This window comes from Schistocerca nitens, chromosome 3 (assembly GCF_023898315.1).
Source record: "Schistocerca nitens isolate TAMUIC-IGC-003100 chromosome 3, iqSchNite1.1, whole genome shotgun sequence".
Lineage (NCBI taxonomy): Eukaryota > Metazoa > Arthropoda > Insecta > Orthoptera > Acrididae > Schistocerca > Schistocerca nitens.
In genome coordinates, this window is record NC_064616.1 from 259,869,781 (window position 1) to 259,972,537 (window position 102,757).

The following is a 102,757-nucleotide window of genomic DNA, read 5'->3' on the forward strand; positions in this document are numbered from 1 at the left end:
TCAATCAATGCCTATCCGAGTAACTACCTGCGTAAGGGGCAGAGGCGGGTATTTCCCCTTGTCAACTTTTAAAATCAGTGCATGCATCCTCACCAGAAGAAGATAAACGTCATTCTGATAAGTTGGCATATACGAGGGTAATCCCAAAAGACCTGTTTATTTCTACAATGGTTTACATCGATTTACAGATTGAATATTTAGCTATTTTTTGACATAATCACCATTTCTGTCGATGCATTTCTGTAGACACTGTGGCAGTTTTTGTATGCTCATGTCATACCAGCTCGCCGCCATGCTGTTCAGGAAGTTATGAACTTCTTCTTTCACCTCGTCATCGGATCTGAATCACTGGGACCACAATTAACGCTGACAGGTACTGTGAGCCTCTGAAAAAACTCAAAACGGGCAATTCAGACCCGGAGAAGGGGAATGTGGAGCAGTGGCGTACACAATCTCCATGACAACGCTCGCCCACACATAGCTCGGCAAACCGCTACTTTCCTGCAACAGTTTCAGTCCTGACTTGGCGCCCAGTTCCCTGGGTTAAAAGAACATTTGGCCCGAAAGTGATTCAGCTCCGACGACGAGGAGAAAGAAGAGCGAGCTGGTATGACAAGGGCCTACGAAAACTGCCACAGCGTCTACAAAAATGCATTGACAGAAATGGTGATTATGTCGAAAAATAGCTGAATGTTCAAGCTGTAAACTGATGTAAACCATTGTAGAAATAAACAAGTCTATGTACTTATAAAAAAATAGGAAACCTTACTTTTGGGATTACCCTCGTACTACAAGTTCCTTGTAAATTTGGATCGGTACTATAATCAGTAAAATAACATCACATACACTCTCAAAGCGTGAGGTTTCATTTCATTTCTTTCTCTCCTTCTGTGTTTTTCATCTTTTTGGCAATCAGTGTGGTGGCGGTGTGATAGTCTACAAACTACCAGCAAATACTCAAAATCTAGTCAACTTCCTCATTGTACTTATTAGGCTAACTTCATATCTCTGATTAATCGAGACAACAGTTTTAAGTTTAAACACTGTTTCTTGACAACTATCTCAGTTTACTCAATTCAACGGGAAAAGAAAATCGCTCCGTAACATGCTCCACCAGGAGGGAAACAATAAACCACGCAATTCCCTTCTGAACAATTCACCAGACAATATTACTCAATACAGCGACAGTTTTGGAGAGTAAGCTAATAATGGTAGAACCATAAAAATTTTCAGTGGAAAAAACTAATCGCAGGGCCTTGTTCACAGAAAATACCTTCCCTGATACTTGTCGACCCCATATGGTATCAGTGAGAATTTATGTAGCCTGAAAAAAAATGGCTACCGTAAACCTAAAATTTTTCTGAATGTGTAATAACTCATTAGAAAGCTATTACTCAATACAGTGACAGTTTTGGAGAGTAAGCTAATAATAGCACTCCGTCTTCAGGCCACAAGTGGCCCATCGGGACCATCCGACCGCCGCGTCATCCTCGGTGGAGGATGCGGATAGGAGGGGCGTGGGGTCAGCAGACCACTCACCCGGTCGTTATGATGGTTTTCTTTGACCGGAGCCGCTACTATTCGGTCGAGCAGCTCCTCAATTGGCATCACGAGGCTGAGTGCACCCCGAAAAAATGGCAACAACGCATGACGGCCGGATGGTCACCCATCCAAGTGCCGGCCACGCCCGACAGTGCTTAACTTCGGTGATCTGACGGGAACCGGTGCACCCACTGCGGCAAGGCCGTTGCCATAAGCTAATAATGGCAGAACCATAAAAATTTTCAGTGGAATAAACTAATCGCAGGGCCTTGTTCACAGAAAATACCTTCCCTGATACTTATCGACCCCATATGGTATCAGTTCGAATTTATGTAGCCTGAAAAAAATGGCTACCGTACATCTAAAATTTTTCTGAATGTGTAATAACTCATTAGGAAGCTATGTAAGGGAAACCACAAACTTTCTGCCCCAGTAACAACTTTGTCTACGAATGTTCGTGTGAATATGACGCATTATATACAATCATACTCTTCTAATTTCTTGAGAGAAACTATTTTGTGTGAAGAATTACAGCCACATTCAGCGCTCAGAATCGATTAAAAGCTCACCTCCTTTTGCCATGAGCTACACTGCTGCTGTTTCGCACGAAGTAATGGCCGCTATCGACAGGGGATCTCAAATTGATTCCGTATTTCTAGATTTCCGGAAAGCTTTTGACACCGTTCCTCACAAGCGACTTCTAATCAGGCTGCGGGCATATGGGGTATCGTCTCAGTTGTGAGACTGGATCCGTGATTTCCTGTCAGGAAGGTCGCAGTTCGTAGTAATAGACGGCAAATCATCGAGTAAAACTGAAGTGATATCAGGTGTTCCCCAGGGAAGCGTCCTGGGACCTCTGCTGGTCCTGATCTATATAAATGACCTGGGTGACAATCTGAGCAGTTCTCTTAGGTTGTTCGCAGATGGTGCTGTAGTTTACCGTCTAGTAAGGTCATCCGAAGACCAGTATCAGTTGCAAAGCGATTTAGAAAAGATTGCTGTATGGTGTGGCAGGTGGCAGTTGACACTAAATAACGAAAAGTAAGAGGTGATCCACATGAGTTCCAAAAGAAATCCGTTGCAATTCGATTACTCGATAAATAGTACAATTCTCAAGGCTGTCAATTCAACTAAGTACATGGGTGTTAAAATTACGATCAACTTCAGTTGGAAAGACCACATAGATAACATTGTGGGGAAGGCGAGCCAAAGGTTGCGTTTCATTGGCAGGACACTTAGAAGATGCAACAAGTCCACTAAAGAGACAGCTTACACTACACTCCTTCGTCCTCTGTTAGAATATTGCTGCGCGGTGTGGGATCCTTACCAGGTGGGATTGACGGAGGACATCGAAAGGGTGCAAAGAAGGGCAGCTCGTTTTGTATTATCACGTCATAGGGGAGAGAGTGTGGCAGATATGATACGCGAGTTGGGATGGAAGTCATTAAAGCAAAGACGTTTTTCGTTGCGGTGAGATCTATTTACGAAATTTCAGTAACCAACTTTCTCTTCCGAATGCGAAAATATTTTGTTGAGCCCAACCTACATAGGTAGGAATGGTCGTCATAATAAAATAAGAGAAATCAGAGCTCGAACAGAAAGGTTTAGGTGTTCGTTTTTCCCGCGCGCTGTTCGGGAGTGGAATGGTAGAGAGATAGTATGATTGTGGTTCGATGAATCCTCTGCCAAGCACTTAAATGTGAATTGCAGAGTAATCATGTAGATGTAGATGTAGATGTAGAACTGGCAGATTGCGAACAGAAGCGGTAAACTCACTGCCGTCTGAGAACAGAACCTGACATTGGTCCACGGTTCTTGGGTGTTTACTGTATGCGAAATCTCGACGCTTGAGGATGCTTTCGAGAAGTGCCTTGTAACGTGGTGTGTCGGAGAAAGCCTCGGGTTGGCGGGTGCGTGGGTCGGTGGTGGGGGTCCCACAACGGTAAGGACAAAGCGGCGAGTTGTGCAGCACTTCCGCAGGAAGCGCTACCGCTGTCTTAGCTCCACTTCGCTTAAATTCTTAATGGTGTCGTAATGAATACGGAATGGCTTGTCGTCGGGCGGCTTTGTGCGGAATGCCCACCAGCGAGGAAAACGCGGGCGTTTAACTTGCCATTACCCCCTGACACGCAGCTGCCGTTAAAGCCGTGCTCATCTTGCAAGGAGGCCGGCTTGAAATGCAGCTACCTGCCACTCAAGCGTAGGGACGTAGGGGGATTCTCAGAGTGCTGGCCACTCTCCACCGTGACTTGTGGCAGCCAAAATGTTGCTGAAATTCTGGAATTTTCTTAACAGAAAATACTGTTGCTTTTATCTTTCCTCGTACAGAACACAGACTGCCTTCTGAAGATCGTACAGAAACGACGCCACACAGTATTACGTTTGTATTCGATAGTGTAACGTATAGGGCAGTGGGGTTAGAGGGAGACAGGAAAGGTAAGGATGAAGAAATCAATTGTGTTGATCTACTTCATTGCTAACTGGCAGATTAAAAGACAGAGTCCTGTGACAATTAAGCAGGGGCCTAGATAACTTTACTTCTGGGGGGTCTGGAGGGGGCCAGTTCTCGCCAAGTACAAGTTGTCCATTCAGATCAGTATCGGTATCACAAAAATCAGCAGCACAGTTCAACGTTTAGAACTAGAACCTAGGTAGCATCTATTGAAATTTCGGTGCCACGTTGAGAGGTATGCAACAACGTTTAGGAAACATTTCTGTCAATCACGTAAAATCTTAACCGAAAAATCAACATCAAGAGATGCCCCTCCCCCCTCCTTTCCTTGCACAGTTAACCATACAATACAGTACACAGCTTATAGTGACCTCAAAACACGGCCATTACAAGAAAATACAGGACAGAATTATGCAGCAATCTATCAAATTAAACTCATATTAGCCAGTTGACAATACCTCGATTAAAATATCCTAAAAGTCGCAGATCTATCTCGCCATTTACATTTACCTTCTTAAAACAATTACATAACGCGCATTACTACTTCAAACCAAGTAAGAGCCTTAAAAAAACATCGTTCTCAAACAGCTATCAGCAGAGGTTTTAAGAAACACTATATAGTCAAAATAGGGCTACCTAAAATACTCAATACTCAAAACGTTTGGAATAAAGATGGCTACTAATTATCGCAGACTAACTTGGAAGAAAACAGCTACTACTCTTCGAATGGCAACGTATGTTAACATGAAATTGTCATAATGTTAATAAAGAATAGAAAATATTCGTACAAATAAAGGAGACAATCATCTTTAAACATGTAACTTGGGAAGTTTGGAGGACGTCTGTAAACTAGTGCCCCTGACACCTAACAAGTTCCAAGAGAGCCAGGAATACGATACACCAGAGCTCCATTTCATAGAAGCCAAACTGACCAGGGAACCATCAAACCTATTGATCATGGATCTTGATGAGTCTAGGTTCGTTGTTGAGGAACCTACCCTGATTACCTGCAAGCCGTTTTTGATGCGACGGCCACTAGTTACCGTGAAAATGAATGTTGTAAAATTATGAGTGCTTGCTATACCTGTAACGTTAAACATGTTTCCACGAAGCGGCGTAGTTTAGCGGCTAGGGTTAATGGCTACCAAGCGGGTGGCACGAGTTCAAATCCTGACTATGTAACTTTTTAGTTTAATCGTACAGAATATCATTAAACAGGAAGTTATATGTCACTGAAGATAGAGAAGAAGATACTCATTCCTAATTTTTACGTAATTAATACCAATCAAACTGGCTGCCAGTACCAATGGACGTACAGTAATGGATTCCTTACGCAACAAGGAGTGAAAAGCGTCTCTGTGCAGAAAAACTATTTAAATACGATTAGTTTTTCCTTCACAGCATAATATACTACAACAGCGCTAGGAAAGGTATTACCTCATATTTTATTATGTATGCAAGAACGATTCGGGAAATTTTGTCGGATTGTTCAGAAAAGAGTTGACGAGTTGATTCATAAATCAAAATCTTTTCACAAGTTCAAAATTCTCCCAAATAGCTAAAGACTAATAGAGAAATCGCTTTAAGGGAACATATAATAAAAATACTGCCTTTAATTCTGCATCTATATAGTGCACCTGCGTTCACAGTTTATAGGAATGATGAAATACTCGTGTTTGGCATCGAAGTTGAAGAGAGAACAAACTCTCCCTTCATTTTCACACGAACTAACGCACTATGTTTTCCGGTATCTGACTATCTGACTAACACGTGTGCCTGCAAGGCAGTAGCCTCATTAAATGTGTGAGGTGCTCTATGAATTTGTGTTTCGGTTGCTCCTAAGACTAATATTATCCGGAATTGTATTCTAGCGATGCAAGTGATAGAAAGTAAGACGATTCTGTAACCTATTGTGTAACAAATGGAATACACATTTCAACAACGTTTGCTGTAATGATAGATTTATTGATGAAATTGCTATGTCGAAAATAATTACCTTGAATAATTCTGCATGACATGGACTACATAATGATGTTCTATACGACGGAAAAAACTACATAGGCGAGATTTGATCCCGTACCGCCAGCACGGCGGCAGCGAATCTCAGCCGCTGCGCTAAGCTCACTTCTCGAAACATGAGTTGCAACAGGTATAAGGAGTACGCAAAAAATTTTAATGGCCGTTTTCCCGGAACCGGGAACCGCTGCATGAAAAGCTGCTAGCTAGGTAATCAGCACAGGTCCCTCTAGTATATGTCTAGGACTCATCAAAATCCGTGATTAACAGATCTGATCGTCCCCCTGTGAGCCAACACTGACCCAAAAAAATATGTCGGAGGCAGATCTTGTGAAAATCGTCCGCAGGTCGAGACACGTGACGCACTCAATCCACGGGCCGGCGTTGTGATGACAGATCTTGCAGATCGCTCGATAGGGAAGATCACGCTTGGAAAGCCGGCTCGCCGGAACGAGCCCCGGGAACAGAACACGGGGTCCCCCCGATCTGGAAGCGACTCAGACAACTACACTACTGGACATTAAAATTGCTACACCACGAAGATGACGTGCTACAGACGCGAAATTTAACCGACAGGAAGAAGATGCTGTGATATGCAAATTATTAGCTTTTCACAGCATTCACGCAAGGTTGGCGCCGGTGGCGACATCTCCAACGTGCTGACATGAGGAAAGTTTCCAGCCGATTTCTCATACACAAACAGCAGTTGACCGGCGTTGCCTGGTGAAATGATGATGTCTCGTATAAGGAGGAGAAATGCGTACCATCACGTTTCCGACTTTGATAAAAGTCGGATTGTAGCCTATCGCGATTGCGGTTTTTCGTATCGCGACATTGCTGCTCGTGTTGGTCGAGATCCAATGACTGTTAGCAGAATCGGTGGGTTAAGGAGGGTAATACGGAACGCCGTGCTGGATCCCAACGGCCTCGTATCACTAGCGGTCGAGATGACAGGCATCTCATCCGCAAGGCTGTAACGGATCGTGCAGCCACGACTCGATTCCTGAGGCAACAGATGGCGACGTCTGCAAGACAACCATCTGCACGAAGAGTTCGACGACGTTTGCAGCAGCATGGACTATCAGCTCGGAGACCATGCCTGCGGCAACCCTTGACGCTGCATCACAGACAGGAGCGCCTGCGATGGTGTACTCAACGACGAACCTGGGTGCACGAATGGTAAAACGTCATTTTTTCGGATGAATCCAGGTTCTGTTTACAGCATCATGATCGTCGCATCCGTGTTTGGCGACATCGCGGTGAACGCACATTGGAAGCGTGTATTCGTCATCGCCATACTGGGGTATCAGCCGGCGTGATGGTATGTGGTGCCATTGGTTACACGTCTCGGTCACCTCTTGACGGCATGAACAGTGGACGTTACATTTCAGATGTGGTAAGACCCGTGGCTCTACCTTTCATTCGATCCCTGCGAAACCCTACATTTCACCATGATAATGCACGACCGCATGTTTCAGGTCCTGTACGGGTCTTTCTGGATACAGAAAATGTTCGGCTGCTGCCCTGGCCTGCACATTTTCCAGATCTCTCACCAATTGAAAACGTCTGGTCAATGGTGGCCGAGCAACTGTCTCGTCACAATACACCAGTCACTACTCTTGATGAACTGTGGTATCGTGTTGAAGCTGCATTGGCAGCTGTTCCTTTACACGCCATCCAAGCTCTGTTTGACTCAATGTCCAGGCGTATCAAGGCCGTTATTACGGCCAGATGTAGTTGTTCTGGGTACTGGTTTCTCAGGATCTATGTACCCAAATTGCGTGAAAATGTAATCACATGTCAGTTCTAGTATAATATATTTGTCCAATGAATACCCGTTTATCATCTGCATTTCTTCTTGGTGTAGCAATTATAATGGCCAGTAGTGTAGACCACGAGAATGAGGATTACTGCGGAGAATTGCAGTGACAGAGGAGATATACAGGGTGTTTCACAATTCATATTACACACGTCTAGAGGTTGTACAGGGGACTTAGTAGACCAAGTTTTACGTAGGAACCCATGTCCGGTAACGTCATCCAACGACGCTATAGAGAGCAAAGTCGCAGTCGTCGGCTCTTGTAATTGCATAAGTGTGATTCCGTGATGTCGTTAAAAACTTTATAGGATGAAAGTACCAATATGAGTGAGGGTCGCTGAAGCGGAAACGAATGAGTCTAAAGTTATAGGCAAAAACCGTTCAGATACCTCTGCCAGTGGAATACATATACTGGTACTCCTGTTGCTACGATTGTAGGGTAGAAAACTTTCAGAGGTTGTAGTATGGGCTCTAAAATGTGTACGTTAAGAGCTCAAAAATAGCTCTGAGCACTATGGGACTCAACTGCTGAGGTCATTAGTCCCCTAGAACTTAGAACTAGTTAAACCTAACTAACCTAAGGACATCACAAACATCCATGCCCGAGGCAGGATTCGAACCTGCGACCGTAGCGGTCTTGCGGTTCCAGATTGCAGCGCCTTGAACCGCACGACCACTTCGGCCGGCCGTTAAGAGCTATGAGCACTTGTTCAGTAGAGGGGATTTGTTTCACAGAAGTGAAGATAAACAAGTGGTTATAGCATCCCAGCTAAGAATTTTAGAGACCACGTTTAATAGACATTTTTTTCTTGTTTTGGTCCATACTACCACCTCTGAAAGTTGCATACCCTACAATCTCAGCATCAACAGTACCAGTACATGTGTTCCACTGTCATCACTATCAGGACGGTTTTCACTTATAAATTTCGACTCGTTCGTTTCCGATACAGATATCATCACCTCAAACTGATACATTTATCCTTCTCCATTATCCTACCAAGTGTGTAACATCATCTCAAAATCACCCTGTATACACATACATTTACAGTAGCCGGTGCCTATAACTCTGGCATTCTGTAGCGTCGTTGGATGAAGTTTCCGGACATGTATTGCTACGTAAAACTCGATCTACTAAGTCCCGTCTACAACCTCGATGAGTGTGTAACATGAACTGCGAAACAAAAAAAATTCAAATGGCTCTGAGCACTATGGGACTCAACTTCTGAGGTCATTAGTCCCCTAGAACTTAGAACTAGTTAAACCTAACTAACCTAAGGACATCACAAACATCCATGCCCGAGGCAGCATTCGAACCTGCGACCGTAGCGGTCTTGCGGTTCCAGACTGCAGCGCCTTTAACCGCACGGCCACTTCGGCCGGCGAACTACGAAACATTCTGTTTGTAAGAACTAGGAAAGAAATGAAAATGCAGGAAGACTATTTAGTATTTTTTTGCACAATAAACAGTGACCAAGTGAAACAGGAGTTGCAGCGGCAAATGAAAAATTTTAATGACAAAGTTTAATGAAAAATAGACAGTTAAGGAAACGGTTATTTCAGCGTTTCATCTGGAGTGCAGTTTATATGATACTGAAAAACAGACACTATACATACGCGAAGAGAAGCGATTAGACGTTTTCGAAAAGTGGATGGACCTGTAAGGAGATAGAGAGAGTGAATCTGAGAGACAAAATATGAAAAATGAAACTATTAAAAACCATCAATGAAGGAACTATATTACCAAGGATAGGCAGGAGTAGGAAAAGATCATTCTAATAGGACAGGCAGCATAATAACGTAAGCTCAATAGAAACCGTTAATGTGTGGAAGGTTAAGGAATGGAGAAGGTACCAGCTTGTGGATGACGTTCGGTAAATTCGTTATACTCGGAAAGCAAAAAGTTGAAGAAATAGCAAAGAATGTGGGGCTCGCAGAGACTGATGAGCCTAGGACAGAACACGTGATAATGAATATCTGATGATCAGGGTATGAAGTACGGTTTTGCTAATTCATAATCCAATAGTAACCTAAAAGATAACTGTCCTGTTGTAAATGCGGTATCCAGGCGGCGTTTTTAGGAATCTAGAGCAACGAAAGAGCACGACGAATGTGCTAAACAGGTTGCTATGTGCCGACAATACTGTTAATGGGCCCCGCAGTGCAACAATGGCGGAGAGTCAGCTGGAACGCTTTGTTTACGCGTGACAAATGCACGCGCCGCAGGAAGCCCGCCGACTGAAAGCTCACGTATATTCCCAGCTACTTGTCATTTACCCGACCATTCATTAAGGAGCCCACAGAAAGGAGGAAACATCATTTTTCTGCGCTTTGTGTACGCTAAATAACAATTTACTTTGCTATTGTTTGCAAAATTAGGACGAATTATAGGTCCCGAATGAAGTCCTCGCTCCCTCTGCCCCCTCCACCTCTCTTTCTCGCTCCTTTCAGAGCTGTGGTCGAAAACGGTTTAATGTAAGTTTTTTATTACCTGTTTTAGGCCTTTGTTCATTACAAATGGTTGTAGAAAGAAAAGAAGCTAAAGAGCAGCATTCGGCTAAAAATTTTAAACACAGTAATAAATTATAGTAGAGTTTTCCTTCCGTTTTTCGCTGACAAACAAATTACGACATAGGTCCTTGTTACAGGTTAGCAAAGTCACTGAGAAAGAAATGCAGAAAGAAAAGCTTGAAGAATCTGAAGAGTGTGAGTGTAGAGTCTGTAGTCTACACGCCGAGTCGATGTCTATTTCAACCCTTCGAGTTCCAATAATATAAAAAATTAATTTTAAATTGCCCTTTATCATCATAGAAAGAAACGAATTCAAGAAGAAATTGTCAAAAAGTAAACAATTAATTATTTTAAAGAGGTGGTTTCGCTCTGGACTATAATGTTAAAGTTTTTCACACAATTACCATTTCTATAGTACTTTATTTAATCCCAACACTGGCTGTCTAGTACAGGAGCTGGTTATGATTTATTTTTAAATAAACGCAAAACATTCTTTTACGTTCCGATAAGACTTTTGACGAGCGGATGCCTTACCCAGATGATTCTTATTCTTATTTTATGCTCTGCTGTGCCAGCTGGCGAATGAAATCTCCTTTGCTGCATTTTTTTCATAATCTGATGATACCTCACAAGGGCGAAAGGTGTTACTGGTACTATTAAAAACAATTTTGCAACTGAGATTGCTTTTATTTTAAAAAATTACCTTTATTGTTATAGTAATACAAGAATAAATTGTCAAAAAATTAACAATCAATTGTTTTAAAGTTGTGGGAAGTTCAGTTTTCAAACACCTATCATTTCATGAGATATATATGAAAGCAATTTCGTATTTTTTCCTACACGAAATCCCAGACTCAAAACTTTCGTGAACTCGTAGTGCCTAAAACAAATAAAAGTCCTAAATAATAAGCAATGTGGGCCTAAAATTTAATAAATATATTTGAAAAGCGCATACTACTCCACAGGTATCATTTTGAAACACTCATAACAGCGGTAGTGCAAATTCAAATTTACGTTGCAATAACTTCAGACATAATTACTTCCACTGTCAATGATCTCCTCAACACGATCACTACAAAATAATAAAAAAAAACCGGATATCTCAATTTCCTAGAATCACGCAGTATAATCTACGAGCCGACTGTTGCCTTGAATGCTGAAAGTGACTGCTACAGTGTACCAAGTTCCTAGAAGTACCTCAGTGTACCACTAGATGTCTCTGTCTTGTAATTTCATCGGTGGTTTTAAGTGAAAGGCACTGTAACTTCAATAAATAAATAAATAAAATGCGGTTTCATGCAAAAACCACTTGTACATAAAGCGGTGTAAAAGGGAATATTTTTCCTCTTTACGTTTAATAACGTAAACTGAATTCCAGCAAAAGACCTGAAACTTCTGAACTTCTATTTGCTGTACTCCTTCTCGCCCGTGGAGAAGGAGAGGAAAATTAATGTTTACATCGGAAACTGGGTCGGAGTGGAAATGGATGGGGAGAGATATCGGCAATCTCCTTTTCACAGATATCAATATGGCGATCAACTTAAGTGATCTACGGAACCACCTAAATCCCTTTCTTAGACGGCCTGACGAATATTCGAACATCACTACCGTAGAACATGAGTCCAGCGTTTGGAATATTGTGCACCATATCCCAATTTGTTTAACGGACATCCTTCGAAAACAGTAACCGTTCAGTTATCGCTGTTTTTTACATGATACTCTGATGTGGCAAAACATTATCAGCACTGCCGACTGCAAGATCGCATGTCAACTGGTAGCTTTGCGGGCACTGATCAGCCATAACATTCTGGCCACCTACCTAATATCGACATAAGCCCGTCCAGGCGATAGCAGCGTCGCCTAACGAGGAATGACTGCTAGTCAGACACACGCACGCTGCATTTATACTGAAGAGCCAAAGGAGCTGGTACACCTGCCTAATATCGCGTAGGGCACGCGCGAGCACGCGGAAATGCAACACCACGACGTGCCATGGCCTCGACTAATGTCTGAAGTAGTGCTGGTGGGAATTTACACCATCAATCGAATAGGGCTGTCCACAAATCCGTAAGAGCACGAGAGGGTGGAGATCTCTTCTGAACAGCACGTTGCAATGCGTGCCTGATATGCTCAATAATGTTCAGTTTGGTGGCTAGCAGAAGTGTTTAAACTCGGAAGAGTGTTCCTGGAGCCACTCTGTAGCAATTATGGACGTGTGGGATGTCGAATAGTGCTGCTGGAATTGCCCAAGTCCGTCGGAATGCTCAATGGACATGAATGGATGCAGACGATCAGAAGGGATGCTTACGTAGTTTTCACCTGTCAGAGTCATATCTAGACGTACCAGGGGTCCCATCTCACTCCAACTGCACATGCCCCACACCATTACAGAGCCTCCACCAGCTTGAACAATCCCCTGCTGAAATACATGATCCACGGATTCATGACGTTGTCTCCATACCTGTACACGTCCATCCGCTCGATAAAATTTGAAGCGAGACTCGTCCGACCAAGTATCATGTTTCCAGTCATCAACAATCTAATGTCGATGTTGAAGGGCCCAGTCGAGACGTAAAGATTTGTGTCGTGCAGTCATCAAGAGTACAGGAGTGAGCCTTCGGCTCCGAAAGCGCATATCAATGATGTCTCGTTAAATTATTCTTAATCTGACATTTGTTGATGGCCCAGCATTGAAAACTACAGCAATTTGCGGACGGGTTGCACTTCTGTCACGTTTAAAGATTCTCTTCAGTCGTCATTGTTCCCGTTCTTGCAGGATCTTTTTCCGGCAGTAGCGATGTCGGAGATTTTATGTTTTACCGGATTACTGATATTCATGGTATACTCGTGAAATGGTCGTACGGGAAAATCCTCACTTCATCGCTACCTCGGAGATGCGGTGTCCCATCGCTCGTGCGCCGACTATAACACCACATTCAAACTCACTTAAATCTTGAGAACCTGCCATTGTAGCAGCAGTAACCGATCTAACAACTGTGCCAGACGGTTGTTGTCTTATATAGGCGTTGCCGACCGGAGCGCCGTATTCTGCCTAATTACATATCTATCTGTTTGAATAGGCATGACTATACACGTTTCTTTGGCGCTTTAGTGCAGTATCAGTGAGCGTGCTGTCCGTGTGCAGAATGGAGAAGGTGTGCGACCTATCTCATTTGGACCGAAGGTAGACTGTGATGACCCAGAGGTCTGTTACGAGCATTTCGGAAACTGCACGACCTGTCGAGTGTTCGAGGAGTGCTGTGGTGAGTGTCTTCAACATGTGGCGAAACCAAGGTCAAACCACGTCCAGACGTCGTGGGGTTGGGCGGGCACCCCTTATCACAGATGTTGGACGTCGTAGGCTGGGGAGACTGGTAAAACAGGACAGGTGGCAAACAGTGGCGAAACTACCATCAGACTTTAATGCTAGGTAGAGTACAAGTGTGTTTGAACACATGGTGTACCGAACACTCCTAGCGATGGGACTCCGCAGCCGACGATCCTTGCATGTGCCAATGTTAACACCACAATATCGACAACTATGACTGAAATGGGGGCCGGGTTCGATTCCAGGCTGGGTTGGAGACTTATCTCCACTCAGGTACTGGGTTTTTGTGTCGTCTTCACCATCATCATTTCATCCTCATCGACGCTCAAGCCGCCGAAATGGAGTCACCTCAAAAGACCTGCACCAAGCGATCAGGTCTACCCGCCGGGAGGCCTTCGCCACACGACTTTTCATTTCACCTCAACAGTGTCTCAGTATCAAACGCTACCAGTTAACCATTTCCTTTCAACATGTATAAATTTAACTTTATCCGTGCTTTTAACTATTACATTTCATCACTGTAATCTCTGCCTGCTGGGTGGTAACGTGCTTGCCTCCCATGCAAACGGGTCCGGGTTCGATTCCCGGCGGGGTGGGAGATTTTCTCCGCTCGTAGACTGAGTGGGTGTTGTCCTCATCATCATTTCATCCCCATCACAGGCGCGCAAGTCGTCCAATGTGGCGTCGACTGAAATAAGATTTGCACTCGGCGGCCGAACTTTCTCGGATGGGGACTCCCGGCCAACGATGCCATACGCTCAATTTATTTTTATCACTGTAATAACTTGTACGTTTTGAAAGCCCACTATAGACTTTATCTATTGTACTCTTCATTTACAGCATTCCGTACAATTTTCTAATGGTGAAATATGTATAGACTTAAGGTAGCGACATCTAACTAGCTTACGGCACTACCATTATGTTGTAGCTACTATTCTGCACTGTGTTATGAACAGTAACGCTATTGACAGAATAAATCTGCCGGGGGTGTGGCCTAGTGTAGACTGTATTTTAAATACACTATTGGCCATTAAAATTGCTACACCACGAAGATGACGTGCTACAGACGCGAAATTTAACCGACAGGAAGAAGATGTTGTGATATGCAAATGACAAGCTTTTCAGAGCATCACACAAGTTTGGCGCCGGTGGCGACACCTCCACCGTGCTGACATGAGGATAGATTCCAACCAATTTGTCACACACAAACAGCAGTTGACCGGCGTTGCCTGGTGAAACGTTGTTGTGATGCCTCGTGTAAGAAGGAGAAATTCGTACCATCACGTTTCCGACTTTGATAAAGGTCGGATTGTAGCCTATCGCGATTGTGCCTTATCGTATCGCGACATTGCTGCGCGCGTTGGTCGAGATCCAATGACTGTTAGCAGAATATGGAATCGGTGGGTTCAGGAGGGTAACACGGAACGCCATGCTGGATCCCAACGGTCTCGTATCATTAACAGTCGAGATGACAGGCATCTCATCCGCATGGCTGTAACAGAGCATGGACTATCAGCTCGGAGACCATGGTTGCGGTTACCTTTAACGCTGCATCACAGACAGGAGCGCCTGCGATGGTGTACTCGACGACGAACCTTGGTGCAAGAATGGCAAAACGTCATTTTTTCGAATGAATCCAGGTTCTGTTTAAGCATCATGATGGTCGCATCCGTTTTTGGCGACAACGTGGTGAACGCACATTGGATGCGTGTATTCGTCATCGCCATACTGGCGTATCACCCGACGAGATGGTATGGGGTGCCATTGGTTACACGTCTCAGTCACCTCTTGTTCGCATTGACGGCACTTTGAACAATGGACGTTACATTTCAGATGTGTTACGACCCGTGGCTCTACCATTCATTCGATCGCTGCGAAACCCTACATTTCGTAAGGATAATGCACGACCACATGTTGCAGGTCCTGTACGCGCCTTTCTGGATACAGAAAATGTTCGACAGCTGTCCTGGCCAGCAAATTCTCCAGATCTCTCACCAACTGAAAACGTCTGGTCAATGGTGGCCGAGCAACTGGCTCGTCACAATACGCAAGGCTGTTATTTTAGTCAGAGTTGGTTGTTCTGGCTACTGATTTCTCAGGATCTATGCACCCAAATTGCGTGAAAATGTAATCACATGTCATTTCTAGTATAATATGTTTTTCCAATGAATACCCGTTTATCATCTGCATTTCTTCTTGGTGTAGCAACTTTAATGGCCAGTAGTGTATGTGACACGATGCTAAGCTGATTTTGTGTATATTTAGTGACGACGCCACTGTGGCTTTATTGTATTAGGATAGGCCGCGTCAGGGTATGTTTCCAAATCCATGAAAGCAATAATTTTCCGTTATGGCATTTTTATTGTTTTAAAATATTATCTGTCCACTATTGTACATCGTTTCCCATTTACGCTACAGATGTGAAGATGATCATTGCTGACCGAAACCGGTAGTCTAAGGACCAACCGTTTTGTGACCGTTGACGGGAATACATAAATTTATTGTAGAGGTCCCGTGACTATCCACGCAGTGTGATTGTAGGACGGTGTAATCACGAGTATAACTTGCGCCGAAGAAATGTTGCACTTGACAGTTCGCGTTACTTCAAGTTAAATGGATTATGCTCCAATAGCAATGTTGCAACAGCAGCCTCTATACACGTAACAGTCGATACGGTGTTCCGTTCCATCTCGTAAATGTAAGCTATTGAGCAGTAACAATGTATATAAGAATTCGTTTTTGAACTGATACTACAATACTAGCAAATAAACGACCACATAATAATGTAGATATAAGTGTAACAAAGCGCACATTTTCGATAATATAGCAAAGAGATACAGAGAATAAGGATTTGACGATGGTCGATGTCTTCAGTTCAATAGGGTACATAGTTCAAAAACTAAATAATAGTCGATATTGTAACTTCTCGCTCAACGTCTTATAATGACACTGAAGTAATAAATAACCGATATTCGTAGCTTTTCAGTCACCAGTTTACGACGACAATGGTGCAATTCCATCCAGCTCCCTATCGTCACTCCTGTTGCAATCAACGTCAAAACCGTCTTCATCGTCGTCATCAGTAAGACAAATCATTAGCTGTTCATGATCACTGATGATACCTTCCATCGTCTGTGCTGCTCGAATAAGTTTTTCGACGTGCTCGATCTTTTTGCTCTACGAGGCTGCGACCACATTGGCAAGCCTTTCCACCTCCATAAAGGACTTTTATGGTCCTTATGTACGTATTCAAGCTCACTCAAATCAGTGAGGTTGAAATGGCAGTGATATGGTGGCAGCGTTGTTACAGTATGATGCTGCTCCTTGGTGATTTCATTTGTTACATGTGTAGGCGTCGTAGACTTATTTTCTTTTAACAAGTGAGTATAAAAGCCGTTTCATCATACTTATATCAGCAGTAATATTTCGCGCTTGTAACCGCTGCATCATAACGTCCTTCCGTTCCTTTGTGGTTGGGGCTTTTTTCAGTATCGCTGAATGATATGAGGCACAGTCCATTACAATTGTGTAAGGAGAGGAAACTGGTTTAAAAGGTTCCTGAACCACTAAACAAACTGCGTGGTGTCCATGTCCTCATGGTACTCAACTGGTTCTTGGAACGAAAAACTAGAAGTGCATCAGGGACAAAACCACTACTGTTTGGAGTGTCATCCGTCCAGCATTTACTGACATCTTCCCCGTGTTAGCCCACGTTTCATCGTTCCATGTTATGAAATGAACGTCTTTGCCCACAGTTTTGTGCAAGAAAATGCTACGTCCGTCTACCGTTTTGTAACGGATACCCATATTTTCAGCACGATTTTTAGTAACCTTTTCCCACCCTTCACTCTCTTTTAACGACACTACTAACTTAACTATAGTAGGATATAGGATACTCTTTCCTGCTGTAGTAAACAGAAACATGCCTGTGAATTGTATCAGTCTGAAAAGAATTTGAGTCAGTGACAGAAGGAGGCTGCTTTTGCTTCTTACCAGGGATCGCTAAATATATGTTATTTGAACCTGATGGCTCGGAACCGTTACGGCTATCGTCTACGTCTTTTAACTTTTGCAATAACACTCTCTGACTTAGTACTGTTCTTACACTAATCTAAGAGTTTATGATGTTCGTTCCATAACTTCATCGGCAGGAACTGATAGATATCCATGTATACTTACGTATTCTTCCTCCCATTCGCAAAATTCACCAGTTCTTCGTAGTAACTCCAGTGACTGGATGTTTAGCGCCACGACTCGAGACAAGAGATTCTGGGCGAACGAAGTCTTTTCGGTGGTATTTTCCAATAGTCAGAACTTCTAAACCGCAGCGAAACAAAGCACAGTCCATCTCAAGTGAATGGTAGAAATCAAACATAGAGCATGTTTACGTTCACGCAGAACGAAGCCGGGAATGCGGTCGGTTCGCGCCGCACGATTAGCGTCTCGCACCTCTCAAAAAATGGTTCAAATGTCTCTGAGCACTATGGGACTTAACATCTGAGGTCATCAGTCCCCTAGAACTTAGAACTACTTAAACCTAACTAACCTAAGGACATCACACACATCCATGCCCGAGGCAGGATTCGAACCTGCGACCGTAGCAGCAGCGCGGTTCCGGACTGGAGCGCCCAGAGCCGCTGGGCCACACCGACCAGCTTCGCACCTCTCGTTCTTCATTTGTTAAACTGTTACGCTGACAACTTAAAACGCATACGTCAAGTGCAATGTTCCAGCGGGTTGCATACAGACAAAGTCCACATCTCATCAAAAAAACATGGAGGCCGGAGGCTTGCCTCACCTGTAAAGCAGGATACGTGGCGGATCTGACGACAGAGTACTATTCTGGTCCAGTCACAAGTGTTTTAAAGCACACTGTCCAGCATAGGTTGTTGAACATTGAGCTCCGCAGCAGATAACCCCTACGTGTTTCCATGTTGATACGACATCGTCTGTTACGTCTGGAGTGATACAGTGAGCACGAGGTGGTCGGGATAGGATTGAGGGTCAGTGGATATGTGTCGCCCGGTCGGATGAATTACATTTCTTGTCATACCAGGTCGGATACAGTAGTGATATTCAAACTGTTTTCCTCCACATACCCCCCAAAACAGTTTTCCATTCCATCCTGTACCCCTAGGTATAGGCACTAGGACTATCCCTAGAGTTATCCTTAATTCAAATTATGCACAACCATATCTAAAATATATTATAAACTTAACTTATTAAATAATACAAAAAGCAGTATTATGTTATAAATGTGTAAAATAAATACAGGAATTATATTACACATAACACACACACACACAAATTATGTGCATTTGAATATTTTTCTGAGCCATTAATGAAATGGCTGGATTTGTTTCCTGGACACCAGCTCCTCTATTTGTGTCTGAATCCATGTTAATGCGAGAATCAAGGAATTTCTTTGTTTCACTTTGATTGCTGTTAGTCCAAAGAGACCCTGCTCACTCAGATAAGTAGAGGGGAATGGGAGAAGGTGTGTAGTGGCAGTGTCGTCAAGTTCAGAATACTGTTTGCGTCCGTATCACCAGAAATGATAAACTGAGATGTTTTCACTTTTTATTTTCAGCGCCGGCCGGAGTGGCCGAGTGGTTCTAGGCGCTACAGTCTGGAACCGCGTGACGCTACGGTCGCAGGTTCGAATCCTGCCTCGGGCATGGTTGTGTGTGATGTCTTTAGGTTAGTTAGGTTTAAGTAGTTCTAAGTTCTAGGGGACTGATGACCTCAGAAGTTAAGTCCCATAGTGCTCAGAGCCATCTGAACCATTTTTATTGTCAGTGAACTGTCAACATACATTTCTAAAAGACTTTCTTTTGTTTTGCCGGAAGACCAGAGGAATTGATGGCGGTGGTGAAAAACGGATATGTAATCCGTTGTTGTGTATTATCGTCTTTCTCATTGTCTGAAAAGCATTTTAAAACCTGTAATCTGAGTTTTTGTACATAGAATTTGACTATTTTCAAAAGTCCACCAATAATACTAACTTCATTTTATTCACTGCGTCTCAACACAGTTGGAAAAACTGCAATATTCCTTTTATTGATGTATTCAATATAAATAAAACTTTCTTATAAAACTTCTTTATTTTTTCACTAGCATTAAAAATATTTCTGTCAAAACCTTGGAGCTGAAGAGTGGGGTCGATAAATTTGTTGAATGTATCTGTCAAATAGGGTAAGTGGCATATCCACTCTTCATCTTCAAAATGCTTTACCAAATCGGATTTCTGTTCTGTAAGGAACATTTTGTCTCATTTCTTCAGTTAAAAAAGACGAGTCAATACGCGTCCCCGTGATAATCGGCGCACCTCTGTGTGCAAAAACAGTTGAGTGTACGTAGCTCCCAACTACTAACACTTTTTCTGAAATTTAACCAATACGAGTAACAGGAGCTCTTTTTCTTTTACCTGTCAGTAATGCAGCACCATCTGTTGCCAAGCATATAGGCAAGTTCCATAGCAAATTTAATTTTAATTGTATAAGATTATAAAGATTTTAAAAAATATCCTTTCATGCTGTATGTTCTGGTAATTCGTTAAATCCTAGAATTTCATCAGCAATAGCACCTTTTTCCGCGTCAAAATGCCGAACGTACCCTAATGTTCAGAAAAAAAGGTCATCTTGAACGACTAGAGATTAGGACGTTCGTATTCACAGCACATGTACAATTGTATCTTCTGCAGAAACGATTAGCGTTTCACTCACCTCGCTTAAACATGTGTCCTGTTGCCTAGTAGGCGCAGGGTCTGCCATGGTCCCCAATAAGTTGTTCCATGTTTGATAGCACCAACGCGTATAAGACACGAACGGCTTCCTGTGGTATAGCCATGTATGCTGCATTCACGTGGTTATTAAAGTTCATTTGTAGTGGTTGGCGATGTATCACAGCGCTGCACCTGTCGTTTCACCATATCCCACACATTTTCGATTGGCGAGCAGTCTGTCGATGTGGCGGGCCAGGGCAAAAGGCTGGCATCCTGTGACACCAAAAAGGCATGTGTTTCTGCAGCAACAAATGGTCGTGCATTGTCTTGCTGAAAAATGGCGTCAGGTCGCACTAGTCACAGTGCCCTGGACACGCACCAAGTGTGATTTGAGATTCTACCCAACAGCACCCCACATTACAAGGCCTTCAGTTGGCTCTGTATGTCTTGTGCGAATGCAGTCACTGTCATGCCGCTCCCCGTCTGCGGCGAACCAAAATACGGCCATCGCTTTCAAACAAACACAACCCGGTTTCGTCCGAAAACACTATCTGATGCCACCCCTATCCTCACTAACATTGTTCTTATATTATTGCCGTTTAGCATGTTCCTGCACATTCGTCAATGATAGGCGGAGAAGTGAACGACGCGCAAGTAACCCATGCCGTAATAAACAGCGATGGGCTGTCACCGTTGATAGTGCAAGATGTGTTACACTGTTCCCACTATTGTGCCAGAGCCGACGACGACGCAGATCTGCCCTGCAATACCACTGATATGAGGTGTCGAACCTCTTGGACGTGGTCTGGGTGTTGCGACTTGGGTGTCTCGTCATGTTCTACGGCCTTCAGCCATGCATTCTGCACACACCCGTTGCACTGCCGAAACACTTGGTCCTACAGGAGCAGCAATTTCCCGTATAGATGCATCACACTCTCTCATTCCACTAACGCGCCCTCTTTCAAATTCACTGATTTGACGGTACGGTTCGCGCATATGTCTGTGAGCCGTCCTGCAAATCTACTCAATTCACACTGATCCATTATCTTCGGTTTTTAGCGACAACGAGAGCCGCAGGCACATTTTACCGACAGGTGGTGTTGCCCCGCGATATCAATGTCGACCTTGTACCCGTATGCCGACATGGTTCAAATGCTAATCATACCTGAAGAAGATACTAATGTACCTGTCCTGTGAATACGAACGTCCTATCTCTAGTTGTTAAAAGTGTTCTGTTTTTTCTGAACATGAGTGTATATAAGTAGCTCAACATCCTCAGAAACATCACAATTTAATCGATTTGAATCGCAAATCTTTTGTCGATTTCAATAATTTCACTGTTTGATCAACAATACATTGGCCCTTACCATGAATTCTACGTATTAAATCTTTGTCAGAATTCGTAATTGTTTTGATTATTTTAAGCTGGATTTTTGTGTAACATTTTATTCGCTGTAATCAAAGAACCAGGGATAACAAGAGGTTCAGCTGCAGTATAAGGTGATTTCTTTTTGGCAACTAGCAACCGTAACGCATACAATAACTGCAGTGACACCTTTGTTGATTTTGTGCAATTGTGTATTACGTTTGAACTTTCATCTCAATATTCTTTTTTGCTCGTACAAAATTGAACTAACATTTCTTTATAATCCCTTACTACGCTGCTTTGCAGATGTCCAAAGAAAAATTTGAACTCTGCTTTCATCGTCCTAGGAGTTTAACACAAGAATCTGCAGTGCACATTGGCAGTGTTCCTTTATGAAAGTAACTGAAAAGAATCTACCACTAGACTGAGATTATGAGCTGAAGACGTGATAATGTTTATTGCTCAGCATAGCATTGTCAGTGTGGCACACATTGCTCTCTTTCGGCCGGCCGAAGTGGCCGTGCGGTTAAAGACCGCTACGGTCGCAGGTTCGAATCCTGCCTCGGGCATGGATGTTTGTGATGTCCTTAGGTTGGTTAGGTTTAACTAGTTCTAAGTTCTAGGGGACTAATAACCTCAGCAGTTGAGTCCCATAGTGCTCAGAGCCATTTGAACCAGCCATTGCTCTCTTTCGATGATGATTTTTGGTAATTGCAAGAAAGAACACATGAAAGTAAAAAATTTGTATTGCTTCTCTACTCTTTGAAAAGTGTACTGCTGAGTTCAACTTGTATTCCTGCTAATAAATACGGAAGTGCTACATGAATCGATTTTGTCTGCATTTGTGCAAAAGTGAGTAGTAATGCTCCTACCAACACTCGAATGATATCAAATTACTGTCTTCTTCATTCTGATTTCTTCTAGTTTCTCGTGCGAGTTCGAGTGCATAATCGAGTCATTCTCCTATTTTGAAAATGGGCGGGTGGTGTGGCCGAGCGGTTCTAGACGCTGCAGTCTGGAACCGCGCGATCGCTACGGTCGCAGGTTCGAATCCCGCCTCAGGCATGGATGTATGTAGGTTTAAGTAGTTCTAAGTCTAGGGGACTGATGACCTCAGATGTTAAGTCCCATAGTGCTCAGAGCCATTTTTTTGTGAACGACGATAATAAACGTGAATGCATCCATACATATTACTTATGAATTAATTTGCTATTTACCTATTGCGAAGGCTATTCAAGTCAGTCCTCCAACTAATTTATTTTAATACAGTAAGTTAACTGCGACTCATTTCATTCCTATCATTTGCAAAAGGGGTATAATTTGCATATTCTGAAATTCAAGTGTCAGATCATTTATGTATATCTGCATGTAACACTATCGTGTTTAATCTTGCAATCGGTATTTCAGGATGGATATATATTTATCTCTGTTGCGTCAGTGGGCTACTGGTATTCTGACAAGAATATGAAGTACACTGATCAGCCAGAACATTATGACCACCTAGCTAATACGCTAGGATAACAGTTGCGACGCATCGTGGTATGGAAGCAATGACGCCATGGTAGGTCACTGAAGGAGTTGGCACCACATCTGCACACACAAGTTACCCAATTCCCGTCAATTCTGGAGAAGGGGGGATGAGCTCTGACCCCACGTTCAATAAAATCCCAGATGTGTTCTATCGGTTTCAGATCTGGGAAGTTTGGGGCCAAGACATCGACTGGAACTCGACACTGTGTTCCTCGAACCCTAGCCTTGTGGAGTGGTGCATCACCTTGCTGAAAAACGCCACAGCCGTCGGGAAACATGATCGTCATGAAGGGGTGTACGTAGCCTGCAACCAGTGTGTGATACTCCTTGGCCATCATGGTGCCTTGCACGAGCTTCACTGGATCAATGAATAGCCACACGAACGTTCCCCAGAGTATAATGGAGTCGCCGCCAGGTTGTCTCTGTCCCACAGTACAGGTACCAAGGAGTTGTTCGCCTGGAAGACGACGGATTCGCCCCCTCCCATCGGCATCATGAAGAAGTTATCAGGATTCATTACACTATGCAACGCTTTGGCACTGCCCCAACGTCCAGTGCTCGACTAAGTCTTAGCTGTCGATGTCGTGGTGTTCGGTGCACTGTGTGTTCAGACAAATGTGTACTCTGCCCAGCATTAAAGTCTGATGTTAGTTCCGCCACAGTTCGGTTCCTGTCATGTTTTACCAGTCTGCCCAGCCTACGACATTCGACATGTGTAATGATGGTTGGCCGCCCAACCCCACAACTTGTGGACGTGGTTTCACCTTGGTCTCGCCACGTGTTGAAGACGCTCATCACAGCACTTCTTGAACACCCGACAAGTCGTGAGATTTCCGAAATACTCGTGCTGAGCCTCTGGGCCATCACAAACTGCCCTCGATCAAATTCAGACAAATAGTACCACCTCCCAACTCTACACACGATCACCACCCTCACTGATACTGAATGCACCACGTTTGTGTCTGTCTAGCAGTCATTCCTCGCCTGGTGACTGCCATCGCCTGGTCGGGTTTATATCGATAGTAGGTCAGTGGTCGTAATGTTCTGGCTGAGCAGTGTATTTAACACGCTGATCCAGAATAAAATTCTTCTGGCAGTCACACTGTAAGACGTCGTGGTCTCCTGACCTTCATTGCTTACATATTCCGCCCTCACAGTCATATTCCGCACATCAAGACGCTTCATTCGAACCCAAACTCGATAAGATAAAGTCAATGTTGTATGAATTCATGTAAACGATATGCAAATAACTAATAAATCGCAAGTGCGCAGAGTGGTTGAAATACTCGAGGCTGGCATACACACATACATTCCAGACACGACGGTCACAGGAGCTTTTAGTTCGAGAGAGGCAACCGCACGCCAGGAGGCCAGTCCCAACCCATCTACATCGGCTGGTGACCGCCCGTAGATCAGACAGCGTTTGCCCGAGTGAAAGGACGACCCCGTGTTCAGCTTAAAAGCAAATTCCGCTACATTGTGTGGCAGCGGCCAGCCTACACATTCTTTACACATAGCACGCAGTTTCAGAGATTTTCACGGGGAGACAGCAAACGCCAAACGCCGATACTACAGATTCCCGGATTGGTCGCCTTAAACGAAACGTCATTCTCCCGTTTTAGAAGAGCAACGCTGATTGGCAGACAATATTTCTGATGCCTTGAGCTGAAGGAGTAATGGAAGAGACCGAAAGATATACCCCTTCACGTCTGGCGTGGAGAGGGACCGTTCCGTTGTCGCTCTTGGAGCGAGAACACGTAACGAGAGCATGCGCGATCGTACGTGTACTCAAAGAGCGAGTAACAAGTCTCTCCTCAGTACTCCACTGGGAGAGCACCTTTGTCGAGAGCGAATCGAAGTGCAACTTCATATTGAGTCTTTGCGATTAAGCGTTGTTCACTGTGTTGGCCGCCACACTTTTTGTGCGCTGTGAACGGACAGAGTTATAGTTACACGCCTGCGAGCAAATTTTGAGTGGTATCATGGTGTACCACGCCAATAGTTAGACTAGGGGCGAATAGGAGTCCTTGACTTCATCAAGGCATAGGGAGAGTTTGATTGGCGAAGGTCAATCTAGATAGAACAAGAGTTATCTTATTTGTCAGCAACGAGCGGCGCAAACAGCAGTCATCGCAGCTTATGGTATTGTGTGCTACAGCTATTGCGAGCCCCATATTTCCTCCACAACAGTACCCTTCACTGCATTTCACACACGACAGCCTCGACCGTACATAGCAAGATTCTAATGGATAATTATTCAAGTTGAGTAGGCGTGGCTCTCTGCCATTCTGCCAAGTCAATAACAATCTTAAACGTTGTATAGAAATTTCATTAGCGAATCCTATCCTTAACAGGTAACTTCCCATTCCGAAAAGAACCCGGAAACAAAGTGTTCAATTCATAACTAAAAGTGCCATTGTGATTTCTCAGAATTCTTGCCAAATAAATAATAATTTTCGTTAGTTTCATGTTTTTCTTACACTAACTAGCACTACTCCAGTACCCAAGTATCCCACTAGTTACGTAAGAAATTTTGTGAATTTTTGTGTCATTTCCTTACAGCGGATGACTCCAGAAAATATTTATTGCTGAAAGTTTTTCAGGCATTTCTCTTTAGAACGTTAGGAGCGTCTATCTGACTGCTGTAGTAGTGTGGGAGTGGAAATTGCATCTTGCAAGAGCCACAGGGTAAAGGGTACATCTCAGATCAATCCCACGCTCACAATACGTGACAAAATGCAACAAAATGTAGCAAAGAAACTACAAAAAATTTCACACTTTATTAATCAGCATATCGATGACGCAAAAATTTTAATGTAAAATGATTGGATTTATTGTAAATCAGAGAGAGCATAATATAGATGGAGCATCTGCGAGTCAGAGCTCCTCCTTGGGCGCAGGCTGCGCGCAAGCCCGGATCTCCTGGCGGACTGCGTCGTACTCGAGGCGCATCTGGTCCATGACGTCGGCCAGGCAGCGGTTACCCCGCTTCTGCTTCTCGCGGGCTCGCTGCAGTTGCTTCTCCAGCTTCTTGTCCGCCACTTCCTTCTCCTTGGACGCCGACTTCACCTCTTCCGACTTCACGCACTTCGTTATGTGTTCCATTTCGCTCATCGACGGATCGGATTTCTCAGACCTGCCAAATACAAAAGGTAAACACTGTTCATTCTTTACCCATCATACGAAGTGGAATTAGCTGATGTTAAAATGAATGTTCTAATGAAAGGGCTGCCTCGAATATTCTAGCAGCTACGTGTAATCGACTACCTTTTGGATTTCAACATAGCGCAAGATTTTGCCAGTATTTTTAATAAAATCGAGATTTGCGATTACTTTACATCAAACCACAAATTCTTTGTGGAAGGAGGTGACCAGGGAAGCAAGAATATGATTGACAACGATAAGACAGCTAGAATAGACTGCTTGAGGTGGATGATCTACAGGGTGAAAAGTATTTAAACCATCAAACTCTGGGAGGCTGTAGGGGACATCAAAATAAATATTTTTCCCTAATGTCATTTTTTCCTATGAGGATTAGGCTCTGAGCACTATGGGACTTAACATCAATGGTCATCAGTCCCCTAGAACTTAGAATTACTTAAACCTAACTAACCTAAGGACATCACACAACACCCAGTCATTACGAGGCAGAGAAAATCCCTGACCCCGCCGGGAATCGAACCCGGGAACCCGGGCGCAGGAAGCGAGAACGCTACCGCACGACCACGAGCTGCGGACCTACGTGAGGATTATCCGGTGGATGCCATATTACGCTCTTCAGTTGTTAGAGGCCGTATTACGATCTTCAGTTGTTAGAGGGCGTATTACACTCTTCAGTTGTAGGCAAATGCTCTCCACCAGTGTAGTAGTGCATTGTCTCTGTTTAGTAATGGAACGATACACCCCGAGTGAGTACACTGATATGGTTGGTGCGTACTACGTAGCGCACCACAACGGACGAGCCGCACAGCGGATTTATCAACAACAATATCCTAATCGCCGTATCCCGCATTATACGACCTTTGCTGCTGTGTACCAACATCTGCCTGAGACCGGGTCATTTAGCAGATTACCTGGACAGGGACGCCGTCGCACGGTAAGAACGCTGCAATTTGAGGTTCAAATGGCTCTGAGCACTATGGGACTCAACTGCTGTGGTCATTAGTCCCCTAGAACTTAGAACTACTTAAACCTAACTAACCTAAGGACATCACACACATCCATGCCCGAGGCAGGATTCGAACCTGCGACCGTAGCAGTCGCACGGTTCCGGACTGCGCGCCTAGAACCGCGAGACCACCGCGGACGGCTGCAATTTGAGGAAGCTGTCTTGCAGCATGTGGAGCGGAATACATGGGGACGAATAAGACGAATGTAAGAACAGTCCTTCGAGAGCAATTGTTACGTCAATTTCACTTACATCGTGTCCACAACCTGGAACCAGTTGATTATCCACCCAGAGCACAGTTTTCGCAGTAGTACCTGGAACAGTGTGAAATGCATGCTACATTTGCATCCTCTATGTTGTTTACCAATGAACCAACGTTAGGGCATGATGGAGTCTTCAACATGCACAATTTGCATGTTTGGAGTGAGGATAACCCACATGCCACAGTTACTAGCGCTCGTCAAGTGCGGTTCTTCGTTAATGCGTGGGTCAGTGTTGTCGGGGGCTGTTTAATTGGGCCATATCTCCTACCTAGGCCATTAAATGGCAGGCGCTATTACAATTTTCTCACAAGAGCATAGCAAGGAAGACGTCCCGCTCCCTACAAGACAACACATGCGGTTCCAACAAGACGGGGCGCCAGCACATTTCAGTCGTCGTGTGCGCCGATTCCTAGACCGACGGTTCCCAGAAAAGTGGATTGGCAGAGGTGGTCCTGTACCATGGCCTGCTCAACGGATATGTCCCTTCTGGACGTTTTTGTGTGGGGAGAGATGCGCAACCTTGTTTACGCAACTCCTGTTGCATCAGAAGAGGCTCTGGTTGCCCGGATAGTAGCAGCAGCAGGAACAATTCAGGGTACTCCTGGGGTTTTTGCCCGTGTCAGGCAGAACATGATCCGACGGTGTAACCTTTGTTTACGTGTCAATGGAGGCATTTTTAAAAATCTACTGTAACTGAAATTGGGTTGTGTTAATGTGTTGTCTCTTGGTTATAAAAAAATGGAAAAGTGTTTGTTGGTTCAATTAATTTGCTGCCAGAGAAATCTTCCCCTGCCGGTTTAAATGCTACTCATAGGAAAAAATGACATTAGGGAAAAATATTTGTGTTGATGTCCCCTATAACCTCCCAGAGTTTGTCGGTTTAAATACTTTTCGTCCTGTATGATTGTATACTAAATATTTATAATAACTTTATACTTCAAATCACGAGGCCAGGTATGAACAAAGTTACTGGTAACCATTACATAGATTTTATAAAGTGTCCAGACATTCAACTACGAGAAACATCTACGTCCTCTTTGGGTAAAGAGCATGGTATTACCAGACTGGAGGCTATAGTGTACAACTACAAAATGGATCGTGTGTTTGACCCTGTTGAAGCTTGTTTAAGTATTTTAAACTCTAACAATCAGTATTTTCTATGTGCTCCATTGTACTCTGTGCAATTCACATTCATTTGGTGATGGCTAACTAATAACGTACAGAATAGTTGAAGTGTGGTGTTTAACAACGTTCTGCAGCTTGTCTGCTGGGATAACAAGAACACCCGAAAATTGAGTGGTGTACAAATAAACCTCCCAGGCTTTCAAGACCGAGAAAATCTTATAAATTATGTTCTGTCTGCATATAGTTTTAGTTATCTACCTGTAAACTACGTAAAGATTCTTAACACAGGCCCCAACAAAGACGATATAATTATTGTACGGAAGTGCTATATTAAAGCAGGAGAAACAATCCAAGACATGGTTCTCCACAATACCATCACATATAGCTATTTCCGACATTCCTTCCTGTAACTAATGTTATACCACAAGTCGTAAAAAAAAAAGAACCATTGTGTCAAATAGACTTAAGCCATTCCCTATTAAAGAAATTATTTCTTCAAGTCCAGATAATGATTAAGTGTAGGAGAAATAAAATTGGAAACAGAAGAGGTTCAGGCAAAAAACGAAACTTGAATTATATGACGAAAACGACTACCACATAGGGTGGATATAGACTGCTAATACAAAAAGAAGGCATGGCAGGTGTACCGGCAAGATTAACATATTACTTTACACACAGCATTTGGAAAAGTATGGCCACAAGTGTAAAATACAAGATATCAGCATTTACTGTAAACAGCAGTGGTACAGGGTGTTTCAAAAATGACCGGTATATTTGAAACGGCAATAAAAACTAAACGAGCAGCGATAGAAATAAACCGTTTGTTGCAATATGCTTGGGACAACAGTACATTTTCAGGCGGACAAACTTTCGAAATTACAGTAGTTACAATTGTCAACAACAGATGGCGCTGCAAGTGATGTGAAAGATATAGAAGACAACGCAGTCTGTGGGTGCGCCATTCTGTACGTCGTCTTTCTGCTGTAAGCGTGTGCAGTTCACAACGTGCAAGTGTGCTGTAGACAACATGGTTTATTCCTTAGAACAGAGGATTTTTCTGGTGTTGGAATTCCACCGCCTAGAACACAGTGTTGTTGCAACAAGACGAAGTTTTCAACGGAGGTTTAATGTAACCAAAGGACCGAAAAGCGATACAATAAAGGATCTGTTTGAAAAATTTCAACGGACTGGGAACGTGACGGATGAACGTGCTGGAAAGGTAGGGCGACCGCGTACGGCAACCACAGAGGGCAACGCGCAGCTAGTGCAGCAGGTGATCCAACAGCGGCCTCGGGTTTCCGTTCGCCGTGTTGCAGCTGCGGTCCAAATGACGCCAACGTCCACGTATCGTCTCATGCGCCAGAGTTTACACCTCTATCCATACAAAATTCAAACGCGGCAACCCCTCAGCGCCGCTACCATTGCTGCACGAGAGACATTCGCTAACGATATAGTGCACAGGATTGATGACGGCGATATGCATGTGGGCAGCATTTGGTTTACTGACGAAGCTTATTTTTACCTGGACGGCTTCGTCAATAAACAGAACTGGCGCATATGGGGAACCGAAAAGCCCCATGTTGCAGTCCCATCGTCCCTGCATACTCAAAAAGTACTGGTCTGGGCCGCCATGTCTTCCAAAGGAATCATTGGCCCATTTTTCAGATCCGAAACGATTACTGCATCACGCTATCTGGACATTCTTCGTGAATTTGTGGCGGTACAAACTGCCTTAGACGACACTGCGAACACCTCGTGGTTTATGCAAGATGGTACCCGGCCACATCGCACGGCCGACGTCTTTAATTTCCTGAATGAATATTTCGATTATCGTGTGATTGCTTTGGGCTATCCGAAACATACAGGAGGCGGCGTGGATTGACCTCCCTATTCGCCAGACATGAACCCCTGTAACTTCTTTCTGTGGGGACACTTGAAAGACCAGGTGTATCGCCAGAATCCAGAAACAATTGAACAGCTGAAGCAGTACATCTCATCTGCATGTGAAGCCATTCCGCCAGACACGTTGTCAAAGGTTTCGGGTAATTTCATTCAGAGACTACGCCATATTATTGCTACGCATGGTGGATATGTGGAAAATATCGTACTATAGAGTTTCCCAGACCGCAGTGCCATCTGTTGTTGAAAATTGTAACTACTGTAATTTCGAAAGTTTGTCTGTCTGAAAATGTACTGTTGTCCCAAGCATATTGCAACAAACGGTGTATTTCTATCGCTGCTCGTTTAGTTTTTATTGCCGTTTCAAATATACCGGTAATTTTTGAAACACCCTGTAGATTCACTTGGCGTTGCTCGTGCACTACTTGAGCGCGTTCGATTCTGCTGCGCCGCGCCCGCCGTGGTGAAAACACGCCGCATCGATATCAATTCGATTGTCTTCCCGCTGTTCCATCACAGAACTACGCCGGCTACGGAGGACACGAAGTTTTTCAACTATTGGATTCCATGCAGAATTCAATTGAAAACCTCCGTCTCTATTAATAAGATACTCACTGTCAGACAGTCACATTTCCACGGATTCATTAATAACACAACTACAAAAGTTAGATATATGGGCCACAGATTTGGTCCCACTCTAATTGATTATATGACCACGGAAATACAGTGGTCGGCAATGGAAGACTTAAAAGGCGGAAGGAGGTGAGTATGCCACTGATCTTCTACAATGCGATCCTGCACAGTACGCGTCGTTTGCCCTATATAAGATTTGCCGCAGTCGCACGGAATGCCGGCCGGAGTGGCCGAGCGGTTCTAGGCGCAACAGTCTGGAACCGCGCGACCACTACGGTCGCAGGTTCGAATCCTGCCTCGGGTACGGATGTGTGTGATGTCCTTAGGTTAGTTAGGTTTAAGTAGTTCTGCGTTCTAGGGGACTGATGACCTCAAATGTTAAGTCCCATAGTGCTCAGAGCCTCTTCTTTGCTCCGTTGAAATGGTTCAAATGGCTCTGAGCACTATGGGACTTAACATCTGTGGTCATCAGGCTCCTAGAACTTAGAACTACTTAAACCTAACTAACCTAAGGACATCACACACATCAATGTCCGAGGCAGGATTCGAACCTGCGACCGGAGCGGTCACGCGGTTCCAGACTGAAGTGCCTAGGACCGCACGGCCACACCGGCCGGCTTTGCTCTGCCGCTTACAGATCTGCAGCGCTCTCTCCACTTGCTGGGACGAATACCCATTCTTCAGAAACACAGTCTGCAGTTGCTCCAGTTCCGTTTGCAAACTATCTGTGTCAGAGATGATGTGGGCTCGGTGAATCAAGGTCTTCCAAACCCCAATCGTTTGTGCCGGACGGCGGCAAGTAGCGGCTTGCAAGTAAAGGTCTGTGTGAGTAGGCTTTCTATGACCAAGTGAGCCATCGCAACGCTCCTTCTCCATCTCCAAAGTAAATTTTATGTTTTCGTGTATGGAGTTCAGATGTTGCAGGAACTCTCGCAGACGATCGAAATCATGAGGCCAAACTATAAAAGTGTCGTCAACGTATCGCCAAAATGCTGTTGGTTTAAAAGTGGACGAGGCGAGCGCTCGCTCCTCAGAATTTACCATAAAAGGTTGGTCACCAGGCGAGATAAAGTACTCTCCATGGCGACACAGTCTGATTGTTCATAAAACTCGTAGTTAAATAAAAAATATCTAGAGGAGAGGGTGTGCTCAAACAGCGCTGTAACGTCAGCGCCAAACTTCTTGCTAATGAGACGGAATGAGTCCACAAGAGGTATATTTGTAAAAAGTGAGACCACATCAAAACTGACCAACAAGTCATAACTTTGCAGCTGCAATAACTTAAGTCTGCTGATGTAATCACAAGAATTCTTTATGTGATGTGGAAAATTTTCTACCATTGGTCTGAACAAAGACGTCAAGCAGTTTGCTAAGTCGTAGGTGGCTGCTCCAATATTACTCATAACTGGACATAATGGCACATTATCCTTGCGGATCTTCGGCAGTCCATATAGCCTAGGTGAGACTGAACTATTTGGTTTGAGTTTATTAATTACCCCCTTTGGTAAGGAACTGTTAGAAGTGTGGTGTCACCGCCAGACACCACACTTGCTAGGTGGTAGCCTTTAAATCGGCCGCGGTCCGGTAGTATACGTCGGACCCGCGTGTCACCACTGTCAGTGATTGCAGACCGAGCGCCGCCACACGGCAGGTCTAGAGAGACGTCCTAGCACTCGCCCCAGTTGTACAGCCGACTTTGCTAGGAAAGGTTCACTGACAAATACGCTCTCATTTGCCGAGACGATAGTTAGCATAGTCTTCAGCTACGTCATTTGCTACAACCTAGCAAGGCGCCATTACCAGTTTATATTGAGATTATAAATTATGTATCATCCAGAGCGATGTTCTCCAATTATGGATTAAAGTTAAGTATTCCAAGATCTTCGTACTTTATTTGCAATTCTCAAGACATTGTCCTGTTCCAGACCTCACGCCAGTCTGCGTGAGCTTAAACGCGTGCCTTTCGGCTACCTCCGAGTGGCTTGGCTGTCTTGCCAAGTCACTAAAGTTGGCGACGAGTGTAAAAACGGTCTTCTTCTTTATACTTGCTTAAATTATTTGTGTCATGGCTTCGCCACAATCTCCAGATGTACTGTCCGAATTTTATCGCTTGCAGAATCAGCAGACGCAGGCCTTATTGGATGCCCTTGTACAGCTCGTCCAGGGTCAACGTGCAATGCATAACGATGCGGCCGCCGCCGCTCCACCGCTACCGCAGCCACAAAACGCGGTTGCACCACCTTTTCGTCCTTTTGATGCGGCACTGGAAAGCTGGACGGAGTGGTCACGCCAATTTGGGTTCCATCTCGCCGCCTACAGAATTCAAGGTAACGAGCGGCAGCTTTTTTTGTTGGCATGTGTCGGAATGTCCACCTAGCGTGTGATAGTGAAATTGTTTCCCCGACGCGACGTAGCAACTCTGTCCTACGACGAAATTTTGTCTGCATTAGATGCATATTTCAAGGAATCAGTCAAAGTAGTTGGCAAACGGTATACGTTCTTTCGTACAAAACGTACGGCCGGTCAAACTAATCGGGAGTGGGTTGCAACTTTGCAAGGCCTTACTAGGGATTGTGCTTTTGAGTGTGAATGTGGACTCCCTTATTCAGATACTATGGTACGTGCACAGAACGTTTCTGAAGTTCGTATAAGGGAACAGATTTTGAAACTAGTCAATCCCTCCCTTCAACATGTGATAGACATATTGGATAGGCAAGACACACTTGACTTATCAGGAATCATTTGAAACTTCGCCAGCTGTGTGTCACATTAACCAGCCCGCCGGGCGAGCTGCACGGAACAGTAAACAGCCCTCGCGCCCGTCCGCGCAGTTGCCGTCAAGCTCTCTGCTACGTGTGCCGCGCAAGCAAACAAATGCAGTGCTAAAATCATGCCCGCGGTGTGCTACTAGACATTCGCGTGAGAATTGCCCCTCCCGCCAAGCTATTTGCTTTTTCTGTAATAAAAAAGGACATGTTCAGAGTGTTTGCCAGAAAAAGCTCAGATCGGACACTCCCAACCATTCCAGGCCCTTTGCTTCGCTCCGGAATCGAACCAATAATACTCAGGCTCGTGAACCTTCGCCCATGGACATTCATGTAGTTCATTCCACTCTGCCCAGCGCCACTCTCTCTAACAGTGACTGTGTTCGTCCCTCAAATAGTGTGCGTCAACGTCAACGGAAATCCCGTCAAGTCGCAAGTGATTCTGTACCAGTGTCAGTTCACGTTGCACAAGACAGTCGCTCTTGTCGTCAGCAGGACAATAAACTTTTTGTAGATTTGGTCATTAATGGCAACATGGTCCCATTCCAGCTCGATACCGGAGATGCAGATTCACTAATCAATAAAGACACGTACAAACAACTGGGCACACATCCGTTGCGTGCCGCAAATGTTAAGTTAACTAGCTATTCCGGTCAGAATATCCCTGTGTTAGGACAGTGCAGCCTTCTTGCAACATACAAGGGACAAACAAAACTTGTGTCATTTTACGTACTTCGTTCTTCTTCTGCAGTGAACTTGTTTGGTTTAGATTTATTTCAGTTGTTTAACTTGTCCATAGTCAATCAGGTCCTATCAGTGAACCAGACTGTGCCTTCAGCCAGTGTTTCTCGTCTATGTGACGAATTTGCAGACATTTTTGCACCGGGCCTTGGTTGCGCTAAGAACTGTGCAGCACATTTGGAACTGAAAGTAAACGCGCAACCGAAATTTTTCAGAGCGCGAAGTTCCGCTGTTTTCCACACCACTCGGGTAGTAGGATCCTTATCGACTTGGTGAAATGTTGAGTCGCTTAATAAAACATTGATCCGCTACGACTGGTCTTTGTCAGTTCCATTGAAGAAGCTGTGCGCCGTCTTGCTGTAGATGAAGTTGAGGAAGTACGCCGGGAGTCTTGTCGTGTGTTGACCTCCTTTTACCCGGCGTAGTGCAGTAACGTGACGTGGCATGGACTCAACAGCTCGCTGGAAGTCTCCTGCAGAAATATCGAGCCATGCTGCCTCTATAGACATCCATAACTGCAAAAGTGTTGCCGGTGCAGGATTTTGTGCACGAACTGACCTCTCGATTATGTCACATAAGAGATCGATGGGATTCATGTTGGGCGATCTGGGTGGCCAAGTCATTTGCCCGAATTGGCCAGAACGGTCTTCAAACCAGGCACGAACAATTGTGGCCCAGTGACATGGCACATTGCTATCTATAAAAATTCCGTCGTTGTTTGGGAACATGAAGTCCATGAATGGTAGCCAAATAACCATTTCCAGTCAATGATCAGTTCAGTTCCATTTAAAAACATCCAACACCATTATGCAGCCACCACCAGGTTTCATAGCGTCCTGTTGACAGCCTCGGCCCATAGCTTCGTGGGATCTACGCCACACTCGAACTCTATCACCAGCTCTTAACAACTGAAATCAGGACTCATATGACCACGCCACGGTTTTCCAGTCGTCTAGTGTCCAAGCAATATGGTCACGAGCTCAGTAGAGGTACTGGACGCGATTTCATGCCGTTAGCAAAGACACTCGCGTCCGTTGTCTGTTGCCATAGTCCATTAACGCCAAATTTCACCGCACTGTCCTAAGGGATAGGTTCATCATACGTCCCACATTGATTTATGTGGTTATTTGAGGCAGTGTTGCTTGTATCTTAGCTTTGACAACTCTATGCAAACGCCGCTGCTCTCGGTCGTTAAGTGAAGGCCGTAGGCCACTGTGCTGCCTGTGAGAAGCAATACCTGAAATTTCGCAACTGCCATTCTGCGTTCAAAGTCCGTTAATTCCTGTTGTAGGGTCATTATCACAGGTTTGCGGACTATGGACTATGACAATACGAGCATATAAATCGGAACAGACAGTGTTTCCGTTAGTTCTTTTCCTAGTAGAGCATCTTTCCCCTTCTGTCTTGCTTTCCCTCAACTTCCTATGTTATGTCAGTTCCACATCACGAACCATACCGCAGTAGCTATGGTCACAGCGTGTGAATGGACGCCGGCCAGTGTGGCCGAGCGGTTCTAGGCGCTTCAGTCTGGAGCCGCACGAGCGCTACGGTCGCAGGTTCGAATCCTGCCTCGGGCATAGATGTGTGTGATGTCCTTAGGTTAGTTAGTTTTAAGTAGTTCTACGTTCTAGGGGACTGATGACCACAGATGTTAAGTCCCATAGTGCTCAGAGCCATTTGAACCATTTTTTTGTGAATGGACACCTTTTCCTGGCTGAAACGCTTTTACATCCAGTCAGGCCGCAAATCTATGTCATGTAAGCCTCTACAACCCAAATGGAAAGTATCCTCTCTTAAACCGAGTTTGTGATATTTTTATAACCCTTACCATTTACGAGAGTTAGTTCTCATGACACTGTATTCTCCAGAAGGTGGTTGAAAATTTTGTAAATTAATATAGGCAGTCTATCCAAACAGTTGCCAGGCTTACATTTTTCATGACATATAACCGATGTAAGTGCAGCGACTATGGTGGTGGCTTGAACTAACCGCTGTAAACAACAAATGTGCGTAGGTGAGTGGCACTGTTAAGTAGCGGACATGCAGCCGTAGTTTGTCAACCGCGTAACCAGCATTCAAGCCAAAGTGACGCGAGCGTTTAACAGCATCCCAAAGAAGGACTTTCCTGACTGTTTCACGCTGTTGCGTTGTAGGGGGAGACCATGTAGAACACATAAAGCATTAGAACCACTATCTTAAAGTGTATCATAAACCTAAAAACACCCCCTCACTCCTTGGATCCGCACTTGTGAAGAAGGAGCTGAAGTTAACCAGTGCACAAGAATCCAGATTTTCAAGAGCCAAATAAAAGGAACAAGGCACAAGGGAATTAAAGACATTTGCTGCCAATGGGCACTGATTTATATCTGTGGGGCAACTTAAAAATTTGTGCTAGAATGGGATTCGAACCCACGTCTACTGCTTACTAAGTAGATGCACTGACCACTACGCCATCTGCACACAGTAGTCAGAACACCCACACGGACTACCCTAGCGACCTCCCGTCAGATCCAAATTCTCAACTTACACCACACACTACTGATGTAGTGCCCCTGTTCATTAGCCTCATTACTCGCGGCATCTCGCCCATTCCCGTCAGAGTTCGAGCTTTGTGTGCATCTGCACTGAAGGGAAGAATGACCGCTATCACATATATATATGTGGCGTCTGTCCTTTGAAGCTTCGGCACAAATTTTCAACTTTCCCCAATGATACTGGCAGCTAATGTCTTTATTCGTGTCTTTATTCAGAATGGCTGCAGAATCAAAATAGTGGCCGTTCTTTCGGACATATATGTAAATGGATATCGTATGATATTTTAGGGGAGTCTGTCATCAGCGTTAATGCAAATTACACAGCTGCCCCAAATACATGCGTAATACGAAACAAAATCCGTATATATCATAAAATTGTATGTATGTATACAGGGTGAACATTAATAAAACCGACAAACTGCACGGATGATTTCCTAATTGAATGGAGGAAAAAAGGTCCTATAAACATGTGTCCGGAAATACATCATTGCCACGGTAGATGGCACTGGCGAATGACAGTTCCTTTGACCACGTGCCGACTGTTCCTTGTGTGTTTCAGGCTGTGTGATTGACGCAGTGTACTGTAAGCAGCAGGATAGTCCGGCATTCATGCCAGGGACAAGCCGAGATAGTGTTTGTATACGACTAAGCACAGGGAAACGGGCGAGAGACAGCACGGCTATACCAGGTTTCTGTGATATCGGGCCCTTTCAGATAAACGAACGTGCAGGAGGCAGCGAACTGTGCGTACACCAGGTTTGGAAGACCAGGTTCTATCGGATCATGAGACAAACCCTAGTACAAGCTCCAGGCAAGTGGCCCATCAACATGGTGTAAGCCAAAGGAACAATTATGTGTATCCTGCATGACAACCGCTACAATCCCTATCACCTGCAATCCCACGAAGGCCACTCTTAACATCTGTTGCGACGTGGATGCGATACAGCTTTGTACTGTGTTCCAGGACGATTGCTATCGGTGCACGCACACCGTCCATTTCCAGACACATGTTCATAGGACTTTTATTCCTCCGTTTCCAGTCAGGAATCTGTCCCTACAGTTTGTCGGTTTTATTTACGTTCATCCTGTATATGTATCATATCTCCTAAACTATGCATCGATTCCAACCAAACTTGGTACACATATTACATATGCTCAGGAAAGGAATACAGTGGGTGTACGAATCAGCAATCTCCTTTGGAGGTAGTCAATAAAATCAAATCAATATGGAATGTTGTTAGAAGGAGACAGGAAAAGTAACCACTGGGGTAGGTTGTATTACTGTTAAAGAGAACGAGACCATCCTAACCAACAGTACACAAGTAGCTAATGTATTTAACAACCATTTATTAAGTGTAGGAAAAAAAAATTGGTGAGAACAGTTCAAAAGAAAAAGCTAGGCAGTACATGGATGAGTGTGTTTTGAAAAACTTCAGCCACATTAAGTTTCACGTAACAACCTCTTGTGAAATAAGTAAAATTATTAAGTCTTTGAAAAATAAATGTTCTGTTTGAGTAGATGACATACCCAATAAGATATTAAAACAATGTGGAGCATTTACAGCTGACGTTCTGAGTCACATATGTAATGCATCACTAACTCAAGGTATTTTCCAACACAGGTTAAAATATGCCATTGTTAGGCCTCTCTATAAAAAGGGGGCCACCACAGATGTCAATAATTATCGTCCAGTATCCTTGCTTACAGCATTCTCAAAAATCTTCGAGAAAGTAATTTACTCAAGAGTGGTTAGCCATCTCAACAGTAATGGGATACTTTGTAAATCACAGTTCGGATTTCAAAAATGCTGATCCACTGAGACGGCAATATACAGTTTCACTGTCCACATAATAGAGTCTTTAAATAGTAAAATGTCACCAATAGGAATTCTGTGACTTGTCCAAAGCATCTGATTGTGTGAAGCATGACATTATGTTACAGAAACTACGATTCTATGGTATAAATGGAATAGCATATGGGTGGTTTAAGTCATACCTACAGAACAGGAAGCAAAACGTTTCCTTATATGGGTCAAGTGATTTAAATAACCCCACTTCATCTAATTGGGGCGAAATTACATTAGGTGTTCACAGGGTTCGATCATGGGTCCCCTTCTGTCCTATATATATATATATATATATATATATATATATATATATATATATATATATATATATGAACAACCTCCCTTTCTATCTGAAACAAGAAGCTGAACTGACACTGTTTGCTGATGATACAAGCATCATTATTAATCCGGTAAAAGAAACTCCAATTGAAAATGATACAAATAAGGTCTTTGGAAAAGTCATTAATTGGTTTTCTGCAAATGGGCTTGCTCTAAACTTTGAAAATACACAGTACATCCAATTTTCTGCTGCAAAAAGTACAATTCCTTCAAAAAATATAACACATCAACGAAAGTCAGTAGACAGGATAGAGCATACTAAGTTTTTGGGTGCACACATAGATGAGAATCTTAATTGCAAAATTCATATTTTGGATCTTCTAAAGCAACTAGGTTCAGCAACTTTTGCAATCAGAATAATTGCCAATTTTGAAGATATAGAAATGAGTAAGCTAACATACTTTCACTCTCTGATGTCTGAATAATATTTTGGGGTAACTCAATATTTAGACAAAAAGTATTCACTGCTAAAAAGAAAGTGGTTAGAATAATGTGTGGTGTTCATAGTCGCACATCTTGTAAGCATCTTTTTAAAAGATTGGGAATTATTACAACAGCCTCACAGTACATTTACTCACTAATGAAATTTTGTTCTCAACAACATGGACCAGTTTAAAAACAACAGTGACATTAATGATTATAATACGAGAAAAAAGAAACACTTACACTATCCTTTGCTCAACCTATCTTTGGCACAGAAAGGAGTAAAGTATGCTGCTATAAAAATTTTCGACAAATTACCAGATGAAATAAGGTGTGTGAGAAACAGCAGTCATAGCTTCAAAAATAAATTGAAATCATATCTCCTTAACAACTCCTTCTATACCATAGATGAATTCTTGAATAGAAATAAATAAATCTATAAATATAGTATATGCATTTTGTGCCATTTAAGGGAATGGGGTAAATAACAGAAATATTAATCTTTAACTGTGTGTTGTTTTGTAAATTTTGTTTCATATGTGCATTTCTTGTGCACTTGACACTTTCCACATCATAACGGCTACTGTACCGTGCGATTGATCAATGGAACACGCAACCAACTAACTAACTAAGAGAGTGATGGGGTAGAAGTGTGGAGCAGTAGGTGGACAGAGATGGGCTAACAGAAGACTGGAATAAATATATACCTGGGCAAAGACAGGTGCTCAGCTAGTAATTAATAAAAATGATCGAAATGCGTCCAAGAAATTGCAGTTAGCCGGGAACCCGTTAGTTAAGTATTACAAGACTTCTAAGGACGTTGGGCTTTCCACATGCTCACTTGTTCTTCTACAGCAAAATGAAAGGAGTAAAATAAAAAAATAAACATCGTTCACTGGCGATACACAGACCGCCTCCGCTAGATTGGACAAAGGCAGAAGCATGCGTACGTACTCCTCGATGCAGTCGAGCAACTTGCGCTGCAGGTTGAGCAGCAGCGGCGCTACAGTGTCGACGGCGACGCGCACGTCCTCGCGCAGGCGGAAGCCTTCCTGCGCCTCGTCCTCGACGCAGAGCCGCATGCGCTCCACGCCGTCGGGGGACAGCGCGCGCGCCTTCTCCTCCAGCTTGGTGACGCACTCGTACGCCAGCACCCCCGCGTCCTCCGCCTCGATCAACGTGTCCTCCGCCAGCTCCTGCGTCTTGTATAGCTGCAGCCACAACACATGTGTCTCATTCGTTGTTCAAGCATATTCTCTCTCTCTCTCTCTCTCTCTCTCTCTCTCTCTCTCTCTCTCTCTCTGGCATTCCCACTCCATATACAGGGCGAACACATTCGGGCACTCTAACGTCTCAGCACGACTCGTTGTATAATAGCAATATAAAAATGTCTGTAATGAAATTTCATTCCTTGCATACTTTCGGTAGAAAATGAAAGTCAAAGAAAGGCAATTCGGCAAGTCTGTAATTGCAAGTGTGACAAGTGTCGTCATTCAATATTCTGTAACTGTCCTGCCTCGTTCGTGCAGTGGCTAGTTTTGCTTTATATTACTGAAGTTCGGGAGCTCGATTCCAAGTCAATATTCAGTTCTCTTTCTAACTCTGATCTGTCAAATGTGTGACTAGGGCCTCCCGTCGGGTAGACGGTTCACCGGGTGCAAGTCTTTGGAGTTGACGCCACTTCGGCGACTTCGCGTCGATGGGGATGAAATGATGATGATTAGGACAATACAACACCCAGTTCCTGAGCGGAGAAAATCTCCGACCCAGCCGAGAATCGAACCCAGGCCCTTAGGATTGACAGTCTGTGGCACTGACCACTCAGCTACCGGGGGCGGACATCTGCCAAATAATGGCGTACTACACAATAATTATTGGTCAAACGTGACAGAAACGTTCATAGTTAATTATAAATAAATTAACTGTTGAAGGATAATGACAACTATAGCCGCGCGGGATTAGCCGAGCGATCTAAGGCGCGGCAGTCATGGACTGTGCGGTTGGTCCCGGAGGAGGTTCGAGTCCTCCCTCGGGCATGGGTGTATATGTTTGTCCTTAGGCTAATTTAGATTAAGTAGTGTGTAAGCTTAGGGACTGATGACCTTAGCAGTTAAGTCCCATAAGATTTCACACACATTTGAACATTTTTTGATAACTATAAAATCTATGTGGACAGCTTAAACGAACGTACTATATTCACTACGGGTGGAAGGCATGGAAGGGTGTAATGCAAGGACTAGAACACAGTAAATGTTTAAAGGCAAAACATATCTTTAAAAGTGGAATAATAAAAAGCATTGTACTCTCATTATTGTGTTAGTATTAAGTAACCGATACTGTTTCGAGTAGAAACTGCTGTAGTTCTTGTATAGCAATTAGTGCGGCAGTTAAAAATTAGAAAAAATCTACTTAGACGTGGAATCGAATTCTCTAACTCTTGGCATTCCATTCGGAAACAGTACCCACTGCATTAACCGTGCAACACAGCCAGACAATACTGAATGAAGATACTCGTCATACATGAGATTATAATGTTGTTAAATAGCCTTTCGACTTTTCCACCGAAAACATGGACGGGACGAAATTCTGTTAGCGTCCTTTTTGTTCTGTCGAGAACTAGGAATCGCGCTGTTGCATCCGCGTGCGTGAAGTTTGGTTCTCCCTGTATATGTAGACGTTTTAAAAATATAAGTGTCTGGATCTACACTGACGGGGAAAAAATGTTACACCGTAAAGCACTAGTCCCATATTTGTTAAACTTAGAGGTAATTTTAATCACGTAACGAGTATTAAACGGTTATGGCTCTGAGTACTATGCGACTTAACTTCTGAGGTCATCAGTCGCCTAGAACTTAGAACTAGTTAAACCTAACTAACCTAAGGACATCACACACATCCATGCCCGAGGCAAGATTCGAACCTGCGACCGTAGCGGTCGCTCGGTTCCAGACCGTAGCGCCTAGAATTAAACGGTTAAATTTCCGTAATATTCGGAATCGATATCTATCGTCAACATCAGCATGCGTTGTGGCCACCAAGAGAAACGAATACACTCCTGTATTGGTTGAGGTAGGGACTCGGATAGCTTCCGAATATTATCTTGGGGAATTTCTTGCTATGTCAGTCTCACTTCACCTCACGAAGACTGCTGGCTGAAAGGTGATATTCCAGACATGCTCTACGAGTGACAAATCATGGGAAAAGCAAGGCCAGCCTAGGATCCGTACATTCCACAAGGCGTTTATGGTGTGAACTGCAATGTTGGGTTTTGCTTTATCTTTCCGGAAAATGTCGTTTAGTACTCTGGTCATGAAGTGGATGACTAAAGTGTTTGCCATTCTAACTACATACCAAGGAGAATTCAACATCCCATCAACAGTTACCAAGACAGTTCTCAATAATTTATCCATTTTAATCGCAGCTAAGCTCCGTGGCTGTGTAATATATTATTTTAATAAATACAACTACCGGCCGTATTGTTATGTATTTTTATTTAAGTTAATACGAGTTTCGGGCTTTCACCTCTCTTCAATTAGCGTAATATATATTTGAGTCTTTGTGCAGTACGTAGTTACAACATCGACAGCAAATTGGACGCTATAACTACCTTGTGCAAAATAACAACTTTGCTTACTTACTACGCTTCGCGAGGTGTTTATTTACAACGTATTGCTGTTGAGGTGTACTTACTTTCTTCTCTGCTTGTTGTTATTGCGATCCTCGCCCTTATGGATGTGGCACAAACGCTTTTGTACTTCCGTTTAGCACAAAAACAGCCCTGTATTCTTTGTTTACCTCCGAAAATACATCTATGGTCAAAGTTTACTACTTACTTACTGGTCAGCTATGGTCAGAGTTATATCTTGCTTACGCTTTCCTTATAACTAAAAAGAACTGACAGTATTTAACATGAATGTGCTGAGAACTCTATATGGTTCTTCAATGACTGCATTAGTGACTGTTTAGGTTATATGGTATACCATAAAAAAGAAAAATATAGTACATTTTATATAGAAGAACACCAAGCAGAGTAGAAAGTAAGTACACCTAAACAGGAATACACCGTAAATATACCACTCGCTAAGTCTAGTAGTTGTTATTTTGCACAGGGCAGCTGCAGCGTCCAGCTTGCTGTCGATGTTTGAACCATGTACTGACTGAAGACTCAAATACACTACCGCTCAAAAGTTTTTAAACATCAGTGATTCCGAGGAAAAAATGCAAATTGAAACCAGCAATGTCTGGAATACTCTTAAGTCAAATTTGGAATAATCTTTTATTGAAACCAAATACATGCAGTCAAATTTTACTCTACTCAAAGTAGCCTCCTTTAGCTTTAATCAATGCTCTGCATGCGCGAGGCATTCTTTCTGTCAACTTCATCAGGGTTTCCTCGGTTATATGCCACCATTCCTCTTGCAGTCTGGTAGAGAGGTGATGAACGTTGGTAATATGTCTTGATTTAACTGCTCTATAAAAGTGATCCCAAAGCAGTTCAATAGGATGACGCGGCTGTATCATATTTTTCAGTTACTTCTTCTTTTCTAAATTTGCCAAATACGTTTCATACAGTTTTTTAGTGAGGTTAGGGTCATTATCGTGCTGTATGACGAATCCCTTGTCAATCAAACGTCTTCCATGTGGATTTGCATGATACTGTAGAATGCGATGGTATTCCTCTCTCTTCATTGTTCCGCTTTTTGTACAGGATCAACAGTCTTACAACTTCCAAAACATTCCGACCATGAGGGAACCCCTTCCATGCTGTAATGTTGGAGATACAGATTGGTGTAACATTCGTTCACCTGGCAACCACCGAACAAACTTGCGTCGCTTTTTGCCGAAGACCTCAAATTTGAATGAGCTAGAGACCTCCAATTTGGTTTCGTCAGTGAAAAGTACCTTTTTACACTGATTTACTTCCCAATTTTCATGTCGTCTTGCCCAGTGTAGCCTCTTCTGCCTATTAATAACCGTCAGTTATGGTTTCTTAGCCGCCACACGCCCGTAAAGGTTCACTCCCTGAAAACGTGTTTTCACAATACACTACTGGCCATTAAAATTGCTACACCAAGAAGAACTGCAGATGATAAACGGCTATTCATTGGACAAATATATTATACTAAAACTGACATTTGATTAGATTTTTACGCATTTTGGGTGCATACATCCTGAGAAATCAGTATCTAGAACAACTACCTCTGACGCCTGGGCATTGAGTCAAAGAGAGTTTGGATGGCGTGTACAGGTACAGCTGCCCATGCAGCTTCAACACGATACCACAGTTCATCAAACGTAGTGACTGGCGTATTGTGATGAGCCAGTTGCTCGGCCACCATCGACCAGACGTTTTCAGTTGGTGAGAGATCTGGAGAATGTGCTGGCCAGGACAGCAGTCGAACATTTTCTGTATCCAGAAAGGCCCGTACAGGACCTGAAACATGCGGTCGTGCATTATCATGCTGAAATGTAGGGTTTTGCAGGAATCGAATGAAGCGTAGAGCCACGGGTCGTAACACATCTGAAATGTAACGTACACTGTTCAAAGTGCCGTCAATGCGAACAAGAGGTGACCGAAACCTGTAACCAATGGCACCCCATACCATCACACCGGGTGATACGTCAGTATAGAGATGAAGAATACACGCGTCCAATGTGCGTTCACCGCGATGTCGCCAAACAACGGATGCGACCATCATGATGCTGTAAACAGAACCTGAATTTATCCGAAAAAATGACGTTTCGCCATTCGAGCATCCAGGTTCGTTGTGGAGTACACCATCTCAGGCGCTCCTGTCTGTGATGCAGCGTCAAGGGTAACCGCAGCCATGGTCTCCGAGCTGACAGTCCATGCTGCTGCAAACGTCGTCGAACTGTTCGTGCAGATGGTTGTTGTCTTGCAAACGTCCCCATCTGTTGACTCAGGGATCGAGACGTGTCTGCACGATCCGTTACAGCCATGCGGATAAGATGCCTGTCATTTCGACTGCTAATTCTACGAGGCCGTTGGGATCCAGCACGGCGTTCCGTATTACCCTCCTGAACCCACCGATTCCATAGTCTGCTAACAGTCATTGGATCTCGACCAACGCGAGCAGCATGTCGCGGTACGATAAACCACAATCGCGATAGGCTACAATCCGACCTTTATCAAAGTCGTAAACGTGATGGTACGCATTTCTCCTCCTTACACGAGTCATCACAACAACGTTTCATCAGGCAACGCCGGTCAACCGCTGTTTGTGTATGAGAAATCGATTGGAAACTTTCCTCATGGCAGCACGTTGTATGTGTCGCCAACCTTGTGTGGATGCTCTGAAAAGCTGATCATTTTCACATCACAGCATCTTCTTCCTGTCGGTTAAATTTCACGTCTGTAGCACGTCATCTTCGTTGTGTAGCAATTTTAATGGCCAGCAGTGTACTTACGCTCCCCGGCTTTTCCCTGTTATGGTTGAATTGTGCTGCTAAACGTGGCACTCTTTCGAAATGATTACGTTTACTTGTGACTACTATATATTTGTACTCACTTTTTGATGTGACATTTGGCCTACTCTTTCGAGGTCGGTCCATATTCTGGCCAGTATCCGCATGCCTCTGCAAGGTATAATGGACGAAATATGTTCTTGATGTGCTGTTTGTCGCGTAGTAAGATCGGTTCAATGTGAAGACACAGTAGCAGAACGTTTCTCTTTTGGAATCTCCTTTCTTCGACCCATTATTGATGTTTACACCGAGCACTCACACAGGTTCACTCTTTTATATCTCGTGCATAACTACATACCCCTTTCTTACCTGTAACCCTGTTTACAGATTTGTTGACGTCCTATGAACGAGGAACGATTATACTATACCACCAAAATACAACATTAGCGGCATGCTATGCTTGGAATCTGAACAGCATACCGACGGAAAGTTATGTTTTGAACGATTCCACTTTTAAAAACATGGAACATATCTCTTAAACATTATACTGAGCATGACATTGGGGAAACAATATAGCTCATTAGTATTTGAATATGATAACTAGATTTTTGTCTTACTTTCAGGGCGTTCGAAAACTTTTGAGAGATAGTTTATGTATTATGATAATTGAAGGTTGGTGAAAGCCGGAAACATGTATTATCTTAAATAAAAATACGTAACGAAGTGGGTGGTTGCTATATTTACTAAAATGAAAAATCAGTCCTGTTGCCCCTTCCAATAGCTTCCCACGTTGTAATTCCAAGAATTGGAAACGTATTGGTCTCGAGAATCGCTACCATCCGTGCCGTTTAACTATGTCGTCCACGAATTGGTTGGCGTTAATTTTGTCCTCCACTATACTCGAGAAATGTCTGTCGGCGCCAACGGGGTGTTCTTCGACTTCACCTACAAACGTTAAGGGCGATAGGGTACACATGTAGAATTATTTTTATCAATGAGCGAATCCTTTCTAGCTCGTCACTTACGAGAATATATAAGTTGTTCGTGAAATGGAACACATTGTAGTTAACTTTTACCTGTTTTGTGCTTTTGCCTTACGAGTTCTTTACATTTGACTCTTTAGATCGCGCGTAGGCTACAGATTGTTCAAGCTCACCGACATTAACATGTCTTATTATGTGGTGAAGCGCAATTCACGAGACTCTCTGGATATCAAGATTCGGATCAAGGGTTCGACTCTGGGTGGTGAGAGTAGGATGCTCACAGAGTTTTTACCGTCTGTATGAATTCTGTGGTCCTTAGTAAGGACAAAATTAAGTAACCGCGTGGAAATTATGGAAGAGTATAACGCACACATGTACCAGCTACAGAGGGTCAGGCAGGATCATTTATGCGAACGTACCAAGCTTATAATGAGGTACAGAGCAGAGTGTCTCATCTACATCTACATCTACATGGTTACTCTGCAATTCACACTTAAGTGCCTGGCAGAGGGTTCATCGAACCATTTTCATACTACTTCTCTACCATTCCACTCTCGAATGGCGCGTGGGAAAAAGGATCACCTAAATCTTTCCGTTCGAGCTCTGATTTCTCTTATTTTATTATGATGATCATTTCTCCCTACGTAGGTGGTTGTCAAAAAAATATTTACGCATTCAGAAGAGAAAGTTGGTGATTGTAATTTCGTAAATACGTCTCGCCGCAAAGAAAACCGCCTTTGTTTCAGTGACTGCCACCCCAACTCGCGTATCATATTAGTGACACTCTCACCCCCATTGCGCGATAACACGAAACGAGCTGCCCTTCTTTGCACTTTTTTTATGTCCTCCGTCAATCCTACCTGGTAAGGATCTCCTTCCGCGCAGCAATGTTCCAGCAGAGGACGGGCAAATGCAATGTAGGCTGTCTCTTTAGTGGGTTTGTCGCATCTTCTAAGTGTTGTGCCAACAAAGCGCCGTCTTTGTTTCACCCTCCCCACAATATTATCTATGTGGTCTTTCCAATTTAAGTTGCTCGTATTTGTAATTCCTAGGTATTCTGTCGAATTGACAGCCCTTAGATTTGTGCGATTTATCGTATACCCAAAATTCATCGTATTTCTTTTAGCACCCATGTGGATGACCTCGCACTTTTCTTTGTTTAGTGCTAATTGCCACTTTTCGCACCATACAGAAATTCTCTCTAGATCATTTTGTAATTGGAATTGATCGTCTGATGATTTTACTAGACGGTAAATTACAGCGTCATCTGCAAACAATCTAAGGGGGCTGCTCAGATTATCACCTAGATCATTAATATAAATCAGGAACAGCAGAGGGCCTATGACACTACCTTGCGGAACACCACTTCTATTCTACTCGATGATTTACCATCTGTCACTACGTACTGTGACCTCTCTGAGAGGAAATCACGAATCCAGTCACACAACTGAGACGATACTATATATTCATGCAATTTGATTAATAGTCGCCTGTGAGGGACGGTATCAAAAGCCTTCTGGAAATTTAGGAACATGGAATCGATCTGAGATCCCATGTCGACAACACTAAGCAGCATGTCTGAAAACATTCAAACCTATCACAGTATGAGTTGAGAAAATTTAATTTGTAACAATTTTTTTCATTTATACCGTGTGTGTTGGTTGGTGGGCTAATAGCTGTAGCTATGGATGGGGTCTCTGCCATCTCTCCTCTTAAATATCTGAATTAATTGTACCAGCTATCATTGTTCTGTAGCAAACCACTAGACTGCTGACCTCCTGTTCCAGACGTCGGACTTTGTTTCTTACAGCAAGTATTTCACCGTCCAGTAAAAAATAGATTAAAGGGACAACAGGGAAGCTAGAAACCAATGAAATTCAGTATCGTCTAGCAATGCATCTATTCAGAAATGGACACATAAATGAGAGGTACCCCTATCACAAGTTTCTTAGCGTATCACTCGCAATAAAGCAGCCGCTAGACGAGCAATTGACTTGCTGTAGGATAAGTTAAAAGAACAAAAGTTCACACAAACAATAATGTCATTATAAAGACCATTCCCTAGAGAGAGCGTAAAATGAATTAACATGAATCATTATAGCAAAGAAGCTAGCTATGGGTCAAGAATGCGGTCACAGTATTAGGAGTCGGACAATAGATCTTACCACGATAAATGTCAATTTGCAGCGCCGGCACCTCGCGGCGCAAATATAACGACAGCACAGACGCAACAGTAGTATTTGCTGCCTGCTTCGTAGCTGCAAACAACACAAGCAACCTGCATAACCCAAGGCTGCTCCCAAAGAAATGGAACATAACACTTGCTACAAAATGGCGGTAACTGCTGTACGATGAACCTCGCGACGTCGACACTATTAGTAACTGCAACGGAATGCGGTGGAGAGCTGCTCTCCGAGCTATTTGAAGACTCGTTCGACGAACTGCATTGCACATTCGCAGTATGCGAAAAGATCATTTTGGCCACCCTAACAATAGTTGGAGTTGTTAACGTAGCCGCTGTTCAGGCCGAGTGGAATGGCCGAACTCTTTCTTTCAAGTTGGGTGATCCGAAATGGCGAGGATTCCCAGATCGCAGGTGACTCTTTATGTCTGCGACCACCATGTGGCTTCAATGAGCATTGGAAGTAACGGTCAGGGAACCAAGCTATATTTCGCCATCTTGAGCGTTTTCTATATTAAATAAACGGGGAATGCCAAAATTATGCTGCCACTCCAACCGACGATCCTCCTTGTAGACAATACTTCTGCAGCGTCTGCGGACCTGGGAAAACTAGTTTGGTGATGATGATGATGATGACGATGATTGAGTAATTAAGACTGGCGACGTGTTAATCAATTGACCGACTAGACTCGGTTTGGTATCAGTTCACTCACAGTTTATTGGGCACTCGTGTCTGTGATCAGAATAAAAGGATTAATTTTTTAACTGTCTCTTCCATTACGCTGCGGCTGGTCTGGACATATGCTGTAGTCTCACCACGTGCGTTATGTGTTTCACAAAGTCACTGTGTTACACATTCTCAGCATCTGACAGACGCCTCATGCGCCTAACTCAAACTATATGTTAAGAGGAATACGTCTCTTAGCCATAAATAATCTGTGTGTGACCTATCATTAGGCCAATCTCTTCAGTGAGGTCCCAAAATATCCAGCGACCCCAGGAACATCTACACGATTTTTATCAAAGAGTATCAGCCGTGACACTGATTCAGACGTATTTTCACACTTGTAGACTGCCACGTGGTAAGAATAAGTGTAACTGCCCGAGGCAATTTATTTACACACTTTGAATGTTGAGGATATTCCAGATGAGAAGTTACTGTTTTTCTACTGTATGTGAAGGAAACAATAGCGCTTGCCCAAAACATGATTAATATCTGTCTACGGTGGAACTGAGTATTGCTACGCACAGTCTGATAGAAACAGAATACGGAGTGGGGCAAATAAAAGTGGCCGAGAGAAAAGAGTTCCAGGGTACAAAGAAACACAGCAGACGAAAGGAAATACAGAACTAACCTGACTATAGCACATGCTGAAAGTGACCACCATTCGTCTGTTGGCACTTTTGGGCTCTGGTCAGCCCGGACGAGGCCCCATCCTGTAGATGTCAGGATTATACAGAAATCATTCGAACTCGGCGTACAGAAAACAGGGAATATTTCTAGGTTTAAGGGACTCTGACGATTGGCAGGTTATACCGGCTGAGCTAAAATGTAAAGTCAGACGGCGAGATTTTCTGATTGTCTACAATTGCTATCATTATTATCTACTGAAATACGATACATAATGATGCAACAACTAATAGAGTACAAAATGTGGGGGATATTTTATGCCTTATTCAACAATATGGGAGCGGAGGTTTACTCGTTTGTAGAGCAGTATAGGTGGTAGTCATTGAAGCATCTGACAGTGAAACCGAAAGCTTCTGAAAGCAAGCGCTCTGGAGCGCGCTGTTCGCGGCAAGTTGTTACTCATATAACTGGAGCTTCACAGCAGGTACACTATGTAACCAAAAGTATCCGGACACCTGGCTCAAAATGACTTCAGTTCGTGGCGCCCTCCATCGATAACACTGAAATTCAATATGGTGTTGGCCCACCCTTAGCCTTGATAACAGCTTCCACTCTCGAAGGCGTACGTTCAATCAGGTGCTGGATGGTTTCTTGTGGAATGGCAACCCATTATTCACGGAGTGCTGTACTCAGGAGAGCTATCGATGTCGGTCGGTGATGCCTGGCATGAAGTCGGCGCTCTAAAACATCTCAAAGGTGTTCTACAAGATTCAGGTCAACACTCAGTGCAGGCCAGTCCACTGCAGGGATGTTATTGTCGTGTAACCACACCGCCAGAAGCCATGCATTATGAACAGGTGCTCGATCGTGTTGAAAGATGCAATCGCCATCCCCGAATTGCTCTTAAACAGTGGGAAGCAAGAAGGTGCTTAAAACATCAATGTAGGACTGTGCTGTGATAGTGCCACGCAAAACAACAAGGGGTACAATCCCTCTCCATGAAAAACACAACCACACCATAACACCAACGTCTCCGAATTTTACTCTTGGCATTAGACGCGCAGGCAGATTACGTTCACCGGGCATTCGCCATACCCCCATCTTGCCATCGGATCGCCACATTGTGTACCGTGATTCGTCACTCCACAACGTTTTTCGACTGTTCAATCGTCCAATGTTTATGCTCCTTACACCAAGCGAAGCGTCGTTTGGCATTTACCGGCGCGATGTGAGGCTTACAAGCAGCTGCTCGACCATGAAATCCAAGTTTTCTCACCTCCCGCCTAACTGTCATAGAATTATATTCTACTGTACTGAACTGGGGACCTAGAATTGACGGAGAGGCTTAGTCCCCGCTGTAGCTCGCAGTGGTACACAACACCACAACAGGATACAGCAGTCCACCCACCCCATATCCGCACCACACCGAACTCAGGTTTATTGTGCGGTTCGGCCCCCAGTGGATCCCTCCCTCCATCCCCCTCCCCCCCCCCCCCCCCCCCGCCGGGGAACGTCTCACACCAGACGAGTGTAATCCCAATGTTTGCGTGGTAGAGTGATTATGGTGTGCGCGTACGTGGAGAAAGTGTTTGCGTAGCAATCGCCGACATAGTGCAACTGAGGTGGAATAAGGGGAACCAGCCCGCATTCGCCGAGGCTGATGGAAAACCGCCTTAAAAACCATCCACAGACTGGCCGGTACACCAGACCTCGACCCGGGGACCGGCATGCCTTCACGCCCGGAAAACAGTGCGTTAGACCGCACGACTAACCGAGTGGGCTAACTGTCATAGTACTTGCAGTGGATCCTGATGCAGTTTGGAACTCCTGTGTGATGGTCTGGATAGATGTCTGCCTATTACACATTACGACCATCTTCAACTGTTGGCGGTCTCTGTCAGTCAACAGACGAGGTCGATTGTACGCTTTTGTGCTGTACGTGTCCCTTCACGTTTCCACTTCACTATCACATCGGAAACAGTGGAACTAGGGATGTTTAGGAGTGTGGAAATCTTACGTACAGACGTATGACACAAGTGACACCCAATTATCTGACTACATTCGAAGTCCGTGAGTTCCGCGGAGGGCCCCATTCTGTTCTCTCACGATGTCTAATGACTACTGAGATCGCTGATATGGAGTACCTGGCAGTAGGTGGCAGCACAATGCACCTAATATGAAAAACGCATGTTTTTGTGGCTGTCCGGATACCTTTGATCACATAGTGTAGGTGCATCTCATAACACAGTGACACTGTCGCTTATGACAGGAAAGCATAGGAACATCTTCAACGAAAATAATGTATTTTATCAAGTGGTTACCTAATATAGGTTATTCTTTGTGGATATTCTGTCTTCAATAACAACACTTTCTAGGCACGTGCACTGCGGAATGTACAAATATAAAGATCATAGTCATGTGGGCCCCAAAAGCACCAGTTTCAGTTTCAAAAGCCGCCTTGAATAATATGATCTTCATCAGTATTATTTCTATCGGTTGAATCCTTTCGTTGCTGGTATTTCCAAGCTGAGTTTGACCCTTTCCAGTGATATACAGCAATTGTCCACACAATACAACAATCGTAGTACAGTAATTTGAGAATAATTATGTTGAATTCCAGTTCAAATGCTGGCCACCAGGTTCACTTAATATCTAACACTTCTGATGTGAGATGTCATTATCAACATCTTACAGCCCACGAACTACTGCTGCTAAATTTACGAGAACTGTGCAAATAGATAGTTGACGTCTAGTGCTATCTTAATACTGACCTTGTACCATGAAATGTATGGAAATTCGTGAAAATAGGAACTGTATATTTACCATGTAATAAAGTTGGCCAAACAAGCTATTAAACGGAGGGTCTCTTTTACAGTATTGTACTGACGCTCTAACAGTTAATTTTCTTTTTTTTTAAAAAAAATAATATACACGTATTAGTATTACTTATAGAGATTTTACCAACTCTGTAAGTTGTAAAGCAGTTAACGAGAATGTTGAACTTACTGTTACAAGAGCAGCGTTGCACAGAAATACGTCGTACATAGCAGCAGCTCCACAATCCGATTTCGACATGTGTACACAGCAGACAACCGTGAGCTTATCGCAAGACGTTTTGTGTGAATGGCTATAACGAATCATTTGCCAAGCTAACAAAAATGGTTCTGAGCACTATGGGACTTAACATCTACATCTACATCTACATCACTACTCTGCAATTCACATTTAAGTGCTTGGCAGAGGGTTCATCGAACCAGAATCATACTATCTCTCTACCATTCCACTCCCGAACAGCACGCGGGAAAAACGACACCTAAACCTTTCTGTTCGAGCTCTTTTTTTTTTTTTTTTTTTTTTTTTTGTGGTTTTCGGGCGCACAACTTCAATGGTCATTAGCGCCCTGACTACTCTAAGAATGCACCGCGAGGCACAAGTTGACAACAACAACTAAAAGGGAAAACACAATAAAAGACAGACTGACAGGCATAGGATTAAAAAACATCATCAAATGTCCTTAGCGAGGTTTGTCAAATTGATAAAACAAAGAACACGAGCAGCTGCTCGTGGGTCATCCGCTAAAATGGCATCTAAAGTAGGAGGCAGGTTAAGATCGAGGCGCAGTGTTTTAAGATCGGGACAGGACATTAAAATGTGACGAACCGTCAGCAAGTGCCCACATGGGCAGAACGGCGCCGGCGCAACCGTCAGCAGATGGCGATGGCTGAACCGGCAGTGTCCAATTCTTAACCTTGCTAAAACGACCTCCTCCCGCCGAGAAGGGCGTGAGGAGGACGTCCAAGCCACGGGAAGAGGTTTTAAGGCCCGAAGCTTGTTGTCGGTAAGTGCAGCCCAATCGGCATGCCACAGCGACACAACGCGCCGACAAATGACCCTGCTAAAATCGGACGAAGGGACACAACAAGAAGCTGTCCGAGGCTGGAGGACCGCAGCCTTGGCCGCGGCATCTGCAGCTTCGTTCCCAGGGATACCGACATGGCCAGGAACCCACATAAAGCTAACCGGCGTACCGACGTCCACCAGCTGCTGAAGAGAGCGTTGGATCCGGTGTACGAAAGGGTGAACCGGGTACGGATCACTGAGGCTCTGGATGGCGCTCAGGGAATCTGAGCAGATGACATAAGCAGAATGTCGGTGGCGGCAGATGTACAGAACAGCCTGGTAGAGGGCAAAGAGCTCAGCTGTGAAGACCGAACAATGGCCATGGAGCCGGTATTGGAAACTTTGTGCCCCGACAATAAAGGAACACCCGACCCCGTCATTGGTCTTAGAGCCATCTGTATAAATGAAAGTCATGTTGTTGAACTTCGAACGAAGTTCCAAAAAACGGGAGTGGTAGACCGAACCGGGGGTGACCTCTTTTGGGAGCGAGCTGAGGTCGAGGTGAACGCGGACCTGAGCCTGGAGCCAAGGTGGCGTGCGGCTCTCGCCCACTCGAAAGGTTGCAGGGAGTGAAAAATGAAGGTGTTGAAGGAGGCGACGAAAGCGAACTCCAGGGGGTAGCAAGGCAGAGACATACAACCCGTATTGAAGGTCAAGAGAGGCGTCAAAAAAGGAACGATAAGAAGGATGGTCGGGCATTGACAGTAGCCGACAGGCATACCGACAAAGCAGTATATCGCGCCGGTAGGTGAGTGGCAATTCGCCAGCGTCAGCATGAAGACTCTCTACGGGACTGGTATAAAATGCTCCGATCGCAAGTCGTAAACCCCGATGGTGTATGGAGTTGAGGCGGCGTAAGATGGATGGCCGTGCAGAGGAGTATACGAAGCTCCCATAATCCAGCTTGGAGCGGACGATCGACCGATATAGACGAAGTAGGACGGTTCGATCCGCTCCCCACGACATACCACTGAGAACACGGAGGACATTTAAAGAACGGGTACAACGGGCGGCCAAATATGACACATGTGGAGACCAGCTAAGTTTCCTGTCAAAGGTAAGGCCTAAAAATTTGATTGTCTCCACGAGTGGGAGAGCAACGGGACCGAGTCGTAAGGACGGTGGGAGAAACTCTTTGTAGCGCCAGAAGTTAATACAGACCGTCTTCTCGGCAGAAAAACGGAAGCCATTGGCGACACTCCAGGAGTAAAGACGGTCAAGAGAACGCTGAAGACAGCGCTCCAAGACACGTGGACACTGCGCGCTGCAATAGATGGTAAAATCGTCCACGAAAAGGGAGCCTGATACATCAGCTGGGAGGCAATCCATTATTGGATTGATCGCGATGGCGAAGAGAGCGACGCTCAAAACTGAGCCCTGTGGCACCCCATTCTCCTGGCGAAAGGTGTCGGACAGGACAGAACCCACACGTACCCGAAACTGTCGATCCATTAAAAAGGAACGAATAAAAAGAGGGAGGCGACCGCGAAAGCCCCACGTATGCATGGTGCGGAGAATGCCCGCCCTCCAACAGGTGTCGTAAGCCTTCTCCAAATCAAAGAACACAGCCGCGGTCGGGCGCTTCCGCAAGAAGTTATTCATGATGAAGGTCGACAAGGTAACCAGATGGTCGACAGCAGAGCGGCGCCTTCGAAATCCACATTGTACATTGGTAAGTAGGCGTCGAGACTCGAGCAGCCAAACCAATAGAGAGTTAACCATTCGCTCCATCACTTTACAGACACAGCTGGTAAGCGAGATAGGTCGATAACTGGAAGGCAAGTGCTTGTCCTTCCCCGGCTTAGGAATCGGGACAACAATAGACTCGCGCCAGCATGCGGGAACATGTCCCTCAATCCAGATGCGATTGTATGTACGAAGAAGAAAACCTTTACCCGCAGGAGAAAGGTTCTTCAGCATCTGAATATGAATAGAATCAGGCCCTGGAGCGGAGGACCGTGATCGGCCAAGTGCGGTTTCGAGTTCCCGCATGGTGAATGGGGCATTATAACTTTCACAATTCGAGGAGCGGAAGTCACGTGGCCTAGCCTCCTCGGCCTGTTTGCGGGGGAGGAAGGCAGGGTGGTAATGAGCGGAGCTCGAAACCTCGGCGAAAAAGCGGCCGAAGGCATTGGAGACAGCCTCAGGGGCCACAAGGACTTCATTCGCGACCTTCAAGCCAGAAATTGGGGAGTGGACCTTAGTGCCAGATAGCCGGCGCAGGCTACCCCAGACAACAGAAGAAGGAGTAGAACTGTTGAAGGTGCTGGTGAAAGCAGCCCAGCTGGCTTTCTTGCTTTCTTTAATAATACGACGACACTGAGCACGTAATCGTTTATAATTAATACAATTCGCCACTGTAGGGTGGCGTTGAAAGGTGCGTAAAGCACGTCGACGAGCACGTATAGCGTCCCTACATGCTGCGGTCCACCAGGGGACCGGTACGCGACGTGGAGAAGAGGTAGGGTGAGGGATGGAATATTCAGCAGCAGCGAGAATGACTTCCGTGAGGTGTGCGACCTGACGATCGCAGCTTGTGAAGGTTTGATCCTGAAAGGTCGCCCTGGAAGAGAAGAGCCCCCAGTCTGCCTTGGAGATGGTCCAACGAGAGGAGCACGGAGAGGGAGTATGCTGCAGGAGATGGATAATACACGGGAAGTGGTCGCTCGAATATGTATCAGCAAGGGCATACCACTCAAACCGGCGTGCAAGTTGGGGAGTACATATAGAGAGGTCTAAATGGGAATAGGTATGAGATGTGTCCGAAAGAAAAGTAGGGGCGCCAGTATTGAGGCAGACAAGATTGAGCTGGTTGAAAAGGTCTGCTAACAAGGAGCCCCTCGGGCAGGATGCTGGAGAGCCCCAAAGAGGATGGTGGGCATTGAAGTCTCCAGTTAACAAAAATGGTGCAGGTAGCTGAGCAACAAGTTGCGTCATGGCTGCCCTGGTAACGGCAGATGACGATGGAGCGTAAACGGTACAAAAGGAAAACGTAAAAGTGGGGAGAGTAATGCGGATGGCAACTGCCTGCAGGCCGGTGTGCAACGTGATGGGATCGTAGTAAATATCATCCCGGACCAGCAACATAACCCCTCCATGAGCTGGGATACCTACCACAGGGGGTAGGTCAAAACGCACAGAGGTGTAGTGTGCCAAGGCAATTTGATCGCATGGGCGTAGCTTCGTTTCCTGGAGGGCTACGACGAGCGGACGATGCGAGCGGAGCAGCAACTTCAAGTCCTCTCGGTTGGAGCGAACGCTGCGAATATTCCAGTTAATAAGTGCCATCGGAAGAAAAGGAAGATGAGAGAAGGGGTCACCTCGAAGGCCGCTGAGGGCCTGGCTTCGAGCGAGCACTGCCGCCGCTATCAGTAGGCGGACAGTCATCGTCCATTGGTTCTATAGGTTCATCGGCCATCTTGGGAAGATGGCCGGGAGGGGGAGCTTCCTCCGCCGGTGAACGGCCAGATGTTCGGCTACCAGCGGTGCGGCCAGGCGAAAGGGATGACGGCCTGGGGCGGCAACCGCTGGGTGGCGCAGGAGAAGAAATGCGCCGTGGCGGAGAAGGAGAACTGTGCTTCCTATTAGCCTTCTTGGATGGTCGTTTGGTGGAAGTACCGGACGAAGGCTGGGAGGTCGAGGTACGTAGGAAGTCTGCACGGGACGGTTCCTTCTTGAAGGCCCGTGCATCTGACTTCTGGGTCTTCGTCTTAGCAGAAGCTGATGAAGGGGCTGGTGTCTGTGGGGTGATGGGACGAAGAGGAGACGTCGACCGCGCGATCTTAGCACTGGCCGAACGGACGACCGTGGTGCTGAAGGTCAGATCGCATGTCTGGGTTGCTACCTCCCGGGTAGTCCGAGGAGAGGCGAGGACAGTGCTGTATTTCCCCGCTGGGAGCAGCGTGGGCTTCCTACTAGCCAATAGCTTGCGAGCAGCCGAGGTGGACACTTTCTCTTTGACTCGAATTTCCTGGATACAGCGTTCTTCCTTATAGACAGGACAGTCGCGGGAGGATGCGGCATGGTCACCCTGACAGTTCACACAACAAGGAGACGGAGGTGGACAGTCACCCTCATGGGCATCCCTGCCACAAGTGACACATTTAGCCGCATTGGAACAAGACTGTCGAGTGTGATTGAAACGCTGACACTGGTAGCAGCGCGTAGGTGTCGGGACATAGGGGCGAACAGAAATAACCTCGTAGCCCGCCTTGATGCGCGATGGCAGCTTAACACTATCGAAGGTTAAGAAAAGTGTCCGGGTCGATACAAGGTCATGGTTGACCTTTTTCATGACCCGATGGACAGCCTTCACGCCCTGCTCAGCGAGGAAAGATTGAAGCTCCTCGTCAGTCAATCCGTCGAGAGAGCTACTATAGACTACACCACGAGACGAATTCAAAGTGCGGTGGGCCTCCACCCGGACAGGGAACGTGTACAAGAGTGTGGCCCGAAGCAGTTTTTGTGCCTGAAAGGCACTCTCAGTTTCTAGTAATAAGGTACCGTTACGCAACCTGGTACAAGATTTGACAGATCCGGCTATGGCATCTACGCCCTTCTGGATAACGAAAGGGTTGACAGAGGAAAAATCCTTTCCGTCCTCAGATCGAGAAACTACGAGGAACTGTGGGGCAGGCGGTAGTATTTTTGTCACTGTTGGCTGGTCACGTTTCCGTTTGTGGGTCGAAGTCGAAAGCGATGGAGTAGAATCCATTGCGGAGGAATCCCCCATGATTGCCAGCGTCTCCGATGGCGCGCTCCTTCCTTGTGGGGACCCTCTCAGAGGGCACTCCCGCCTTAGGTGAATGTTTACACCTCAGGTCACACCTCCCGAGAAACAGACGGAGGGACCAATCGGCATGGTCAGAAGGTATCAGCTCAGGCAATCACCCCTCCCCGGGCCTGGCCTTTACCAGGGGGTACGCGCGTGCCTTACATGTCTACCCAGGGCGGGGACTTACGCGTTACCCCGTCACCGGCTACGCGTGCGAACGCGTGGGTCGGCCTTCAGACACGCACAGGGAGGAAGGAAGAAGAGGAAAAAGAAGAGAGAGGGAGAAAGAGGACAGACTGTCTCAAACGCCGAGGCGGAGACCAGAGAAGGCAAGGAGAAGAAGGCAATGAGAAAGCAAGGAGAAGGAGGCAAGGAGAAGGCAAGGAGAAGAAGGCAATGAGAAGGCAAGGAGAAAAAGGCAATGAGAAGGCAAGGAGAAAAAGGCAATGAGAAGGCAAGGAGGAGTCAAGGGAAAGAGTAAGGAAGACAGTGAAGTGGAGAAGAGCAAAGAAAGGAACCAACAAAAGGAAGGAAGAAACGAGAAGTGAAAAACCAAAAAGACCACGATTATAGGTCGTGAAACCGTCCGTCTCCGGACGCAGGCGCTAACTACCCCCGTGAGGGGGATGGACTCCTTTTAGTCGCCTCTTACGACAGGCAGGAATACCTCGGACCTATTCTAATCCCCGGACCCGCAGGGGGGTGTTCGAGCTCTGATTTCTCTTATTTTATTTTGATGATCATTCCTACATATGTAGGTTGGGCTCAACAAAATATTTTCACATTCGGAAGAGAAAGTTGGTGACTGAAATTTCGTAAATAGATCTCGCCGCGACGAAAAAGTCTTTGCTTTAATGACTTCCATCCCAACTCGCGTATCATATCTGCCACACTCTCTCCCCTATTACGTGATAATACAAAAAGAGCTGCCCTTTTTTGCACCCTTTCAATATCCTCCGTCAATCCCACCTGGTAAGGATCCCACACCGCGCAGCAATATTCTAACAGAGGACGAACGAGTGTAGTGTAAGCTGCCTCTTTAGTGGACTTGTTGCATCTTCTAAGTGTCCTGCCAATGAAACGCAACCTTTGGCTCGCCTTCCCCACAATATTATCTATGTGGTCTTTCCAACTGAAGTTGTTCGTAATTTTAACAATTGACAGTCTTGAGAATTGTACTATTTATCGAGTAATCGAATTCCAACAGATTTCTTTTGGAACTCATGTGGATCACCTCACACTTTTCGTTATTTAGCGTCAACTGCCACCTGCCACACCATACAGCAATCTTTTCTAAATCGCTTTGCAACTGATACTGTTCTTCGGATGACCTTACTAGACGGTAAATTACAGCATCATCTGCGAACAACCTAAGAGAACTGCTCAGATTGTCACCCAGGTCATTTATATAGATCAGGACCAGCAGAGGTCCCAGGACGCTTTCCTGGGGAACACCTTACATCACTTCAGTTTTACTCGATGATTTGCCGTCTATTACTACGAACTGCGACTTTCCTGACAGGGAATCACGAATCCAGTCTCACAACTGAGACGATACCCCATAGGCCCGCAGCTTGATTAGAAGTCGCTTGTGAGGACCGGTGTCAAAAGCTTTCCGGAAATCTAGAAATACGGAATCAACTTGAGATCCCCTGTCGATAGCGGCCATTACTTCGTGCGAATAAAGAGCTAGCTGCGTTGCACAAGAAAGATGTTTTCTGAAACCATGTTGATTACGTATCAATAGATCGTTCCCTTCGAGGTGATTCACAATGTTTGAATACAGTATATGCTCCAAAACCCTACTGCAAACCGACGTCAATGATATAGGTCTGTGGTTCGATGGATTACTCCTACTACCCTTCTTAAACACTGGTGCGACCTGCGCAATTTTCCAATCTGTAGATACAGATCTATCGGTGAGCGAGCGGTTGTATATGATTGCTAAGTAGGGAGCTACGGTATCAGCGTAATATGAAAGGAACCTAATCGGTATACAATCTGGACCTGAAAACTTGCCCGTATCAATCGATTTGAGTTGCTTCGCAACCCCTAAGGTATCTACTTCTCAGAAACTCATGCTAGCAGCTGTTCGTGTTTCAAATTCTGGGATATTCCATTCGTCTTCCCCGGCGAAGGAATTTCAGAAAACTGCGTTCAATAACTCCGCTTTAGCAGCACAGTCGTCGGTAACAGTACCATCGGCACTGCGCAGCGAAGGTATTGACTGCGTCTTGCCGCTTGTGTACTTTACATACGACCAGAATTTCTTCGGATTTTCTACCAAATTTCGAGACAATGTTTCGTTGTGGAACCTATTAAAGGCATCTCGCATTGAAGGCCGTGCCAAATTTCGCGCGTCTGTAAATTTTAGCCAATCTTCGGGATTTCGCGTTCTTCTGAACTTCGCATGCTTTTCCCGTTGCCTCTGCAACAACGTTCGGACCTGTTTTGTGTACCATGGGGGATCAGTTCCATCTCTTACCAATTTATGAGGTGTGAATCTCTCAATTGCTGTTGCTACTATATCTTTGAATTTGAGCCATATCTCGTCTACATTTGCATAGTCAGTTAGGAAGGAATGGAGATTGTCTCTTAGGAAGGCTTCTAGTGACACTTTATCCGCTTTTTTAAATAAAATTATTTTGCGTTTGTTTCTGGTGGGTTTGGAAGAAACGGTATTGAGCCTAGCTACAACGACCTTGTGATCACTAATCCCTGTATCAGTCATGATGCTCTCTATTAGCTCTGGATTGTTTGTGGCTAAGAGGTCAAGTGTGTTTTCGCAACCATTTACAATTCGCGTGGGTTCGTGGACTAACTGCTCGAAATAATTTTCGGAGAAAGCATTTAGGACAATCTCGGAAGATGTTTTCTGCCTACCACCGGTTTTGAACATGTATTTTTGCCAACATATCGAGGGAAGGTTGAAGTCCCCACCAACTATAACCGTATGAGTGGGGTATTTATTTGTTACGAGACTCAAATTTTCTCTGGAGTGTTCAGCAACTATATGATCGGAGTCTGGGGGTCGGTAGAAGGAGCCAATTATTAACTTAGTGCGGCTGTTAAGTATAACCTCCACCCATACCAATTCGCACGGAGTATCTACTTCGACTTCACTACAAGATAAACCACTACTGACAGACACAAACACTCCACCACCAATTCTGCCTAATCTATCTTTCCTGAACACCGTCTGAGACTTCGTAAAAATTTCTGCAGAACTTATTTCAGGCTTTAGTCAGCTTTTTGTACCTATAACGATTTCAGCTTCTGTGCTTTCTGTTAGCGCTTGAAGCTCAGGGACTCTCCCAGCACAACTACAACAATTTACAACTACAATTCCGACTGTTCCTTGATCCAAGCACGTCCTGTATTTGCCATGCACCGTTTGAAATTGCAGCCCACCCCGTACTTTCCCGAGGCCTTCTAACCTAAAAAACCGTCCTGTTCACGCCACACAGCCTCCGCTACCCGTGTAGCCGCCAGCTGAGTGTAGTGAACTCCTGACCTATTCAGCGGAACCCGAAACCCCACCACCCTATGGCGCAAGTCAAGGAATCTGCAGCCAACACGGTCGCAAAACCGTCTGAGCCTCTGATTCAGACCCTCCACCCGGCTCTGCACCAAAGGTCCGCAGTCGGTTCTGTCAACGATGCTGCAGATGGTGAGCTCTGCCTTCATCTCGTAAGCAAGACCGGCAGCCATCACCAAATCAGATAGCCGCTGGAATCCAGAGAGAATTTCCTCAGATCCAAAGCGACACACGTCATTAGTGCCGACATGTGCCACCACCTGCAGCTGGCTGCACCCTGTGCTCTTCATGGCATCCGGAAGGACCCTTTCCACATCAGGAATGACTCCACCCGGAATGCACACGGAGTGCACACTGAATTTCTTCCCCTCCTTATCCGCCCTTTCCACATCTGATGTCATCAGTCCCCTAGAACTTAGAACTACTTAAACCTAACTAACCTAAGGACATCACACAAATCCATGCCCGAGGCAGGATTCGAACCTGCGACCGTAGCTGCAGCGTGATTCCGGGCTGAAGCGCCTAGAACCGCTCGGCCACAACGGCCGGCTCCAAGCTAACAGCTTAGACAGTTGTTTGTAGTTTTCAGGGTGGTCAAATGCAATACATAGGCTGCTGTGTAGTTGAACATTCGTTGTATTGACCACAGAGTTTGACAGGAAGTTCTGATCACAGATTAAATGATGCACAGCCAAAGATATACGGTGATGAACGATATTTGCTCTTAAGCGTTATGATGGAAGGACACCGACCTCAAAAAAAAATGGCTCTGAGCACTATGGGACTCAACTGCTGAGGTCATTAGTCCCCTAGAACTTAGAACTAGTTAAACCTAACTAACCTAAGGGCATCACAAACATCCATGCCCGAGGCAGGATTCGAACCTGCGACCGTAGCGGTCTCGCGGTTCCAGACTGCAGCGCCTTTAACCGCACGGCCACTTCGGCCGGCCACCGACCTCAGCACAACTACAGTCTACATTTTTGTGTAATCACAAAGGGTGTGACAGCTAGAGCACAACACACAGAAAGTTTTATGCACGTGGCTGTATCCAAGGCGCCTAGCCACATGAGTACCGCACACCATCCGAATTTCAGAGAAGCATTAAAAGTGGGCATATCACCTTGACTTGTGACCAACGTAAGGCAGTTTCCTTTCAGGAAAGAGATCTATTTTACGGGGAACAGTAACAGCAAATGTGTTTTGATCTTCCGAGATACCAGAATCCGTTACCATATATATCTACCATCAGTGAAAGGTGTGAATTCGGAAGAGACTGTCTGTGTGGGGTGTGTTTAGGTGGATACACAGAACTCTATGCACACAAAAGCAATAAAATCTCAACATCAAGAAGGAGTTATGCGACACAAGCGTAAATTGGTAGGCGTGTTTCCACATCTGGCCGGAAAGAAGCCGTTATCAACACCTCACTGTGTTTGAGCAAGGTCGTGTAATAGGTCTACGAGAAGTTAGATGTGTCGTCTGCGATACTGCAGAAAAATTTGGCAGTTATGTACCCATTATATATTATTGCTGGCAGCAGTCTTCACGAAAATGTAAGGCAGCAAGAAGACCGGGCTCCGGACGACCACGTGGCGCTACCGACGCAGAAGACCATCGTGTTCGGCGTATGGCTCTGGCGCATCGTAGAGCAGCAGTTGGCACCACAGTGAAGCAACGAACTGTTAAAAATCGATTACTTCCAGGACAGCTCCGAGCCAGGCGCCCTTTAGCGTTCATTCCTCTGACCCCGACCCACCACCATTTGCGAATTCAGTGGTGTCAAGCGAGAGCTCATTGGATGTTTGAGTTTCCTGATGAAAGTTGGTACTGCCTCAGTGCCAGTGATGGTTGTGTGTGGTTAGAAGGAGACCAGCAACCAACCTGTCTGCGTGTTAGACACACTGAACCTACACCTGGAGTTACGGTCAGGGGTGAGATTTCGTATGACAGTAGGAGCACTCTTGTGGTTATCTCAAGCAGCCTGACGGCAAATTTGTATGTACGTTTACTGATTCGACCTGTTGCGCTGCCATTCACGAAGGGAATTCCGATAGGTGTTTTCCAAATGATAATGCTTGTCGAAATACCTCTGTTGTAACTCAAGAGGCTCTACAGAGTATCGACATATGGCCTTGATCTGCTGGATCACCAGATTGTCTCCAGTAGAGGACATACGGGACATCATCAGAGTTCTGCACATTAAAATCCATTCAACAGGATGCACCTTTCCTGTAGTGGTAACACCGGCCACGTCTGTTTCAAAACAAAATAGCTGCCTTACCGTACCCTGGCTTGTTTTCAGACTTAGCCAGTGCATGGTAAGACTACTACTATGGTTTGAAGCAGATGTGGCCGATGTTATCACTACAAGAAAGGAGCATTCTGGAGAATGGACGTTAGTGTGGATAAGTGAAACGGCTGACCCATTGCCCAAAAAGCAATGTGTGCGGCCCAGAAATTGTGGTTAGTATTCGAAGCCAAATTCCTGTACCCCTCAAAACAAGAGCTAAATTACTAGTTATATAAGACACATTTACTACTTGGAAACACCATTAATAATATGGCTGTTTTCTACCATCTTATCTACTCGAAAGTCACACAAAAACTGCTGTACAAAGAATGGAAATAGCTCATAGAAGAAAGATTAGTTAACTCAAGAAACTCCAGTGACAACACAATACCTCTAAACACAACCAATGAACACACACACACAAATTCTACCGAAGATTAGTAAACCTTACAGATACACAAATAAACAGGAAAGAATCTATTGGAGAAAGGGTTAAAACACAATGTAAGTTCAGAAATAGCTGAAGAGTACATAGGGAATCTAATTATAGAAGCAGAAAGTGTGTTGACAAGGGAACATAGGAGAGAAACAGCAGTGGTAACTTTGTATTAACTAGAGAACTAGTGAAAGAAGAAATCTATAATATCATAGCCAACACGAAAACATAACAGCACAAAACAACACAAACACAGAATCTGTAACACTCAGAAAACTTAGGAAAATACTTCAAAATGAATCATTTGGAAAGTAGACAATGGGAAAACAGTAGTACGTATAGACAAACAACAATACATTGAAAAAACACAAAAATTCATCTCACAAAATAACGTTACAAAATTTAAATCAAACCTACCAAACAGATTCCAGGTAAAAGTAAAAAACATTCTGGAAAATATAGATACCATACTGAATAACACGAATGAAGGAAATCTGACATAAATTAATCTCACAGTTCCTGTCCTCAGAAGCCAACTAAACATTCAAAAACTAAACCTCCCTGCGAAGCAGATACTGGATTTTAGAAAATCTCCCACTTACAAGCTTTCAGGTTACACCTTAAAATTAATGTCTGAGAATTTTGAAGTACAAGGAAACAGAAATATTAAAAACGTCACACAGCTAATACAAAAATAAAAGATATAAAATCCCAAGCACAGCAATACTCCTGTCATCTAATGAAGAAAACATGTATTCCAACATACCAGTACCAGAAACAGTAGGAATTATACATAAAAAACCTGTAAACACATAGTCAACAGATTAATCAAATACTCATATTAATATAGCTCATAACAGAACAAAATTACTTCCAATTCAATAATAAATTTTATTTACAAGGAGATGGATTACCAGTTGGTTCCCCAGTTTCAGAAGCCTTAGCAAATATTTTTACGAACCTCATTAAACAGATCATTTTCAAAAAAATAGTAGCGAAGAAATAGAATATATTATATTGGTTCACGTGTATGTATGACATCCTCAGCTTAATAGATGAACCACAAACCACCAAAATAGGAAAATTACATATTAACAGCAACAAAATACACAAAAATATAAAATTCGTAATTGAAAGAGAACAGAATATCCAAATTAATTTTCTGGATATAACAATCAAAGAACAAAACAATAAACATACGTTTGAAATTTACCGCAAACTCGCAATGACTGACATTATCATTCCCCAGTCATCAAACCACCCACACTTACAAAAGCAAGCAGTACTTCGATACATGCTCCAAAAATAACATGACATAATAATTCAAATAACCAAAATCAATTGTTACAAATGTACACAACATAATTAAAATACAATAAAAGCACATAACACAAAACCACAGACAACAATACAACATGACCAAAGACAATCACAAACACTCAATACAATAACAATTACACAGAATAATCAGGAAGATATAAGATAAAATGTAAGATGGTACACAATGACATAGAAACACCAACTCACACATAAAAACACCAACATTTTCAAACGACAAGGCGTAAACGTAGCATTCAAACAGATAGTTCTATTCGGAAATACGTCGAATAACTGACGAAAGTGATAGATGAATACCAGAGAACATGTATACATCAATTACAGTGTAACATTTGTGACGGCAGATACAAAGGACAAATACGTAGCATATTTGATGTCAGATACAGAGAACATATGAGAGTCTGGAAGGATGGGACAGACCACTCCTCAGTTGTAGAACACCTAAAATAACACAATCAAGAACCAGCCTCTAGAGAAGAAGACATAAAAGTAATTAGAATCAACAATTTATAAAAACCTCCTGACCATGTAAGAAAATTACACACACACACACACACACACACACACACACACACACACACACACACAGAGAGAGAGAGAGAGAGAGAGAGAGAGAGAGAAAAGAAATGAAATGAATAGACGTTAGTTCTCAGAATATATTTCGTTAGGTTGGCAACATGTATGTAAACAAACCAAACGGGATGAGACATAAAATAAGCACACAGTAGTTATGACCTTAAATCTCAGTTTTTGGTAAAATATCTACATCTAGTGACAGAAGGCTAATAGTGCTCCACAGTAATCAGGGCAAACAATATGAAAATTGTGAAGAAAAAAGTTCGTAACGTGAGAACCTGCTTATGTGAAGTTACAGTGCGACCTCCAGCGTCTGACCAGATGAGAAGAAACGCAGATGGCAACTAAAAACGCGAAAAACTGTAAGTAATCACTTATTACGTAAACAAATGAGACATGAATAATAATCCATAAATATCGCATGTCAATACAAAACTGTATCATTCTAGATTCCCCGGAAGAAACGCGTCTGGAATAAATAAAATACATTGTAGCAAGAAAAGCAGGTTTTTGTTTACAAAACGAAGAGTGTCAGGTGTTGTTGATTTTAAAGTAAGACGTGGAATTTATATCCAAATACTTTTATTATGTTTTTATTTTATGACTAATTGGTGCTATTTAAGTAAGTATGTATGAAAAGTTGACGGCATGCAGCCAGATAATGGGAGCTTGACTCCCGAAACGCATGGCTGTGGATTATATTTCCCACATTCGTGTGTTGTATGCTAAATAATGTTGATCATTATCTTTACAACCGCTCCTCTAATCTTCAAGATGGATAATGCCAGAGTGTTGAAGTTTACACAAGTTATAATATAGCAACTCAATAATATTGTGTTTTACTTCGTTACATCCTCATCTCTAAGAGGAATGTAGGGACAAAGAAACTCGTTTTATTTATTGACTGTGGAAGTGACAAGAAAAAATACAAGTACTGAAGTCAGCACTTTACGGTCTGTCTCTTCAAAAGAGGTGAAAGTCGTGTAAGAAATGAAGCGATGATTGAATTGTAAATTTTCTATTGCTTACCTATTCTTATCAGAACAGTGAAAGATTCTGTGCAGCAATAAAACTTAGTCTCGATTACCCGTCTGGATAGTAACAGTAACATTCTTCGTGGCTTCCAAAGATTTTGCAGACTAGCGATCGGGTATCTAAAACAGGGTTATTATAGTAATTAAAATACGTGAATTTTCTAATTACAGTTACTTACGAAACGACCATGCAACATCACGCTATGAAACCTATAATGATGTACGTACTTGATCCCATCAGTCCGAATTTCAGATAACACTGAAGATATAAAAGTTCATAACAATAATTAGTCCATTATAGGAACTTGACTGTTAATCTCCATACAAAGAGCTAACTTCCATCTCACTATCAGTTCACTTTGGAGCGTATGTGCCGAGTTCATTATCCACAAATTATTCGGCCAAGTACAGACTGTGCCTTTGACATGTTCTTTCGTATGCAGTCTGTTCATGATTCAAAAGAATGTATTTCACCGAGTGTGTCATTTTCCCATCATCCTTGTAATATCCACTTCAGGCTCAATTTTTTCCCGGCTTTTGGAAAATGCAGCTCGCTTTGGCTAAGCATTTGTTTTTACATATTCTCAAAGCTCCCTGCATTTTCTCATGAATCAGAATACAATTTATTTTTTTATCCAGAAAATTACGTCCTACTTTACTTCTTTAATTAATTGAATAATCCTACTGATCAATCACACACCACCTAGTTCTTTCACGAATAGTGGAACTCGGGGCAGAACGGGATAGCGGGGCACAATGGGGAGTTGCTCTTTTCTAGACTGGACAGTGTCGCAACCTGTTGTACGGGCATGTAACTATTTCTCCGAATGGAAGGGAAGTGAGGGCAGCCATTCTCATTTAGTTTGAAGTGCGAGATCTAAGTGAATTGTTGTCACGTTACCGCTTGCGTTGCTCTAACGTTTGGTGAATTTCAACGCCAGATAAGCTGTTAATTGTTAATTGTATACCCTAAAATGACACATTCCCTTAAAGTGCATGGCATTTGTTATACTTTAGTTATTTAATGCGTTTAAATACGTCAGTTATTACACTCCATAAAAGTTGTTGACCTCAAAAGTGCTCTTGGGGCGGAACGGGACGGGGCAGAATGGGATAGTGTCCCGTTCTGCCCCGTCATATTTTGATGCAAGTAGAAAGCAAACCCATCCTGGATGTTCATGGATGCCAGACTCTCCCAACCAGCTATGTTCGCCGAACAACTCAGCTTTCCAGATATCGCCCGAGGCTGTCATTCCAATCCCAATAATCTGTCAAAATTCTCGGCAGACTACAAGACGAAAAGGAAAAACCGTCGTATTAACAGATTCTCCTTATAAGAAGGAATTGCGGAATGCTGTCGCACGTAAAGTAGGCCTACAGAAAGGAGGAGGGTGCACAAATATAAACAGTGTCAGGACAGAGACGTCAGGTGCAATGCAACTTAAGGCAAAAATATCAAACTGTACACCCAAAAAAACCAAAACAGAGGACATCAAAGACCTTAAGAAAAATAAAAGGAAGAAGATGATGGAGAAGAGAGAATCAGAGAGACAGGATGCTGAGTGTCTCTGCTGTGGGGACTTCTACTCCGTTTCTAATGAGGGCTGGGTCGCATGCCAGAGTGGGCACACAATTCATGTGCTGACACAGACAGTGAAGATGAAGAGGAAATACTGATTTGTGACTATTGTCGAAAGGGCTAGTAGTTAGTGGTTTGGTGGTTATTAAACACTGTATATTTTTCATAATGACATTAAAATATTTTCTTATTTTGAAGAACGACTTTTTAATTGTTTAAATTACACATTCCTTAGTCTGAATTGCCTGTTATACAACATTTTGTCATAGTTAAATACGATATTCGTAATTCAAATTCAACGTTTATGCAATAATTTAACAAGAAATACGCTTATCCCATTCTGCCCCTTGGGTGGGGCGGAACGGGAATATGGAAGACTTTCTTTTAAAAATTGTAAAAAATGCAAAATATATTGTTTTAAGTGATTTTAAAATAAGGTACTTTAGGTTACACTACAAGGTGTTTTTTTATCACCTTAAGAAGTGTTTCCTTGTGCTCCCTTATTTTATAGAAATTGTTAAACATTAAGTATCCCGTTACGCCCCGAGTTCCCCTACTTTCATTTTTTCTTAATAGTTCTGCTTTCCACCAACCGGTCCATTTCTGCATAATCTTATACAGTCCTCCCACGAAATGTCATTAACATGCCATACTGATGGCAACTTTGCTCTCTAGACAAATCGATAAATGGTTTGATGTGACGAGGGGTGTGTTGATGCTTTACGTACCGACGATGGAGTTACCATTAGAGACGAAGTACAACCATTATGGCTTCCCTTAATAATATACGGCAGACGGGTCCAGCTACAATCTTGCCATCTGGAACTCTTCGCAGCTACAAACCCAGATTTCAAGCAAAATTTTCAATTTTCTTAATTTGCATCTATCCAATCATACTGTTGCAGATGACCGGCTGCCCATTTCTCATGAATGAATGCTGTACAACCAAATACAAATAGCTGTTATGGGAAAAAGCAAAACAATAATTACATTAATAATAACAAATGTATAATTCTATTTTGCAAACCATAATATATGTTGTTGCTCAGTTTTTTTATTTAATTCTTAAGACTTAAAATAAAGCCAAGAGCCAGTGATGGAGGCACAAAAAAACAAACATGTTTTGGTAGAAATGGAAAGAAACGTATTTCACAGAAATGGATGAATATTCCCTGATCATTACATATCATAAATTCGTAGCTGAAAACTGTTTGCACAAGAGTAGGAGGGAGGATTGGAGAGCAGCGTCCCGACAAGATTTTTAGAGACAGAGGGCGAAGTCGAACTTTGGAAGCGATGAGGACGGAAATCTACATCTCGGTATTTGCTTCACCTTATGATTTACGCATGCCTCGGAAAAACCGAAGCTGTATGGGCAGAGTGAGATTTGATCCATCATCCACTAGTATGAGAGTCCAGTGGGCTAAGTATTCGGAATGCTCGACTTCTCACAATTTTTTTTTGTTTTTTGTTTTTGTTTTACATACAGAACATTATTAAGGAGATGGGGGCTAGATAAATTGAAACAACCAGAAGCTGTTGAGAATGCCACAGTGGCATTAGGCAGTGGAAAGAAATACAATAGAAGCTGTATCGGTGGCTTTGAGAGATGAAATACACAAGGAGGGAGAGAGTCACATAATTAAAATGACAAGACGTAATAGAAATCCTTGGAGATCATAGAATCAAAGGAGATGTTGAATGTAATTGATAACAGGAGAAAATATAAAAATGTGGTAAATGAAGCAGGTGAACAGTATAACAGACGTCAAAAAAATGAGACAGACAAAATGCAAAATTGCTAAGCACGAATTGTTCGAGGACAAGCAAGGCTATAGAAGCATATATAACTAGAGGGAAGGTAGATACCACCTGTAGAATTATTAGGCAGACCTTTGGAGGTTCAGGTAAATGCCGTGATGGTTCCTTTGAAAGGGCACGGTCGATTTCCTTCCCCATCCTTCCCTAATCCGTTGGGACCTCGCTGTTTGGTCCCTTCCCCCAATTCAACCAACCAACCAGCCTTTGGAGAAAAGGGAAGGAGCTGTATGAATATCAAGAGATCAGATGGAAAAATCAGTACTTAGGGAAGAAGGGAAAACTGAAAGGTGGAGGCAGGAAGGAGTATATAGAAGGGCTATATTGAGGAAATGAACTTCAAGGTAATATTATAGAAAGCGAAGAGGATATGGAGATACTGCGAGAAGAATTTCATGTCACATGCAATACCCTCAGCTATTCCACCTGGTGTGCTAGATATGTGAGACAGGCGAAATACCTCAGAAATCAAGAATTCTATTCGTGAAAAACTTTTGAGAAAATTTTGAGAACAGGCATTTGCAGCTGACTGTAGAACGGTTCTACTGACGCCAACGTACATTTCGCCTAGGGACCGCGAAGACAAGTTAAGAGAAATTAGGACTCGTACGGAGACACACATACAATCGTTTTTATCCTGCACCATTTGCAAGTAGAACAGGACGGCACAAGGTACCATGCGCCCTGAAAATACGATGGTTTGCGAAGTATGTGTATAGCTGTAGCTGATAGATGCCGGGGAAGATCAGTTTGGGTTCCGGAGAAATGTAGGAACATCCGAGGCAATACTGACCCTAAGGTTTATCCTAGAAGATAGATTGAAGAAAGGCAAATTTACGTTTACAAAATTTGCACATTTAGAGAATGGTTTTGACAGTGTCGACTAGAATACGCTTGTTGAAATTCTGGAGGTAGCAGAGATGAAGTATTCGGAGCGGAGGGTTATCTTTACAAGTTCAACGGAAACCAGACTGCAGTTACAAGAGTCTGAGGAGATGGATAGATAGCAGTGTTGTAGCCCATCCCCAATGTTATTCAATCTGTACTTTCAGCAAACACTGAAAGAACCAAAGAGGAATATGGTGAGGGGATGAAATTTCAGAGAGAAGAAATAGAAACTTTGAAGTTTGCGATGATACTGTAATTATCTCAGAACAGTAAAGGACTTAGAAGAGCAGCTGTTTGGAATAGATGTCTTGAAGAGAGGTTGTAAGACAAACAACAGAAGAAAAACAAGGCTAGTGGAATGTAATCAAATTTAGTCAGGTGATGCTGGAGGAATTATATTAGGAATTGAGATAAGGTAACAAATGAGATTTACTATATGGACAGCAAAATAATTGATGATGATCGAGGTAGAGAAGATATAAAATGCAGACGGACTATAGTACTAAAAGCATTTCTGAAGCAGAATTTGTGTAGGCATGTACGGAAGTGAAACGTGGGCCATAAGCAGGTCAGACAAGAAGAGAACAGAACCTTTTGAAATTGGCGCTACAGAAGAAGGTTGCAGATTATATGCATATATCAAGCAACTAATGACGTGGTACTGAATCTGAATGAGGGAAAAAAATAAATGTATACCACAACTTGAGTAAAAATGGGATAGCTTGATAGGACATATCCTTAGACATGAAGGTAATTTGGTAATGAAGGGAAGAGAGATAGATAGAAGTGTAAAATTGTAGAGGGAGACCAAGTGATGAATACAGTAAATGGGTTAAAATGGATTTAGGTAGCCGTAGTTATTCGGAGAATAATCGAAACCAGTGGACAAATCAAACACATTCATACCCCGCAAGCCAACTGATGGTGTGTGGTGAAGCGTTCTTCTGGTATCACTAACTGATACCCCATCCCCTCTTCCACTCGAGAATGGATATTGGGAAAAATGATTGTCGGTAAGCCTGTGTACTAGCTTTAATTTCTCGAATTTTCTTGTCGTTGTCATTTTGCGAGATGCATGGTGGAGCAAGTTATACGTTGTCCGACTCTTCCCGGAAAAGCACTCGAAATTTCAATAATAAACCTCTTCGTGATGCATAACGCCTCTCTCGTAGCGCCTGCCACTGGAGTTGAACATCATTGTAACGCTCTCGCGCCAACCAAACTATCCCATGATGAAACTCGCCACTATTCGTTGGATCTTCTCTACCTCTTCTATCAGTCCTATCTGGTAAGGGTCCCAGATTGATGAAAAATACTCAAGAATGGGTCCAACAAGCGCCTTGTAAGCCATTTCTTTCGGGGATGAGTTACATTTCCTTAAGGTTCAAAATGGCTCTGCGCACTATGGGACTTAACATCTGAGGTCATGAGTCCCCCAGAACTTAGAACTACTTAAACCTAACTAACCTAATGACATCACACACATCCATGCCCGAGGCTGGATTCGAATCTGCTACCGCAGCGGTCGTGCGGTTCCAGACTGAAGCGCCTAGAACCGCTCGGCCACACCGGCCGGCCCTTAAGGTTCACCCTATGAATTTCGTCTGTCATCTGCTTTTCCTACCATTCGTTTCATGTGGCCACTCCAGTTAAGGTCACTCTGGATAGTTATTCCGAGATATTTTACGGTAGATACTATTTCCAGCAATTTCTCATCAACAGTGTAGTTGTACATCAGTAGCTTTCTTTTCCTATCTATGAGCAATATGTTACATTTACTGATGATCAAGGTCAACTGCCATTCATCAATCCTCTGCAGGTCACTCTGCAAATCGATACTGTCCTCTAGCGTTGTACTGCTTTTTGTGTTTCGGGTATTTACAGAACTAAAATAGTAAATAATGTAGGAGGGTAAAATGTGTTGCCATAAGCATTTCAGGGGCAAAGAATTCCTGCAGCTATTGGCATTCGAACCCATTACTGGTTGATCAATGTATGACAATTATTTAGAAGGGCACCGTAAATGAAAGGAGACTATGTTGTGTAACTAATTATTGCTTATGAAACATGAATCGTTAATACCATAGATCTAGCCGTCAACTTATTGTGGAACAATGCAAACACAGAATGATCCGTCCCACGGCTGCCCCACGCTTAATGTCTATTCACGTAGAAGCAGGCACTCAAATAGTGCTTGACAGTGCATTATCCAAAGCTTTATTTTGGTTGTGGTACGTTTTGGCTGTGTCAGACTATCGCACCATCGTAAGATTAAAACAAAATTAAAAATCAGCTATAGTTGACATTGGACATGGTATGAGAGACCCCACGAATAGTCGTGCACTGACTCCACCGACACATCAAAAAAGCATGATGTGGAAAACTATATAAACACAAAATGGCGTATATTCTTACGATGGACATCCGACGTACACAGCATTTGAAGAAATTGGCGTTTCTCCAAAGATACTCCCGTTAGCGAGGAGATGTGCCACAGTTTGTCACATTGTGACTTAATTTGAAAGACGAGAAGCATATTCTAGAATGAGAGTGACTTATCTATCAGTTGCATAAGCCTCGCAGAAGGTCTGTTGCTTACCAGTTGATTAAGTTCCTTCAGCAACGAAACTTGAACGAACTCTTTCATCTGCTCCACGAAGCTCTCCGTCATGGCGCGGACATGTTCAAAGTTATCGATCAAGAAACGTTTCTCTTCATTTATCTTCTGCAGTATAACCTCTTTTGATATCTTATTTTTTGCCGGTTCTCCTTCTTCAGATTCAGTTTCCACATCCTGAAAGGAAACACGAGGCAAATATTTAATTACGCAGAAACTCATTACATAAAGTACAGTCCCCTCCAGTCCACAAAGGCAAACATTTGCATTGATTCATGTCGTATGGCTGCTTCCGAAACTCATATATCTGTCTAACTTAATTTAACTGCAAACATGGCACAGACTACATGAAGCAACATAAAGAAAGGAAAATAGAACTAAACGTACTTTACGTGCAAATAACTTCAAAATTTGCTTTGCACTTAAGAGCACTATTTAAATCCACTGCAATTGTCTTTGAACATTCAACAAATCCCGCGAAATCTCAGGATGCGTTATGTACTTTAAATCGTAGGTTAAAAAACCAGGAAAGTGTAGTGATCCATCATTCAGATCTACATATGACCTGTAGGTGTGACGCGAATAGTTTTTCTCCCAAGCACACACGTCCAATATTCCTATTCCTCATAAATTATTTTTTCTATTTAAGAAACAAGTGGCACAGTCGATGACTCCGCTCATTAGGATAACATGCTGTACTAATACGTGTATATGTCTGTCACCAACTCCATAACAGGTAAACCTTGACCCTAAAAAAGAAAGATTCGTCCTACTGACTTCTCTGCTGATGTGTCGATGGGTGCGTCGGTAAAAGATGTGTATTATTTTTGTTATCTGGCTACATACACTTAAAAACATCGAAATATTTGACAGCATTGCTGTTACGAAATCCTAAACCGCAAAATTGAAACATACATAACGTAGCTATTATTCCAAAACGATTTGTAACATCATTTTATCATCAGTGATTGAATATGTTTATCATACAGCTCTTGCGGTTTCGTTTCGTGCTACAGGTGTTATTCAACAAAAAATTCCTGTGCGATGTCTCTTCTGCATGATCTGTAACTGAATTGTAATAACGAAATGTATTCCCAAACTGCAAATATTGTTATACACCAGCTGTACAAATGACTAGCGACGATGGATATCTGTGTTGGAGATGGAGTGAGAGCCGGATCTCCCGCTTAATGCGATGCGAGCGGTCACCTAAAACACTTTGGCTATCCGTGCACGCTTCACAGAGCGACCCATATTTCACGTCTGAAGGACGTTACTTTAGACTATACAGACATTGAACAATACAGACATTATGTAAGTCTGCAGGCTTTCGTGGCCGTTGTCACTGAAGTTAAAATCTTCTGTGTTATTAGGCCGCGCCATGTTTCTTCTAAAATGAACGACGTTTCAACCCCTGTGCTGGGATCTTCCTCAGGATCTTCTTGTGTCCACTACTGCTGTTCTAGTAGTAGTGGATACCAGAAGATTCTGAGGAAGATCCCAGCAGAGGGGTCGAAAGGTCGATCATTTTAGAAGAAACATGACGTGGCCTAATAACCCAGAAGATTTTAACTTCAATACAGACATTATCAACCTGTATTTCAGACTGCGGCAAGGCAAAACGATGAGAGTAACAATGTTTCTCCCTGTGCGGGAATCACCAGAATACGTGCCAGTATCGTACATAGACGCAGCGGCAAACGGAACTTTGCGTCAGTCCCGGAAGCGAGCATGGATAGCCAAAGTGGTTAAGTTGGACAACTCGCGTTAAAGGGAGAATCCGGGCTCTAGTTCCGCTCTGGTACAGTTTTTCATCTGTCGCTAATCATTTGTACAGCTGGTGTAGAATCGTTTTAGCAATTTGCGATTAAATTTCTTTAATTTAATATGACTGTAGACCATGTGTTCCTTCAGACATATATGCATGAATGGCTGAAGGACGTTGCATTACACTATACAGACACTGAACAATTCAGAGATTGCTAACCCCAATTTGAACAGTTTGCGAAAAATGGTAGAATTCCAAAGACAGCTATCAAGAAAATACATGCATACATCTCAAGGAAAATCCCGACTGTTTCGAATACGAGTCATCTCCCTACACCATACTTTTTCTGCAATATTTTCACCAGAGGAAAAATGTTCCTGTCGGAGCACAAAAAATGCTTAATGCACCTATTTTAAAAGGCCGACTGAAAAATGGGGTATCAGCGGCCTCATTCTACCGCCCTTCGCACCTTTAAAATTTTTCCCTAAAATATTGGTATTTAGCGCTTTTTATGCTGAGAGAGAAGAAGGCAGTGGCAGTGGGAAAGAGAAGGAAAAGTAATAAACACTGGAAGATAGTAGGCAGTGGTTGTGGCATAGGAAGAGCGAAGGAGACAATGGCAGTGGAACATAGTTCACCGTGACAGAGCAGTGCTGGGAAAAGAGGGAAGGAAGCAGTGCTAATGGAAGAGGAATAACGAGAATGAGAAAGTAGAGTAGGATGAGAGCTAGCGATAATGAGAGATGGAGTCTACGACAATGAGAACGAGGAAGAGAGGTAGTGACACTGACAAGAGTCAGAAGCAGTGGGAAGGAATGAATGAGATAGAAGCAGTTAAGAGAGACCAAGAGGGAGATAGCGACAGAGTGTAGTAGTAGGACAGAACGAAGGAGGCTAGCTGTGAGACAGGAGATACTCCCACCATCTCCCCAAACTGTTAATTCGCTCACATCGACTAGCCCATCGCTGCACTCTTAAATCACTCAGACCCATCCACTCCCATCTGCCCATTCTCACTCACTAATTCAGCGCAACTTTTAACTGTCACTATCTCCTGTCTTACTGCCACAGTAGGACATCCAGCAACCATGTCAACTAACCAGCTTGCGTAAGGGCCAGCGGTGGACCAACGCGTTACTGACTTGCTCAATTTGTGAAGCTCTTTCTCCTGAATAAATCATCCAATTTTTCGAAAATAGTTATCGTTTGTTTGCCTGCATATATAAATCACGTCTACCAAATTCCGTCCCATCCACTCGGATAAATCCTTCGTTTTTTAGTGTATTTTTCTCACTAAATGACCGTGCCGGACGGTGTCAAATGCCTTCCTGAAGTCAGTACTGGAAAACATTTTCCCTAGAAGCCGCGATTTTCTAAGTACTAAAGAAAAACATAAGAAATTAACCTTTAAATGCCCCCCTCCCACTAGTCGGTATTTTTAGTATGTTATTTATAACACTCCATTCCACCGAAACTTCCCGGCAGATTAAAACTGTGTACCGGACCGAAACTCGAACTCGGGACCTTTGCCTTTCACGGGCGAGTGCTCTACCATCTGAGCTACCCAAGCACGACTCATACCCCGCCCTCACAGCCTTACTTCCGCCAGTACCTCGTCTCCTACTTTCCAAACTTCACAGAAGCTCTCCTGAGAACCTTGCAGAACTAGCACTCCTGGAAGAAAGGATATTGCGGAGACATGGCTTAGCCACAGCCTGGGGGATGTTTCCAGAATGAGATTTTCACTCTGCAGTGGAGTGTGCGCTGATATGAAACTTCCTGGCAGATTAAAACTGTGGTAGAGCACTTGCCCGTGAAAGGCAAAGGTTTCTAGTTCGAGTCTCGGTCCGGCACACTGTTTTAATATGCCAGAAAGTTTCAATCTTACAGGAAGTTTCATATCAGGACACACTTCACTGCAGAGTGAAAATCTCATTTGGACTCTCTCCCACCAATGTACAAAAATTTCCCACTGCACGAGATTTTCCCCTATTTGGTCTTTTTTGGTCTTCGCTGGCTGGGCTATCAAGTAAATTTTCAAGTTTGTTCGCTATCGGCATCGTAAGAATATATCGTAAAAATTCAGACAGTTGCTGTGCGTCGCCGTCTTCGAATCCACGGCTCGGTTTTGGTACCCAAAAACCATGTAGTTCGGGTTTTGTCAAGAACCGCCCATGAACTAAATGGTGCCTCGATAAGCCCGTTAAGGCACACTATAGATCACATCTAATGCAAAATTTGCCTAAGCTGAAGGTAGTATGTAATATTCAAAAGTTAACCATGTACTGTAGGATAGTTACAGTAAGATGATCTTTCCGTTGGGTATACAAAATGTCCCTAACCACAAGGGCTATCCAAAACACTTGAGCTTCCCTTTCTGTCACCAATAGAACACGAGATATGATCCCCAGAAAAATCCCCTTCTTATGTGTGGCGTTTTGGAACATACTTGCTTGTGCATGTTGTAGCATGCCTGATGATTTTCTCAGCAAGTCATGCCCGTGCACTGGCGGAAAATTGCCGTTTATGATAATTTTTCAAGTACCAGTACAGAAAGTCGTTTGTCCACAAATATGGGTATCATTCTGTGCTCACAAACAATCATGATGAAGTAATATGCGAATGTACCGTCTACAGATTTTCTACCGGATGACACCTGGATATAATGATGGTATATATGATGGTACAGCAACATTCGAAAAACTGTTATCAGATTGGTATCTGTTTCACGCTTTGATCGTGTTATACTGTTGCCGGTGTTATGATCAATAACTTTCAAACTATGCTTTTCTACATGTGGCAGGGTAGTCTGTACCTGTACTTTGAAATTGATAATGCTAATGTAAAAGCGGATACATCTGTACGAATCTATAAGAAATCGGTCTGCATATTGCCATGTGTGTTGCTTATCGGGCCGGCCGCGGTGGTCTCGCGGTTCTAGGCGCGCAGTCCGGAACCGTGCGACTGCTACGGTCGCAGGTTCGAATCCTGCCTCGGGCATGGATGTGTGTGATGTCCTTAGGTTAGTTAGGTTTAAGTAATTCTAAGTTCTAGGGGACTGATGACCACAGCAGTTGAGTCCCATAGTGCTCAGAGCCATTTGAACCCATTTGTTGCTTATCTCTTTATAGGTACTGTAGTACCCTAGATATCCACGATCTACTCACCCAGCTCACACAAAAAATCGACACTCGTAGACTTATTATTTCTGCAGTATCAGTACAGAATCAACATTTCATGTGCAATTTTGTAAATCTGCGCACGTTACATAAAATCGATAACACACATGTAGTAACTTATCAATATTTTATTACTAACATTACGCCTCACCTACATAAAAGTGGACGTTGTAGCTACTTCACCAAACATAGTAAATGCAAATGACACGGTTGCAGACGATATCCTCCAGGGTTCGGCATCCTAAATCGGAAAGGATTTCTTTGGTGTAAGTGACGATGAGTGAGCGTGGAGTGTTCCCTTTGTCCATAATTATAGAAGAAACGTGTGTGAAACCCGGCACCGGCCGGCCGGTGTGGCCGTGCGGTTCTAGGCGCTTCAGTCTGGAACCGTGTGACCGCTTCGGTCGCAGGTTCGAATCCTGCCTCGGACATTGATGTGTGTGATGTCCTTAGGTTAGTTAGGTTTAAGCAGTTCTAAGTTCTAGGGGACTGATGACCACTGATGTTAACTCCCATAGTGCTCAGAGCCATTTGAACCACTTTTTTGAAACCCGGCACCAGCACATAGCTTACTACCTTCGAAGGAAGGAAGATTAGCGTTAAATGTCCCATCGACGACGAATTATCACAGATGAAGCACAAGCTCAGATTGAGTGAGGAGATCGGCCGTGTGCGTCTCAGATGTGCTTTCAGTGATTTAGGGAAACCATGAAAAATATAATTGTGGGCGGCTGAACGAGATTTTGAACCGCCATCCACCCGAATACGAGTTCAGTGCGCTAAATAATGCGTTACGTTGTTTCGTCAGTAGTAATGCCACTGAGGAGACCAACGCGCATCAAGATGAACGGATCACCTACAAAATACCACAGGACCTCACTCCACAAGCGCTACAGAGTAGTTTAGAACTTAATGCAGGACGCATCTGGAAAGTCTGATCATGAACGCTATGACACCATCTGTATTTAACTCATAGATCAAATATTGATCCTGAAAAATACTTCTGATATGAAGATTTGAACCAGTTACTACCCAGTCGAGCGCCGTCACAAGTGTGTCTTAGCGGCCTCAGTTACGTAAAGGAGTATCAACAATGAGCTACCGTCGTTCTCAAAGTGTACTTGTCAAGCACCCTCCCTAACAGTTTCTGGCTGTATCAGCTAGTGTTTACATATTATGAATTCGTACCTGTAATGCACCATGCCTACCGTGACACACATCATGAAGTTTCAGCCTCTGTTACTGATGGCTAGTGCAGTTGTACTCTCAAATAGCTCCCTGTAGCTGAACTGCCGCACTCATGTGTGCGCCGCACAGCCGAAGCAAACAGGGAACAGCTGTGGAAACATTTCCTTATATCGAGAGCCTCCACATGCGACGTACTGTCATTCTGTCCAAGTTTTCACGAGATCTCTGACGTAAATCTACAGTTTACACGACAAACGGATTAAGTATCCTATGACGAACTAAAACACTCATAATGATTTGCAAAAAAATTGCTAAATATAGCTTTAGAGGTACCATGAATTTAGGGAACATTCAGTGCAGTGCTCACAGATAAAGTTCCTTAAAGTTTTCACTGTTACTGCAGCATTTGTTTTCCTCCGTTTTGCGCCTACCTTGCTACTTTCGATCAACATTCTAGGAGGTCGTACGATAAAGCATGTGCCTAGCGAGTCTAAGACAACGGTATATCCACTGATGCTTTCCTCTAATATTTCTAGAAGGGCGACGTGTTTGAACTGAAGGTTATCTTATTGACAACTGGATTAAATAAAGTATGGACTACATTATGTAGGGCAGTATGTTGGTGTCTCTCGCTTAACATAAATCCGAAATGCAGAGAATTTCTTCAGTATTTACCAGCGTTGGAGGTCTGTTTCGAAGCTTTTTGAGAGTCCCCTCCCCCCCAGTTCCCCCTCCCACTGGATGCCCGAATGGTCAATTTTAAACAGCCAAAAGTAATCACTATGATTTAGAACTTCAACAGTGCTACAGGCAAGGTCAACTGTAAGAGGACTGTGTAGTTATTGCTTCTGCAACTTGTGCTGCAGTAACTATACTTGAAGAGCCACTAGGAAGGAATAAATATGTCGACCCTCCGATATTAACAATTAAGATTTATTCATAAGTATTGCACTGAATATGTACATCTACGTACATATTCAACAACCAACTGGGACTGCCTACATTCCTTTGGATGAGCCTTAATCTCTATGATTCTTAAGGTTCCTACTTGAGCTATAAAATTGTAGAGGTAGAATTTCCGTAGTCTACTCTACACACAACCGAGTTTCTCGAGTGAAACTTAGTGTTTCTTCCAAGGATTTACCTTTAAATTCCGTGAGCATCTCTGTTAGACTTTCGAGTGGGTTACAACGGCCAACTGAACTCGTTCAATTTAGGACTACTAAGCCACTTCATAACTTCTAACGTCTTTTATGTGATGTTCTTAACACATCCATCAAACGTTTCGCCAGGAAACTTACAACAAATAATCTAAATCTTCCATTCACCTTCGTAACATTGATTTTTGGATTCCCCTCATTTCATATCGCTTGTTAGTATTTCTCCCAAAAATTTATACGATTGATGCTCTTCGGAGGTTCGCCGCTAATCTTGTCACCGGACCGGGTACTATAGGTTTCTCTCTCTTTATTACGAGAATTATCTTCCTCTTGTTATTGTAAGGCATTTTCACTAAACATTTCTTTAAAAATTGATTGAGACCACTCGGGAATAATTTACTTTGGAGACTCGCAGATGTGTTTTAAAAACTCCAGATAAGTATTACTATTATCAGTATCACATCCTCACTTAACTGTGATCACATAAATGAATATTTTGTACGTTATTACAACTGAAGAAAGCTTTTTCATTCGTACGTAGCTCATATACGTCTCCAAAAACTTACTGGCCGTAGAATGTGTACTATCTATTTATTGTACCGATTAGAACGTAGTCGAATAAAACAGTCATCGTGGCTATCATCTCGTAACCAAAAACTTGTAGATCATTATCTCACTACAGTTTAAATAGACATAGAGATGATAGATTTTAAGTTGTGGTAAAAATGAAGTATAATGCGAACATAAGGGCTTTTTTGTGTTATATTATTTCTTTATATGGGCGAAACACACAAAAAATATAAGGTTCTACGCGTCCAATGTGTAGATCGTGAGGTCCCAGCGGAGGTTCGAGTCCTCCCTCAGGCATGGGTGTGTGTGTTTGTCCTTAGGATAATTTAGGTTAAGTAGTGTGTAAGCTTAGGGACTGATGACCTTAGCATTTAAGTCCCATAAGATTTCACACAGATGTTTTGGATTTTTTAGATCGTGATATATCATGCTGACAAATTACCGTGAGCTCCAAATAACAGCACATGTATATAGTTGTGACTAATCACTGATGAGATAATTATGGTTAAGGAAAAAATCGTTCCTTTTAAGCAGTAGCATGAGCAACAGCAACAACACGCTGATCCATCACGCAAGTAGTTATTTTTGTCTGCTCAGTACCAGCAAAATTTTAGTTACCATTTCACCTTTGCGTTGAATATTCGATACAATCTGAAAATAGGTACTTGCTGTAACTGTAGCTTAGAATGCTGAGGAAAATCACGCTTAACCTCATACCCTGCAAGATATGTTTCCTGCTACTGTCGTGACGCTCCATAGATACAGCGGAAAGGTCGAATGGAATGTTGACATATTATTCGAGAGAACTTACCTGCGAAGTAACGAGCAGCGCAGAGATGAGGACGAGAGCGAACACCTTTACAAACATGCCGTGTACACTACGCCGATTGAAGGTGCCCGTAAAGAGAAGCGTGAGCAGATAAGACGCCGGCTCTGCTCCAGAAGACCACGTAACATGTGCTGATAGGACAACGCTGGCACGGCGGGAGTGCTACTAATCGCTTGCCATCAAGTCCCGCTATCTGCCGCCAGCTGTATGTCGTGGCTCCGGCGCACAGCGACACGTCACCCGTGCTCTATTCAAGATACCGCAAGGCTCCCTGCTAACAGTGGCTGAAGCGAGGTCAGTGTTGTGTCAACCCCCGCGGAGGTAGCTCTTTCGAATCCTGGTGTTGCAAGAATTTTTTACCGTCAGAAATTAGCTTCCGAGAAAAGGCGAAACGATTGCATAGTAATTTTCATCTTCAGCCTGAGCGCCAATGCTCTGTGTTAAATACAAAATGTCGTTGCAATGTTTCAAAGGGGCAAGGGCATTTTATTACCCGGAAAGCGGAGCCAGAATGGCTGCACCGTCGTGTTAACGCCTCAGAGTCAGAAGAAAATTTTTTATCAAATTTTTAAGCGGTGTGAAAACGTACCCTCTAGCAATCACACAATGGATTTTTGTAGGAATTTTCACAGTCTAACGAAGGAAGACAAATGAACATTTGGGATATCTGCAAATAAAAGATTTAATTGCCTGAAAGAACCATAGAAATTAAGAAAAATTTAATACGTGATACGAGGGAAAATTGAAATATTTTACGAACAGCTGCTGCTAGCTTTGTAAATGAAGAGTCAAGAAGTTCATCTCTTCAGGAACTAGCTACTTTGCGAATAAAAAGTTACACTGTAGCTGAAATTGCGGAATTTTTTCTTTAAATGTTGAAAAAATAAATTAAATATCAAATTACAGTATAAACGGAAACTTCTCTGCTTTTCTTCATGGACATGCACTTAACAATAATAGAACATCGACCAATACTGAGATATATTGTGTTTGCTGGTTTCTGAACAAAAGTTAAATATAAAGAGAGTCAAATATTTTGTAAAATAACTTGCCTAAAAGTAAGAAATAAAATAGATTAGAGAAACATTTGACATACCTTTAAATGATACTCGAAATCATGTACAGAAAATGTGGCGCGTCAAATATTTTATTTCTTACTTTTATACGAATCATTCCAAAAAACATTTGACAGCTTTTTCTTTTTCCAATTTTTTAAATTACACGTAGATCCCTTTCACGCTCTACGCTAAATGCTTAGCAGATATTAAACGTTGACCGGTATTTTTGCTTGACATAATTCTTGATAAACTAACACCTTCCGTCTGTTCACAATATAGTACTTGTGAATCCACGTATCGTTAACATATATGGCTAGGCATTTATAGCCCAGCGTATCATTTGTTCATTACGTTGGTTCACCGTTCGGATGCAATCATTTGTTTAACATTGTACCTATTAAAGTGAAATCACCTAAATAGACATTTTCAGTTTCATTACCAACCTTGTAGTTGAGATCTGCGGTGAGATAAAAGGTGTTAAGTTTTCATAGAGCTGGCATTCTTCTTTTTATTTCTCAAATTTCCTCCTAACAATATATTTATGCTTGTATTCGAAAACTATATACTCAAACTCCGGTTTCCATCAGCATCCTATTCCTCCTTCCGTAATTTTCTCACTACCAATTTACTCAGCTTTAAGATACTCATTGCCAATTTATTGAATGGTGTTAATTTTAAGACAATGCACCTGTGCGACAAAGATATTTTCCGCTAAAACTTTCCATTTTTGTACAGTATGCTCTGTTATGTGCTGGAATAGGATTATTCCTACCCACATAGTCAACTAATTTTCCGCTACAGTTGGAAATTCTGTTTACTTTGTCAAATAACACACTGATGATGAGAATTCGTCTGTCGGATGGGAATGTTAAGCTGCGTGACCCGACTGGCCCTATTCGAGAGTAGGCATCAGTTTTCTGCCTCTACTTTCCTTTCAGTACTATAAACTTCCACAACAACACAAACAAAACAATTCATTGAAAAATATTAATCACAGTGATCCAAATAGCGGCGGTTAACTATTAACATAATGTGACATTTCCCATAACATCAGAGTATACGTTATCCCTGCGCCTCACAATAAAAAGACGTGCACGCTCAGCGAACCACTAAACTGAGAAATCACGAGTAACAAATACAGAAGCAGAACATTTTATGCTTTTATTATGGCGTCTGTGACCATAATGCTCATGGATTGCTGACGTCTCTTCATTTTCGCCCTTTTCCAGTCTATAGTTAAGTGTACTCAGCTCAGCGTGTTAAAGATAGGTTTAAATGCTTACCTTTTGTAAGTACAATTTCTTGATTTAGAAGCAATGATAACTTTGGTTGTACCAAGTGCTGAAATTAGGGAGTTTTTTTGACATCTGAGATAGTTTTCCTTTTTACCTAGGTGACTGCTAGGAGGATTTATAGTTTCCGTTTCATCCACTCTATCGCATTTTTACAATGTTGTAAAATTGTGCTGATAATGCTTATAGCTTCTTTCTCTTTCCACATCTATACTCCGCAATGGAAGATGGTCGTAAATCTAGAAGTAATACATATACGAACGTACTATCTACAAATTTTTTACTAGGTAAACAGCAGGAAATAACATCTAGATACACTGATGGTGTATGTGATGGTGCAGTAACATTCGGAAAACTGTTGTGCGACTGACATGTTTCACGCTCTGGTCGTGCTACTGTTGCTTACCTCCTTTTCTGTTCCAGTCCTGAATGGTCTCCGGGACGAACGATTGCTGGTAAGCCTCCGTGTGAGCTCGAAAGACACTAATTTTACGTTCATGGTCTTTTCGCGAGGAATACGTAGGAGGGAGCAGTATACTGATTGGATCTTCTAGGAATGCACGCTGTCGAGATTTTAAGAAAAAAGAAAAAGGTTCAAATGGCTCTGAGCACTATGGGACTTAACTTTTGAGGTCATCAGTCCCCTAGAACTCAGAACTACTTAAACCTAACTAACCTAAGGATATCACACACATCCATACCCGAGGCAGGATTCGAACCTGCGACCGTAGCGATCGCCGGGTTCCAGACTGTAGCCCCTAGAACCCTAGAACCGCTCGGCCACCCCGGCCGGCGAAATTTCAACAGTAAACCACAATGTGATGTAAAACGGCTCTCTTGTAACGTTTGCATGAGTGCTTCCCTGACACTTTCACGCTTACTAAATAAACGTGTAACGAAACACACTGCTCTTCTTTGGATCTTTTCTATAGGAGAGGTACTAGTTAGACTAATCAATACTGAACAAGTTAACTGACCATGCCTGTAACCCTCAGTACTAGTACCAAATCAATTGTCCACTAAGTGAATATTATTTGACAAAATGAAAATATGAAGGTCGATTCTATTTACTTGTTTTCATCCCTTAGAGGTAGATTTAAATTATTTACGAAGATATGTAGAAGGAAGCCGTAAATTCTCAGAGTTATATGGGACAGTGACATTGTTCCCCATACGGACGCGGCATTTTGTCTCCGCATCCGAGTATTGAATAATTCTCAGTTGGTTACTACACGTTTCTAGCAGGAACCGTTATAAACCATTGCGGACAACAAAATGGTTGAGCAAGATTGCTTCAGAAAACGATTTGCTAGCGCCCTAACGTTCAGCACTTAAAGGTGACTGTGGATACAATACATTAAGAAAGTACGTTTTCAAAGAAAAAATTAATTCATAGGAAGTTTTACTTTCAAATGTAGTAAGATGTACTATGATACAGTCCTGTAGTTCCCTTTATCTCTTGTCTGTATGATTCACACACAAAACGATAAATTTAACAAAAGTAGCGTAGCTCATAAGAGGGTGAATCACAACTAACTACGATCATTTTACGCATTTACGTTGCACATCTACTGCAAAGTAGCAACTCATTGTTGTTCCATTTTGATTATTTTCTGATGAAAAGTTCGTAAGAGTTGCACTCTCCAAGCATATAACAGTTATAGGAGAAGCAGACATAAGGCTCATAAAACAATTTCGTAAGTATTCAGTAGGATTCAATCCCAGTCTATGGAGTGTAGTGACCATGGCGTAACAGTGGTATGATATGCTCACCTCCCTGCACGTCTCCCACCAACTCAGTTCAATTAGGACGAGAAAACGAAACAAAACAAAAAAGTGGTCAAACAGAGCAACATACGGCAGAACACGAAGGGTCCGCTCTCTCCTTGAAAACTTTAAAATATATGTTTCGCACGGTCACCAATGCTGATCTATCTCACATGATATTAAGATGAGTCTTGCGAAAAATTTGACTTGCTCCGATTTCATGTTCTGTAAATATTGTAAAAATGTGTAGATTTTTAGGCTCAACACTAAACCGATACCATCAAGGAAAAAGGTACTGCTCAGTTCAGAAGGAAAGACGCTAAAAGTAATGTCCTGTCGATTTGAGGTCACTGCAGATGGAACACTAACGCACCTGGACAGTGGAATGGGAGAACTGCCTACAGCCATGTTAAAAGACCCACTGCCATTTAGGCCATTGGTGCCATTTAGGAAAATAAACGAAAATCTAATTATGGATGGCGGGACACGTATCTGAATCTTTCTAATGCCGTTGCGCCCACTTCGGTATGCCAATACTCACAGTGTCCTCCGACTTTTGGTTAGCGCACTGGATTCGCATTCGGGAGGACATGGTTCAGATACGCGCCCAGCCATCCGGACGTAGATTTCCCTGATTTCCCTAAATCGGTGCAGACAAATGCCGAGATGGTTCCTTTGAGAGGGCTCGACTGAATTTCTTCCCCATCCTTGAAACATTCCGAGCTTATTTTCCGATTGTAAGGATCTTGATTTCGATGGGACCTTAAACCCCAATCTTCCTTCCTTCTTCCTGTCAACTTTCTCCGTACAGCTACCGAGCAAACACCATCAGCCTAAGTGGATATAGCCTTCCTTCACGAAGGCAATAAAGAACAGTGGGGATTACCATTCTGTTACTGCCCTTAAAGCTCACTGAAATTGCAATCTGCTGCTACGTCTCGCTACCTCCGACCAGCAAATATTCCTCCAATGCTCAGCTCTCACATAGTCTGGCAAACCTGGTTCCTGAGACGTTCAACTGCATTCACTAGTATCTATCCGTATTCAGCTCCAGTACACAGATTTTCTTAAAGTAATAAAGAAAAAAAGTCTAGAAAAAGAAAACACTCGTGAATAATTGCAGTAAACAGAAAAGTCAATATTCATCTCGTGGTTGAAGCTCACGTCTTGTACGCTTCTGCTTCGGAATAATTATTATGCCTTGAGATAACAAATTGTCCTTATTTTAGTACCCAAACGTATTTTGTAGAACTTTCTCCATCTACAGCACGATCATTTATTCTCAGTCAAATAAAACGTAAAGAATTTTTACATCACAATACATAACAATTATTTTACAATATGGTGTTTACATGAATAACAGCGTTAACTGAAAACCGTTAACAGAACAGATATATAGCTTGGTATTACGTACTGATGTTAATGGGTCAGTCTGGCATTTGCAGAAGATATTGTTCAGCTCCAGTTCCTCATCTACAAATAATCTGGGTTCTTCAACGTTACGTTATATAATTAGCTAAAATACATTGCCGAAAATGAAATTTTCGCCTTTTCTTGCTTTTCTAATCTTATATTGTACACTACTGGACATTATAATTGCTACACCACGAAGATGACGTGCTACAGATGCGAAATTTAAGCGACAGGAAGAAGATGCTGTGATATGCAAATCATTAGCTTTTCAGAGCATTCACACAAGGTTGGCGCCGGTGGCGACACCTACAACGTGCTGACATGAGGAAAGTTTACAACCGATATCTCTTGCACAAACAGCAGTTGACCGGCGTTGCCTGCTGAAACGTTGTTGTGATGCCTCGTGTAAGGAGGAGAAATGCGTACCATCACGTTTACGACTTTGATAAAGGTCGGATTGTAGCCTATCGCGATTACGGTTTATCGTATCGCGACATTGCTGCTCGCGTTGGTCGAGATCCAATGACTGTTAGCAGAATATGGAATCGGTGGGTTCAGGAGGGTAATACGGAACGCCATGCTGGATCCCAACGGCCTCGTATCACTAGCAGTCGTGATGACAGGCATCTTACCCGCATGGCTGTAACGGATCGTGCAGCCACGTCTCGATCTCTGAGTCAACAGATGGTGATGTTTGCAAGACAAAAACCATCTGCACGAACAGTTCGACGACGTTTGCAGCACCATAGACTATCAGCTCGGAGACCATGGCTGCGGTTACACTTGACGCTGCATCACAGATAGGAGCGCCAGCGATGGTGTACTGAACGACCAAACTGGGTGGACGAATGGCAAAGCGTCATCTTTTCGGATGACTCCAGGTTCTGTTTACAGCATCATGATGGTCGCATCCGTGTTTGGCGACATCGCGGTGAACGCACATTGGAAGAGTGTATTCGTCATCGCCATACTGGCGTGATGGTATGGGGTGCCATTGGTTACACGTCTCGGTCACCTCTTGTTCGCATTGACGGCACTTTGAACAGTGGACATTACATTTCAGATGTGTTTCGACCCGTGTCTCTACCCTTCATTCGATCCCTGCGAAACCCTACATTTCAGCAGGATAATGCACGACCGCATGTTGCAGGTCCTGTGCGAGCCTTTCTGGATACAGAAAATCTTCGACTGCTGCCCTGGCCAGCACATTCTCCAGATCTCTCACCAAATGAAAACGTCTGGTCAATGGTGGCCGAGCAACTGGCTCGTTACAATACGACAGTCACTACTCTTGATGAACTGTGGTATCGTGTTGAAGCTGCATGGGCAGTTGTACCTGAACACGCCATCCAAGTTCTGTTTGACTCAATGCCCAGGCGTATCAAGGCCGTTTTTACGGCCAGAGGTGGTTGTTCTGGGTACTGATTTCTCAGGATCTATGCACCGAAATTGCGTGAAAATGTAATCACATGTCAGTTCTAGTATAATATATTTGTCCAATGAATACCCGATTATCATCTGCATTTCTTCTTGGTGTAGCAATTTTAATGGCTAGTAGTGTATTACTGTTGTCATTATACCCTGTTTGTTGTCAACAAAGAATTTTTGTTTTATTCTTTAACTAACCTCCCATGAACCATAGACCTTGCCGTTGGTGGGGAGGCTTGCGTGCCTCTGCGATACAGATGGCCGTACCGTAGGTGCAACCACATCGGAGGGGTATCTGCTGAGAGGCCAGACAAACATGTGGTTCCTGAAGAGGGGCAGCAGCCTTTTCATTAGTTGCAGGGGCAACTGTCTGGATGATTCACTGATCTGGCCTTGTAGCACTAACCAAAACGGCCTTCCTGTGCTGGTACAGCGAACGACTGAAAGCAAGGGGAAACTACAGCCGTAATTTTACCCGAGGGCATGCAGCATTACTGTATTGTTAAATGATGATGGCTTCCTCTTGGGTGAAATATTCCGGAGGTAGAATAGTCCCACATTCGGATCTCCGGGCGGGTACTACTCAAGAGGACGTCGTTATTAGGGGAAAGAAAACTGGCGTTCTACGGATCGGAGCGTGGAATCTCAGATCCCTTAATCGGGCAGGTAGGGTAGAAAATTTAAAAAGGGAAATGGATAGGTTAAAGTTAGATATAGTGGGAATTAGTGAAGATCGGTGGCAAGAGGAACAAGACTTCTGGTCAGGTGAATACAGGGCTATAAATACAAAATCAAATAGGGGCAATGCAGGAATAGGCTTAATAATGAATAAAAATTAGGAGTGGGGGTAGGCTACTAAAAACAGCATAGTGAACGCATTATTGTGGCCACGATAGACACGAAGTCCACGCCCACTAAAGTAGTACAAGTTTATATGCCAACTAGGTCTGCTGATGACGAAGAAATTGAAGAAATGTATGATGAGATAAAAGAAATTAATCAGGTAGTGAAGGGAGACGAAAATTTACTAGTCGTGGGTGACTGGAATTCGAGAGTAGGAAAAGGGAGAGAAGGAAACATAGTAGGTGAATATGGATTGGGGGTAAGAAATTAAAGAGGAAGCCGTCTGGTAGAATTTTACACAGAGCATAAGTTAATCATAGCTAACACATGGTTCAAGAATCATAAAAGAAGGTTGTACACATGGAAGAATCCTGGAGATATTAGAAGGTATCAGATAGATTATATAATGGTAAGACAGAGATTTAGGAACCAGGTATTAAATTGTAAGACATCTCCAGGGGCAGATGTGGACTCTGGCCACAATCTATTGGTTATGAACTGTACATTAAAACTGAAGAAACTGCAAAAAGGTGGGAATTTAAGGAGATGGGACCTGGATAAACTGAAAGAACCAGAGGTTGTACAGAGTTTCAGGGAGAGCATAAGGGAACAGTTGTCACGAATGGGGGAAAGAAATACAGTAGAAGAAGAATGGGTAGCTCTGAGGAATGAAGTAGTGAAGGCAGCAGAGTATCAAGTAGTTAAAAAGACGCGGCCTAGTAGAAATCCTTGGGTAACAGAAGAAATATTGAATTTAACTGATGAAAGGGGAAAATATAAAAATTCAGTGAATGTAGCAGGCAAAAAGGAATACAAATGTCTCAAAAATCGACAGGAAGTGCAAAAGGGCTAAGCAGGAATGCCTAAAGGACAAATGTAAGGATATAGAGGCTTATCTCACTAGGGGTAAGATAGATACTGCCTACAGGAAAATTAAAGAGACCTTTGGAGAAAAGAGAACCACTTGCATGAATATCAAGAGCTCATTTGGAAACCCAGTTCTAAGCAAAGATGGGAAAGCAGAAAGATGGAAGGAGTTTATAAAGGGTCTATACAAAGGCGGTTTACTTGAGGACAATATTATGGAAATGGAAGCGGATGTAGATGTAGATGAAATAGGAGATACGATACTGCGTGAAGAGTTTGACAGAGCACTGAAAGACCTGAGTCTAAACAGCAAAGGACTTGCAACAGCAGTTGAACGGAATGGACAGTGTCTTGAAAGGAGGATATAAGATGAACATCAACAAAAGCAAAACGAGGATAATGGAATGTAGTCGAATTAAGTCGGGTGATGCTGAGGGAATTAGATTAGGAAATGAGACACTTAAAGTAGTAAAGGAGTTTTGCTATTTGGGGAGCAAAATAACAGATGATGCTCGAAGTAGAGAGGATATAAAAGTAGACTGGCAATGGCAAGGAAAGCGGTTCTGAAGAAGAGAAATTTGTTAACATCGAGTATAGATTTAAATGTCTGGAAGTCGTTTCTGAAAGTATTTGTATGGAGTGTAGCCATGTATGTAAGTGAAACATGGACGACAAATAGTTTGACAAGAAGAGAATAGAAGCTTTCGAAATGTGGTGCTACAGAAGAATGCTGAAAATTAGATGGGTAGATCACAAAACTAATGAGGAGGTATTGAATAGAATTGGGGAGAAGAGGAGTATGTGGCACAACTTGACAAGAATAAGGGCCCGGTTGGTAGGACATGTTCTGGGGCATCAAGGGATCACAAATTTAGCATGAATACACTAAACAGATTCAGAAGAAAGTAGGTTGCAGTAAGTACTGGGAGATGATGAAGCTTGCACAGGATAGAGTAGCATGGAGAGCCGCATCAAAACAGTCTCGGGACTGAAGACCACAACAACAACAACAACATCGTTTGTTAAGTTAAAGAATTAGTTTTCGAAAATTCTGTGGAAACATGTTGATTACGAATGGGCTTTGTAAATTGGTGCGTGGGAATGTGGGTATTTATGTAAACTGAATGTAATTACTTTCTGAGGCTTGTTCATGCTTCGTAACACAGAGTCACTGTGATATCATGTGTTCCTCTACATTTTTCCATGTGTTCTGCACGGTAATTTCGAATTTTGCGTTGACAATGGCTTCTACTGGCGATTTTCTTAGAGCTGAGAACAGATGGTTTCCATCACAGAGTGCTGTGAATCCATTCATTATATTCTTTCCTTCCACTATGGCTGTTTGATAAGGTAAATTTCTACTATTATAATATTCTGTGGAGCGCTTTTGCTGCCTTTAAGAATTTTTAAGTTTGTGCTTATATCTGTTGTTCTGTGTTCCATATCCATAAGGTGATCAGCATACGCAGACTGACTGCTTTTACTCTTAAAAGCCCTTCTTCGTTCAGTGTATATGATGTTAAATCAAACAGAATTTGTATTTGCTCAAGGGACAACCAAGTTTCCATAATACATAGATAAGTCAATATTATGGCTGCATTCAACCCACGCTGCAAGTATACCATAGCTCCCAAATTTCAAATCAAATAGGAATATTACAAACTCAATTTATAGGATGCCATTCACTCATGGCACTTTTACGGTCTGTCTCTAAAAGACGAAAATAAAATAACCCAGTTTCTTTAATTGAGACGATAGTACATTTAGGAGAGTTAAACACCTTTTACTTCGTGTGTTAAAAATCAATCACACACAGAAATTTACTTTTTAAGCTCAGAAGAGATGATTCATGGTACAAAGCGTATTTTAGCAAACACGAGATATGAAATTCACCGAACCCTTTCAACAATTTGGAAGTAGAACACAGATACTTAAAAAAAAAGCCAATACCTACTCTCTCTCAAGATTTATATTTAATCATTAGTTATGTGCAACTACTTTTAGCGTACCAAAAAAAGAACAGAACAAGGATTTATCAATTATAATTAAACATTAGCACCAGTACTGACGTCTCTAATATTTAAACACTGCTCCATGGATCCATAGCTGATCTATTCAGGTGAGAGAAAGGGAATTTTGAACTTTTGCGGCAATGCTGCGTTGTTTTACTCCAAGCTGCCCTATTCAGAATGTCCTCCTCCGGTTGCATCAAGGTATCTTGACTGATTCCCCAGCTTTTTGACCAGTGTGTGTAAATAACGAAAAATCGTGACAGATAAGACAGCCATGAAAAACATCACACAACAAGCTGCATACATTCAAGTCACAGAATGTACTGGAATGCAGTTTGCTGTCGTTATCAGAAGATTATGTGTACAACGTAATACTTAAATTGTTCAATTTTTACTTCCTCAAGTAATAAGAGATCTAGGTACTGTACAACGACATACAAATAATTTGCAGTGGTTTCGTTTTTCTTAAATAGACCAGTCCATGCAGCATAGGTAATATAATATTTTTTTCGCAATATACGAGTTAACTATCACAAATATTGAACTATAAATGTCTGAGCTTTGTTCTCTTCTCGTTCTATAACTGAACTATATATTGTATGTTCAACTTCGATCTCTAAAATAATTCACTTGTTGCAGTCTGTGAGTGATGGCAACACCGTCCACTAATTTGAAATCTGTGTTCTCAGCATTTCTGAGAAACTAAGAGATACCAGTAATTTCTATACACAACGTTGTTAGTTAATCTGAACGTCCACAAAACTACACTGCGTAGGATGAACCTGTTAGAGAGAAAGAAATTTTGTAATTGTTATTTGTCCGGCAAGGTACAAGAAGATTTTAACATGACATTTCTCATCAAATGTACGTAACAGCATTTTGGATTAAATCCCAACATTTCGTCTTAAGTACTAACGGACATGGGTTGTGTAAATGAGTAAGTAATTCCTCCATCGGACGAACTTCTTTTCGTTCAAATGGTTCAAATGCCTCTGAGCACAATGGGACTTAACATCTGTGGTCATTAGTCCCCTAGAACTCGGAACTACTTAAACCTAACTAATCTAAGTACAACACACACATCCATGCCCGAGGCAGGATTCGAACCTGCGACCGTAGCAGTCACGCGGTTCCGGACTGAGCGCCTAGAACCGCTCGGCCACCGCGGCCGGCATTCTTTCGTAGCGCTATACACTGATCAGCCAGAACATTATGACCACCTACCTAATAACCGGTATGTTCACCTTTGGCACGAATAACAGCGACGACGGGTCGTGGCATGGAAGCAGTGAGGCCTTGGTAGGTCACTGGAGAACGTTGGCACCATATCTGCATACACAGGTCACCTACTTCCCATAAATTCTGGGGAGCCGGCGATAAACTTTGACGTCACTTTCAGTCACACCCTAGCTGTTTCGATAGGGTTCAGATCTGGCGAGTTGTGGGGCCAGCACATCACCTAGAACCCGCCACTGTGTTCCGTGAACCACTCCCTCACACTGCTGGCGTTGTGGCGGGACGCATCATCTTACTGAAAAACGGCACTGCCGTCGGGAAACATGATCGTCATGAAGTGGTGTACGTGGTCTGCAACCAGTGTACAATACTCCTTGGCCGTCATGGTGCCTTGCACGAGCTCCACTGGAGCCGTGGATGTCCACGTGGATGTTCCCCAGAGCATAATGGAGCCGCTGCCAGCTCGTCTCCGTTATGCAGTACAGGTGTCAAGGAGCTGTTCCCCTGGAAGACGACAGATTCACGCCCTCCCATCGGCGTGATGAAGGTATCGGAATTCAACAGACAACGCTCTGCCACTGCCCCAACGTCCAGTGCCGATGGTTACGTGCCTATTTAAGTCCTAGTTGCCAATGCCGTGCTTTCACCTTGATTTTGCCACGGTTTGAAGACAGTCACCACAGCACTCCTCGAACACCCGATAAATCGTGTAGTTTCTGAACTGTTCGTGCCGAGCCTCCGGGCCATTACGGTCTACCCTCGGACAAACTCAGATAGATCTCCAGCCTCACCCATTCTACAAATATGGTTCAAATGGCTCTGAGCACTATGGGACTTAACATCTGAGGTCATCAGTCCCCTAGAATTTACAAAAACCTAACTAACGTAAGGACATCACACACATCCATGCCCGAGGCAGGATTCGGACCTGCGACAGTAGTGGTCGTGCGGTTCCGGACTGAAGCGCATAGAACCGCTCGGCAACCCCGGCCTGCCCCATTCTACAGACGGACAGCACGCTCACTGATACTACTTGCACCACGCCTGTGTTTGACTACCAGTCATTCCACCTCAGGTGACGCTTATATCGCTTGGCCGTGTTTATATCGATAGAAGTTGGTCATAATTTTCTGGCTGATCAGTGCACAAACGTGAACCAGATGTCTTGAAAGTTTATAATAGCAAGAATGTTTCGCAGAGGTCTGTCAGCACCTTTAGCTCCTTACAGAAACTTTGCCGTGTTACCAGTCGGTTGAAAGAAAGTGATTAACATGGTTCTTGTCAGACAAAAGAGAATTATCCATATTCCTATGATTTTCTTTACATCAATAACGAAAGCAGTTAAGTAATGATGGTACTATACTTCTACAATACGTGGTCTTTTATCGATTTTCAATAAGCAGGAAAGTGAAAAGGCAAAAAAAAAAAATACATATAAAATACACTAACGTTTGTAGAAATAAAGACAGCCATATCAATTAAACTAATGCTCTGAAGATTTGTAGAATAGCAAAGTAGCAACAATATATTAGGATTAAAAATGTATAGTACTCGCAAAGGTCCAGAAACGATGTCTTCTGTGTGACCAGAATGTTTATAGTTGGCATATGCTCTGTCACTGTACGGCCATTGTTACGTGGCAGTTTATGACAAAACTGTCAAGTAACCTATTTATAATGTAATATGCACATTTCAATACTCAGTATATTCGATTCTTCAGCGATGCATGAAAAGTGCAGACAGTATTCGCTACTGCCAATGATTGTACAGCTAATTACTTCTTCTTCCTCCCCTTTCCCTTTAGTACAGTGATGGGAACTTGTTATCTTCTGCAGCCCTGGGAGCTTACTTTAGCTGGGTCATGACAAGGAAGTTAACTTACAAGGAACCCCCTGAGTGCGAGGCCTCAAATGGCCAATGATGTTTACGGCATTCGTCGCCCCACATATTGTCTACCATACATCCACAACATTGGCTGCTAATGGCAGTGGGGATCGGAACTGGAGGTATCCAGTGGTGAGCACAGCTTCAGGCTTGAAGGAACAGAGTGTTATAAGCTTGAAACTTCCTGGCAGATTAAAACTGTGTGGCCGACCGAGACTCGAACTCGGGACCTTTGCCTTTCGCGGGTAAGTGCTCTACCAACTGAGCTACCGAAGCACGACTCACGCCCGGTACTCACAGCTTTACTTCTGCCAGTACCTCGTCTCCTACCTTCCAAACTTTACAGAAGCTGCAGAGTGAAAATCTCATTCTGGAAACATCCCCCAGGCTGTGGCTAAGCCATGTCTCCGCAATATCCTTTCTTTCAGGAGTGCTAGTTCTGCATGGTTCGCAGGAGAGCTTCTGTAAAGTTTGGAAGGTAGGAGACGAGGTACTGGCAGAAGTAAAGCTGTGAGTCGTGCTTCGGTAGCTCAGTTGGTAGAGCACTTGCCCGCGAAAGGCAAAGGTCCCGAGTTCGAGTCTCGGTCGGGCACACAGTTTTAATCTGCCAGGAAGTTTCATATCAGCGCACACTCCGCTGCAGAGTGAAAATCTCATTCTGTTATAAGCTTGTTCAGAGCTGAAAGCCAGCCATGAGCTGGTATAGGACAATGAAGTCACAGTCTCCCATCTCTGCACAGCAGGAGAGTAGGAGGGCATGCTGCATTCCATAAAATGGAAATTTGTGGTAAGGTCTTATGGGACCAAACTGCTTAGGTCATCGGTCCCTAAGCTTACGCACTACTTAAGCTAACTTTAACATACGCCATGGACAACACACACACCCATGCCCGAGGGAGAACTCGAACCTCCGACGGGGGGAAGCCGCACGGACCGTGACAAGGCGCCTGAGACCGCACGGCTACCCCGCGCGGCTGCATTCCATAAAACCGCGTTGTGAGAGATGCTAGTAGAAATTCCTTTTGGCAAGATAGCATCTGAAAACTAGGTGAAACATGTGGAGCTTTAGACAGTGGGACCATGCATTGGTTGCACCATACAGGAACGTTCATTTGTATCCAAGTAATAGGGGCTGTGATTGCCTCACAGTAATTATTTAGGTAGAAGGAGCGTTTTCCTGTGCATATCTGTGTACAAGAGCTATAGCTGACCGGGGTTAAACCTGTCATGCAGTTTAAGAGATTTTCTGGCTACCTTCCAACATAACACCGTTATTGGTTAATGATGACAAAATTCCCTATCGTAGGAATTTGTTGAACTTCCTTATAAAATTATTATTGGTCGGAACTCACAAGATCTGCTGGAATTGGCCAGCGAGATCCTTACGCTCCCAGAACTAGCTAAATCCAGTGAGTAAAGTCAGAGGACTTTTGCTTCAGAGAGATCGATGGGTGCACTTACTTCAGACTGCAGCTGTCTTCCATACTTAGACCATTTAAGAGTGGAAAGTATGTGCTAGCGAAGCAGTCACCGAGCTGAGGGAGACGTGAACCTAGTTAATTTGCAACAGGGTTCAACTGTGCAGTTTTAGCATTTGAAGCCTGCTAGTTGAATCCATTATGCTCTTTGGCGAATCTGTTGGTGTTCATACTTGCTTTTCAGGGGTTCTTCCTTTAAATCACATTGGTCATATCCATGACATAGTTTCAGATTATTCTTTCATGTTCCACCTGTGCCATAGCTGTAGCTCATATTTACGACCTTTTGTCCATTTATTAAAGGTTTATATGCTTGATTCAGTGGGTAAATAATTTTTGTGATGTATTATGGTAATAAACCAAATTGTTATAGTGACCACAAGTTAATTTTATAGTTCATTGATACATCTATGTGATGTGTGGCACCTGTGCTTTCATGCATGACTGGGCTGCCCGTAGTAATTTCGATTTAATAATACGTTATCTTATGCGCAACATTGTTTCTCTTAAATTTTGCAAGATCATATAAGGAGTTTCCCGCCCTGTAGGTCACCAGTGATCGAACTTTTAGCGTATTAGGTTGTTGCTAAACAGTTCAATGGACACCTCATATTGTCAAATGAAAGAGAAACTGAAAACAAGAATACCTCATGGACATCAAAGGATGCTATATCAGTATGTGAGCGAATTCTAAAAGGACAGAATGATTGGTCCCTAGGTTTATCATTCTGTTGGCCTTCAGTTTACACTTAAGTGTTGCTATGACAGATACTCGTGTGAAGAAAACTAGTGGGCATAAAAGGGAAATATGCAACAACAAGTCCACACTGGACAAAACGCTGTAATCATAGTAAAAGGTGATTTTTAACACGACAGTAACCATTCACACAGCTTCACTTACCATTTTAGCTCAACTCTGGAGGCACTCTAACTGACTGAATTGAAATGCTGGCATAATAGTTCACATAATGTTTGTTTTACTAACGTTTGGTAAATATAGGACTACCTGTCGAAGCAGGACAATAAGTCGCTCAAGCATGAAGTCGGAAGGTCTAGACGGCAGATCCTTCGAATTATGACGTTGCACAGCAGAAATACGAGGTGCATTCAAGTTCTAAGGCCTCCGATTTTTTTTCTAATTAACTACTCACCCGAAATCGGTGAAACTGGCGTTACTTCTTGACGTAATCGCCCTGCAGACATATACATTTTTCACAACGCTGACGCCATGATTCCATGGCAGCGGCGAAGGCTTCTTTAGGAGTCTGTTTTGACCACTGGAAAATCGCTGAGGCAATAGCAGCACGGCTGGTGAATGTGCGGCCACGGAGAGTATCTTTCATTGTTGGAAAAAGCCAAAAGTCACTAGGAGCCAGGTCAGGTGAGTAGGTAGCATGAGGAATCACTTCACAGTTGTTATCACAAAGAAACTGTTGCGTAACGTTAGCTCGATGTGAGGGTGCGTTGTCTTGGTGAAACAGCACACGCGCAGCCCTTCCCAGACGTTTTTGTTGCAGTGCAGGAAGGAATTTGTTCTTCAAAACATTTTCGTAGGAAGTACCTGTTACCGTAGTGCCCTTTGGAACGCAATGGGTAAGGATTACGCCCTCGCTGTCCCAGAACATGGACACCATCATTTTTTCAGCACTGGCGGTTACCCGAAATTTTTTTGGTGGCGGTGAATCTGTGTGCTTCCATTGAGCTGACTGGCGCTTCGTTTCTGGATTGAAAAATGGCATCCACGTCTCATCCATTGTCACAACCGACGAAAGAAAAGTCCCATTCATGCTGTCGTTGCGCGTAAACATTGCTTGGCAACATGCCACACGGGCAGCCATGTGGTCGTCCGTCAGCATTCGTGGCACCCACCTGGATGACACTTTTCGCATTTTCAGGTCGTCATGCAGGATTGTGTGCACAGAACCCACAGAAATGCCAACTCTGGAGGCGATCTGTTCAACAGTCATTCGGCGATCCCCCAAAACAATTCTCTCCACTTTCTCGATCATGTCGTCAGACCGGCTTGTGCGAGCCCGAGGTTGTTTCGGTTTGTTGTCACACGATGTTCTGCCTTCATTAAACTGTCGCACCCACGAACGCACCTTCGATACATCCATAACTCCATCACCACATGTCTCCTTCAACTGTCGATGAATTTCAATTGGTTCACACCACGCAAATTCAGAAAACGAATGATTGCACGCTGTTCAAGTAAGGAAAACGTCGCCATTTTAAGTATTTAAAGCAGTTCTCATTCTCGCCGCTGGCGGTAAAATTCCATCTGCCGTACGGTGTATTGACAATGCGCATGTTTCTATCTCTTTCCAGTCCGGAGAAAAAAAAATCGGAGGCCTTAGAACTTGAATGCACCTCGTATTTGAAGAAATTATAGTATTAAATTGTCACTGGCTAAGTTGGACAACAGATTAACTGTAATATTAGAGAGTTTATTACGTGAAGAATAAATCGGTTTTCGTAAAGGAAGCTCGACAACTCACGAATTATTTGTAATGAAACTGGCCATTGAAAAACACGCAGAATTTAATTGAGAGAAACACTTAGGATTTGTTGAATTGGATAAAAACCTCTCTGTAAAGTTAATGGATACAAACAGGGAAGAAGAAAGGAGAAAAGAGGGTATCCATTCCACTTAAGAAACACACAAAAAGACTATACGAGTAAAAGACAATCACACTTTAGATATGAACAGAGCTGGCAGGGCCTTTTATTACTAACAGGTGGTCAGAGAAGGGTGTAACGTTTTACTCACGCTTTCTCTCTCTCTCTCTCTCTCTCTCTCTCTCTCTCTCTCTCTGAAGTGAAGCCAAGGAGACTGCTCTGAATTGAGTTTATACTCGTATACAGACTTTGTGACAATTTCAACAGAGAAGGAGAATGACCTGCAAAAAAGAAAAGTACGCTAACTGGAGACTACAATATGCATATATCCACAAAGATAATTAAACCCATGGTTTTTACTGGAAGGATCCCATAAGAAAAAACAGTGGTAAAAATTCAGAAGTAGAACAG

The 102,757-nt window shown here is 43.4% G+C and overlaps 1 protein-coding gene and 1 pseudogene across 1 annotated transcript; both read right to left on the reverse strand.

The window, feature by feature from the left end:
- Positions 1 to 1,635: 1,635 nt before the first annotated feature.
- LOC126250379 (5S ribosomal RNA) lies at positions 1,636 to 1,752 on the reverse strand (annotated as a pseudogene).
- Positions 1,753 to 26,043: 24,291 nt separating this feature from the next.
- Positions 26,044 to 84,620, reverse strand: LOC126249567 (uncharacterized). Its single transcript, XM_049951230.1, has 4 exons — positions 84,432 to 84,620; positions 75,738 to 75,932; positions 40,977 to 41,233; positions 26,044 to 26,421 (listed from the first exon to the last, which is right to left on the reverse strand). The coding sequence occupies exons 1-4, from the start codon at positions 84,486 to 84,488 to the stop codon at positions 26,163 to 26,165; spliced, it is 768 nt and encodes a 255-aa protein (XP_049807187.1). The 5' UTR covers positions 84,489 to 84,620; the 3' UTR covers positions 26,044 to 26,162.
- Positions 84,621 to 102,757: the final 18,137 nt, after the last annotated feature.

What these genes read in the sequence shown, in the direction of transcription:
- LOC126249567 (XM_049951230.1), bottom strand. Translation starts at nt 84,488, where the DNA reads ATGTTTGTAAAGGTGTTCGCTCTCGTCCTCATCTCTGCGCTGCTCGTT. An exon ending in TGAAGGAACTTAATCAACTG is followed by an intron (nt 41,234 to 75,737) that starts GTAAGCAACAGA and finishes TTGTGGCTGCAG; the next exon opens with CTATACAAGACGCAGGAGCT. An exon ending in TTGCTCGACTGCATCGAGGA is followed by an intron (nt 26,422 to 40,976) that starts GTACGTACGCAT and finishes TGTATTTGGCAG; the next exon opens with GTCTGAGAAATCCGATCCGT.